The sequence below is a fragment of the Bos taurus genome, chromosome 13 (genome assembly GCF_002263795.3).
Source record: "Bos taurus isolate L1 Dominette 01449 registration number 42190680 breed Hereford chromosome 13, ARS-UCD2.0, whole genome shotgun sequence".
Lineage (NCBI taxonomy): Eukaryota > Metazoa > Chordata > Mammalia > Artiodactyla > Bovidae > Bos > Bos taurus.
Genome location: NC_037340.1, coordinates 76,658,337 through 76,794,525, shown reverse-complemented (window position 1 = coordinate 76,794,525; position 136,189 = coordinate 76,658,337). Strand labels below are relative to the sequence as shown.

The following is a 136,189-nucleotide window of genomic DNA, read 5'->3' as shown; positions in this document are numbered from 1 at the left end:
GGGAGCCCCAGGCAGAGGGAGGTCGTCATTCCTGAGAATGTCAGCTGTGTGTACCCCAGGACCTGCTAGTCCAACCTCAGTCACAGTCCGTCCGGGGTAAGTCTTACCCACATGGACCTGGAGATGCGTCTGGAGATGCCTCTGAAGATGCTTATTAGTAGCACTCATAATAGCAAAAAATTACAATTGACCTAAATGTCCCGCAACAGAAGAACAGCCAATCAATTTTATGATTTTCCCCAATCTAAAGAACACAGAGACCTGACAGAAACTGTAGATCTTTATTACTGTCATCTTCAAGATGTAGTGTTGAGTGAAAATGAGTTGAAGGGTGATAACACAATTTGATGCCACTTACATGAGGTAAGGGGCTTCCCTGGTGGCTCAGAGGCTAAAGCATCTGCCTGCAATGCAGGAGACCCGGGTTCGATCCCTGGGTTGGGAAGATCTCCTGGAGAAGGAAATGGCAACCCACTCTAGTATTCTTGCCTGGAGAATCCCATGGATGGAGGAGCCTGGTAGGCTACAGTCCACAGGAGTGCAAAGAGTCCGACATGACTGAGCGACTTCACTTTCACTTTCTTTTCACATGAGATAAGATAAAAATATTATGTCTTTTGTGTGGGCCCATACTTATATGGGGGAAATGTATGGAAAAAGGATCTAGAAAAATGCATTTAACACATCACAGAGGTTACTCTGAAGGAAGGGACCAAGGCTGGACAACAGAGACATTTGTTCTAAGGAGTCAGCAAAATAACTGACAAGAAGTAATAAGTGAATTTAGAAAGATCACAGGGTAGAAGATCAATAAAAAAATCAATTTAAATTCTATGTACCAGCAATGAACAATTGGGAAATGAAATTTTAAAATGCCATTTGCAATACCATCAGAAAAGGTTAAAATACCTTGGGATATATTTAACCAGATATACACAAGACCTGTGTTCTAAAAACAACACACACACACACAAAACACTGAAAGAAATACAAAGATATACCTAGTTCCTGGATTTTGAAGACTTACTATTATTGTTAAGATGACGATTCTCCCCAAACTGATTTATAGATTTAATGGCATCCCAACTGAAATTCCAGGAGACGTTTTGAGAAATTGATGAGCTGATTATAAGATTTAAATGAAAACACAAAGGATCTGAAATCATTAAAAATAAATAAATATAACTAAGTTCAGAAACTTTCACTATCTGCTTTCAAGACTTATTATAAAGCTACAATAATCAAGATAGGGTGGTATTGGCATAAGGAAAAACATGGAGGCCAGTGGAGCAGAAGAGAAAGTCCACAAATACATGACTCAAATATATTCAAATAATACTCAACAGACATGCCCAAGTAATTCAATGGGGAAAAGAAAGTCTTTTTGACAAATGGTTCACAAATACATGAATATTTATTTAGAGAAAAATGAACTTCAACCCCTTACTCATACCCTATAAAAATGAACTTCAAATGGATTCAAATGGATTGTAGACTTAAATGTAAGAGCTGAAACTCTTGAAGAAAACATAGGTGGAAATCTTTGATATATTGATTAAATCAAATATTCCTTAGACAGGACATACCTAGTAATAACAATTACAAAGGTAAGTTGGACTTCATAAAAATAAAAACTCCACCCCCCGAAACATACCTGGGAAAGGACTTGCAGTGCAGAGTCTGGCCAAGGCCGAGCTTCTCTTCCCTTGCTTGGGCCAACCACGTCCTCCTGCATCCACAGCCTTCCCTGGGCTCTGCGTCAGCTTCTTCCTTTGTCTTCAGGCCTACGGAGGTCATTGCTGTCCTCTGATGCTAATCCTCAGGGCCTTCACTGTCCCTTCTTGGTTTTCTTTTTTTAGAATATAAATTTTAGGTCTTTGTTGCTGCGCTCGAGCTTTCTCTAGCTGCGGAGAGCGGGGGCTACTCTCTGGCTGCGGCGTGTGGACCTCACACTGCAGTGACTTCTCTCGTAGAGCATGATCTTCAGGGTGGGTGGGCTTGATTAGTTGCAGTAGGTGGGCTCAGTAGTTGCGGCTTGCCGACTTTAGAGGGCAGGCTTCAGAAGTTCTGGTGCACAGGCTTAGTTGCCCGGCGGCACGTGGGATCTTGCCGGACCAGGGATCGAACCCGTGTCCCTCACATTGGCAGGCAGATTCTTAACCACTGGACCACCAGGGAAAGCCCCTTTCTTGGTTTCCTTAACCTGTAGTCCTCTTGTGAACACTTCTTCCATCACACCCTCCTCAATTTCCCTCTTGAGATTTGCCATCTGTCTCCCACTAGGACCCAGCCTGGAATAGGAACTGCTGCAGTTGCTGGTACGAGATCAGAGGAGATTCAACTTCATACATGGTGGGCATGGAGCAAGGGTCAAGGGAAAGGTTACCCCTGGGAGTATTGCCCTGTCCAGCTCCATCTGGGGTTAATCACTTGGGATAATAATACTGAGAAACCTCAGATAATTGGAATGGGCAGACATGGGAGTGTCTCGATTACATGGGCTTCCGTAGGTCAATCCTCTGTGCTCTGCATTATGTTGATAGAACAAGAATGTCCTGTTTGTTTTCTGCCTTCTGTCTCAAGGGGAGGTCATCTAGTCCTTGGACTATCACAGATGGACATCTCCCTATCAAGGGCTAACTACTCCATGTCTAGGTTGACAGCTTGCTGTGTAGGACAGTTCTTCCTTTGTCTAACCTGTGGCTCACGGGCTGCAGCTTGATGACTTTCCACTTATTCAGCCTTTGAGAGACTCGAAATGAGCTTTTCCAGAGTGAATCGAAAAATTCAGTCCTTATGACAGTTTTTGACAAGACAACAGGGTTTTATTTATTGGGTATCATCTTTTCTTTCTTCCTATTCGTGGTTTTAACATCCGTGATGAATTCAGAGCCAAACTCATACATTTTGGAAATGCTAGGTTAACTACACATGTGTCTTGACTTCAGGGCTTTTCAGAGCCTCTATCTAATGCACTAATGTTCTAAAGAGGAAGCCAGAGGGTGCAGCTTTTCCTGGACCTATTGACCATGGAAACTTTCCAGAGCAGAGCTTTATAAGGTGCTAACACCACAGGGAGCATCCTTGGGGATAAGCTGATAGAACCGTGCTCAGTTATTGCATGGATAAAGAACTGAGGCTTGGAATGACTTGCAGTGTCTCACTGTGAGGTAGTGTCACACATACTAGGGTTTGCAACCCAGCCTCATATTATTAAATAAAGCAACGGGAGGGTGGACTGCAAGTAGCAAATAGTAACTATCAGTTCCTTCCCTTGTCTTCTGCTTGAAGCCTCAGTTTTATTACCTGTCAAATGGGAGCACTAATGCTTTTCCTACAATATCTGTCATGACACTTTTGGTGGCAAGTGATGGAAAAGCCAACTTAAGATGGCTTAAGCCCAAAGAGGATTTATTGGATCACATAAAACTCAGCTTGATCCCAACATTGACAATGCCGTCTGGACTCTATCTCCATAGTGGCGTTATGCTAAGGCAGGCCTTCTCCTGGAAGCATCCGGGATGACACCCAGCAGCTCTGGGTTGATATCCTCCTAGCTTACCCACCCCAGCAGATGAAGATGCCTCTTTCCCAGCATCACTGAAAAGTCCCAGGCTCACTGCCTCTGGAGCAGCCCTGGGGCTCACATCCAGAGCCAGTCGCCACAGTCTGGAGAATGGGGTGCTCTGATTGGTCAGATCTTGATCACCGGATATCATTGACCCAGCTCTCAGGAGTTGCGCATTGACAACAAGTGGGTTGCTTTAGCAGTCGGTTCCTGTCTGTTTTTTGTCATACCGTCTTGGCAGAATCCTGCCAGGGTCCTGATTATTAAATTTTGTTGTTGTTTAGTCATTAAGTCGTATCTGATTCTTTGCGACACCATGGACGGTGGCCTGCCAGTCTCCTCTGCCCGTGGGTTTCCCAGGCAAGAATACTGGAGTGAGTTGCCATTTCCTTCTCCAGGGGATCTTCCCGACCCAGGAATCAAACTCGTGTCTCCTGCTTGGCAGGCCGATTCTTTACCACTGAGCCAGGTGGTTAGGGCTCAGCATCTGTTTTTTAGCCATTGCATTTCCTTGAAGTGGCATCATGGCAGAGTGATGGAAATAGATTGTGAAACTCGTTGAACTATGGTTCGAATTCTAACTGTTCCATTTATCCACTAGAGTAAGTTACTTAATGCCTGTGTGCCTCAGTTCCCTTGCCTGTAAAATGAATGCTCTGCACCTCTTGGGCTGTGAGGGTTAAATAAAGTGATTCACATAGGTGGATGGCTTAGAACCACACCTCACCTACGGTGGGGGACAGGACTCTGCAAAAGTGAGCTAAACGTTCGTTACTTGTTGGAGGAGGCAGCAGTCATAGCAACCCACAGGCTCACCTCATCGCATCCACTCTACCCCTCTGTCTCCCAGGGACCACCCCGCAGCCAGGGGGGTGGGGATTTCAGTCCGTGTTATCTCTCCACTAAAAGCCTGGTCAAGCACAGTGCCTGGCACATAGTAGGTGCTCAATAAGTACTTATTGAATGTGGAATCCAGGGCACCTCAGGCAGAACCGACCTTTTGCTTGCTCTTCACAAATCATAATGAAGCAGTTTGTGCTGAGAACTCTTCCTCTGTGAGTCTCTAGAGACAACGTGAGAAGCAAAACCTGGCTGCCATCCACCGGTTAGACCTGTCTCCCGGAGCGCAGGGAGAGCCACCACCTGGTGAATAATTCACGTGCTGCAGTCAGCAGCTCTAAGTGCTATGTGGGCAAAGAGCAAGCAGCCTGCAGAACCATTTCTGATTTCTACCAGACATAAAACCAGGGTCTTGGGTGCTTATGTTTCCAGCCTACTCATTTAAGAGGCAATTAACTGTTGGGTGTCTTTGTCTGTAAGTGCCTTTGCACACTTACTTGTTAGATGCACTCACCCCTGTCCACACAGGTGGGTGGAAGGTTTATGTCAGCTCACTATTAAAATACAGTTTTAGCGATCCCTTTAAATGACAGCAGCATCTATGCGTAAGTTACACTGGATGTTAAGTCTCCCCTTGGGGATGGTAATCTGCTTCATTAAAACAGTGGTTAATGGAGAGGCTTTATAAATCAGCATCTCTTCCACAAAAACATTTGAGCTAAACTCTTTCTGCAGCCCTGCCCTACTGCAGGCAGACAGGTTAGAAGGGAGGTAAAGCAGCTGGAAGCCGTTGCCACGAAGGGCAAAGGAAGCCAGTTTTACATGTTTTAAGTGAAGCCAGACCAGTCAACCCAAATTCATTTTCTCCAGTATTAGCCTGGGGACACGTGCAGAAAAACAGACCCAATTTTGTTCCATGAGCAAACCTTCCTATTTCACTGGGCCAGGGGTGAGGTCACCCTGACACCTTTCTCTGTGACTTTAATGGGCTGGGGTGGGGCCTCCCCAGACCAATGGGACTTGAACTCCAGGGATCAAACACCAGCCTGCCAGGAACTCAGCATTTCCCAACCACCCCACAATTATTCTGGGCCATCTCGATGTACTACTACCTGCACTATTATTTAACATTCCTCTTTAAATGGAAACATTTAAAAAAATTAAACCTCAGCCCATGCAGTTATGGATGTGAAATCATGGAGTTCGTCTTCACGTTTTCTATTTCTTCTAATATACTTTGAAATAAATCCATCCCTTAAAAATAAATAATGTTTATGGACTCGGCGTGTAAAATTACCTTGTGTGCTGCAGTGCCCCGCAGGTCACCTACTTGTGGCAATGCTGAATTAACTCAGGATTCTAAAGGACTGAGTCCAGACAAGCACCGTGTATTGGGATTTGGCATCTGCTGCGTGTTTTGACCTGCTTCCCTTGGGTAGCTGATGCACACATGGGGAAAAGTCCGAGTGAGAACTGAGCAGTCCTTGTCTTGCTCTCCCGAGGGATTCCTGCTTGCTTTCGTCACAGACCACCCCTGCCCTTGCAGGCTAGGTTCATGGGCACCCCAGGGAAGGGGGTACAGAGTACTGACATCAGCAAGCATCCTTTTGTTCTCAGATGTCACTGGCATGCGGCAAAGTCAGGAGGTCGGAGACGGATGGCTGGTGTTGGTAGGACCAGAGATGAATAATTCGTTCCTCAAGGTGAAGGCCATGCTCACCTGAGTTTCCCCTCGGCCTGGGAGAGCAGTGCACCCAGGGAGACTCAACGCAGATTTTCCTGGAGTGAATTAAGCCAGTAACACCCAGACAGTGTCCACCAAAGGCCCCAGTATCCACACTTCCCTCTTTTAAGTTCCTGGTGACAAAACCCTAAGGTCTCCAAGTGTCACCGAAACATAAGGATTTTTGTAATCAGTTCAAAGATTTGGTGACATTTAGGCCACTTATGGACCAATAAGCTCATGGACTGGTTCCTCTGAGCACTCAGTATGTGACCACTCAGGGAGGCGTGACCGCTCCATGGAGAGAGAGGCAGAGACATTCGTGGTTTACAGTCCCCAGACCACCACCTTGCAAACGGGAAACAGGACAAGTCCCTCTTCTTGCTGTGTCCTGGCAGCAGTCCTCTCAAGCAGACCCTCATTAGGATGAACGGCTGTTCTCCACCCTGGGACTGGAAGGGAGCCTGGGATTATCTCAGCCAAGAAATCTCCAGCCCAGAGAAATGTCAGAGCTGCCACATGGATGGGCAGAAAAGAATGGCACATTTTTCAGGGGCCCCTTTGTGCAATGGCTGTAACCAACTCTGAGATAATGTGCTGGGCTTTGGGGATGGATAGTGCTGATCTTGCTCTGTTCAGGTGCTCAGCCTCTTCTGGGGCCAGTTCAGCGACTGGGAGGAAGTGCCAGTTCCTTCATATTAATAGGGGGAAAGGCTTTCAAGCCCTAATCTAACAATGGAGAGTCATCAGGTAGGGGCTGACTGATGCCACAGAATGTGTGGGACCCCAAGACCACTGCATCTACTGTCTGGAACTCATCTTCAGAGACTCCTGCTCAAGGATGCAGAGAAACGATTATATAGATGTTGTCAGCAACGTTATTTAGAACAATGAAAAATAACCTTTCAAATTGGAACAACTCAATATCCTCTACCAGGAGACTGGATAAATACTGCAGTAATTAAATTTTTATTAATTTTTTTTGCCATGCCCCATGGCATGTGGTATCTTAGTTCCCCGACTGGGGGTAGAACCCATCCCCTCTGCATTGAAAGTGTGGAATCTTAACGATTGGACCACCAGGGAAGTCCTTTAAAATTTTGTTGTTGTTGTTGAATGCAGTGGTTAAGAACATGGGCTCTGGGATCAAATCGTGGCTTTATACTTACTGGCTGTGTGACCTCGAACAAGTTTCTTTGCCTTACTGGGCCTCAGTTTCTCCATTTTTATAAGGAGAGAAAAAATATCAATGTATTTTAAGGCTCTCATAGCTTTCTTTGTTTAGCTCTCCCCACTGTCCCCATTACACTTTCTTAAGCCAGAACATTCTGTTGATTTTCATCAAGAGTCACGGATGCAGAATTACAATCAGAGCCACATACTAGCTTATTGGAATCACGGATCCTACAGCAAATGTTTATTCCTTTCAAGAGAGAAGAGCTGGTGCTCAGCCATCAACCTGGTGGTTCAAGTTGAAAGCTGGGTGTTACCCTCGTTCTTCTCTCTGCCTCAAGCCACACCTCCTGTCCCCCAAGTACAGATGGAGTCTGTACAGTGCTGCTTCTCACCAGCTGCCCTGCACACCCTGGCCTAGACTTTATTAGCTCCTGCCTGTCAAGGACACCAGCTTCTTGTGTGGTCTCCCTGCTTCCACCCTTGTCCCTGTAGTTCGCTCTTCACATGCAGCCAGGGATCCTGGTGGAAAACATGAGAGCTCGCATCCCTTCCCCTTTGAAGTCTCTACCCCTGTTTTCATTCATTTAGAATAAAATCTAAGTGTATCAAAATCTAAATAAGTAAAAAATAAGTATCTAAATAGAATAAAATCCTCACCGTGGCCTTGCTCAATCTTTCTAGATTGTCCATCTGTGGCAGCCTCTCCCACCTTTGCTGTCTGACATCCCTCCCTCCCTTTGTGTCATATTTAGCATTTTTTTTCTCTTTGAAGTGATTGCATGTATTCGTTTTCTAATGTGATGACTCTCCCCCGCTCTTTGACGGTAGGACCGGGCGGTGGGTGCGGGGAAGAGCAGAGTCCTGCCCAGATGACCACTGTCGCTCTTCTCCCTTGAAATCCTTTGCTCCGTCCAACAGCCAAGGTGAGCCAGTTACAACCCGCCTGACCTCAGGGCCTTCGCACTTGCTCTTCCCTGTGCCTGGACTGCTCTTCTCGCAGTTATCTGAGCGGCTCTCTCCTTTCCCTCCTTCAGGTCTCTCCTGAGGTATCACCTTCTCAGTAAGGCCCTCCTTGGCTGCTGTGTTTAAGCTTGCCGCCCACTGGGGGCCGCAGTGGGAAGTGCCCAGTGGGGCAGAGGCAGATGAAGAGGGGCGCTGTGGACAGGGGCCTGTGGTTTCCCTGGGAAGGAGTAGAAGCAGCAGGGCAGGCAGGCTTTGGATTGGCAAGCGGGTCTGGGGGCAAAGGAGCTGTCTCTGGTTGTTTGATGCTGTCCCTGGGGTGACGAGGGCAGGCGGATAGTGGCCTAGAGTGTGAAGGCCTGAAAAAGATGGCTGGGATGTAGGCTCTGCACTGGTCGGCATGTCGCTAAAAAGTACACTCATGGGCAAGCTGTTTATTATCTCTAGGAATTGGCCATCCCTGGGAGGGGCAGTCCCTCCAGGGTTAGCAAGGCCCCAGAATATAGAAAGTAAAAGACAGGGTTAGTTCACCCTTCTCCTGCTGACAGCACTCCCAACCGTACTTTGAGGGCATGGCTTCTCCCTATTCCCTTGTGAAGGGTGGAGTATGTGACCCAAGCAGAGCCAGTCAGCACATTCCATTCCACTAAGGCCAGCAATTGACTTAGAGACAGACATGTGACCCAGATCTGACCAAAGAGAGAGAAGTGCTCAGGCTGAGAAAAAGATGTAGGGATGGGTCACTTGGGGGTGCTGGAGGCTCAGCTAAGTGGGATACTCCTATTTCCTTTTGTCAGTGATTGGTTAATGGTTGGGTGTGTGCTTAGAGCCAGGTAAAATACTGGGTGTCCTGCTATATTGATATTTGAATTTCAGATAAGCAATGAATAGTTTTTACTATAAGTATGTCACAATTTAGATTCAGGACAGACTATGTTTATTTGCTAAATCTGGCAACCTTATTAGAACCCTCTCTGGGAATAAAAAACAAAACAAAACATAATGAGATGTCTAAGGGGGAATGGGTGGGGCAGCTGGGTTCTATGAGAGACTTTAATCCCTGCTTAAGAGAGAGACAGCAAAGAGTCTACTGTTCATTTCTCCTCTGTGTTAGGATGTGATGTCTGGAACTGTGCAGCTATCTTGAAACCATTAGGCATCAAGTTTGAGAACAGATAAGGATGTTTGAGCTCCTTAATTACAACATTGTACTTCCAAATCCAACCCCAGGAATGCCTCTCTCTGTACTTATTTTTATGTGAGATAATTAAATGTCTGTCTTGCTTAAGCAAGCAGTTCTCAATCTTGGCTACGTATTAGAAGCACTTGGGGAGAATTTAAATACATGGATGCCAATGCTGTACTCCATAGTAGTCATAATTTCTGAGGTTAGGACTCAGGCGTGGGTGGGTTTTTAAAGCTCCCCAGGTGATTGTAGTGTGCAGCCCCTTGCTACTCAGAGTGTGGTCTCTGGACTCGAAACTTGGGCTTCTCCTGGGAGGCTGTTACAGCCACGAACCCAGACCTAATCAATTAGAAGCTGGTGTTTAACGAGGAACCCAGGAGATTTGTCTGCACATTAAAATTTGGAAAGCACTGGCTTAAACCACTGTTAATTATTTACTGCCTTGCAGCTGAACAAATCCCGATTCCTGTTCAAATAGTCAGGACTCCAAGGCACTCAGAATCCCCACCTGACAAGGGTTCCCTGTGCTCTGAAACAGCCAGATGCACTGCATTCAGAGGTTTGGTGTCTTCTGGACAGTCTCCACCTCTAACTCAGGATACACACAGCTTTTTGGCTGATCTGATTTTCACCAGAGCATGAACCTCTCCTGAACTTCTGTGCAACCTTTTAGCCAAAAAGCTCCCTTCCTGCGGCCACCAAAGTGGGTCAGGTCACCCGCGAGGCACTTACTGGGAGCCAATGAGGAAGGCTGTTGGCCACCCTAACACATCTGGCTTCCACCTGGCCAAACACGACTTGGGTACTTTTCTTGGTCCCCAGGGGAATGGCCCAGCCAATCAACTCGCACACGTGGGAGCTGCTCATAAAGCGATTCTAGGGCTGGGATAGAATGCAGCTGAGTCACAAGCAGGGACATGATAGGCAAAGCTATGGGCCAGGGTTTTCATAAGATGAAGCTGTGGGTCAGCAGGCAGGGCCACTGAGGGATGTGGACTTGTGTTTCAAAGTCAGCAACAGAGCGTGAAACATCCGAGACGGAGTGGTCTCTGGGTGGAAAGAAGTCCCTGCTTCTCTGGGAAATGAGGTCTAAGGACAGGTAATGTCTGTCCTTGGACAGGATGGGCTGGGAATACTCCCCATTTAGTCCATCTTTGTAATGAGCTTACATTTTCAGTGGAGAGAAGAGTTATCCTCAGACTAAGGCGAGTGACCTCTGTATACCAGTGGAAGTCCTTGTTATTTATTTGCCTTTATAAATACATGTTAGAACCCGACGTATATACACATATAAATTCATGTTAGAACAGTTAGAACAGGACATGGAACAATGGACTTGTTCCAAATTGGGAAAGGAGTACATCAAGGCTGTATATTGTCACCCTGCTTATTTAACTTACATGCACAGTACATTATGTGAAATGCCGGGCTGGATGAAGCACAAGCTGGGATCAAGATTGCCGGGAGAAATATCAATAACCTCAGATATGCAGATGACATGTTATGGCAGAGTGAAGAGGAACTAAAAAGCCTCTTGATGAAAGTGAAAGAAAAGAGTGAAAAAGTTGGCTTAAAACTTAATGTTCAAAAAACTAAAATCATGACATCCAGTCTCATCACTTCATGGCAAATAGACAGGGAAACAATGGAAACAGTGACAGACTTTATTTTCTTGGGCTCCAAAATCACTGCAGATGGTGTCTGCAGCCATGAAATTAAAAGACAGTTGCTCCTTGGAAGAAAAGCTATGACCAAGCTAGACAGCATATTAAAAAGTAGAGACATTACTTTGCCAACAAAGATCTGTCTAGTCAAACCTATGGTTTTTCCAGTAGTCATGTATGGATGGGAGAGTTGGACTATAAAGAAAGCTGAACACTGAAGAATTGATGCTTTTGAACTGTGGTGTTGGAGAAGACTCTTGAGAATTCCTTGGGCTGCAAGGAGATCAAATCAGTCAATCCTAAAGAAAATCAGTCCTGAATATTCATTGAAAGGATCGACGCTGAAGCTGAAACTCCAAAACTTTGGCTACCTGATGTGAAGAACTGACTCCTTAGAAAAGACCCCAATGCTGGGATAGATTGAAGGCAGAAGGAGAAGGGGTCTACAGAGGATGAGATGGCTGGATGGCATCACTGACTTGATGGACATGAGTTTGAGCGAGCTCTGGAAGTTGGTGATGGACAGGGAAGCCTGGCGTGCTGCAGGCCATGGGGGTGCAAAGAGTCAGACACGACTGAGCAACTCAACTGAACTGAACTGATAAATACATGAATTGGATCTGCAACATCACTGAATGTGAACCACATTCTGGGCAGACATACAAAGGCTTATTTGGACAAATACACACAAATACATAGACATACACTCATCCACTAACCTAGGCTTTTTCTAGTCAATTCATCATTCAGCCAGTAAGTTTGAAAGCTTAACAGGTCTTGGCCTTTTTCATTTTATTTTTCATTGATGTAACATTGGATTATAACATGATATGAGTTTCATGTGTACAGTATTATATTTCTACTTCTGTATATCCTACAACGTGAAAAAGTGAAAGTGAGAGTCGGTCAGTTGTGTCTGCCTCTTTGCAACCCCATGAATTCTCCAGGCCAGAATACTGGAGTGGGTAGCCATTCCCTTCTTTAGGGGATCTTCCCAACCCAGGGATTGAACCCAGGTCTCCCGCATTGCAGGTGAATTCTTTACCAGCTGAGCCACAAATGTGCTGACCATCAAAAATTTAGGTTCCATCCATCACCATACAGTTGATCTCCTTTACCTGTTTCATCCTCCCCCGATCCCTTCCTCTCTGGTAATCACTATTCTCTGTGTCCATGTGTTTGTTTTTGATTTGGTTATTCATTTTGTTTTTTATTTTTTAAATATCCCATGTATGAGTGAAATCACACAGTATTTGTCTTTCCCTGACTTACTTCAACTACCATGGTGCCCTCAAAGTACGTCCATGTTGTAGCAAATGGCAAGGTTTTATCTTTTTTAAAATGTCCGAGTAGTATTCCATCGTATGTATTTCATATTCGTCTTTATCCATTCATCTATTGATGGGCACTTAGCTTGCTTCCATATCTTGGCTATTGTAAATAATGTCGTGATGAACATAGAGATGGCTATACCTTTTCAAATTAGTATTGTTGTATTCTTTGGATAAGCACCCAGAAGTGGGATAGCTGGACATGAGTTTGAGCAAACTCCGGGAGGTGGTGAAGGACAGGGAAGCCTGGCGTGCTGCAGTCCTTGAGGTCACAGAGAGTCAGACACAACTTAGCGACTGAACAGCAGCAGCAAATGGTAGCTCTATTCTTAGTTTGCTGAGGAACCTCCATGTTGTTTTCCACAGTGGCTGCACCAACTTACATTCCCACCGGCAGTGTGTGACAGCTTCATTTTCTCCACGTCCTCACCGGCGTGTGTCATTCTTGCCTTCTTGCTAGCAGCTCTCCTACCAGGCGTGAGGTGATGCTCCTTGTGGTTTTGATTTGCATTTCCCTGGTGACGCGTGATGCTGTGCATGTTTTCCTGTGCCTGTTGGCCGTCTGTCTGTCTTCTTTGGAAATGTGTCTATTCAGCCTTTCTGCCTGTTTTTAAATTGGGTTGTTTGTTTTTTGTTGTTGTTGACTTGTATGAGTTCTTTATATATTTTGGATGTTAACCCCTTATTGGATATACCGTTTATAAGTACCTTCTCCCATTCAGTAAGTTGTCTTTCCTTTTTCTGATGGTTTCCTTTCCTGTGCAGAAGTTTGTAGCTTGATCCATTTTGCTTTCGTTTTCCTTGCCTGAGGAGACATGTCTGGAAAGATATCATTAAGACTTATGTCCAAGATCATACTACCTACGTTTTCTTCTAGGAGTTTAATGGCTTCACGTCTTATCTTCAAGCCTAAACCATTTTGAACTGACTTTTGTGTGTGGTAGTGGTCATTTTGCCTTTTTGAATGTAGCTGCCTGCTTCTCGAAACATCATGTGTTGAAGAGACTGTCCGTTCTCCATTGTTCTTCACTCCTTTCTTGTAAATTAATTGTCCATATGTGTGTGAGTCTATTTCTGGGCTCTTAATTCGATTCCATTGCTCTATGTAACTATTTCTCTACTAGTACCATGCTGGTTTTTTTAAATTGATTTATTTATTGGCTGTGGCGGGTCTGTGTTGCTGTACACAGAATTTCTCTAATTGCAGTGCGTGGACTCATTGCGGTGACTTCTCCTGTTGGGCAGGATGGGCTCTAGAGGCTTGGGCGTCAGTACCTGTGGCACGTGGGCTCAGTATTATGGCACATGGGCTTAGTTGCTCTCTGGCATGTCAGATCTTCCCGGACCTGGGGTCAAACTGGTGTCTCTTGCATCAAAGGTGGTTTCTTAACCACTGACTCACCAGGGAACCCCTTGCCATGTTGTTTTGATTACTATGACTCATACAGTTAGATTAACGGTGATGGACAGGGAAGCCTGGTGTGCTGCAGTCCATGGGGTCGCAAAGAGCTGGACACGATTGAGCGACTGAACTGAACTGAACTGAATACCGTTTGAAAGCAGGAGTATGATACCTCCAGCTTTGCTCTTTTTTTCTCAGGATTGCTTTGGCTATTTGGGGTCTTATGGTGCCATACAAATTTTAGAATTTTTTTTTTTGTTCTATTTCTATGAAAAATGACCTTGGGATTTTGACAGGAATTGCACTGAATCTGTAGGTTGCTTTAGGTAATATGCACATTTTCACAATATTATCTCTTCTGATCCATGGGCTTGGGATATCTTTCCTCTGATTTGTGTCTTCTTCAGTTTCCTTCAAAAACGTCTTAAAGTTTTCAATGTACAGATCTTTCACCTCCTTGGTTAAATCTATTCCTAGGTATTTTATTTTTGCTATGATTGTAAATGGGATTGTTTTCTTATCTTTCTGATAGTTAATTACTAGGGTATAGAAAAGCAACAGATTTCTGCATGTTTTAATCTTCATTCTGTGACTTCACTGTCCTCATTTATTATTTACAGTAGTTTTTTTTTTTTTCCTTTGGTGGAGTCTTTGATGTTTTCTATATATAAAATCATGTTGTCTATAAAGGGTGACAGTTTCACTTTTTCCTTTCTAATTTGGATGTCTTTATTTCTTTTTAGTGCCCAATTGCTCTTACTAGGACTTCCAATACTATACCCTCTTGGATTAGTGTTATGTAAATGAACAACTTTGTCTTGTTCCTGATTTGAAAGGGGTAGTTTTCCGTTTTTCACCATTAAGTATGATGTTAGCTGTGGGTTTGTCATATATGTCCTTTATTATGTTGGAATACATTCCTTTTGTACCTACTTTATTGAGAGGTTTTATCATAAATGGGTGTTGAATCTTGCCAAATGCTTTTCTGCATCTATTGAGATGACTGTATGGTTTTTATCCTTCATTTTAAAACACTGTTTTGTATCACATTGATTGATTAGTGGATGTTAAACCGTCATTAAATCTCTGGAATAAATCCCATTTGATTGTGGTATATGATTCTTCTAGTGTATTGGTGTATTTGGTTTGCTAGTATTCTGTTAAGGGTTTTTGCATCTATGCAAATCAGAGACATTGGCCTATAATTTTCTTTTTTGCATGTTCTTTTTGTTTGGGTTCAGAAGCAGCGTGATGTTGGCCTCATAAAATGAGTTAGAAAGCATTCCTTCCTCTTCATTTATTTGCAGCAATATGAGAAGGTAGGTATTAAACCTTTTTGAATGTTTGGTAGAATTCACCTGTGAAGCATCTAGCTCTGTATTTTTGTTTTTGGGGGAGTTTTTCTTTGTTTGTTTGTTTGCTTTTACTGTTTCAATCTCTGTATTAGTGATCCAGTCTAGTCAGGTTTTCTATTATTGCATGATTGAGTCATAGAAGGTTGTATGATTCTAAGAACTTGTCCATTTATTCTAGGTTGTTCAGCTTGTTAGTATATGGCTGTTCATGGTATTCTCTTAAAATACGTTGTGTTTCTGTGATATCTGTTTTTGTTCCTTATCTTGCATGTATGATTTTATTTATCAGAGCCTTCTCTCTCGTTTCTTAGCGAGTTTGGAAATGGTAACCCACTCCAGTATTCTTGCCTGGAGAATCCCACGGACGGAGAAGCCTGGTAGGCTACAGTCCATGGGGTCGCAAAGAGTCGGACACGACTGAGCGACTTCGCTTTCACTTTCACTTCTCTCTCGTTTCTTAGCGAGTTTGGCTAAGGGTTTGTAAATTTTATCTTCTCAGAGAACGAGCTCTTGGTTTCACTGATCCTTCTTATTGTCTTTTTAGTCTCTATTCCATTTATTTCCACTCTGATCTTTATTATTTCCTTCCTCCTAATGACTGGGATTTCTTTCTTTCTCTTTTTCTAGCTGCTTTAGGTGTAAGGTTAGATTGCTCAAGATTTTTCTTGTTTCTCTAGGTGCTCCTGTATTGCTAGAGACTTCCCTCTTAGTACCACTTTTGCCGTATCCTGTAGATTTTGTATGTTGTATTTTCATTTTTCTTTGAGTAATTTTCAATTTCTCCTTTGATTTCTTAGTTCACCCAATAGCTTGTTCAATAGCATGATTTTCAGTCTTCACAGATCTGCGATTTTTTCCAGCTTTCCTCTTGGAGTTGATTTCTAGTTTCATATCATTGCGTTTAGAAAAGATTCTTGATATGATGTCAACCTTCTTAATCTATTGAGATTTGTTTTGTGTTCCAACATATGATCTATCATTGAGAAAGTTCTGTGTGCACTTAGGAAGAATGTGTATTTTTCTGCATTTGGATGGAATGTTCTATACATATGTATCAAATCCATCTGGTCTAATATTTCACTTAAGGACATTCTTTTCCTTGTTAACTTTCTGTCCGAATGATCTATCCACTGATGTAAGTGAGGTAGGTTTTAAAGTCCTCTTGTATTTCTGTCAGTTTCTCCCTTTAGATCCGATAATAACTATTTTATATAAGTTGATGCACCTCTATTAGGTATATATATATTAATAACCATTATGTCTTCTTGATGAATTGTTCCCTTTGTATACTCTCTATGTTTGTCTCTTGTTACCTTTTTTGGCTTGAAGTCTATTTTGTCTGAGGTGAGTATGGATACATGCACTTTCTTCTGGATGCTATTTGCTTTAAGTAGCATTTTCCATCCCTTCACTTTGAACCTATATTTGTTTTTAGAACTGATACGAGTCTCTAGGAGGCAGCATTTAGTTGGATCTGGTGTTTTTTTATTCATCCACCATTCTTTGTCTTTTGATTGGTGAATTCAATCCATTTACATTTAGGATGGTTATGATTTGTCTGGGACAGTATTTCTCCTTCACATCTGAATGATGACTTTGCTGGATAGAGTGTTCTTGGGTGACACTTTTTACCTTGCAGTCTTTTGAGAATATCATTCCACTTCCTCCTGGCCCATAGCGTTTCTGGTGAAATCCTGCTAATAACAACAAAAATAAGGGTTTTTGTTGTTGTTTTGGTAGGTTACCATTCCTTTTTCCCTGGCTACCTTTGCAATTATTATTATCATTTTGGCTGCGCTTGGTCCTTGCTGCTTTGCGTGGGGCTCTCTAGTTGCAGCACGCGGGGGCTACTCTGTTGCGGTGCGTGGCCTTCTTTTTGCTGTGGCGTCTCTTGTCGTAGAGTGTAGACTCCAGGCGTGCAGGTTCAGTAGTTGCAGAGCGGGATCAGTAGTTGTGGCACGTGGGCTTAGGTGCCTGTGGCCATATGGGATCTTCCAGGATCAGGGATTGAACCCATGTCCCCTGCATCGGCAGGCAGATTCTTATCCACTGTGCCACCAGGGCAGTCTTAAAATTCTTTGTCATTGGCTTTTTACCATTTTAATATCATGTGTGTTTAAGATCTTTTTGCATTGAGGTAATTAGGCATTTTCTTAGCTTCAAGGACGTCTGTATCCAGTTCTTTTATGAGGTTTGGGAAGTTCTTAGCTATTAGTTCTTTAAACAGACTTTCTGCTCCTTTCTCCCCCTCTTCCTCTTCTGGGATACACACTACCCTAATGTCATCCTTCCTAAAGGAGTCAGATGGTTCTCATAGAATTTCCTTTTTTTGTTTGTGCACGCTCCCTGCCTTCAGGCCTCAGGCTCCTTCCTCAGGCTGAGCCCTGCCCACAGTTTTCTGCTCTGTCTCTTTCTCTCTGTCCAGGAAGCCTGACGATGGAGGCAGGGCAAATGGACACACAGTAGTAGTGGGGCGATGGGTTGGGCTGAGCTGGTGTCACTTGATGACTTTTTCCCACTGTTGTCATTCAAAGACCAAACATGGTGATGTCTGTGTTTTGCTTCTTTTCTTTTATTAGGGAGGAGGGGAAGATTTCTTTTTTGAGTGATGCCATATGTTCCTGTGTGTTTATGCTCATGTACATGTGTGTGTTTGCATGTGAATGCCTGTGTGTAGGCGTGTACTTGTGTGTGTATGTATATTCTCACGTGTGAGCACATATGTGTGTCCACTGCAGGCAGATGCTGTGGATCAGGCCTGAGGTCAGGACTTGATTCACCAGCTCAGACACTCGCAGGATTGGAGGATCTGCAGAGTGTCCTCCGCTCATGTTTCTTCCCCGTGGCTCACTTCACAGTTCTCTGGGTCCAAGGCCTCGGCCTAAGTTTCCCAGGTTCTCTGCAGGCAGGTGGGGACTCCTGGCCCCATTTGGGAGCGCAGGTTCCTCCTGGGAAATATGAGGGGCCTCAGGGGCTCAGATGCCCCCCAGCCTGGGAAGTCACTCAGACACGACTGGGCAGGGACCTGGGTCGGGGCTCAGGATAATTCTCAGAACCTCCCGCCTCCTGATTCTACAGCCCCTGCTGTCTTCAGCCCCGTTCTCTAGGATGGCCTTTCTCCTCTGTGTTCCTGCTCACCCTGATGGCTTTCTCTCTGTGATCGTCCTGATCCTGGCTGGATAATTGGGCTCTTCAGGCTCCACATACCACTCCCCACCTCCTTGTTGGTTTAACCTCGAGGGGCCCTTTCCCTCAATGTTTATAAGCCTCATTTCTTCCTCTGTGTCCTTCTTGGAGGCATTTTTGTGGAGAAAACCTGACTTACAGCCCGTGCTGCGTGTGTATCTTTCCATCAAGAGGCTGAAATACAATCTGAGCCATTTTTGTCTGAGCACTTTCTGGCTAAGTGTGGGTCTGAGCTTGGATCAGATGGGATTTTATGAGGGTTGTAAAAGTCGAGCTTTTAATGTGTCTCAAACAAATCGATGTATGAAGGAGAAATGTTGAAAGTAGGAAAAATATGGCCTGGGATGCATTTGGGGGCTCCAGAGCACAAGGGCATAGAACTCGAGCACGGGGCTTTAATGGTTCACAGAATTGGGCCTGAACATGTTTCCAGGAGAACAGAAGAGGCTGCAGGGTCTCCTCCCGCTGGGGGTTGTGATGAGTTTTTCAGCTCCTGAATGGGGACAGTCCTGCTCGGGTTTTATAACAAAATTCTAGTATCATCCATAGAATATGCCCAAACTCTCAGTTAAACCCAAGCTGTCTTTGTGGTAGAAATGCAATTACATTGGAGAAAAACTGTTTATATGTCTCGAGATATTACGATTATGAAAAACAGCAACATAACCTCCATTAAGTCAGATGAAAGTTAATCGTGTTTCATGCTGCCTCCCTGGGCCAGTGCTCTGGCACAGACATGATTAACTACAGCCAAACAGGGCTCATCTTTGCAGCACGATACACATTTTCTCCCTTAATTACAAATAATTGTATAGTGTAATTTATACTACTGCCTGATGCCTAAAAATGCGTGTTCAGGAATAGAGGGTTAGTTTGGGAGGTGGAAAATTATAAACAGGAATAATTGCAGCCTCCTGAGGGCTGGAGGCCAATGAGATTTAATCAAACTTCTTATCAGTGAAAGACAGAGGGGCAGCCTCTGGTTAGGACACTGTTTAAGAATACAGATACCCGTGACGATTTGTCCAGCTGCTTAACTGTCCACCAAGAGTTCGCTTTTGTAAGTGGATGTGAGTGGTAGAACACAAGAATTTTCCTATGTGATGAAATAGACACCAAACAGTTTTGGTCCCTGTATAGCATTTATTAAAATAATTTTATTTATTTCTCTTTGGCTGTGCTGGGTCTTTGTTGCAGTGTGGGCTTTTCTGTTGCTGTGGTGAGTAGGGGCTGCTCCCTGGTTGTACTGCATGGGCTTCTCACTGGGGTGGCTTCTCTTGCCGTGGGCCACGGGCTCTAGGTCACGAAGACTTCAGTAATTATGGCTTCCGAGCTCTAGAGCACAGGCTCAATCGTTGTGGTGCATGGGCTTAGTTACTCCAGGGCATGTGGGATCCTCTCAGACCAGGGATCAAACCTATGTCTCCTGCCCTGGCTGGCGGATTCTTAACCACCTGACCACCAGGGAAGCCCTAGCTGAGTGTTAACATGAGTACTGCAGTATTAACATGAGCACAGCTGCAGGTCTTTGTGGATAAGGCAGAGCTTGTGGGTCGATAGTTTTCTGAAGGGGAAAAGCAGGGTCCATTTGACCATACGGGCAATTCAATTTAGTCTCTCTTGATGGTACACTTCTTTTTCCAATCACCTTTAAGAAAATGCACTTGTGAGATGATTAATGTTGGTGGTGTTTAATAAAAGCAGAGCAGCCCCAGGACTGAGGTTCTAACCCATCTGAACCCGGATCCCACTGGCTGGCAATGCCTTAGCTGACCTCCCTGGGCCTCACTTTCCTTATCTTGAAAATGGGGATGATACTGAGGACACTGCAGGTTGGCTTGTGAACTAGGTGAGATTAACAAGGATAAAAACACGCACAATGTCTGGGTCACAGACGGTGCACCACGAATGTTCATTGAATCAGAATTGGAAATGGATTGTTATAGGCCCTGAGAGACTACCCGAGAGTATGCAAAACTGGACTGAAAATCCAGGGCTGTTGGTCCACGTGAATCTCATTTCTCACTATCAGCCTTTTAAAAGTTTCCCCTGCAGATAAGGAATTGGTATGGCCTGAGCACAGCTGCATTCACTCAGGCTCCTAAGGAATCACAAGCCAGGCCATAGGGCCTCTGGCTATCCTCTGTTTAGACACTAAGTGGGTTGAGGGCTCGTTTGTTTTCTCTGGACAGGGACCACACCCCCAGGGGCCACAAACTTTGTCTTGAACCAAAGGCCATAGGCTGTCTGCCTCAGCCTGGATGTAGGCAACCCTCAAACAGCCATTGCTCTTGGGGTTACCCCCTGGCGGAGTCCTAATCACACAGTGCATTTCAGAGCAGGAAGCCAGGCCTTCTTCCCTGGGAGGAGATTTTAGAGGGAAGACATGTGAGCTGCTTTGCAGGGAGCCTCATCACTGAGCCTGGTGGGGAGGGGCTGGGCCCTGTGCTTTGGAGCTGCTGAGGAAAATGCTTTGATAGCAGCATCTCTCTAGCTGTGATAACCAGATATGACCCAGAGGTTGTCAATGTCTTTTAGAGGATAGAGTCGTCCTTGGCTGAGCACTACTGGATTAAAGTCTAGTAGGTAAAATGGAGGCTTCCCAAGGGGCACTAGCGGTAAAGAACCCGCCTGCCAGTGCAGGAGATGTAAAAGACTCAGGTTCGATGCCTGGGTCAGGAAGATTTCCTGGAGAAGGGCATGGCAACCCACTCCAGTATTCTTGCTTGGACACTCCCATGGACAGAGGAGCCTGCCGAGCTACAGTCCATAGGGTCACAAAGAGTCGGACACAACTGAAGCAACTTAGCACGCACAGTGCTAAAATGAATGTAATAAGTGAGCAGTACAAAGAGTTTGTGGCAGCAACTTCTGGTCACTTTCCCAATATCCAGTTCCCCTCTTCCTTCTAATAGAAATCTGCTTTTTGCAGGGTGCGTGTTGAACTCTCAAAAACTATTTGAGACTCCAACTTCAATGGAATAGATGTTGCAACTCCTCAAAGGGAGATCCTCTCTAAACACAGGGATGATTGGGCTCATAAGGGAAGAAAACTGGATCCGGGGAGTGTCAGCTGCATCTTTGTGGGCTCTGACCAGACAGGTGTTGTAACCCTGTGGAAAGGAACTTTCTTGTGAGGTGGCCAATCTCTATCCACTATGGCCTATTCTTAGAACCACGGACTCAAAGAAGGATTCCAGAGGGTGGAGGTTAATCTCCCAGGACCTTGGAAGTAAGCTCAGAGCATTACTCCGAGGATCATTTCCTTCCCCTGGACAACAGTGGCTCCTGTTTAAAGGAACAGATCATCACTGCTGTAAGCCAATCAGTGTCATCCCAGGAGGAGAGTGTGAGTGGTTCTGCCCAAGGAGGTGGAAAAGAAAGTCTCCTGGGGCTTTGCAGAAATATTTTTCTTTCCATTAAATCAAGAGGTCATCAAAATGTGGAGACCCCAGCCTCCTGTCCCCTTCTTTGCTTTAGGGGCTGTCATTTGAGGTCATGATACTTGGGGTTATGACGGTCCTATTTTTAGAACATTTATCATTATTTTTTAATATTTATTTATTTGGCTACATGGGTTTTTTAGTTGTGGAGTTTGAAGTCTTAGTTGTGGCATGTGGGATCTAGTTCTCTGACCAGAGATTGAACCTGATCCCCTGCACTGGGAGTTTGTAATCTTAGCCACTGGACTACCAGAGAAGTCCCTATTTTCGTTTTTTTTTTGGTTTTTTAAAAAAGTATTATTATTGTCGCCACCCTAGTGGGTTTGAAGTGACATCTCATTGTGGTTTTTGATTTCCCTTTCCCTCATGAGGAAGCCCACTACATTCCTTATTTTTTTTGGGGGGGCTGTGTTGGGTCTTCGCCCTGGTGCGTGGACTTTCTCGAGTTGCAGTGCCAGGGCTTCTCACTGGGGTGCACAGGCTCTCTAGTTGGGGGTGTGGGCTTAGTTGCTCTGCTGCAGGTGGGATATTAGCTCCCCAGCCAGGACTTGAACCCCATTGCCTGCATTGGAAGGTGGATTCTTCACCACTGGACTACGAGGGCAGTCCCACGACAGCCCTATTTTGATTCTGGGCAGAGACTTTACTATCCTGAAGAATGAGAAAGAGGGAAATAGCCTGAGCTGCTGAATCAGCCCCAGAAACTCTTGTTAAAGGAACAGTAAATGTGCTCAGAGCAGTATTACTTCTGGCCAGAAGAATCCCCAGGAGAGCCAAGTTCATGCTCTCAATGGTAAGGGATAAGTTCAATGGTATTAGTGTTCCGAGGCAGCTGTAGTTAATTACCACAACTTTAGTGGCTTAAAGCAACACACATTTACTCTCCTATAGTTCTGGAGGGCAGAAACTGGAAATGAGTCTTGTGGGGCTAAAATCCAGGTGTCTCCGGGCGGGTTCCTCCAGAAGGCTCCATGGAGAATCTGTTTCTTGCCTCTTGCAGCTTCTAGAGGCTGTCTGCATCTCTTGGCAGCATCAGTCTAACCTCTGCAGCCCTTCTCACTTGGCCTTCTCCCTTTTATAAGGAGCCAGGGATTACACTGGGCCCACCCAGATAATCCAGGATCATCTCCCCAGCTAAGATCCTTAGCTTGATCACACCTGCAAAGTCCTTTTTTCATCCTGTAAGGAAATGTGGACAAACTCTAGGGATTAGGATGTGAGCATCTTTGGAGGGTCTTCATTCAGCCTACCAATACAAAGATACTGTGCCCCTAACCTACCCGTTAGGGCTCCCCAGGTGGTTTAGTGGTAAAGAATCTGCCTGCCAGTGTAGGAGACTCAGGTTTGATCCCTGATTTGGGAAGATTCCCTGGAGGAGGAAATGGCAACCCACTTCAGTATTCTTGCCTGGAGAATCCCATGGATAGAGGAGCCTGGAGGGCATGGGGTCGCAAAGGAGTCGGACCCGACTGAGCGACTAAATAACAACAAACCTATTACTCGTAGTGTGAACCTTGCCAGACCTCTTTCCTGGTCTGGCCTCAGTTTTCCTATCCATAATTAAAGGTCCTTTCACTTCATTTACCATCTCTAGGCAGGTGGCCTCAATAGCTCATGCCTCTCTGGGTTCCAGACCTAGTTAGGTACAGTTTGTTCGGCTTTCTGACATTTCCACCAGGATGTTCCAAATGTATCTCAGGCTCAGCGTGAGATGCCACCCATGATCTCCTGCCCCCTGTCCCATTCATGCTCCCCTCTTATGTCTGTTTTCTCAGAGAATGGCACCTTCACCCATCTGTTTGTCTAAGTCAGAAATATCCTCTTCCTCATTTCTATCATGTAATTGAATGCCTGTTGATTTCACTTCCTATGTGTGATGTGTTTAGAAAACACAAGTCACCAATTCTCCAACTGGGTGGCCAACAATTCAACTCTGATAGTAACTACCCAGAGTTGGCACAGACCATCTGAGTCAGGAGCTCAGTCCCTGAGAGAGGGGAGACAGAGAGACTGTGTGTGTGATGCCATCATCTCCATCAGCAGATGGCAGTTGGTGATGTGTCCGAGGTCTTGGAGCAAGTAGAGGGGCTGGTGGGTTGACCAGTTGTCTAGTGGGTTGACCCGCCGTCTAGTCCTGGTCCCAGAGTCAGGCTCTTCCCGATGGTGATGCCTGGGTTTCCTCATGCTCATAAAATGTCAGGGGCCATTTATGCTCATTACCCATTTTACAGATGGAAACACCAAGGCACACAGCGGTTAGTGATTTCTCACCCTGAAAGCGGCCAAGCCAGGACCCAGCCCAGATTTCTGGCACAGGCCCACACTGTAACCACCTGTAATCACCCCGTCGGTAATGAGCCCTTTGAAGAAAGGTGAATCACTTACCTTGGCCGTGCCTCAGTTTTCCTCACTTGCCAAGTTGGACTCTAATAACCCTGCCCCATTGACTCACCAGAAGTGATGAGAGAACGGATCAAGGCCAAGGCTCTGAGAAACTTGCTTTAGGAAGGCGCCTTGGCCTGGGAGGAAGCTGAACTTTTAAATCTCTGGGAAAGCCCTGGGCAAACCTAGATGATACATACATTTGGATTATACTCTGATGAGGTAAACAGGACAGAAGGGGTTTGGATAGAGGACTTGATGACAGCTCCCTCTGGCTGTGGTGGGGGATTAACTGTACGGAGAGCAGGAGTGGAAACCAGGGCCAGTGAAGAGGCACCTGTAATAGTTCAGTGAAGAGCTGCAGGATGTTTGGTGTTGGGGTGGATGCGGCTGGACCGCTGGAAGGACAGAGTTGTCATTTACTGTGCTGAGGAAGACCATGGGAGGGGCAGGCTCTGGGGAGATGGAGATTTCTGACACCTGCATTTCGAGGTCCTGAGACTGGGGGCCGTCCCCACTCTTGGTTCCCACGGCCTTTTTCCATCTGCACGGTGGGTCCCAGAAAGCCCACTCATCACAGCCCTTCCTGATTTCCCAGCTCCAGGGTTTCCTGGGGAGCCTAGCTTGCGCTGAATCCTGGATGTTGAGGCTTATTCCTGATAATGGACAGCCCTCACAGTTAAGGAGGGGATGGATTGTTGAAACTCCCATCAGTGGTCCCGAGTCTTCTGGGCCCATTACAGAGCTTTATCTCCGGAGTCAGCTGTCCAGATGCATTTGTCAGAGGTGCTACCTCTCTGAAGGGGAGTGTGAACTTTACAGAGGGGCATTTGCTAGAGGGAAATTCCTGCATCTTCATATGCTGTCACCTGGCATAAAAGAGGGAGGAGCTTCTGTGGACCTGAAGTTTATCACAATGTTATTGTTGTCAGTCTCTATAAAGAGTCGCAAGCTGACTCATGGACTGTAGCCCACCAGGCTCTTCTGTTCATGGGATTTCCCAGGCAAGAGTACTGGAGTGGGTTGTCATTTCCTTCTCCAGGGGTTCTTCCTGACCCAGGGATCGAACCCGAATCTCCTGCATTGTAGGCAGATTCTTTACCACTGAGTCACTGGGGAGGCCCCAGTTTATCACAATAAACACATCTAAATATCCATTACTATTGGCTTCAACATACTGCAGTACATTCTGAAAGAGCAGTTTATGTGACACTGATGTGCTTCTTTAAAAAGAAAACACATTTATCTAGCTTTTAAAATGAAAACAGAAATACCCGTCTTCTAATTATTCACTTCTTTGTGCAATAAAATCTATAAAGCACCTACTAAGTGCAGGGCCCTTAGTTATTTGGTTAAATAGGAGAGAAATGAATCAGATTTTGTTCTCAGGATACCCCTGACTGGTGGAGGAGGTGAACACGGACGTGAATAGCACACAGGGTGAGTGGGTTGGCATGGGACAAGGTTCTGAGGTTTATAGATGGGAGGCATTGCTGGTGGAGAGGGGGTTAGTCCTTGGGTTTCTCTCAGCCCCCTCAGGTCTGTCACAGCCCCCTCGGGTGTCTCACAACCACCCCCACCCTGGTCTCTCACAGCCCGCCCCGCCCACAGTCCCTCACAGCCCCCTGGGTCTCTCACAGTCCTCCCTGGTCTCTGACAGTCCCCCGGGTCTCTCATAGCCTCCTGGGGTGTGTCACAGCCCCCCCGGGTGTCTCACAATCCCCCCAGTCTCTCACAGTCCTCCCTGGTCTTTCACAGCCCCTCGAGGTGTCTCACAGCCCCCCAGGTGTCTCTCACAATCCTCCCTGGTCTCTCACAGTCCCCGGGTCTCTCACAGCCCCCTCACTTGCTCTGGGCTGAAGAGTGTCTCCTGTTGCGAATCCCCTCCTGGGAGTCTCCTTCCACACGTCCTTCTTCTCTCCCATGGGGGTGGTGATCACTGGCTCCCACGGGTGTCTCCTGCACTCTCTTTAGAATGATTGGGGTCCAGTACTGCTAGCTTTGGGACTTCAGCCAAAATTCCAAGTCCTCCAGGGAAGTCACCAGTCCACTTGAGGAGAGATCCCGGGAAGAGGAGTCAGAAGCACCTACATAGCCAGTGCTTGGCTTGGTCAGGGGTCAGCGCTGGGGCCCCAGGGGAGTTGTCCCTGCCCAGCCCCCCTCTGCCCCTGGGCTCCTGAAGGGGCCATGTGACTGCATCCAGGTGAGGATTAAACGAGCTAATGCACCGGAGCACTGGGGACCCCAGGCGCCAGGTGATAAGTGCCCTGCGAGGTCAGCCCATCGTTGTCAGCGGGTCACTAATCAGGGTCACAGGTGAGTCTGGTCAAGAGGCCTCCCTAGAAACAGGTGTTTGGGTTTAGGAGGAGAGATTTCTGTAGGGACGCTTGGAGATTTAGCCTGTAATAGGCAGCTTTGCTTCCAATAGCTCTCGAGAGACAAGCCATATAAGGTTGCTTATCTTTAAGCTGAGAGCAGAAAGGGCTGTGGGGCCTGGCTCCTTGGGATGCCCCCACCCCGAGCTGCTGTCAGGTGGCCAGATGCAGGCAGACCTTCCTAAGCTCTGGGCTCAGGGCCCGCTGCTCTTTCTCATCCTGCTTCTAAAAAAATAAATAAGTATCCTAAAGCTTCCATTACTGCAGATTCCCTGAGACTCTGCTGTGGGCTAATCTTCAGGTAAAGGCGTTGACTTTTCAGGGTTTTTCCTCGTCTGAACACCCTTTTTTATGTTGAGACCAGGAAGAAACATATGCTCCCTCTCCATGCTGGAAAATGCATCCCTCACACATTCTTAAATCTCCGCTTCCTCCCTATTCTGGCTAAATGTCGAGATTTGTGTTCTCTTTCCCCTTCAGGGCTGGCAGATGCTTAAGTACCTGCAGGCTGTAAGGCAGGTTGTAAACACGAGGTGATGCTGTTATTACGACCGTCCATTATAATAACGGCACACTGCCCCCTCCCGCCAACTTGGGCCGCTGTGAGTCATCATTTGTTCATAAATGTTACTGAGCACCTACTGGATGCCGGGGACACGGTGCTGGCCAGTGTCTCTGTCCTCCTGGAACGTGCATTCGAATGGGGGAGATAGTGAATGTGTGCATGAAGTAAGTGTGGTGGTCAGACTGCGATGAGTCTCCTGAAGGGAAGGAGAGCCGACATGACACGTGGGAGGGGTGGCTGGCTTCGGACTGAGGATATGGGAGGCCTTTTCAGGAGGGGCCACTTGAACTGCCTTGTCTTGAGGAGGAGGCAGCTGACAGCAGGCATTCAGGGAAGGTCATTCCTGGAGTTGGGACCTGACCTGGGACAAGCCTGAGGGATGTAGGGGTGCAGCAGTGATGGGCCGGGCAGCTGGCCTGCGGGGAGTGTGGGCAGAGACAGGGTCTGAGAGGAGGCAGGGCCTGGCCCGTCAGCCCCATGCCCTGTGTGAGGGGCACTAAAGGGTTTTATGCAAACAGATGCTATGATCTGATTCAGGCATTGAAAGGGTTCTTCTCTCTGTGCCCCCGTGGAGGAGGGGGGCTCCTGAGCAGGAAGGGAAGGCAGGAAGGCTAGGTTGAGGGAGGGGCATTGAGGGTCAGCTGATGCTGGGAGGGGGATGAGAAGTCACGTGCTCTGCAAATGGTTGAGTGCTGCCATCTGTGGGATGATGGGCAAGCACTGGCTGTGCCCTCAGTGATGACTGAGGCTGCTCATGGTGATGGCAATGAGAGGGGTGACCTCAGGGCATCCTTCTCAGCCTGCATTTCTGCAGGATAAAGGTCTGAACCAGGGGATCCCAGCAAAAACACCGCATGGAGCTGACAGGGTGAGGAATGAAGGTCACCAGAGTGTCCTCAAATGCATTTGTGTTGGTGATGGTGACGATGACGTCATCTGACATTTTAAGCCCTGCGTCCTACGGGCCGACCCTGCTGAGCACTTCACTGCACCTTCCTGCCCTCATCTGCTCCATGGTCCTGTGCCACAGGGACTGTCATTATCTTTGCTTTTCAGACGAGCAAACTGAGGCACAGAGAGGTTACGTAAAGCCCGAGGTCACACAGCTGGTGAGTGGTGGGCTGGGATTTGGACCCAGAGAAGCCGCCTGCAGAGGCCGTGCTCTCAGCACGCTGACTGTTGGGATGCGCTGTCTTCCTGCACAGAAAAGACTCAGGAACTGTTTTACTCTGTGACCTTGTTGGGTCACATTTCTTGGCATTCCGACACCTGGCCTCCAAAGAGGCAAAATGGAAACACTTCCCCCAGGTGTTTCCTCCTTTCCAGACTCCATCCTCCCCTTCTGTGACCTCCCACTCTCTGCTCCTGGCTCAGAACAGGCAAACCCTGACCCCCAGAGCCTGCGGGGCGGGGCTGCAGAATCGTCAGGGGGTCCGGGCCGCCACCTCCAGGTGAGAATGAGCAGGATCTGTCGCTTTACGACCCAGATGGTCTTTACGACCTGGATGGTCTGTGCTCCAGTTCATGCTACATGCTGGGATCCACCTGCAGCGGGGAAAACGAGGGGCTTTGAGCGGTGATTGCTGGATTGAGAGGTTTCTCGGCTCTCACGAGAGACCAGAGAGGCAACAATGGCCCCTCCCAGGGGTCAGGGAGCAGCTGAACCCGAGCCCCGCTCTGTGTCTGGGGGACACCCGGCCCCGCTGGGCTGAAGCGGCTTCCTGAGGCTGGTCCATGACCCCCTCACAGAAATGCCTGCTGGGGTGGGGAGGAGCTCTGCGGAGGTTCAGTCCCAGAGCAGTAAAGATGGAAATAATGTCCAGGGTCCAGGCTGTTAGGTGTTCAAGTGAAGTCTGTCTGAGCTGTGTGGAATCCTGCCGTCTGCACACTCAGGCTGCTGGTGCCGTGTCTACACGGTGTGTCTACACAGCTCGACAAACCATTCTGACCACACGGAGCCCAGCAGCTGCTCCCCGAGTCTGGAGAGCTGGGTCCTCCTTGGAATTCTGAGGAGTTTATGACTATGCGCTCCACCCCCGACCCCGCCGCTCCATTCACAAAGTCGCACATCCTGAGTAAGCCCGCATCCTGAGACCCCTCTGGCTTTGGGGGTTTGCTGCACAAACCCCCGGTGGGCCAGTGCGGGAGTTTTCTTGGTCTGGGGCCACCCCTCGGGTGCTGGGAGGGGCTCCTCTGAGGGGAACTCGGGACCCTGGAGCCCTGGGTCCTTCTCTTGTGCTGCAGCCAACGTCGGGTTTCCCTGGAGATCAGGAAGGTTCCTCATGGTAGAGACCATGCCTGTTTCTCCAGTTCCCACCCCTTTCTTAGTGCCTGGCGGGCTCTGGTCTCCCAGGAAGTGGGTTTTTCCTTTGCTCAAATCACTGGTCATGATGTTTGTTCATTTGCTTTTGGGGAGGAGGGTATTGGACCACCCATCCCATGATCCCATTCCCCCAGGAGGGAAGGGGCTCTGCTCACCGTTGTATCCCTAGGGCAGGGTCTGGCTCAGTGTGTGTCTGCTGGAATATTAAATTAGTAAGTGAATGAGGGATCCTGTCTGCTCCTTTCAACCCAGAGCCTGGCAGAAAGCCTGGCACTCAGTGCGTGCATATGTGCTCAGTGGCTTCAGTCATGTCTGATTTTTTGTGACCCCATGAACTCTAGCCCACCAGGCTCCTCTGTCCATGGGATTCTCTAGGCAAGAATACTGGAGTGGGTTGCCATGCCCTCCTCCAGGGGATCTTCCCAACCTAGAGATCAAACCCACATCTCCTGTGTCTCCTGCCTTGGTAGACGGATTCTTTACTACCAGAGCCACCTGGGAAGCCCATGGCATAAACATTTTCAGTTGAATGAGTGAATGAATGAAACTTCTCAATCTTCTCTCTCCCTGCCCCTTGCATCTCTGTTGTCTTCAAGTCACCCCTCCCCGTCTCACTCCAGCACCTGTTTCCTGGCCTTCTTGCTGGATTTGGGTCCCACACCCCGCCCCCCCCCCAGGGCCGTGCTCTGACCACCTCCCTCCTGCCTGGATGACAGGTGACTCTCAGCCTTGGTGGCCAAGCGCCGATGCTCCAGCTCTGCAGCCACCTCCATGTGTGAGGCTGACCAGGAGCCCTGTCCGCCCATGGCACTCGCCCCCCACTGAGCCCGGGGAGGTCGCAGAACCTCTTCCGATTGGCCCGCTGCCGTGGGTCACACTCCTGGGAAGAAGTCCCCCCCGCAGACTGACCTGGTTCCCAGAGTCTAGGATCAGTCACCTATTTGCGTCAGAGCTAAAAATGGTGTTATTTCCCCAAACTCAGCTGCACCTGTGGAGATAGAAAAACAAGACAGTCTATTTTTAGCAAGTGACAGACTGCACACATAGAACTATAATTAGCAGCTCATTCAAAGGGTGGAGTTTCCAACCCAATGCAGAGAGTTACTGCCCTGGGGGAGTCCCTTCAGCTCAGTACCCAGCCCTGGTGTGTGAAGTGGGACAGAGCCCGCTGCACAGAGAGTAGGCCCGGGTCCCCGGGAGTCCAGGGAAGAGGGCAAAGTCATTTGTGGGTGGTGCTTCCCACGAGCGCTCCCCACCATTCTCCTTCTGGCCTGTCGTTTTGCCAACCCCAGCATCAGGATGTGTTGCTTAGCAATCACATTTCCTCCTACCTTCTCCCGCCTGATCTAGCTCCATATCAAGACTTATGTCTGAGTAGTTATTTTATTGAGGTCTTTCCCCCAGTTTGGTAGCTCCATTTTCCAAGCCCAACTGGCTTCTCAGTATAATTTTCCCACAATCGTGGAAGTTCCGCTACTTTGAACAACTCTCATCCCACTGGTGCGTGCTCAGTCACTCAGTCGTGTCTGACTCTTTGTGGCCCCATGGACTTTAGCCTGCCAGGCTCTTCTGCCCATGGAATTTCTCAGGCAAGAATACTGGAGTGGGTTGCCATTTCCTATTCCAGGGCATCTTCCTGACCCAGGGATCGCCTGCACAACTGGTAAGAGATGTATTTTCTCCCCATCAGCACCTGTGATCATTACCATGGGCACCTCCTGAGTGTCTGCTCTATGCCAGGCTTTGGGCTTGTGTCTTTTCCTTATGATCTCATTATTCTGCACCAGAACTCCATGAGGTGGGGGCTGTTTTCCCATTTTACAGATGAGGAAGCTGAAGATGGTTCAGGAGAAGGGACTTGATGGTAAGTGAGGGAATTGGAATTTGCCTGGTGCCATCTCATCCTGCAGCCCAAGCTCCTAACCGTTGCTCACTGGTCAACCAATTGAAATCATCACCGAGATACCATCTCCGCTTTCCACACCCACACATCACCAGGAAAATCCCTTACTCCAGGGGTGGGCACATGTGTTCTAGGAAGGGTCAGAGAGTAACTCTGAGGCTGGGTGAGGCACCTGGTTTCTATTGTGGCTTCTTCACTCTTCTCTGCCGGAGACAACATGTAAATGAACCAGCATGGCAGTGTTCCAGTAATGTTTCATTTACACAAACAGGTAGTTTGCTGAATAGTCACTGAATGTTTTTCTTAAATAAGCCCATGTTTGTTTTCACTAAAAGACTTTGATTTGAAAGGGAAACCATATCCCAGTGTAAATGGAAAGCCAGCATGCCTTGCTGCAGGAGGACGGTAACCATAGAAATAAAAATACATCTAAATAGAGGGGCTGCGTTCTCCACTAAGCCCAGGGCCTGTTGTTTTTTTGTTGTTGTTGCTGTTCGAAAGGATGATAAGAGAGGCTTAGAGATGTGCTGAAGGCATCTTAGCACCAAATCAAGATGTTGTCTTTGAAGTCACTGGAAGAGGTGAGAAGAGTCCATACAGGAGGCAGTGTTTGTCTCGTGAAATGACCCCTTGCGTTGCCGCTTGTGAAGCTCTAAAGCTGGAGAGGGGAGCTGGGAGGGGTGGGAAGCAGTGAGTCGGGGGACTCTATGCCGGCAGCTTGGGGGTGCGGGACTCACAGGACAGTGGATGTGGCCTCAGCGCTGGCTCCCGGAGCTCTGTGGGGCCACCGTGGTCCCAGCCAGAGCCGGCACCCTCGGGTATACAGCTATCAGCTTCTGATCCAAGGGCAGGGCGAAGGTGGCTTCTAAGCTTTGTTCTGCCAGAGGAATTCCCCCTACAACAGCAAGAAATGAGTCACCTTGATTTCCCTTCATCATGGCTCCTTTCCTTCTCATTTTTATACTTCATCTTGCTCTTGCTTACTTTCTCCTATATTTGTATATTTACACACATATATTTTGCCTCTTTTTTCAAAAAGAAAAATCACATATTTTGGTTATCTTTTATTTCCAGCAACTACCTCCTCATCTTCTTCCATGAACAGCCAAACAAAGAATTAATTTAGGTTTTTCTGCAACGTCAGGGCTGTTTATGAAATGACTGTCTTGTGGAAGCCCTTAGTTTAGTGACCTCCTGCTCTTTGCGTCCTTGATAAATGCCTCGTGTGTTTTCCCTGCGTGTGGCGATCTTAATTGTGTTGGTAGTTTCAGGTGTCCTTCCTTACACTGCCCCGAACTCAAAACCTCATCTCCACCCCGTCGCCCAACCCCCTCTTGTCTCTGCTGGGAGTGTTCTCTCTGGGGTCTCCTGGTTTGGTCTGTGCTTCTTTGCTGTCTGACATCCCCATGTTTTCTTCCCCAGGCACCTTAGATTTGATGAAATTCTTGAGTACTTCAGGTAATAACTAGTGAAGGGGAAGAAAACAGCGAGGTGTATTTTGCGGTGGACACTGGAGGTGAGGTGGGGGCCGTCTTTGGCTGCTAACGCTGGGACTCTGATGCTCGTCCTGAAGTTTAGTCATTAGGATGATAGAAAGTTCTGGAAGCATGTTCTGCATTCTGGCAGCCTTGAAATGCACTTCCATCCCACGTCCCTGGGAAAGTGTTATTGAGATGTTCCCAGTGAAATGATGAAAATTGAGTTGCTTTAGGTCAGTAACATGAGTGTGGCCATGACTGAGGAAGCAGGGGCTGACTGGCTTCCTTTCCTTGTGGGGACTGAGGGTAAGTCATAAGTGAGTTAGCAGGTTGTGGGGTCAAGGACCACCTGGCCCCTGTGAGTAATGGGTGAGGGTGCTGGAGACTCCTCTCCTCCTCGGGGAAGACCTCCAGGGGGCAGGGCACCCGCACAGTCCCCAGGGGTCCGGGCATTGGCTGGGCTGTGGGAGCAGGAACATCTCGGAGTGAGAATCACTCCAAGAAGGAGGCAGGACTTTCCTCACTGCCCTTTTCCAACGAGCTGCAGCAGATTCCTCTTTAGTGGGTGGAAGATGGACTATTTCATTATTTGTGGCACTTGGCAATCAATCTGGGAGTTTGGGCACTTCCTCTTCCGCTCACTGTTATCCATCACGTTTAATCATTGGTCTCCCTCCAGGAGCCGGGCGCTGGGCAGGGCAGCTGTCCCTGACTTGACAGTTTTTACTTTTTAGGGGATGTGGGGAGGGGCCAGGCACAAGAGGAAACAGGGCTGGGAGAGAGGGTGGGCTGGGTCAACTGAAGCTTCAACAGAGGCCAGGGAATGGCTGATGAAGAAGATTACAGGAGGGACCCTCTTGAGGCCACAAAGACTGGCCCTATTGCCAAGAAAATCCCTCATGGGAGGGAGGAGGTGGAACGCAGAAAAGAAAAGAAATAGCCAGAATTCTCTGCCAAGGGAATGTTGCAGATTTTAATTGAAGATGAAATGTGTTCTTGTTTGTGTACAACTAATTTTCCTCCCAAATGAAGGGTTTTGTCTAACATGCGAGTGTTTCAATAGCAACCGTGTAATTAAGGTAGCATGTGCCTCTTGAGTTTCTGAAGCAGGCTGTTCGTGTTAACGTGCTGGGGAAGCAAGCCTGGCTTGAGCTGCTTCCTGGGTCCAAGAAGGAAAAAGCAAAAAGTCAAAGAAAACACCTCCAAATAGGGACTTGGCTCCAGACGCGATGACGTCATCTGGAAAAAGCGAGCAGGTTCCCTGAATGCAGGGGCCCTGGAGTCCTGCACTGGTTAGAAGAGCTGTGAGAGGAGAAGGGGGCTTGTATCCAGAGATTGTGCGTATGGGATCAAAACTCACATGTCTATAGAAGGCTCCTCCCAGGGAGGAGGTGTCCATGAGGGTGGCTGGTTCAGTGTGTTTTTTCAACACAATTGTATTTTGCTTGCATAGTAAATCAGAGCTCTCATTTTTCTTGAAACACTTGGCTTTTTCGATTCGTCTTTTGTTTTTAGCAAAGAAAGAGACGGGTAGAGAGGTTTGTTTACAAAAAAAAAAAAAAGCCCAGCTGTCAGAGAATGTAAGTAATGACGACCGTTAGGGCCACAGACAGTGTCGAGCGCTGTGTCAAGTTCAGCTGCGCGCTCAGCCCATTGAGGGCAGCCGTGACCTGCTCAGCTCTTAAGTTGCCTGGTAGAAGGTGCATCCAGCCTGCTTTGCCTGGAGTTTTCAGAGGAAATGAAATTAGATTTTAATGTGAAATCGTGCCTATTTTTCCCCAGCTTTATTGAGGTACAATTGACAACTGAAATTTCAAGATATTTGAAGTGTACAGTGTAATTATCTGATATACATATATTGTGGAATCATCTCATTTTTAATGTTAAGAACCAGTTGCACAGATCAGTGAATTGAGGACTGCTCAAACAGTCTCCCGGCAGGAGGTAGCCTCAGGTTGGTCACTGGCTGGCTGGGGTAGACTGATCACCTGCACGCTTTAGTAGCAAAATTTGCGTCTAACTTTGAAGGATTCATTTCATCTGTCTTGGACTCAATTTTTCCACCCACAAAATCAGCTGCCATGGGTTATGTTTAATATTTTATTTTTTATTTATTTGATTGTACTGGGCCTTATTGAATCATTGTGGCATGTGAGATCTTTGATCTTAGTTAAGGCATGTGGGATCTAGTATCCTGACCAGAGGTTGAACCCTGGCCCCTTGCAATAGGAGCAGAGAGTCTTAGTCAATCTGACTCCTTTATTCTGTAGGTTTGGTTTGTGTGGGAAATATCTCAACAGCCCTAATCAGAATGTCTGTAAGATCTTTATCCAATGTCTGTGGGCTCTGACTTAATTAGGAATTAGCTTTGGCTACTCTGATAGAGACTTTGGCTTATACAAGTGTGCCTGCTCAGTGGCTCAGTCGTGTCCAGCTCTTTGTGACCCCAGGTCAGGCTCCTCTATTCATGGAACTTTCCAAGCAAGAATACTGGAGCAGGTTGCCATTTCCTACTCCAGCAGGTCTTCCCCACCTAGGGATTGAACCCATGTTTCTTGTGTCCCCTGCACTGGAAGGCAGGTTCTTTACCGCTATACTACCTAGGAAGTCTGTACAAGATAGAAGTTTATTTATCATTCATGAACAGCTGAGCTGGTATAGCAGTTTTGGCCCATGAAGCTGTCGGGGGACTGGGCTCCTTCTATCTTTTTGCTCTGTTACACCAAGACCACTGGTTTGACCCATTTGGTCCAGATGCCCCACACTTGTCTGCATTTCAACACTGAGAAGAGAGGAAAGGAAAAGAATAGGGTACATAATTCCCTTCATGGGCACAGATTGGCAGGGGTACCCCTCACCTGTATTCATGTTCCACTGGCACTCATTCAGCTGCTCAGTCATGTCCCACTCTTTGCGACCCCATGGACTGCAGCACATCAGGCTCTGCTGCCCTCCACTGTCTCCCAGAGTTTGCTCAAACTCATGTCCATTGAGCCGGTAATGCCATCCAACCATCTAATCCTCTGTCGCCCCCTTCTCCTTCTGCCCTCAGTCTTTCCTAGCATCAGGGTCTTTTCCAATGAGTTGGCTCTTCGAATCAGATGGACAAAGTATTGGAGCTTCAGCTTTAGCAACAGTCCTTCCAATGAATGTTCAGGGCTGATTTCCTTCAGGATTGACTGGTTGGATCTCCTTGCAGTCCAGGGAACTTTCAGGAGTCTTCTCCAGCACCACAATTCAGAAGCATCAATTCTTCGGCACTCAGCCTTCTTTATGGTCCAACTCTCATATCCGTACATGACTACTGGAAAAACCATAGCTTTGACCGTACAGACGTTTGTTGACAAAATGATGTCTTTGCTTTTTAATATGCTGTCTAGGTTTGTCACAGCTTTCCTTCCAAGGAGCAAGCTTCTTTTAATTTCATGAATGCAGTCACTGTCTACAATGATTTTGGAGTCCAAGAAAATAAATCTGTCACTGTTTCCACTCTTTCCCCTTCTATTTGCCATGAAGTGATAGGACCAGATGCCATGATCTTAGTTTTTTGAATGTTGAGTTTCAAGTCATTTTTTCTCTTTCCTCTTTCACCCTCATCAAGAGTTTCTTTAGTTCCTCTTCCCTTTCTTCCATTAGAGTGGTATCATCTGCATACCTGAGGTTGTTAATATTTCTCCTGGTAATCTTGATTCCAGCTTGGGATTCATTCAGCCCAGTATTTTTCATGATGTACTCTGCATATAAGTTAAATAAGCTGTATTTACCTGACCACAAATCACTGCAAGGGAGGCAGACTTTGCTGGTGGCTCAGTGGTTAAGACTCCATGCTTCCAATGCAAGGGGCATAGGTTCCATCCCTGGTCATGGAACGAAGAGCCCACATGCTGCGTGGTGTGGTCAAAAAAGGAAAAAGAAAAACAAACAACAACAACAAAAAGCCAAAAAGCAAATCGCTGCAAGACACGCTTGAAGTTGTAGTCCTGTCTGTGCTGCCAAGTGTGTCTGTTACTAAAGGAAGAAGGGTTGTACAGATGATGGGGGTGGTTACTGTAAGCGGATAAGGCGGCCAACTCAGTGTAAAACAAACAAACAATCTGAATTTTTCAATCTGAATATTAATAAACCATGAGAGTAATCAAAAAAAAAAAAAAAAAAAACCAAACAAGATCCTAATATCTCAACTGACGTTCTCAAATAGCTTTCAGTTTTATTTCTGACCAATGGAGATTATTTGGTTTTTAACCTCTTTGACAAATTTTCAAGCAAAAGGAGTTTTTGTGTTTTCAACTTAGTGCTTCAATATTATGTCCCAAACCTCAGTAACTTCTGTTTTTCCTTCATAATTTTGGACACATTTGTGTATCAACTGAATTATTATTTGATTTATATTTTATTCTAAGTTGACTCAATATTTTTTTCAAAATTATTTATTTTAAAAAGAAATTTTGCTGAATGATAATGAAAATACAACATGAAATTTGGAGGGATGCAAGTAAAGGAATGCAAAGAGGAGAATTTATAGTTTAAAATGCAGATGTTATAAAAGAAGATAAAAAAATCAATGACTTAAGATTCCACCTTAAGAAAAAAAGATGAAAGCAAGCACTAGATAAGTAAAATTAAGTAAAGATAAGGAACTAAAGCCAGTAAAATAGAAAACAGAAGTTAATAGAGGAAATTAACAAAGCTGAAAGTTCAAAAGCGATGTGACACATACACACAATGGAATATTACTCAGCCCTCAGCTATTAAAAAGAAATGAAATTGTGCCATTTGCAGAGACATGGATGGACCTAGAGGCTGTCAGAAAAAGACAGAGTAAGTCAGAAAAAGAAACAAGTATTATATATTAATGTATATAGGTGAAATCTAGAAAAATTGTACAGATGAACCTATTTGCAAAGCTGAAATAGATACACAGACTTAGAGAACATACATATGGATACCAAGGGGGGAAAGTGGGACGTGGGATGAACTGGGAGGTTGGGATTGACGTGTATACACTACTACATATAAAATAGGTCACTAACGAGAACTGCCGGCATAGCACAGGAAGCCCTACTCAGTGCTCTGTGGTGACCTAAATAGGAAGGAAATCCAAAAAAGAGGGGATGTATGTATATGTGTAGCAGATTCACTTTGCTGTACGGTAGAAAATAACACAACATTATAAAGCAACTGTACTCCAATAAAAATTTAAAAAGAAGATTGCAGAATTGATAAACCCATAACTAACATTTTTCTGCATCTTGGTTTTATCACTCAATTCCTGGTAGAAATACTTAAAATCACCTTCAATAGCTCTAAATTAAAGTGGTTCTTTACAATGGCTGTGCAACATTCCACCAGGTGGATATACTTGCAAAGCATTCAGCCACTCCATTATTAAAGAGAATTAATGTTTTTTTCTGGGTCCAGGCCACTTAAAACTATAGTTGTGACATCCTTATGTCTATTGCTACAAGATGTAGTTTGGTTTTACTTCTATGGGATGTATTGCCAACAAGTTGTGAGCTCAGAAGAGGTATATTTTTCCATGGATTGTCTCTTTATAGCTGTTGCCTCTTTTTCTTGTCAGTTTATAAGAGTTCTTTCATATATTGAACTACATTAAGTGAATTCATCTATTATTGACTTGCAAATACTTTTACAGACATATATAGAGACTTTGTGTAATCATTTTACATTCAAAAGTTCCAAATTTTAGTATTTTCAATATGTCTCCCCGCTACCCCCTGCCTTTTCGTGCTTTCAGGGTTATCTGTCTTGCTTTGTAAAGTCTTGCCAGCCTCTCCAAGTTGTAATTGCAGACTCTCAGCTTTTCTTGTAAAATTTTTGTGCTCCTGAAGCTGGGGCCTCTTTCTGTTTTCTGCTGCATCTCAAACCACAGCTGTGTCCGGCACATGGTTGGTCCTCCTGACATATGTGCAGAATGAACGAGTCAAAGTTCTGAGATCTGCCTCTTAGGCTGTAGAGCAGGAGGTTGAGCATCCTTAAAAGTCCCCAACTCTAGACCGAATGATCTGACTTCGCCATCTTGCAGACCTTCCTCCCGTCGCTTTCTCGGCTGGTTCTGAAGCTACTGTCATTTGTGGCTGGGTCTGCTTTCTCAACAGCAGCGCTGCCGCAGAGCGACTCTGCCCCATGGATAAAAGCTCCTGTTCCAGCAGGTGCTTGGCGGATGCCCTTTGATGTTGTCACAGCCACAGATGCTGATGGCAGCCCTGATGGTAATAGTCCAATTACCCTGGCTGTCTCGCTTGATGGAATGACCAAGAGCCCACAGATTGCTCCTGAGTGTGCCTCTCTAGCGACAGATTATTCTGAAACCAGCCCACCTAGTTTGATCCGGAGAAGAAAACAGCACATCTATGTACTTTTCTTTTTTCTTCTTGGTGGAGAAATTGCAATCATCTAGAAGCCATCTGATGGTCACCTAAATGCTGGAGACCCTGAGGACCCAGACTCCTGAGCATCGTCTTCATCCTTGAAGGCCAGGGTTCATCTCTGCATCCCTAGGTTCATCTCTGCACAGGGCCCGGCGCGAGGCAGAGCTCAGAGCAGGGAGTGTGTGTTGGCAGCCCAGGTGAGGTCAGACAGGAGCCTGTAGGATGTCCCACAGGATGGGTGAGTGTGACTGTTTCCCGAGAGATTAAGGCCAGGATTTCTGCAGAGGGAGGCTCTGCTCAACCCATGGCAGGCAGGGAGACTCGTCATGTCTGTTCATCTGTCATCTGGATGTTAATTCTTAGTTAAAGTGGTGTTTACCATATGTTTCTGTTGTAAAGGATCTTTTCTCCCCCTTTATAATTGCTAAGTAACATGTGGGGTGATACTTTGGGATCTTGTGTTCCCCACCGTGGTTTCCCTCAATGGTTTTAGGGTTCACGGATGGTCTGCACCTGAATCAATTATTACATTTTCCAATTCTATCATTCCTTAGACACATCAGCTGGCATTATTCGGAAAAAATGGCCCCTGGCCCTCAGTCATCTTTTTTAAAAATAATTAATTAATTTTGGTTGTGCTGAGTCTTCGTCGCCGCTTGGGCCTTCTCTAATTGTGGTGCGTGGGGGCTACTCTTCACTGTAAAGCGTGGACTTCTCATTGTAATGGCTTCTCTCGTTGCAGAGCAAGGGCTCCAGACGCACAGGCTTCAGTAGCTGTAGTGCTGGTTTAATTACCTCAAGGCCCGTGGGGTCTTCCCAGACCAGGAATCGAACCCATGTTCCTTGCATTGGCAGGTGGATTCTTAACCTCTGGACCACCAAGGAAGCCCCAGTCATCTTTTAATATCACTATGAACTCATAGATTTATAGAAAAAATATTCAATGTGTTCCTGTCCATTTCCATGCTTTTTTCTGCTCAGATGTTTTGACCTTGTCTAGGAGAAGCCCTTTGTCATAGTTTCTGTTTCCTTGGACCCCTTCCCATCATCTCTGAGCACTTCCTGGATCTATGGTACAAAGCAACTGTCTGGAATCTTCAAAAACGTCAACATTATATGAGACCAAATGCACATTGTTCCATATTAAAGAGAACGAAAGAATCATGACAGCCAAATACGGTGCATGGTCCTGAAATGAAAAAAAAAAAAGCACTAAATTTGGACTGTCTAGAGTATAGTACTGTGTCAACATTAACTGTCTTGAGTGTGAAAATGGTATTGATATTATGTAGGAAAATGTCTTTCTCCTTAGATACTGTTTAGTATTTAGTATTCCTAAACACTCCTCAGTGTTTAGGAATGAAATATTGTGGTCTCTGCACCAGTGTCTCAAATGGTTTAGACAGAAAGGACAATCTACACACACATGCACACATACCCACAATCATCCACACTCTATAAATAATGCTCACAGAAAGAGAAGACTCATGTGTTGCCTGGTATTGCCAGCTGGTGAATCTCGATGAAGCGTATGTGGATGTTAACTGTATGACTGTAAACTTTTTTTTTTTTATAGGTTTGATGTTAAAGAAATAAGTTAGGGGGAAAATAAAGAAAAAAAAAAATTCAGAAGGGATTGTGGTCAGGATTGTGGGTAGCCACCATGTTCCAGGCTGGAGCTGATGCTATGCCATGAGGAACTAGCCAGGTTTTTTTTAACCTCCAAATATTACATCTAGACAGATTTGAAGAACAATTCCCTCTCTTATTGAACAGAAAGAGCTAATGAGGGTGCTTCTCAGGTGGCTCAGTGGTAAAGTATTCACTGGGATCAAACCAGTATTTCCTGCATTGGCCACTTGTCTGGGAAGATTCCACGCACCGTGAGGCAACTAAGCCCGTGTGCCACAACTCTTGAGCCTGTGTGCTATAGAGCCCACGTGCCGCAACTACTGAAGCCCATGTGTCCTAAAGCCCGTGCTCCGCAGCAAGGGAAGCTACTGCGATGAGAAGCCCGAGCACAGCAACTAGGGTAGCCCCTGCTCACCGCAACTAGGCAAAGCCTGAGCGCAGCAACGAAGACTAGAGCAGCCAAAAGATAAAATAAGTACATGAAATTATTTTTTAAAAAAGAGCTAACAAGGAAAAGAGGTAGGGTGGGGCGGAGTGGGTGGAGCTTTAACTAAAGGCAGGAATTTGTTAATTGGATGTCTGAACCAGGCACTGTGGTTGGTTATTTCCTCTTATATTACTTATATAGGTCCAACAGACAAGAAAATCAAGACATAGAGAAGTCACAAACTTGTTCCTGGTAAAACCCCATCATCTCAGATAAAGGTGCCAGTAGAGAAATCTAATTAATCCACTTGATCATAAGGATAAAGGATCAAAAGCTTCCTGAATAGAGATTTTTAAAGACTGGAGTTTATCTGTTTTGCTATCTTTGTAGCAGGAAGGGTTGGGTCCTTTGGGCTGAAACGTCTGTGGTGACACCTGGACACCTCACTGAGGCTGATCCTGGACTCTGAGGGCAGGGCCGGGAAAGCGGTAACGTCCTCTCTGCTGGATAAACAGTTTGGGTGCCGCCCTGGTGCGCCTTCTTCAGCAGGTAGCTCCTCCCCTTCGCTTTACAGCGGGAAAAGAGGCCCGTGGGGACACAGCCTGCTGGGCTGAGCCCATGGGTGGATAGTGGGTCTGGTTTGGACGGCCTCCAGACCCCTGCCCAGTGCTGCATGGGAGTCAAAGCTCCATGAGCAGAAACTAACGGGCTGCTTCCTCCGTTTGAAAAGCTCCTAAGACTGTAATGAGGCACACAGGCTTCTGGTTTCTATTGTAATACGATGTAGTGGCTGGCGTGTGAGAATTAGGATGTTTTATTTGGGGTGAACGGGTGGAGATACTGGAGTAGGAAATGAGAACCCTCTCCAGTATTCTTGCCTGGAAAACTCCATTGACAGAGGAGCCTCACGGGCTACAGTCCATGGGGGTCACAGAGTCAGACACTATAACTGTGCATGCACACGGATGGGGCTGTATTTCACCCTCCCCCAGCCCCGCACTGAGGGCATGTTGCCACAGACAGCCTGGGGGGCAAGTGACCAGAGGAGCCCCATCCCATCCGCTTTTCAGCTACAGAGATGATTTGGCATGGGGTGGGATCTGTCGCTTGAATTGAAGTTCTGACTCTTCACTCTTGTCGTCTTTTTGTGTGTACTTGGCCCTCAAAGAATAGGCCTGTTTATTACAAACTAACATCCCCTTTCCTCGTGTAAGAGGTGAATTCAACTGAGTCTGAGATCGGTGAACAGCTCAGCATCTGATTGCTCCCAAGGCAAATCCGCCAGGCTCTTCTCTCCATGGTGTTTTCCAGGCAAGGATACTGCAGTGGGTTGTCATTTCCTCCTCTGTTATCCCCACCCGTTCATCCCAAATAAAACATGCTGATTCTCATGTGCCAGCCACTGCATTGTATCAATAATACAGAAGAATGTGGAAACTGCCCACATCGTAACAGTCTTGGGCCAGCTCCTAGCACTCAGCACATCCCTGTAAAGGCTGACCACGTGCTCCAGAACCAGGCCAAGGAAGGGTTGGCTAGCGGACAGGTATTGAGGAGGAGAGGTGGAGCAGAATTTAGTTTTGCTTTTTCTAGAAAAAGCTTTTAGTTCAAAGAGGTGGTTGAGAGCAGGAACTCTGACAGTGCCAGTTACTGGCTGGGCAGCCATCCTGTGCCTCCATGCTCTCATCTGTAAAATGGGGATAAGTAGTACCAGGATCCACGGAGGACTGAGAAATGTAATACGTGTAGGGTACTGAGAACAGCACTTGCCCAAAAGTAACTCCCAGGAAGTTAAATCGAAAACTGTGCTGTGAAGCTTTGGTACTCAGTTTAGTTGGATTTGCCTCAGATGGGCTTTTACCCCTTTGCATCATCCTCAGATAATAAAGACCTCAAGCCATTACATGTGGTCCTTGCTGGGAAGGAAAGGCACCATGGTGTCATTAGAGGAGTCTGGGGGCCTGATCTAGACCCTGGGCCAGGATTGGGGGATGATGTGAGACACAGAAGAATCCCCCAAGGAGGTAATGTTTCATCTGAGACAGGACAGGGGAGCTGCAGGTGACTAGGTGAGGAACTCGGGTCGGGGAGGGGAACATTCCAGGAGTTGGGGGTGGATAGCATGTGCAAAGGCCCTGAGTGCTGGGAGCCCGGTATGTCCTGCCAGGACAAAGAGCACACAAAGGTGGGAGGTGAGACTGGCAAGGGACAGGGACCTAGGGAGTCAGGGCTCTAACCTAAGGGAGCTGTAGAAACCTCTGGAAGGGTATGATGACTCGGGTCAGATTTGCCCTTCAGATGTTTCCAGTTACAACAGGAAGTTCTTGTCTAGGGCTATTCTTTTCCACCTGATTCCCCATCACAGCCTGGTTCATAGCTCAGAATCTGGGTGGGATGGCAGAGCTCAGTTTTAGGGCCTTGGTCACATCTCAGGAGAAAGTTGAAGAGATGATCAGGAAATATGCAGCAGGAACCCCTGGCGTGGCCAGCAGAGGTCTGAGACTCAGTCTGCAATGGGACTTGTCTGGACCCAGCCTCATGCTGGGTTTGAGGAGAAGCCTCAGGACCATCTGCAGTCACAGGGGCCACGGAGGGACCAGTGAAGGGTCAGGATGGAAGCCCCTGGCTTTGGGAGTGTCGGCTGGTGAGCACCAGCTGGCTGGGAAGGTCAGATCCTGCCAGGGCTGCAGGTTTACATGGGGACCCGGGAGACACAGGTGATCTCTGTGCAAATACCTTCGGTGCCCACGGTTCACATCCCTGTAGTCCATGGGGTCGCGAAGAGTCAGACACGACTTAGCAACTGAACAGCAACAGAAGTGTGAAGTTATTACAATTCCTCGAGGGGATAAACCCCTGCCTGTCTGTTTCATCTGTGCTTATTGTGGGCTGAATTACCTATTTCATTAATTAACACAAGTAGTATTTGCAGTAAGAAAAGAGAATTAGCTAAAAAGAGGGGAAGCAGTGGAATTCCATCACGGGGACGTTTGTGGATAATTAAGGGGCCGACGCAGGGCTGCTCGCCAGTGAGGCCCTCCCCTTCTGCCTGTTGCCTCCCCATCACGGCGCAGGCATGGCTTTGTTTTTGAGCATGAAGAGTCTCCTAATTAAATCTTATTTGTCAAGAAGGCGAGATGTATTTGTGTTTCCTCTGGCTCTCATTGTCATAAACTTTGCAGTGTTTTCTCTGAAAAATGCTCCTTTCGGCTTGACAGAGCCGGGCTGTCTGCTGGTCTCTCTCCTATTGTGAGAGGAAACGCTACAAGTGCTTTGTCAGGTAATCATTTATCCTCCTTAAAGGATCCCCGAAGTCATCATCTGAAAATTACAGCTTCTGAAAAATAGTAAAATGCCCACTTTAACATATTGTCACTTGTCGGAGTGGTTTTGCCTCCCCCTCAGAGTCATTAAGCCTGTCAATTGCCCGTGTTAATGACCTCTGGCTTTAAACGTGGTCCCTTCTGCCCATCACTTCTGGGGCTTCGATGCTGACACTGTATCTCGCTCAGCTTCTCAGATGCTCTGTAATGATGCCCAATTAGTAATGCATTCTTCCCTTTCTCCATCTCACTCTAATTGCTCTAATTTATGTCCCTTGATAATCCTGCCTCCATGCATGTCATCTGTACCTCTGTGGAGTAGGAGGGTCTCAAGTTCAAGGTTCCTGGTCGGTAAATAGCAATCAAAACAACTTTGAGTTCATGGACATCCTTTGCAAGCAACATTAAGTACCCCATCAAGAAAACAGGACCTTAGTATTGTTGGTGAGTAGCAGATAATTTATGAGCTTGTCAGCATAATCCACGGTCCCTGATCTATATCAATATGAAGTAAGAAACCATTTAAGAGGAGATAGGAAAACATGGCACACCCCCTCCCCCTCCTCCTCCCGTTTGACATCGACTCATTCATGTATGAAATTGAGTCTTTGTGATGGTGAAGCATTAAAGATCCTGTGTAGTCAAATTAATATCATGCAGCCACAGAGTGGAAGGGCTTCCCTGGTAGCTCAGATGGTAAAGAATCTGCCTGCAAGGCAGGAGACCCAGGTTCAGTCCCTGGGTTGGGAAGATCCCCTGGAGAAGGGAATGGCAACCCACACCAGTATCCTTGCCTAGGGAATTCCATGGACTGAGGGGACTGGCAAGCTACAGTCCATGGGGTCACAGAGAGTCGAACACGACTGAGTGGCTAACACTAGAACTAGAGAGTGGAAACAGGTTATTAAATGTCCTCTACTTTGCTTTCCTTCCAACAGAAAGAATAAAACAACAGAAGGCTTAGTTGCAAGTGTGAATTCATGTCCAAGGATTCATGAAAGCATCATAGACTGAGAAACAGAAAGATGGGTAGATGTCCCAGAAAATTCAGGTTAAAAAGACTTTTATTGGAAGCGTCATAGTCATCCAGGCACACCTTGTAGAGTTTATCCCTCCTTTCTTCTTCTGGAAGAACCTCAGGGGACATGCCAACATTTAGTGGAAATGTCGAAGCATCACTGAAGTTCCTTAAGCCAAGGACTAGTGTTCAGGTTCCAGCCCTGCCAACGCCTGTGGTTTCACTTCCCTGCCAGCCTGTGGACTTATTCAAACAACTCATTTGGTGCATCTCAGTTCTTCCCTCGAAGAATTGATGCTTTTGAACTGTGGTACTGGAGAAGACTCTTGAGAGTCCCTTGGACAGCAAGGTGATCAAACCAGTCAATCCTAAAGGTAATCAACCCTGAATATTCACTGGAAGGATGGATGCTAAAGCTACAATACTTTGGCCACCTGGTGTGAAGAGCCAACTCATTGGAAAAGATTCTAATGCTGGGAAAGATGAGGGCGGGAGGAGAAGGGGACGATAGAGGATGAGATGGTTGGACAGCATCGTCGACTCAGTGACATGAATTTGAGCAAACTCTGGAAGATAGTGAAGGATAGAAAAACCTGGTGTGCTGCAGTCCATGGGGTAGCAAAGAGTCAGACATGACTGAGCAACTAGCGGTATACAATTTATCTGTCTGTTCTTCAGTGAGCTTGAGGGATCATGCTAAAGAAGTGGGGGACCCTCTGCTGACCCTGCATCCCACACTGGGCGGCAGATCCATCCTTGAAGGGAGATTGGGGCAGCACGTCTCCTTGCCCTGGACCAGACTGGAGATGGGCACCAGGGGCTAAGGTTGCATCCCAGGCTTTTCCTCTGGCCAGCTGTGTATGTGTGAACAGACCAGACCTTGGAGTCAGTTTCAGATTCCATAAAATAAAGTCTATACAGTGGAAAGAACTGAATTGCACTGCCTCTAAGGTGCACCTTGCTCCTATCTGTTGGGTCTGGTGGTGGCACATAACTGATGGAGTCTCACTGGTGCATCGTAATCTACTTGTCAACGTTTTATTTCTGAGTGACGCGTGGAACAATGACGCATCATCTGGTCAATGTTGTCTTCGACGTGTGAGATGCAGCAGCATCGGACACTGACCAGCTCTCACGAAGGTCAAATGTGACAACATGGGGGTGCAGAGGGCTTTGCAAATTATAAAATGCCTCTCAGCTCTGCCTAAGGAGCGTCCTTGGCAGACGTAACGTGCCTCTTCTCCAAGCCTCAAGCTCCTTGTTCTTTCATCGAGGATGGTGGACCAGGATGGTGAGATTTTCTCTGCTGGGTGATGTCTCAACAAACCCAAGGCCAGGCCTGGCCACTTTGAGCAGAATTCTCCTGGATGAATGGAGATGAAAGCCCCGGATGAGATGTCTCTGAGGGACCTTCCAGGTCTGACATTCTAGGATGGGTGAGGGTCTCCCAGAGGACTTGAGGAAAGGGCAGAGGTAGAGGCTGGCACCACACACTCCAGGCACCGCTCACACCCACCATGGCGGGAACGGGGCCCCCTGGAGGTGTGCAGGGAACATGCCCCCTGTCACATGGCCTCAGTGCTGTTCTTCAGGGAGTGGGGGGAGAGGCCCTGAGCACGTGCTGCTTGGTGCACAGCCCGAGGGGCCGTAGGGAGAGAGGCCCCTTCAGAGCAAATGGAAATCTGACAAGGACACTGTCCCCCAGAGAAGGTCAGGAGGGATGTGTGTGTGTGTGTGTGTGTGTGTTGGCCATGTCTCCACAAGGCAAAAGCAGCAAGCAATTTGTTCCTGAGCTAATCTCATTAGGGCAGTTTAAGGGAAGGTCTGCCCAGCAGGGTACCTGGAGGCAGGTGTCTCTAGGAGACACGCTGTTCTGACGCCCCCACCCACACCCGGGTACTGACCGCAGCGCTGGAGCCACGGTGGGGACCGCAAGTGTGCTGATGACTCGATTGTGAGCATCTGTACCTATGAGACTCAGCTTCTGGTTTGCGGCTCGCAGAAACTGTAGCTTTTTTATTTTCTAAATGAAAAATCATTTTTATCGTGAAAGTGATAAATATTCATTGTGCAAAGAATTAACCCCACGAGTAGAGCCTTGTAGCATTTCTGTTGGAGTCAACAGTCCCGAGAGCTGCGTTTTCCATAAGGATCTACCGTGTGTCCCCCCCCCCCCCACCAGTGCTCCTAGAGGGGAGCTGAGGCTCCCCAGGCTCACTGTGGTCTGGCCCCAAGTGACGCCTGGGGACAGGGATCATTTCCGGCTGCCTGTGATCCACTCCCCTCTCTGAAGCTGCCCGACGTCCTTTAGGGAATCGCCCCTCCCTCATGTAGGAGGGGTGCTGGCTAAGCCCCGGTGACATCGGTGACAACGTCCCTCCTGAAAGCTGAGGGGCGAGGCCCACCCTCTCCACCTGTCTTTCCTGAAAGGTGAGCACTTAGCCTGACCCCTCAACACTCTTTCCTAGGACTTTGTTTTGAGCAACTGAAGGAAAGAAGAGAAATTAAAGGGAGATCCCTTCTCCCAGGCAGTGTCGCTGTGAGATGCTCTTTCTTGGCCCCACGGAGTCCTGTGGTCCCTGCCTGGTCCTCCCCGTCTCTTCTAGGCTGTGGGGCTCAAGATCCTTCAGGGAGAGCCCATTGTCCTCTCATCACCAAGTGGGTCTCTACAGTTTGCAACCAAGAACCCTAATTACCCTTGTGGTCCATCTGGCCATTCAGGTGAGATCACCCTCACCCCTCGCCCTCCTGCTGCCTGGAGAAATGATAACCCGCTGGTGCCAGCTCTTACCAGGATCCCGCTTTTGAAACTGCAATCCTGAGCGGGTTGGAAAATTCAATGCCTTTTTAATAAGTGGGCTCTTTGGGGCAGGGGAGCTGGTACTTTTACTGTGAGGGTCTTTCTCCTTTGGTGATAATTGAAGTTCATAATATTCATCAGAGGTCATTAATATTACTTTTGTGGAAAGAGCAACATCCAGACCAACCTCCAGAAGGATTTCTTTCACAATCTAATCAAATTATATGCAATTTGAACAAGAGTTTTTATAAGCAGTGTGCCCAGCCAACTTTCAATAACATAAGAATTAAAAAATACTTTTCTTCCTTCTCCCACCTCTGCTCCACCCCAGGGAATTGTAGAGCTTGAGAAATTGAGTTCTGGGATGACTTCCATAATTAAAACCTCACGCTTGTATAGCAATGGTAGGAATGAGCCCGGCTACTCCAAACCAGACTGATCCATGATTTCCTTGGTCTTTGTTTGAGTCAGGATTCTTGCTGTTAAATGAAGAAGCTCAATTCAAATCAGCTTAAACAAACAAACAAATGGAAAACAAAGAATTAAGGGCTCATGTAACTGAAGAGTTCGGAGACAGACTGACTTCAGGTATGGCTGTATCCAGGTGCTCAAAAAATGTCATCTGAACCCAGTTTCTCTGCATTTCTTAAGTCTAATGTTCTTTGGTACTGGCTTCAAATGAAGTCAGGCAGAAGTCTGGGCTTATCTTCTCCCGGCTGAGTCATACTGGTGGAAAGGGAGCTTCCCACCCCCGCTTTTTATTTCATACTAGAGCAACCTTTTGACTGAGTTTCATTTGGACAATTATTCTCATGTGCTCCTCCTTGAACCAGTTGCAGTGGCTAGCTTTCGAACTGTAGTGCTAGAGAAGACTCTTGAGAGTTCCTTGGACTGCAAAGAGATCAAACGAGTCAATCCTAAAGGAAATCAACTCTGAATATTCATTGGAAGGACTGTTGCCAAACTGAAGCTCCAATACTTTGGCCACCAGATGCAAAGAGCTGACTCGTTGGAAAAGACTCTGATGCTGGGAAAGGTTGAAGGCAAAAGGAGAAGGGGGCAACAGAGGATGAGATGGTTAGACAGCATCACTGATTCAAAGGACGTGAATTTGAGCGAACTCTGGGAGATAGTGGAGGCAGAGGAGCCTGACATGCTACAGTCCATGGGGTCACAGAGAGTTGGATATGACTTAGCAGCTGAACAGCAAGGGAGAAGTAGATACTGATGGACCAGGCCTGGAGTGTGTCTACTCAGACGCCAGAGACTAAGAAGTTGGGAGAGGTAGCTTTTCCAAAGGAGAATCAGGAATCAGAAGAAGGAGTGACAGATGCTGGGGAACAAGCCTGTGAAGTCCTAAACTCATCCATGCCAGTCTCTCTCGTTGCTCATAGTGGTTGTATGTGGTGACCCTCTGATGTGGAGGACACAGCCCTCATTCTCTCCTATTGCTGGCTCCAAGCCTGCCTCCCCTGAGAAAGAATACTTTCAGAGAATGGAAGTTGAAGGTGCAAGGGTGCCCCCTGCCAGACTCTCTGAGGTGTCCCTGCTCTGAGCGCCCCACCGCAGGGCAGCTCTTCACCCTCCACGGCCCTGGCACCCTCTTCCTAACCCTTTCTGGGAACACGCTGTGGGTCTTTGAGACTCATGTGAGAGTGGAATGAAGATCAACTCAGGGGCCAGGTCACCTTGCATAAGTGTGGTTATCGAGCCAGCTTTCGTGGAGCCCAGAGGAGAAATACAGGCTTCTGGAGTCAGACTTCACGGGTTTGCATCTCAGCTCTGCCAGTTACAGTTCTGTGGTCTTGGCTACGCCACTTAGGTTCTGCTTCTGTTTCTTCACATTTAAAATAGGTCAGATAATATGTATTGACCTGTAAGTGTGGTTTCGAGGATTAAATGAGCTAATGTGTGCCCCTAGAGCACACAGTCAGTGCTCAGTGAGTGTTACCTGCCGCCACACCATCTGATGGTGCGCTTCCCCTGAGAGAGTTACGATTCACATCCATTTCGAAGATGGGAACATGTGACACGAAGCACTTGCACCTCTCACAGACACCTCCCTTGGTGCCTGGCTCTAAATCACCAACGTCAGGAATAAAGGAGAAACAGGTTATCAAAGATGACTTGCATTTAACGCCCTCCTCGCAGGCTCCTGACAGCACCACCTGATTTAATGACTACCAAATGCACAGTGAAAGTGTGTTTGGTGGGTTCCCAGCAGAGCATAGGGCTTCCCTGGTAGCTCAGCTGGTAAAGAATCCGCCTGCAATGCAGGAGATCCCGGTTCGATTCCTGGGTGGGGAAGATCTGCTGGAGAAAGAAATGGCAGCCCACTCCAGTATTCTGGCTTGGAGAATTCCATGGACTGTATAGTCCACAGGGTTGCAAAGAGTCCGACAAGACTGAGCAACTTTCACTCACAATGGAGCATAAAAGAAGGGAACTTATGTGCCAGGTATGGGGTGAGGATTCTCCCTGTGCTGTTTCCTTTACTATTTTGTCGACCTGTGAGGTGGGTATCATACCGGTTTTGTGGATGAGGAAAACAAACTCCAGATGAGTTAAATAATTTGCCCAAAGTCACACAGTAAGAATCAGAGTTGGGATTTGAATCCAAGGCAGTCGGGTTTCAAAACCCATACAGTTTTTTTTTTTTTTTTTAACTTTTTGAAAACTTTTCAACTCTTAGCACCACATATATGCTGGTGCTAAGAATGTTGTCAAATTCCTTGAAAGATAGGGGCTTCCCTGGTGGCTCAGTGGTAAAGAATCTGCCTGCCAATGTAGGAGACACGGGTTCGATCCCTGGCCCAGGAAGATCCCATGTGCCGTGGAGTAACCAGGCCCGTGCGCCACAACTATTGAGCCTGTGCCCTGCAACAAGAGAAGCCAGCGTGGCAGGAAGTCTTCACTGCAGCTAGAGAGTAGCCCCAGCTCTCTGCATCTAGAGTAAAGCCCGTGCAGCAACGAAGACCCAGCACAGCCAAGAATAACAAGCTAAATAAATAAAAATTGTGAGAAAAATTCTGTGGAAGACAAAGGTTTCTAACAAATTAAATTGTTTTTTATCTTATATTGGGGCATAGTTGATTAACAATTTTAGTTTCAGGTATACAGTAAAGCGATTTGGTTATACATGTATCTATTCTTTATCAAATTCCTTTTCCATTTAAAAACCCATGTAATTTTAATTCCACGTCCTTCTTTAGAGGAACAAAACAGACCCCAAGGGTGCCGTCTGTCTCTTGGATGGCTCATGGGTCACTGGATAGCCAAGCAGTGTCCACATTTTTTATTAAGACATTCATTTCAGAAGAACATTCTGAAGGACTTCATTACTTTTAGTCACTATTTCGCAATTAATTAGGAACCGTTTTTGATGAATGAGGGATAGGAATCGAGTCTCAATGGCTCAAGGAAAGTTAGGGCTGGCATCACAACCGAAACCTGCAGAGGTGGACGGGTCCTGCCCTGGCCGAGTGCAGAAGAGCTGCTGCTGGATGTGGGAGATGTGACCCCGCAGGGAAGCTGGTCAGCAGGGGGCGTGGGTGTCGCCTGAGAGCGCAGCCCCTCAGCTCTGGCGCTCAGATCCTGTGCGGAGAGTGGTCACCCCTGCTGGTGGGCGTCCTGTGTCCAGCGACTGTCCCCACAGGAACAGACTGGTACATACTGAGAGCTGTGCAAATCTGATTGCAAATCTGATTCGATGTGTTTCATTGTTCTCCTAATCTGTACAGCATTCACTGCAGGGACCAGCTAGTCCTGGGTCCCACCTTCTCAGGGTTGGATAGGAACCCACCTTCAAGTCAACCAAGAAACCAAGTCCCCGCCCGACCGAGAGTCATCTGTGCCCAACAGCCCTGCACTGGGAGAAGAACCGCGTCAGTGACCCACAGTGTAGATGGGAGCTTCTCTGACCTGAATCCAAACCCGCCCCCTGATGGGAGGCCGAGGAGTTCAGCTGTGGGGCTTGGTCACCCAGCGAGGGTCTGCTGGTTAGCACGTGGTCAGTGGGCACCCCTCAGAACCCGAGACTCACCTCTTCCATCCTCTCGAGGCAGGGGTGCCCCGGATGCCGGTTCATCGACTGCGCGTGGTGCCAGGGTCTCCCGAGCACCATGTCCCGCTGGTGACCCATCTCTTGACACCCCTGGGCGCCGGGCCCCGCCGACCGCTTCACCCTGGAGGCCGGTCCCAGAGCCTATTTCACAGCTCATTCAAGAGGAAAACGAGGAGGATGCTTCCATTTCACCTGTTAAAGGATTTAATTCCCAAGGGACTTGGTCACCACGGCATCAGTGTGGCCTGGTTCCCAGGTCATTTTTAATTTGTATTCTGATGAAACCTCCCAAACCCCATCAAGCTCTGCCTTGGGCCCCAGTGGAAGTCACACGGCTGGGCCCAAGGGGACCTCTGGTCAGGGGTCTGGGGGCTGGAAGGGGAGGGGAACAGAGGGTGTCTGATCACTCCATGTGACTGATGTGTGAGGTGACACCCTCAGTGAGTGATGGGGACCAGTCCCCCCTAAAGGCAGGGCCCCGTGGAAACACATCTGATAAATGTCCAATTAAATGTTCAGAGGGACCTTTATTCCCGGAGCAGTTTTAGCCCCAGACGTCTTCAAGCTCCTGACCTTGCTCACACCCGTGTTTACGTGCAGATTGCTGGCCCCCCTCCTTCCTGCATCCTCCTGCTCCTCATGGAGGCGGGTGAGGACGCCTGGCCACCCTCAGGTCAAACAGGCGACACAGGATGTGAGTGGGAGAGCGGGGGGCTGGTCTGCTGGTGGGAGACTCAAGGGAGGGGAACGGAAGCCAGGGCCTGAATCAACATGCTGAGTGGTATCCCGCCTGGCCTGTTTCCTGGTCCCGAAGGTCTCCTCAGTGGTCTTCCTTGGGGGTCCCTCCTGAAGCTCTTGATGCTTTCTAGGGATTTAAGGTCCTGCATTCCTTGGAGATGCTCTCACAGCTGTGATGGGCCAGGAAGGCCTCTCAGGAGCCTGAAGACTCAGAACCTGTCCTGGTAAAAGATGGTAGTTGTGTCACTTGGGTTCTGAGGTTGCAGGTCGGATTCTGAGGTCAGGACAAGAGGGACTGACCCGAAGGAAACAGGAGCAGAGCACCAGGCCTCGGAGGGGCAGGGCCTCCTTGGGGTCTGGGCAGACAGCTGGGAATCAGAGTGAATTAAATACTCCAGGGAGGATCAACAGGCCCTTATCCATAGGACAGAGCAGGGCCAGAAAGCCAATGTCCGCTCCAGGAGCTGGTACCTAGCCTGATTCCTCCCCAATCCTGTCAGGGACTGGTTGAGTAAAGCAGATTCAAGCTGGTGGAACCTTAGGGGTCATTTCATATTTTTCATCCCACAGGCAGCAGCAGCGCTGAGGCTGGGGCGAGATGTGACCTGGGCAGGGAGCAGGCACAGAAGGGGCACTAGAGTCCTAGTTTGCCCACTATGATGGACAATCCCCTGAATATGACACAGTGGTCCTCCCAGAATGGAGGAGGGGGTTCAGATACTGAACCAACTGTAAAAAAAAAATCATGTTGTGTGCTAAAGGGGGAAAAAGAAAGAGCCAGTAATTGCTCTCCTCCATCTTTACTGGGTGCTTCAAAGAACAGAGATTCAGGAGGAAATGTAACATTTTTATTGAAGTCTAGAAAAGCCTGAGGGGGTGTGGGGAAGCTAATTGGGCCACTCTTCTGTCTTCATAACTGTTTCACATCAGGCCACATCTCATTCACCGAGAGGACACCAAACAGTACTGGTAAGTGCTTTAAGGAATGAACATTTCCAGTTTGACTTTATAAGTTCCCAAAGTGTAAGCACACTTGGTTTCCTCTAACCGTTCATTTTACAAATGTTTATTGAGCACCTACTGTGTGCTGGGCCCTGCATGGGGCGGGGGCGGGGGGTTCAGCAGTGAACAGGGCAGGCAAGGTCCCCTTCCAAATGAAGCAGATCTTTTAATGGGGGTTGATGGAGCACAGCACACACACCGGGAAACCAGAGAACCCCAGAGACTGATGAGCGAGGAGGAAAAGAAAGCATGGGGCATGATTGGCAGGGGGCTGTCGTGCTAGATCAGGGAAGGGGTGGGGAGGGGGCTCTCTGAGGAGGTGGATGTGAGCTGAGCCCCGGATGACAAGGGGGCAGCGGGGAGCTGCCTGGGGAGGACTGTGGGGGAGGACTCAGGCAGAGCAGGCACCGGAGTATGACACCAGCAGCACGTGGTTCTGAGGGAGCAGCCGCCGCTCAGAGGTCTCTGTTTCCTTCCCCCAAGTCTCTGCCCTGTGAGTGGAGGACGTTGCTCCGACAGCCAGTCCGCTGCCCACTCAGGCCCCGGGCACCAGGCTGTGACTCAGTAATTGTATTTCTCAGTCTCTCCCTTCAGCGAACAGAGGGATGTGGATTCTAAAACTTCACCCCTCTTATCAACAAGTTCCTCCAAGTCCCAGGGCTTTGTCGTTCAGGTATGCTTCTATTCATTCACGCATTCACTCGCTGGCTCGCTCACTCATTCATTCCACAGGTGTCTATGGAGGGTCTGCTGTGCTCTGACCAGCTCTAAGCACTGGGATCAAAGCCGGTGAACAAAACAGAAAAGTCCCTCCTGGAGGAACATCCATCCTAATACAGAGACGAAGGCTGGCGTCAATCGGTAAAAGGGCTGACGTGTCAGGGGCTGTTTGGTGCTTTGGTGAGAAATACGGCAGGGAGGTGTACGCTGAGGGTGGGGGTGTTATTTTAAAGTGGGGTGAGGGAGGCCCTCTGAGAAAGCGGCAGAGAGGGAGCAGCCCTGAGTCTCTGGGGAGGAGCTTTCATGCGAAGACCCCGGGGTGGGCGTGGAGCTGGGTTTCAGCGTCACCAGAGAGGAGGGAGGACGGGGTCCGGGTCAGGGGAACCAGAGCCGTGAGGAGGGGCCGGGTCAGGAAGGGCCCGCGTCAAGGGAAGGACGTGGCTTCTCCTCTGTCGGTGGAGCCGCCGAGGGTTTAGAGCAGAGGGTGGCAGCGCCTGGCTCTGCGTTTCTCCTCCGGAGCCTCAGCAGCACGCGCGTCTTGGACACGACGGGCCTCCGCGGTCCCGGGTCCCAGGCCGGGCTCCGGCCGGGCTGCTGGCCGCCCGCTCCAGGCCCGGGGGCTGCTGGCCCGGGGCCCCCTCTGCCCGGCCTCGCGTTCGCGGCATTTCTCATGTCCATCTGCTCGCTCCCCAGTCTGGCCCGTGTAAGGGCCTCAGTACACCGGACGGGCTCATGAAGCATCTTTTTAAAGGTTAATGGTCACTGGCGAGGGAACAAAGGGCCGCTGGGCATCTCCGCCTCTTTGATGATGTGGAGTTTTCAATTAAGTGAAAACGGGAGGCGTGTCTCCTCACAGGTGCCTGGTCTGAGCACCAAGCAGCCAAGGCGGCCGCGGGGTGTCTCGAGGCTGGAACCGTCAGGCCAGGTGAGCCACAGGCGCTTTGCAGAGGTGACTCCCAGGCGAGGGAGGGTCAGATCACCCCGCTCCTCCGCCTGCTCCCACAGGGGAGCTCTGTGAATGGAGAGGTGGTTCTGGAGGCTTCCGCCAGCTGGCCCGGAAGCCCTGGGAGGGCAGGGTAAGGGCTGGTCTCGGGTCATCCTGCCAGTGCCTGGCAATGTCTGGCCACAGCAGGTGTGCAGGTGTGGGGCTGCTGTTAAGTGATGAGTTCTGCTCCGTGGCAAGGAAGGAAATTGATCCAAGTGCTCTCTTCATGCCTCCCTAAACTGTCACAGTGTTTCCTGCTCAATTATTTCAGCCATTCAGTTTTGAGTTATTGCAAGCCCAGATGTGGGTTCAATCCCTGGGTCAGGAAGATGCCCTGGAGAAGGGAATGGCAACCCACTCTAGTATTCTTTGCCTGGAAATTCCCACGGACAGAGGAGCCTGGAGGGCTACAGTCCATGGGGTCCCAAAGAGACAGGACTCAGCCGCTGAGCACGCACTCTCTGTATTAGTTACCCATTGCTGAGTAACAAACCTTGGCAAATTTAACGGCTTAAACAGCACTCATTCATTATTTTATAGTTTCTGTGGATTGGTCATCTGGTCACTGCTTTGCTGGGTCCTCTGCTCACGGGTCTTATAGCTATAATCAAGGTGTCTGCAGAATTTGGGTCTCATCTGAATGCTTGACTGGGGACTGACCCATGACCAGGCTCATTTATGTGGTGGTTGACAGGATTTGGTTCTTTTGGGGTCATTTTGCTGGGGACCACCCTCAATTCCTTGCCGGTGGAGTTCTTCCCAACATGGTAACTTTCCTGCTCAAATTTAGCCAAAGGGGAAGTCTTCTGGCAAGACAGAGGCTGCTGTCTTCCGTAACCATCCAGTTGAGACTGGAAGGAAAACCTGCCCTTGTAGCTGGAATCAGGTGAAATCTGGCTGTAAATTAGCCTATCAGAAACCAAAAGGCCGTGTCACAAGCACAATTAGGGAGGCTGTCGCTGTCAGCCAAGTGGGAATGATGGAGAGAGAGAGACAATGTCCGTCCAGAGGGATGAGAGGAGGGACCGTTGTGGGGGATGGAAGGGGGACAGGCCTGCCCCCAGCAGACACATCGTCCCACAGAGAACTGGCCCAGGATGGGGAGATGCCCTCGGAGGTTAGTGTGTGGTTTGAGGCTGGAATGCCTGGCTCACGGGGGTGACTGGTGGTCCCCTGGGAGCTGCAGGGGAGTCTTAGCCAGATGGTGGGGTCCTCAGAGGCTCAGCCCCTTTGAGGGGGTGATGGCCCCCTGCCCTGTCCCTCTGAAGGTGGCCATAAGGGAGGGAAGCCAAAGAACTCAGCATCGGACAGACTGGGATGCGAGTCCCACTTCCTGCCAGGCCAGTGACCATGAGCCTCAGTTTCTCCGGCTGTCAAGTGGGGCTAATATTAACTTATATACTGCCTGATGGTGGGAGGCCCTAGGTATGCATCTTTAAGGAACGAGGGCTTCATTACCCTCATTTACAGCCGTGAAAACAGAGGCACAGAGGGGTTAAGTCCTTTACCTGGGGTCACACAGATGCTCCCTGTGCCTGGACTCCAGACTAGTGAGGATGCAGCGCACCCCTGGCACCAAGCTGGTGAGCTGGCAGGGGCTCGGGAATGTCAGGAGCAGTCTGCGATCGTCACACGTGCCGCCCACGTGTGCCAGGAGAGAAGCCACTGCCTTTGCCTCCAAGGGTCGTCGCGGGCAGGAAGCGAGGGCACACACGTGGGGCCCGGGGCACCTGCTGTGGCAAAGTCAGCTGACGGCACCCACTTGGCGGGGTCAGAGTGGCTCTTGCTGAGGATGTCACAAGGGGTAACCGCCTGCTCCTCCGGGCGAGGGGTTGTCTGCCAGATCCCATGAGCCTGGTCCCAAGTGTAGGTCAGGGTATGGGTCCCGGGTTCTTGGGGAGAGGTGGCCGGGCCCAGCTCAGGCCTCCCTTGGGGGCCCGTCCCCCATCGCTGTCTGGGGGGCTGCTCCTGGTGGGCTCAGGAGGTTGTAGGGCTGAGCGGCCACAGGCCAGGGTTCTGCCTTCTGGTCTGTGCCCCCAACCCCAGGCCCACCTTGTCAGCTACTGGGCAAACCCTGGAGCAGTGACCGCTCAGGGTCCAGTGGGCGCAGCCCTCCTGCCCCGGCCCCGACTGCAGGAGAAAGAGGGTGAACCCCCCCGCGCCCCCCACACACTGTAGGACAAATGGCTTCTGGCCCAATACACCCACAAGCAGATGTGTCTGGTGCTGAATTGATTGAACTGCAGGTTGTGATGCATTAGTGGGTCTTGAAATCAGTTCAGAGGGTGGAGCCCTGCACTTGAAGTCCACCCTGGAGCGGAGTAGACAAGATGCGGAGACAGCAGAGGGTGTGGTCTGCAGTGAAGGGAGGCTGCTGGGGAAACTTCTCCTCTGTTGTCACATGGACAGGGGTGTGGCAGGGGGGGCACCATGAGAATGTGTTTCTCACTGCGGTTGTTATTAAAATGTGCTTGACCAATGCTCACCGCCTTAGGGTCACATGACAGGTAAGTCATCCCGGGGGCCCAGGGGGTCAGGGCTCTGTTGAATCTGGGAGGAGACTGTAAAGCCTGGAAGATGAAGGTGAGAAAGAATGCACCATGGAGACGGCACCAGGGCTGGCACAGCGGTGAGTGCCTCCCCACCCCCCCACCACCTCGTGTCCCCACTTTCTTTTTTTTTTTAATTTTTATTTATTTATTTTTAGCTGCACTCGGTCTTTGTGGCTCCGGGGACAGGCTCAGAGGCTGCAGACAGGCCCTCTGCTGGTTCCCAGAGAAATGGGCAGAATGCTCATTGCCTCCATCCTTCCCAGTCTCCCTGCCCCGCACCCTTGACCGGTATTGTTTGGGGTCACCCCCCAGATAAAACTCTTGGACTCGAAGCCTTGTTTCAGGGTCGGCTGCTGGCGAAACCAGAACTGACCCATAGGGTGAGGCCTTGCTTCTGGTCTGTTTGCATCTGAGGGTGTGGCATATGTATATGTATGAATGTGAATATCTTCCCTGAATTGAGGTGGATTTACAAGACAAAAAAAGTGGGTACAAACCAGTGTCAAGGGGTTTATAAGGCAGGCGGCAAGGATGCAGTTCTCATCTCATCATCCATAATGGGGCAGGGGGAGGGGGCCTGCAGGACAAAATGAGGGCAGCGGGAGGGGGGGACGGGGGAGACGGGGGGATGGGTGCGTGAGAGATGGGACAAGAGGGTCTTGACAGGGACGGGGCAGCTTCCTCAGCACTGGGCCAGCACTGCCCTGACTCAGAAGCACGAGCCGTCCATGCAGGGACCCCTCTGGGCTCTCAGTCTCTGTTAGAACAGGACAGGCGGCCAGCAGATCCTTGGGGTCATTCAGTTTTCATTCCATTTGTGTGGGGCCTGGGCACACGTGTGTGCAGACTTACACACTTGCACGCACACTCATACATACATGCCTTCTCTCACCCCCACACACTGGCCACTCAGACACAGCAAGTCAGGTCATTAAGATGCGAGGCACTGCCTCCACCTCCTCGCAGAGCCCATGTGACCCCACCGATCACAGGAGACCACGGGTCCAGAGGGTGAGCCCTGGCATCGGGCCACGGCTCTCCATGGCAACCAAGCTACCTGTTTGCAAGTTTAAAAGCTCCAGGCTTACAGGAGCTCTCATGTTAATTCATGCAGATCAGCTGTTCACTAGTCAGGGCTCCCACTGTTAAGTGAGGCAGCGGGGCGCACAATTGGCGTGTGTGTGTGTGTGTGTGTGTGTGTGTGTGTGTAGGGATGTGTGTGTAGGGGTGTGTGTCTGTGTGTGTAGGTGTGTGTGTGTAGGTGTTTGTGTGTAGGTGTCTGTGTGTGTAGGTGTGTGTGTGTGTGTGTGTGTGAGGGGACGTGAATCTGGTGCACAGTTAGGATGAGTGTTTGAGGGCAAAATAGCATTACAAATACAGCTGGTAGTAATTGGATTACGGTGGTTGATTGCTTTCAAAGTACTTACCGTGGTGTATTAATATTACATCTGGTGACTTCTGGAGTGTCTCGCTGATAGAATGTGGGCTGTCAGAAGAAAGAACACCGTTGCAAATCTGATCAGATCTCCCCTGTGGTCCTGAAATCGCTGGAGAGGGGATTCACATCCAGGTATGAGATGTGGGAGAAAATCCCACCAAGTCTAAAGAGGTCGGCGGTGCAGGTGGGGTCAGGTGGTGCAGAACCCGGGACCCGTGTGGCGGGACTCGAGGTCTGTGTCCTCGCCCTCTGGGTGTGGGACAGGGTGGGAGGTGGGGCTGGGGAGAAAGTGGTGGCGATGGAGAAAGCTGGAGAGAAATGGCCACGTGTGGTTCCTCTGTCTACAGCGGGTCTCAACCTGATGTCCCGCAGGTGACACAGGAGTGACGAGGGCTTGACCCAATCAGCCAGCAGCCAGCACTTCCGAAGGGATCCCACTTACCAGACATGTTCCAAACAGGTCGTGGATACTGACTCAGCCAATCCCCCCACCCTGCAGGGTGGGTGCTATTACAGCTTCCCTGTGGAAGGGGATACCCAGGGAGGGAGGAGACTGCAGGACACACAGCCAGCAAGGAGCCTGTGGACAGAGCAGCTCAGGGGTCTGGGGGGCAGGTCCCGGGTCTCCATGTGGGGGCGAGAGGGAGGGGTGGGGACTGGGGCAAGCTGCAGAGCTCAAGCCTGGACTTGGGGCCCCCACGTGCTGCCAGGGGAGGGTCTGGGCCCAGGTGGCCCCTCTCCTGAGACCTTAAGAGAATCAGATTCCCAAGGAAATCTCAAGGTTTTTGCATGTTGACAATAGATTCACTTTTTCCCCAAAACACAGGAGGGATGAACTAGACACCTTCCTGGCTGGTTTTGGTCCACGGTGTAAACTCTGACTCACAGAAAATCATTCTGCAAAGTCGTGAGCATCAGGGCATGTTGGTGCTGGGCTGGGTGGTGTGACATGAGGGCTTTTCCCCCAAGACTGAGTGGTGTTCAGGGGGCACTGCCCAGCAAGCTATGCTGCTTGGAGGGACGTCTGCTCCATCCCCCTGGGGTCCAAGGGGGGGTGCTCTCTGCAGGGGAGGGGTGGAGCCCAGGGTTACAGGAATGCCGAGCCAGGCCCTGTCCTGAGGCAGCCCACAGCCCTGGGGTGGACACGACCTCCGCTTTCCCGGGGTTGCCCTGGCGGCTGGAAGGCCAGGTGAGGCTGGGCCTGTTTCCACGCAGCCTCCATGCTGGGTAGATGTCATCCTGTGGGCCCTGCCCTCCCCCAGCCTCTGGGGGAGTCCTAGGATCCCCAGGCCTGTGGGTATTTGCCTCTGTAGCTCCGCCTCCAGGCAGACCACCACCCTTCCCCTCAGGCCAGGGCAGGGTCAGGTTCAGGACATTGCCCTTCTGCCCCCTCCCCAGAGGCTGGATGCAAGCCCCACAGAACCGTCTCCCCGTCCTGGAAGGGTCACCTTAAGAACGCCGGGGGCCAGGTTTTGGCATCTGAGGAGCTCCCTAAGCTCCCTGGGACCAAAGTGATCCTCTTTTGTCGGCTCTGATGGGGACAACTGACCCCTGTGCTTTAATCAGGAGGGGACACGCTAAGCTGTGGCCTCCTACAGGGCTGCATACACGTCCATTAAGTCGGCCTGTGCACTCTGTTGCTCCCTGCAGCCCGCAAGGCCCCCCGCCCCCATTCCGAGGCCAAGGGGGAGCCCCCAGCCCCAGCCCTGACTCCAGAGTCCACAGTGGCCAAGAGAGAATGCCAATCAGCCCAGATTCCTGGCGGCTGCTCAATACAGCAAATTACTTCTTGCAAATTACTCCTTAAAACTGAAATCTGGGCAGGACTCTGCAAGTTCAGGGGCGTCTAGTATCTGCTGCTTCCAGGCGCCCGGGCGCATCTGAGGGCAGGGTGCTCATCTGCGGGGGAAGATTCTCTGCAAACTGTGGCTGCTGCTGGGATCGGCCGGCGCCTCCTCTTCTGCTTCTTGTCCCCTGATAGAAGATGGCTCTGGGCGGGAGGGGGCCTCGGCGTCTTCTCCTGTGTCTCCTGGAGTTCGGGTGTCAGGTGTGATGGAGCAATTCAAGCACTGTTTCCACAGGCGTTGTCTGGGCCCTCCCCATCCAGAGGGCAAGGGGCACCCGTCCGAGGCCGCGCATGGGCGCAAAGGGGGCTCGGGTGTGTGGGACACGACAGAGGGCAGTCAGACAACAGGGCCAGGTTGTGGGCATCAAGGGCTCAAAGGCTGGAGGGAGATGTTGGTGCTCAGACAAGTCCCAAAAGACAGAGAGAGGAGGGAGGCAGATGCCCCTCATAGAGGCTGAGACATGGGGTCCCAGGGCAGCCCACGGGCCTGCAGATGTCAGAGACAAGCAAGCCCGAGGTGGCCACCCAGAGACAGCCCCCTGCCTTCTGCTTCCCCAGACGTGCGGTCCACAGTGAACTCCGGGGAGGGGAGCTGTTGTAGCCCTGCGTTCCGGGAAACGAACTCACTCAGAAGGACAATGCAGATAGTGGAGTTGCGGTTTCTTACACCGGCGGGCCCAAGGCAGAGTCTCCTCTTAGCCAAGGACCCCGACCAGTTTTTGTGAAAACCTTATATGCCCTAAGTGTACATGCCCAAACCCAACTCCCCAAATTCCCGGAAACTAGTCTGAATAAAGGAAAACAAAGACACAATCAGAGTTAACCCGTGATTCATATGTCCTAAGCCTAGGTAGTTAACAGTGGACAATTATCAATAGGCCTGTGGTCATACCCCAATAAGCATAATAGAATTTATAATTCTATTCGGTTATACAGACAATTAGGGTATTCTTTTAGGCGACGGAGAATCTAGGTAGAGCCCTGGGACTCTTCCATCCGGAGCGGGGGCCTGGTTTTTCAGTTGGTATGTCGTTTCTGTAGATACTGGGCATATAGCTCAAAGTCCACAGTCCGGCCCAAGATGGAGTCTCGCTGTCAAGATAGAGCCTGTTCTGTCTGTTTCCTCCTTCAGAGCCAGCACACAGGAACCCGTGGGTCTCTGTCACTTGGTCTCCCTTTGGTCGCTGCAGAGAACGCTCACAGCCTGCTGCATGCTCACGTCCTCTCCCCACGCCCTGTATCCCCCAGTCTTGGTTCTCGGTGTCTGTCCAGCAGTTACGGCCTAGACTTGCTCGCAGGGCTGGTGTCCTTCTCCCACAGAATGTCCACCCCGCACTGCCTGGGGGTGGGGGTGGGGTGCTGATGAATTTTTATCCCCTCCATTTCCCCTGTGTTCTCATCATCTCTTTTCTTGGAGCCTCTGCCCTGAACCCAAGGACTCTGGAAGCCCTGGTGACATCCCACCCTCTATCCACATGTCGCTTCAAAGGCCAGCACGCTCTGCTTAGCTCTGCCTCTGCTGACACCCCACCTTCACCCCTTCTCCCTTCCCCACTCCCTAGTCCTCTGGGAAAACAGTCTAGCCCCAGGGGAAGCCACGTGGCAGACCACACAATGCTCCAGCCCTGTTCTCACTCTGTGCAGACCCCCATCCTGTCTGTTTCCTCCTGCTCCTTCTGCAGTACACACCTGTTGGCTCTTTCTTCCTGGGCTGCATCTGTGCAGAGGGGGCCAGAAAACACACACAGAGCCTCTGGAGGAGCTGGGGCTGTTTGAATGCTGCAGCCTGGGGTATAGTAATATAATCAGCAACCCCAGGGCCCTTCAAGGGGTGGGGGTGTGGGGAGGGAACGTGCAGGTTAAACCCAGAGCACAGAGGAGGGGCATGCGGCAGGGGTAATTAATTTTTCTTGAAGGTTTATCACGCTGTCATTAATTTCCTTGTCGCCTGTAAAAATGTAGGCACAGGCTCAATTAAAAGCGAGGCTCTGGTGCCAACCATGCTTGTCTTTTAATCACACTCTTTGCATATTGATTTTGGCATCTCAGTTTAATCACAGGCTATTTCACTTCTGTTGTGGAATCCTTGTGCCATTTGCGGGGCTTTTCTACATCTCCTGGAGTTTGTGGATGGGACCCAAGACAGCACTCAGCTGGCTGCCTCCCTGCTCGGCTGGGTTTCTGTGCAGCAGGGATGTGAAGGTCCTTGTGCGGGAGGTTAATTTTCCGGGTTTGCGGAGGACCTTGCCCTGGGATTGGAAATGAGGACTCCAGCAGGACAAGAGCACACTATTATTATTATTATTTTTATTATTTTTCCCCATCACAGTGAAGGAGACATTAACAAAGCAAGAAGCTTGGCTGTTGGCAATCTCCAGAGTCTATGTGGTTGGGAGGCTCTGGTCACAGCAGCAGAGGGCTGAGCCCCAGCCAATGCTGTGCAACCAGAACACGGAACTATGCGTCCATCCCAGTCGCAGGCATTGGACGGGGCTCTGGGGCATAGTGGCTTCTCTCTGGGCCCCTGGGATTAATATACTTAGTCTGGTCCCTCTACCTCCGAGGGCCTGTCTGCAAACGTCACCAGCATTGAGGATTTCAGACTGCCCTCACCCTGGATGATGACCATAGGATGAACGATGACAACTCACATCCCTATGATGCTACTTACGTGCGTGCTTAGGCGCTCAGTCGTGTCTGACTCTTTGGGACCCCACGGACTGTACCCGCCAGGCTCCTCTGTCCATGGGATTCTCTGGGCAAGAATACTGGAGTGGATTGCCATTTCCTTCTCCAGGGGATCTTCCCAACCCAGGGATCGAATCTGTGTCTCCTATATTACAGGCGGATTCTTTACCCGCTGAGTCAAGGGGGAAGCTCGCATATACAGATGGATGTGTGCATTTAGGAAATTTGTGCCTTACAACCACTCTGCGATTATCTTCGTTCTACAGGTGAGGAAACAGGCTTAGACAGGGAAAGAAGCTTGCTCAAAGTCACACAACTGGAAATGGTGGGGTTGGGGTTTGAACCCAGGTCTGGCCCCAGAGCCCTGACTTGTAACTACTACCACAGCCCCGAGGTCCTTCCTGTCTTTAGGGTCTCTGGTTCACTGGCCCCTTCCCAGATCCCCGTGAAGACAATTACATTATTCCCCCACCCACATCCCCAGCAGAGACAAGCCCGGCCCTTGCTGTCCCCAGTCTGAGGGCAAAACCAGGTTTTCTAGAGGATCGTTTGGTTTCAAGGCAGAATACAGACGTTCGGGAGTCTGGGCACTGATTTTCCTGGTCATTCTGAAAAGGTGCAATTTTCTCATTAAAGATTCCCCAGAGGTCTGATCTGAATGTGGTCTGGTTTAAAAGGTCCTCCTCTGACCTCCGAGGATGTCTGCTTGTTGGCCGTCCAGCAACTCGAACCCCACCGAGTGCCTCCCTGAGCTCCGTGCTGCGTGAGGACTTACTCATTTGCTCCTCACGCTGGTCCTGTTCTATTTCTAAACTGGGAAACAGGCGCAGAGTGGTGATCAAGTTCATTAGTAAGTGATGGGGCTGAGGTCTGAACCCAGACTGCCTGGTTCCGGGGTCTAGGCTTCTAACTACCATTCTGTGTGCCCCCCGCCCCCCTGCCCCAAAGAGCCCCAGGCTGCAAGTGCAGGGACTTTGTGTGGGGGCAGGTCGAGGCCGGATCTCCACGGGTCCTGCTGGGCCCGCTGGGATGGCGGGTGGGCTGTGACTGTCTCTGCCCGGGCCCCGTCCCTGACCGCTCCCACAATCCGCTCCTTCTCCTCCTTTAGGACTCAGGTCTGGTGTCCCCTCCTCCTTCCCCGAGTCCCTATTCAGGTCCCCCCCTGCCCGCCGCTCCATCACTTTGGGCTGGTTAAAGTCCTTCCCAGTATGCGTCTTATTCTCTGGAATTGTCTGCCGTGTTGCTTTGATTTCTTGCTCACTGTCTGTCTCCTGTCTTGAGGGCAAGGTCACGGCTGCCTCTGCAGGGCCTGGAACTGTGCCCGGCACTGAGCCTGGGCTCCACGGTGCCTGTGGGGGAATTGTCGTGGGCAGGGAGAGACCCCCAAGGTCACCCATCCAACCTACTCACTAGACCGAGGCTGGCTGCACTGCCACATGGACACATGTCCTGAGCGGGACAAGGGTCACAGGACAGGGGGTGTCACGGAGCCTTGGCCCATCCTGCAAGGGGGAAGCTGTCTGCGCCCGAGATTCAGCTCAGCCCTGAGAACCCACTGCGTGTGGACACCCCAAACCGCAACCTCAGCCCTGCGTCCCTTGGAGGGATGCTGAGAGGGCAGGTGGCCCGTGGACAGAATCCCTCCACACACACCAGGGGGACAGAGCAGAAACGGGGATGGGCATGGCCCACCACCCCCAGCCGGGACGGTGTTCAACCCACCCCATTTCATGTGGCTTTTCTCTTCTGGAAAAAATCCTGACATTTCTTTATTTTTTTGTTGGCTCTTGAAGTCTGAGGAGTGATGATGGGCCATGGGCTGTGCTGGAATAAAAACCTGGAAGATTTGCAAGCTCGTCACATCCTGGGCTCATACCAGGTGGCGTCCTTAGGAGCCAGCAGTCGGTGGTGGTGAAGAAAAACGTCACAGTCACAGTAGGAAGCTTTTCACCCAGGAGGGGGCTTTGGGGGAGTTTGTGCCCATAAAGTCTTGGCAGGGAGTCTCTTTCTTAAAACCTAGTTCAGTCCTCTGTACCTGCCCATGGCTTTAATTGAAGAGGCGCCTGGAGACAGTGTGGGTGTGTGTGTGTGTGGCAGGCAGTGGGGACCCTGGTGGATGTGGGTGAAGCTTCATCCTGGGTGGCAGCCGGTGGGGTGGGGCTTTCCCAGGTCAGAGTCTGGGGCTGCAGGCCTGGGGCTCTGGCTCTCACCTGGGTGACCTCTGGGGAGTGTCTCAGCCTTGCTTAGGTTCCTTTTGCCATCTTTGGGACCAGAAGAGCCATCCTGTCCTGCATTCTCTCAGGCTTGTTGGGGCATCCTCTAAACTGATGGACCACGGCTCTACGTACAGGGGCTCGATGCCCACAAATTATTCCAAACTCTGATCTGAGTTTCCAGTTCATAACATGTTTTAGTACCTGTTTTAAGATCAGTTATTACAAAAGTAGCCCCTTATATTGTAATTTCTTACTATGTGTTCCTAAGGCTTTTTCGTCCATGATCCACAGTATAAAATATATTTTAAAACACTTATTTATTTACTTATTCTCTGGGTCATAGTTGTGGCATGTGGGATCTTTAGTTTTGGCATGCAGGATCTAGTTCCCTAACCAGGGATCAAACCCGGACCCCCTGCATTAGGAGTGCAGAGTCTTAGCCGCTGGACTACCAGGGAAGTCCCTTATTTTGTATCACAAGCCAATATATGCTCAAGTTTACATATCTGAGCCAAAATAAGAACACATTTACTATCTGATAATATTCTACTCCATTTTATCCCATTCCATTTTTTCCAACTTCAAATTATTGTCCAAGATACACTCGATAGAGGTAAGGACCCACAGTAGCTTGCTACTTGCCCATTTCAAAACACCACCTTGTTGCGGGGCACTCTCTCACAGCTGTTGCTGCCTTGGGTGATTTCTCTCCTGACTCCGGGCAGGGACCTTGAGTCTTTGCATTGCCCACACTGGGCACTGTGACTGGCAGCTGCTTGCTGGCTCGAAACCGTGAATGCTTCTCTCCTTGGCTCCCATTTTGTTAACAACTGTCAAATTTGGGGATGCTGAGTGCTCAGTAAATAGCATCCCCTTCTCTTTGCAGAAACAGTGAGGATTTAATGGGATTCTCTGACAGGCTTCAGTGCTAAGAACTGAATGGCTTGGGACTGTGTAAAGAGCCTCCCCCAGGCAGTAATGCCGCCGCCACTGTGTCCCCCCAGCCCATCCCCATCTCCACCCCCCGCACTGAGTTCCAAAGGCATTTTGAGTGTCAGATTTGCATGTAAACCCAAGTGAATGGATATAAGCGAGGGTGTTTGGATTGTCACAATGGCGGGGGAAAGGGGTGATTTCTTGACATCTATTGGGCATAAGCCAAGGACACTAAATGTCCTGCAGTGTCTCTGACAGTTCCACACAATGGAACCGCCCCGCACAAAATGCCAATGGCACCCATAGTTGAGATGCTCTGAGTGAGACTTGAAAAGTTTGGAAATTGAGAAGGTCATAGGAGAGTTTATTTCATCTCCCCAACCCCCCACCCCTATTTTCTTTCTTTCCAAATGTCAGAATCTTTAAGGTTTACTACACCCAGAAAAGCTGGCCCTGGGACAGCGAGGGGGCACGTTTCAGAGACCCACCTGGCCTCCACAAGCCTGCCAGCCGAGTTAGAAGCAGCGAGCCCTGGAGTCCTGACACCAAGCTCCCAGGCCCCAGTGGATGGAATGCATGTGCTGGAGGCTCTAATTGCGGTGGGGAGAAGGAACCACACCTCTCTTGAGTAAATCTGCTGCAGGCACAGCCTGGGATGCTTTCTAAAGGCTTCCCAACCATAAGGAGCCATCTTCCCTCCCTGTACAAGCCTGGGAGCAGTGTCCCAGGAAACGGGGAGTGAAAAGCCTTGACTCTACTTCCTGCTTCAAGCTGGGCTTTGAAGGTGGGTGGGCTGGGTCTTCCCAGGTGTCCTCAGCACAGTGAGCCCTCCTCACCCACGAGTGACAGTCTGGTCAATGCCCTGATTCCTTGCTTTCTCTAATCAGTTCATCAGCTAGTCTGAAGACCACCAGTCCTGGTGTGCCTTGGATTGAGCAGGTTCTCAGGTTTTAAGACTTTTGGTTCTAAAGCCAGAAAGTCCCAGGCAAACCAGGATGGCTTGGTCACCTTTCTCTGCACAGAAGTCATTGGGTGGCTGGAGTGGATGACCTGAGTGGAGATTAATAGCCAGAGTAATGGAGCTCGTTCTAGACGTGATGGGGAGATACTGAAGGGGTTTGAGTGGGGATTTTAAAAAAGCAATGGTCTAAAACCCTCAAAGGAGGTCAAACTGAATTTTACTTCTGCGGCTAACAAGGGTAATGAGGGCTTCACTTGGCACTGACCTTGGCATTGGTGTAACATAGGGGTTTCCTACTGGGGGCATTTTTGCTCACCCCTCCCCAGCGCGTGCAGGCCATTTTGGTTGTAATGGTTGGTGTGGAGCACTACTGCCTCTATGGGTAGAGGCCAGGGAGGCCGGTGAACCTCCCACAATGCGCAAGATGGGCCACAACAAAGATTACCTGGCTCAAGACGTCAGTAGTGCTCAGACTGAGGAATTCTGGCGTCATACAGGAGGCTGACCCCCTCAGGGGGCTCATCATTTCACTAGGGCTGAGATGCACACATGGGGAATGTTTTCCCTCAAGGTCACCCTAATTTTCTCTCTTGTCTTTCTACCATTCCTGAAGCCCAGCCTCTTTAGCCAGTAGCTGCTTGTGGTATTATCCTTTGTTTAACAGAGCCTAAGAGCAGACACATCAAAGTTTATCAGCCAAGCTCCAGATCAGGTTGAAGATTTAGACAGAACATTAGACAAAGTGGAGCCAGTGATCCTCATTAAACAAAAATATACAGGCTTTCTCTTGGCTAAGGAATGAGGGCCCCAAACTGCCAGTTTAATATTTAAAAACAGGTAAATAAAACTTAATCTCTCCATAGAAACTGGGGATCCTGAGGGAAGTAAGGATTTACTGGCTTTAGTCTTCAGCAGTAATTTCCACACTGCCTTTTGTTTGTATAATATGTCGTACTTTAACATGCATTACTTTGTACATTTTCCTCCATTAATAAGTACTGATGTGTTACACATCATTACAGTTCTTTTCTCAACCCAACAACAATAACAAAATGCCTGTAGTCCTGCTGATTTTCTCATAAAGGCATTCTTTCCCTGTCTCCAATTGCGTCCTCTTATTTCTCACAGCGTGCTCAATGCTCTGTATGAGTTTCCTTCCTGCCTGTTTCACTCACAAAGGGACCGTGGTTGTTTTTGTCTGCCCAGCTTCTGTTCCTTCCTCTCCTGGAAGTCCAGCCTGATTTTCTTTTTGGTGACCAGTTTCTCCTCCATCCTCTGTTACTCCACATGAAAGAATTAAATGCACTAGCTTCTAGACTAAGACTAGAACTAGTCATAGATCTGGGCCTAGTCAGGATCTGGGCCTGGCCAATCAGTGTTTTTCACTCCCTCCTCTCCTTGGCCGAAGTCAGTCACTGATGGTTACGTGACCCAAGCCAGGCTAATAAGAGCTACCTGGAAAAAGAAACCAGCACCCATTACTGTCAGGATATAAAACTGGGCCCCAGGCTAAGAAGGGCTTGCCTGTGTGTCCGGGCAACACAGAGGAAAACAGCAAGAAATGGAGCTGTGGACTTCCTTGGTGATTCAGTGGTTGAGAATCCTCTTGTCAATGCAGAGGACACAGGGTCAATCCATGGTCTGGGGAGATTCCACATGCCACCGGACAACTAAGCCCATGTGCCAGAGCTACTGAAGCTGGCGTGCCCTGGAACCCATGCTCTGCAGCAGGAGAAGCCACCACACCACAATGGAGAGTAGCCCCTGCTTGCCACAACTAGAGAAAGCTCACAAGCAGCAATAAAGACACAGCACAGCCAAAAAAAAAAAAAAAATGGAAAATAAACGGAGCCCTGACATGACTTGAGCTACTTGATCCAGCCATGCCTGCAGCTGCTTCTGCCCAAAGGGGAACTGCACCTTTGAGTGGGTAGGGGGTATCAAGACTAAGTCTTTGAATTCTCTATGAGGAGAGGGAACTCCTGAATTCTAGGGACATCAGATGGCTTATGGATAAAGAACAAATGAGACATTCATTCATTTAGGGACATCAGATGGGTTATGGATAAAGGACAAAGGAGACATTCAAGTTGCAGGCACCATAGGCAGTCAGGAGAAGAAAAGATCCAAAGGAGTGCTCATGCATAGGGAAGCCTTCCCAGAGGAGGTGGGATATGAGCTGATCTTGAAGGATTCCTAGGAGCAGCAGGAAGTGGGAAATGTGACAGGAGGGGAAAACCCTGAGCATGATCTGAATAACAGTTGTCCCGTCTGGACTGAGTCACCGATGGAAAAACACAACCAAGACAGCAGACAAGAGAAATAATCAAACCCTGATACCCAAAGCAAACAATGCCCAGTAGTGGATGTGACTGGTGATGGAAGTCAAGTCTGAGGATGTGAAGAGCAATATCGCATAGGAACCTGGAATGTTAGGTCCACGAATCGAGGCAAATTGGACGTGGTCAAACAGGAGATGGCAAGAATGAACATTGACATTTTAGGAATCAGTGAACTAAAATGGACTGGAATGGGTGAATTTAACTCAGATGACAATTATATCTACTACTGTGGGCAAGAATCCCTTAGAAGAAATGGAGTAGCCATCATAGACAACAAGAGTCTGAAGTGCAGCACTTGGATACAATCTCAAAAATGACGGAATGATCTCTGTTCATTTCCAAGGCAAACCATTCAATATCACAGTAATCCAAGTCTGTGCCCCAGCCAGTAATTCTGAAGAAGCTGAAGTTGAATGGTTCTATGAAGACCTATAAGACCTTCTGGAACTAACACCCCAAAACGATGTCCTTTTCATTATAGGGACTGGAATGCAAAAGTAGGAAGTCAAGAAATACCTGAAGTAACAGGCAAATTTGGCCTTGGAGTACAAAACGAAGCAGGTCAAAGGCTAACAGAGTTTTGCCAAGAGTACACACTGGTCATAGAAAACACCCTTTTCCAACAACACAAGAGAAGACTCTACACATGGACATCACCAGATGGTCAATACTGAAATCAGATTGATTATATTCTTTGCAGCCAAAGATGGAGAAGCTCTATACAGTCAGCAAAAACAAGACCAAGAGCTGACTGTGGCTCAGATCATGAACTCCTTATTGCCAAATTCAGACTTAAATTGAAGAAAGTAGGGAAAACCACTAGACCATTCAGGTATGACCTACATCAAATCTCTTATGATTATACAGTGGAAGTAACAAATAGATTCAGAGGATTACATCTGATAGACAGAGTGCCTGAAGAACTATGGACAGAGGTTCATGACATTGTACAGGAGGCAGTGATCAAGACCATCCCCAAGAAAAAGAAATGAAAAAAGGCAAAACAGTTGTCTGATGAGTCCCTACAAATAATTGAGAAAAGAAGAGAAGCTACAGACAAAGAGAAAAGGAAGGATATTCCCATTTGAATGCAGAGTTCCAAAGAATAGCAAGGAGAGATAAGAAAGCCTTCCTTAGTGATCAATGCAAAGAACTAGAGGAAAACAATAAAATGGGAAAGACTAGAGATCTCTTCAGGAAAATTAGAGATACCAAGGGAACATTCCATGCAAAGATGGGCATGATAAAGGACAGAAATGGTATGGACCTAACAGGAGCAGAAGATATTAAGAAGAGGTGGCAAGAATACACAGAAGAACTGTACAAAAAAGAGCTTCATGACCCAGATAATCATGATGGTGTGATCACTCACCTAGAGCCAGATATCCTGGAATGTGAAGTCAAGTGGGCCTTAGGAAGCATCACTATGAACAAAGCTAGTGGAGGTGATGGAATTCCAGTTGAGCTATTTCAAATCCTGAAAGATGATGCTATGAAAGTGCTGCCCTCAATATGCCAGCAAATTTGGAAAACTCAGCAGTGGCCACAGGACTGGAAAAGGTCAGTTTTCATTCCAATCCCAAAGAAAGGCAATGCCAAGGAATGTTCAAACTACCACACAATTGCACTCATTTCACACGCTAGCAAAGTAATGCTCAAAATTCTCCAAGCCAGGCTTCAGCAATACGTGAACCATGAACTTCCAGATGTTCAAGCTGGATTTAGAAAAGGCAGAGGAACCGGAGATCAAATTGCCAGCATCCGCTGGATCATTGAAGCAAGAGAGTTCCAGAAAAACATCTACTTTTGCTTTATTCATTATGCCAAAGCCTTTGACTGTGTGGATCACAATAAACTGTGGAAAATTCTTCAAGAGATGGGAATACCAGACCACCTGACCTGCCTCCTGAGAAATCTCTATGCAGGTCAAGAAGCAATGGCTTAGAACTGGACATCGAACAACAGATTGGTTCCAAATAGGGAAAGGAGTACATCAAGGCTGTATATTGTCACTCTGCCTATTTAACTTATTTGCAGAGTACATCATGAGAAATGCCGGGCTGGATAAAGCACAAGCTGGAATCAAGATTGCCAGGAGAAATCTCAATAACCTCAGATATGCAGATGACACCACCCTTATGGCAGAAAGTGAAGAGGAACTAAAGAGCCTCTTGATGAAAGTGAAAGAAAAGAGTGAAAAAGTTGGCTTAAAACTCAACATTCAGAAAACTAAGATCATGGTGTCTGGTCCCATCACTTCATGACAAATAAATGGAGAAACAATGGAAACAGTGTCAGACTTTATTTTTCTGGGCTCCCAAATCACTGCAGATGGTGGCTGCAGCCTTAAAATTAAAAGGCGCTTACACCTTTGAAGATAAGCTATGATCAACCTACAGCATATTGAAAAGCAGAGACATTACTTTACCAACAAAGGTCTGTCTAGTCAAGGATATGGCTTTTCCAGTAATCATGTATGGCTGTGAGAGTTGGACTAAAAAGAAAGCTGAGAGCCAAAGAATTGATGCTTTTGAATTGTGGTGTTGGAGAAGACTCTTGAGAGTCCCTTGGACTGCAAGGAGATCCAACCACTCCATCCTAAAGGAAATTATTCCTTAATATTCATTGGAAGCTGATGTTGAAGCTGAAACTCCAATACTTTGGCCACCTGATGTGAAGAACCGACTCATTGGAAAAAACCCTGATTCTGGGAAAGATTGAAGGCAGGAGGAGAAGGGACGACAGAGGATAAGATGGTTGAATGGCATCACTGACGTGATGGACATGAGTTTGAGTAGGCTCTGGGAGTTGGTGATGGACAGGGAGGCCTGGCATGCTACAGTCCATGGGATCGCAAAGAGTCAGACACGACTGAGTGACTGAACTGAACTGAACTGATCTCCAGTACAAGCCTGCCTGGGGTTTATAAATATGGTCGCAAGAGTCTTACAAATTCCCCTCTTTGGTGATGACTTCCTGTCCATCAATCTCATCAGCTCAGACTCCGCCTCCCCCCACCTCCCCCACCCCACCCTGGCTGTTTGAAAGGACCCTTCCCATGTCTTGCAACTCATTCTAGATGAAAAGAGTGCTTCTCAGGTCTGCGGAAACCCAGAGAAAAAAACTCATTTTATGATCTGAAGGGAGATGAAAGGCATATCTCAACAGCGCATTTCAAATGCATTCCTGCTCATCACAGAAGTATCTACAGTCCCTACATTATTTAGAAAGCTGCAGGAGAGGGCAAAATGAATGCAGAATATGCAAGCGATTCATTTTGATTTTTCAAAAATGCAACCCAGCCAGCGAGAGCTTTGCAAAATATCTAAAGACGAAACAATATCTCTGAGATTTGTAAAGTCATGAAATTAAAGAGATGATTAAGAAAAGCAAACCCAATACTTAAAGGAACCAAGAACTTTGACTTTTAAAAGGTGGCAGGAAAAAAAACCCATAAAAGGGGATGTGAGGGTAAGGAAACTGTTGTGAAAAATGGGAATTCTGTGCCCGGAGCTGCTCGTAGCTCTGTCCCTGGAGTGTGAAATTAGTGACTGAAGGCAGATTTCACAGGCACTTCCGAGGAGCGTGTTGGTGGATTTGTGACGGGGCTGCTCCGCCAAGTCCTGCCCACTTGCAAGCTGCTGTCATGATTCATGCAAAGCACAGATAATCCTGAGTGTCTGGAGCTTTTTGCATTTATATTGAACGCAGCCTCTCTCCTTCCTACGGAGCAAGTCTAGTGCCGAGTGCAGGCGGGTGGAGGGTGGCAGGGAGCACCTACCGGACTAATATTCTCTCCGAGCTCCTATTTTCTTTTAACAGAAGGAAAAAGCATGTGGATCACATTGAGATTTATACTGGCAAACCTATAGGAAATAGGATTATAGTTAAAATGTTGAACATTAAGCAAGGGAGGGATATATTAGGAGTTTGGGATTAACAGATACATACTACTATATATAAAATGATCAACAAGACCTACTATATAGCACAGTATCAATATTCTGTAATAACCTATACAGGAAAAGAATCTGAAGGAGAATGGATATATGTCTATGTATAACTGAATCACTTTGCTGTATACTTGAAACTAACACAACACTGTGAATCAACTATCAGTTCAGTTCAGTTCAGTCGCTCAGTCGTGTCTGACTCTTTGCGACCCCATGAATCACAGCACGCCAGGCCTCTCTGTCCATCACCAACTCCCGGAGTTCACCCAGACTCACGTCCATCGGGTCAGTGATGCCATCCAGCCATCTCATCCTCTGTCGTCCCCTTCTCCTCCTGCCCCAATCCCTCCCAGCCTCAGAGTCTTTTCCAATGAGTCAACTCTTCGCATGAGGTGGCCAAAGTACTGGAGCTTCAGCTTTAGCATCATTCCTTCCAAAGAAATCCCAGGGCTGATCTCCTTCAGAACGGACTGGTTGGATCTCCTTGCAGTCCAAGGGACTCTCAAGAGTCTTCTCCAACACCACAGTCCAAAAGCATCAACTATACTCCAATATAAAATTTTTAAAATGTTAAACATTAAAATCTTCCCGAAGAATTCTCCTGGTCTGGGTCTCTCCGTCACCACATCCGGGAGTGGAGCTTAACAGGAAGTTCAACAGATTAAAAAGTAATTGGGACACAATGAATTTGGAGAAGAGTTGCACTTTCTCAGTCTGTCTTTCCAGTTATCATTGCACACTCATGTTGTACACATGCAAACAACAATCAAAGAGAAAGTGTAATCACAGCTTTTACCTTTCTACCCTTTCATTCTAAGTCATGGTCAGCTGGGCCAACTTGAAAAGGTCCCAAGGAAAAGAGATTACTATTTTGTATTGTTTTTTAATTGAAATATAATTGCCTTGCAATGTTGTGTTAGTTTCTGCGGTACACTGGAGGGGATCAGCAGTATGCATACATACAGCCCCTCCCTCTTGGATTTCCTTCCCACCTCCACTCCCATCCATCCGTCTAGGTCATCACAGCCCACCACGCTCACCACGCTGAGCTCCCTGAGCTTTGTAGCAGCTTCCCACTAGCTAGCTATTTTACACATGGTAGTGGATATATGTCAGTCCTCCCCAAAGAGATTATCTGAAGTTACAGTTAACTCTTGAACAACACTGGTGCCCTTATATGCAAATTTTTTTTCCACTGGAAATAACGCGGGTCGATCCAAGACGTGGCACTCTGGGACCACATGATCCGTGTTGTGCCCCACACGTTGTGATCCCCAGGACCACAAGATCTGGACACGACTGAGCGACTTTCACTTCACTCCGCACAGTCTACGACTGGTTGACTCCATGGATGTGAAACTGCGGATACAGAAGACCGGCATATAGGGAGGGATAACTGTAAGTTACATGTGGATTTTCCATCGTGTGAACCCTGTGTTGTTTAAAGGGTCAACTGTAGCTGCCCCTGGAGCCAGAGGAAGCTTGGGTCTTAGGTGAAATCATCTTTATTGGTTTATCATCTTAGGAAGACCTTGTGATCATCTTTATTCATTTAAAAAAAACACCATTGTATTTTCAAAGTTCCACTCATTCTTGATCATTAAGGAATCACTTCTTTTTGGTGGTCTACCTTCATAATCTCCATAGTTGTGGGTATCAGGTAACTTTCAAACATGGTTCTGGGTGTTTTTGCTAAAAGTAGACAGGCAAAACAGATGATGATGATGATCATAATGACAACACAACGACAACTAAAAAGCCAGCTCACAGTTCTCCATTACACACACAGAGTTCAATACGAAGTAAGATGCATTTACCCAGATTTCATAAAGGCTGGTCTGTCACACCATGTGTTGGCTTGTATCACTGGAAGGGTAGAGGCAGGTGGGCTGCAGGCGCAGTTAATTCAGCAACCTGAAGGTGTCCTCAAGGACCCAGGTTCTTTCTGTCTCTGCTCACAGTCCAAGTTTCATCTCTTTCTTATCATCTCTTTGCTCCTGTTCTGCAGGGAAAGCAGCCATTTTCAGACTTTCTTCCAGAAGAATAGAGAGGCATTGCTCATAAAGCCCCAGAAAAAGCCTCCTAGAATGCCCTTGGCCTTGGTTGGGTCACATGTCCACATTTTGTCCAATCCTAGGCAAGAAGGCGGGATTGCTGTTGGGGCAGCTCTGTGGCAGAGGTGGGGTCCACCTCTCTGAGGGTCCTAGGATGCAGAGGGTAGCAGGATATTCCTGACCAAGCCAAGGACCGTTTAATAGTGAGGACAGAGATGGGTGATGCCAGATCAGCTGTCAGCGATCTGTCACCCACCCCTGCACAGTCACAGAGGCATCTCCATCACCTTGGGTACCAGCCTACGCATGCTGAATGTGTGTGCTGGGCTGAACTGGCTGGAATTCCAAATGAAGTTAACACAGTGTTGAATGGGATTTCCCTGGTGGCTCAGATGGTAAAGCGTCTGTCTACAATGCAGGAGACCTAGGTTCGATCCCTGGGTTGGGAAGATTCCCCTGGAGAAGGAAATGGCAATCCACTCCAGGAATATTGCCTGGAAAATCCCATGGACAGAGGAGCCTGGTAGGCTACAGTCCATGGGGTCACAAAGAGTCGGACTGAGCGACTTCACTTTCACTTTCACTCTTCCAAAGCAGAGTTCCTCCAAAGATGTGCAGGGAATGAAAATCACGCTAGTTCTCATGGGCATCCATGGGCGGGACAGAATCAAGTTTGTCTTTCCAAGATGAATCTTTGTTTCTCTTCCTCTCTGTCCACAGGGGTCAGCACTTTTTAGATGAGGCTGTCTTGCTCCTGTCCCCATTTTTTTTAGCCTCTGTTCTCACTCCACTCCACCTGCTGAGGATCTGGGCTGGCTGGGGCACCAAGGCAGCACCCTGATTTACTGGGCTTCATGCTACAGAACCATCACTCACTGGTACTTTTCACCTGAACCATCCATTTCTTTCTGCCCATGACTTTATAGCCTGAGTTCAGCCCTTTCACATTGCTTTTGCTGTATCAAGGATCATGATGTTTAAAAAGATGATCAAAAGGGAAGAAATAAATGAAACCACAGTTGCGACAAACCAGGAAGATTGCATCAGCTCCCCTCTCACTTCGGTATATTGGAAGAACAACAAAGCCCTCTGGGTCTCCAGACGCAGGCCGTTTTCTTATTTCATTTTGTGGCCTCTCTGCATGCGGAGGCACTTCTTTGGCACTTCTTATGATTTATGGGAAACAGATTAAAATTAAAGCAGCAGTCAGATTACACTGTGCTATGAGTGACCCGGGCCCCAGGTGAAAGAACCTTAAGCACAATACAAATTTATTTTTGTCTCGTGTAACGGACTAGGGGTAGGAGCTGTGCTCTGCCAAGCTTTCAAGGAGGCGCATTTCTTCATTTTGTTTTCCTGCCAAGAGAGGCCTCCATTCTGTGGGTTACCTCGTGGTCCAAAATAGTGGCTCCAGCTCCAGCCATTATACCCACTGCCCAGCCAGCAGGAAAGAGGAAGAGATGGAATCAAAGGGGGACCTTTGGCACACTCTAGGATTCTTCTAAGGAAGCTTCCATTTTTACCCCTTTAGTTACAAACTGCTTGTGGCTGCAACTTTTTTTCCGAGTGACTAAGCACACACACACGTGCATGTAATAATAATCATTATATGTTAATAGTTAATGCTTAACTTGTGGTTACCATGTGCCCGGTCCACTTGTAAGCTCAGTGTATTTCATTCTCATGCATGTGTGTTCAGTCATGTCCGACTCTTTGTGACCCCATGGATTGTAGCCCACCAGGCTCCTCTGTCCATGAGATTTCCCAGGCAAGAATATTGGAGTGGGTTGCCATTTCCTTCTCCAGGGGAGAAAGAAATTCTCATAGCAGCCCCATTGTGGTCTCTGAATAGTATCTCCCTGGAGATGTCCATGTTCTAATCCCTAGAACTTGTGACTATGTTATTTCCCCTGGTGAAAGAAACATTGCAGGTGTGATTAAGGCTTCTGCGATGGGGTGATGAGCCTGGAATACCCAGGTGGGCCCAATGTAATCACAAGCATCCTCACGAAGGGAAGGCAGGAGGTCAAGGAAAAGAGGAGGATCCACGGTGCTTGCTTTGAAGATGGAAGACGGCGTCTTGGGCCTGTGGAAGGTGGAAACGGTAAGGAAGCGGGTTGTCACTGTACCGTGAAGGAGCGCACGGTGGACCAGACATCTGACCTTTGGAGCCATAAAATACTAACGCGTCTTTTTATGCTGCCAAATTTGTGATCATTGGTAACAGCAGCCATTGGAAATGAACCTCCACATCATGACACTCTTATCTGTATTCAGAAAGGAGGAACCTGAAGCACAGAGAGGCTGTCACTTGCCCGAGATCACACAGCTTACTAGTGGGGAAAGTGCAGATCTGAACCCTGGCAGTCCTTCTCTGGAATCTGCCCTTTTAGCCACTGTTTACCACATGGGATACATAGGCTGTCTGTCTGGGGTTTGCTTTGATTTTGCTTACAATTTCTTAGGTAGTAGATTTTTCCAGCCTTTAAAGGCTTTCATAGTTTGGAAAATTTAAAACATATGTGAAAGAGAATGATGTAATGAACTCCTCAACACCTGTGGCCAAACTTATTTCGTCTATACTCCCTCTCCTTGTTTTTTCCTCTCATTTATTTGGAAGAAAATTCCAAATATTATAGTACTTCATTTGTACATATTTCTTAAAAAAGCTCGCTTCTGTAACACATTTGTCACCCCTAAAATTTAATTTTTAATATCTTTACTATCATCAAATATGCAATCAGTTTACAAATTTTTTCAATTGCCTCATTTTTTTTTTTTCAGTTTCTTTGAATTAGGATCCAAATTTCCCTTGGTTGATGTGGCTTGACTTTGTTTTAGTTTATAAAAACACCATTCAATAAAAGTACCAGACAAGCCACATGTGTAATTTTGAATTTCGTAGACAGCAAATTTTTAAAAAAGAAATGGGTGAAATGAATGCTGATGTATTTTATTTAACCCAATGTATCCAAATGTTATTTTTAACATGTAATGAATGTAAAAATTATTGCGATACCTTATGAAATTTTTTCATAGTAAGTCTTTAAAATCAGGTGTGTATCTTATACTTAGAACATGTCTCAGTTCAGGCCAGCCACGTTTCAGGGCTCAGTGGTCACAGATGGCTGGTGGCCGCTGTATTGGACAGCACCAGTGTATCACATCCTTTTTTCCCCTCTTGATATTTATTTTTTGAAGAAAATTGAATCATTTCTTGCACTGTGGAGTTTGCTAGTTGCATCTCTGGGGACGTAGGTGCTTTTCATTGAAAAATTCTATTATTGCATGATGTTCTAATGCCAGGTGTCTGGAGGAAAAGTGCTCTGCTTGCCTCCTGGGGTCTCTTCCAGGGAAGCCCCTGGAGGGGCTTGTCTTTCAGAAACCAAAAGAAGTACAGGGCCATCATAGAGCAAAGTTCTCAGACTGGAATTGCGGCCACTTAATGGATGGTGAAATCAATTTAGTTGGTCATAATCAGCATTTTGGGCTTCCCTTGTAGCTTGATGGTAAAGAATCTGCCTGCCAATGCAGGAAACTTGGATTTGATCCCTCGGTGGGGAAGATCCCCTGGAAAAGGAAATGGCAACTTACTCCAATATTCTTGCCTGTGAAATCCCATGGACAAAAGAGCCTGGCAAACTCCAGTCCATGGAGTCTCAGAGTTGGACAGGACTTAGCGACCAAACAACAACAATCATCCTTTTAAAAATATAAAATGGAAGGGAATATAGCAGAATGGAATGGGATGGGATGCAGCAGAAAATACCTCGTGCCTGTGTATAGGTAAGGTGCTCTTGTTTCGTGCTGTGTGTGTGTGTGTGTGTGTGAGTGTGAATGCATAAGTGTGCTTGCATCATATGTGAGAAAATACGCATCTCTAACTGTGGGTCACTGCCTTGGTCAGCTCAGCTACCAAAACAAAGGACCACAGGCTGGAGGGTCTTGGACAAGAGACATTTATTTTCTCACAGGTCTGGGGCCTGGAAGTGAAAAATCAAGTTTCTGGCAGGGTTGACGTCTGGTCAGGGCTCTCCTGAGTTGCAGATAACCACCTTCTCGCTGTTTGCTCACTCGGCCTTTCCTCTGTGTGTGCATGTGGAGAGAAAAGGAACGTGCTTTCTGCTGCTGCTGCCAAGTCGCTTCAGTCGTGTCTGTCTCTGTGCGACCCCATAGACGGCAGCCCACCAGGGTCCCCCGTCCCTGGGATTCTCCAGGCAAGAACACTGGAGTGGGTTGCCATTTCCTTCTCCAATGCATGAAAGTGAAAAATGAAAGTGAAGTCGCTCAGTTGTGTTCGACTCTTAGAGACCCCATGGACTGTAGCCTACCAGGCTCCTCCATCAGGCAAGAGTACTGGAGTGGGGTGCCATTGCCTTCTTCACCAGCTTTCTAGTGTATCTTTTTATCAGACCACCATCTTGTCAGATCAGGACTCCACCCTTACAACCTCATTGTACCGTAATTACTTTCTTAAGGACCCCCTTCTCCAAATCCAACCACACTGGAAGTTAAGACTTCAACCTAGGAATTTGCAGAGGACATAAATATTGAGTCCATCAGTTTAGTTCAGTCACTCAGTCATGTCTGACTCTTTGTGACCCCATAGACTGCAGAATGCCAGGCTTCCCTGTTCTTCACCAACTCCCGGAGCTCACTCAAACTCATGTCCATCAAGTTGGTGATGCCATCCAAATATCTAATCCTCTGTTGTCCCCTTCTCCTCCTGCATTCAATCTTTCCCAGCATCAGGGTCTTTTCCAATGAGTCAGTTCTTTGCATCAGGTGGCCCAAGTATTGAAGTTTCAGCTTCAGCATCAGTCCTTTCAATGAATATTCAGGACTGATATCCTTTAGAATTGGCTGATCTGATCTCCTTGCAGTCCAAGGGACTTTCAAGAGTCTTCTCCAATACCGCAGTTCAAAAGCATCAATTCTTCGGTGCTCAGCTTTCTTTATGGTCCAACTCTCACACCCATACATGACTACTGGAAAAACTATGGCTTTGACTAGATGGACCTTTGTCAGCAAAGTAATGTTTCTGCTTTTTAATATGCTGTCTAGGTTGGGTCCATAAGAGTCAGGAAAGTGTGTAAGAGCCTGCTGTAGAGAATTTGCCCACCCATCTTTTTCAAAGTCAGTAGGACCATCGCTTGCAAACTCCTCTGACTCAGCTATTATGGAAATCTTGGCCACGGAGTCCTGTCAGATTCACTGGGACCAGGACACTCTTCTCTCTCTGCAGGGGGCAAGGAGGGGCTTGTGTGTTTTCAGGGAGCATATGCTTTCATGGAAAATATGACAGGATTCTTTCTCTCCGCCTACAGGTATTAAACATGATGGCATCAAACCTCACCCCACTCACCCCTGATTTTAGAGATGGAAATGCTTGCATAAAGAGGTCTTGATCCTTTTGCATTTTTGTAGCCAGAATCATGTCTGGAAAAGCCAGGGGTCTATGAAAACCACTGTAAAAATCCCACTGCAGTAAATGCAGGAGGGAGAAGAGACATGTACATGTGAAGTTGAAGTTTGGAATGTCAGATCAAAGTCAGTAATTACAGTGCAGATGAGGTCACTAAATATGCATGATTATGCAAATCTAGGTGAAATGCAGAATGCTAATTATGTCAGCATCTCCAACTCTGAGGGAGTCTGTCAGGATGAGAGCCCTGGACTGAGAAAGCAGGAGGGACGGGTCACACTGAAAGGGGCAGGAGCCCTGGAACTGGATTTGGTCCCAGGTGGGCTTAGCCTCGGGCAATGAGTGGTCCTGCACCTGGAAACAGCTAGTTGGGAAAGGTGGGGTGGGGCCTGAGATGGAAATAAGGCTCTGCTGGCGTGCGTGGGTCCACTAAACTGAACGGAAGTAGGATCTGGGGCTGGGGTGATGCTCCCCAAATTTGTGATCTGCTTGCCACTGGTGCTTGGTGAAATGAGTTAGATGGCACGTGGAAATTTTTCTACATGGCAGTTACATTTATGGCTGTGTTTGTATGGCAACATGATCCAGAATCAGTGACTCGATTCTGTCCGTGGGGTTTCTATACACGCCAACACCATTCAAGGCATCAGGACTCCTAATGAGCAAGTCAGGCATAGTCCTGCCCTCATGCAGCTTTTATTCTAGTGCAGGGAGACAGATAGATACGTACTCACGCTTATTGGACTCAGAGGTAGCCAAGTCTGCATCTTTATTTAAACAAACCTCACTTTTTTTTTTTTGCCTCTGGAGCCAGGAAAGTCACACACACACCCCGAGGGGCGACACGCTTTGACATTTATGTGAAAGGGAATTACATTCTGTGTAATTCCAATCTTCTCAGCCACGGTTGTTTCTTTGGTGTCATGGGGGGTATTTTTAAGCATCAAAAGGAAAAAGAAGGAGAAAATCCAAAGAGACCACCCCCGAAGTCTGAAATCCTGTTAAACCTCAAACATAACCAAACCCACCAGGGCCTGACGGAGTAAGCTCAGAAGCAGAAAAGACTTAGTGGTGAGATTCTGAGGGTCCCTTTGTAACCCCAAATCCTTCCATCCGGACAGCAGGGGATGGGGAGAATTTCTTATTTTCTAGGTATTCTGACTGGACTGCTTGGAGCACAAGGGACCCTTTGATTTTCAGATTTTGTTCTTATTTTAAGATTCCTTACATAATACAATGTATTATTTTTTGAATAGCCCTGGTCCTTTTAAAAGGGAGGGGCAGAAAATATTACCTAAGATATGTAGTAGAGCTAGACATAGGGTTGGAAATATTTTATTCTCTGCTATTTAAACTGAACCTCCTACCAGATCAGGGGGTTGCCACCAGAAGGTAGAGGAGAGAAGATATCCTCCCTGTAACCCTAAGATCTTAACCAATGCAGGACATTCTTCTAATACAGATTAGAGCTCCTGTCTAATGCACCTTCCACAGGCATTATAATATCCAGAGTACACCTGCTGAGAAATTCTCAAAAATAACCCACAGATACAAAATCCAAAAGCTGAAAACAGCCTGAATATTCTCGAGTGGATCAAGGGATTAATAAACCAACCACGGAATACTATGCAGTTGTAAAAAGAAAGGAAATATTGCTGCAGACTGCAATTTAGATGAGTCTCATCAGCACTGTGTTGGGGACAGAGGAGCCAGTCCCCCAAATTTATGAACTTTGATGGTCCCATTTAGTTGACGTTCCCAGAAGGACAAAACGACAGTGATGGGAAAGAGACCAAGACTTATCAAGGGTTTATTAAAGGCCCAGCAGGAGGAAATTGGGGAGACGATGGAACCATTTTGGATCCTGATGGAAGTGGTGGTGGTATGTATCTCTACATGCGTTAAAGTTATTAGAAATGTACACATAGAAAAAAATTGTCAATTTTCCTGGATGATAGTTAAAAAATTTTTTTCGTTGAAGTCTCCAGGGGACTTTGCTGGTGGTCCAGTGGTTAAAACTTTGCCTCCAATACATGAGGTGTGGGTTTGATTCCTAGTTGGGGAGTTAAGATCCCACATGACTTGTGGCCAAAAAACCAAATCATGAAACAGAAACAGTACTGTAACAACTTCAATAAAGACTTTAAAAATGGTTCACATTAAAAAAAAGAAAAATCTGAAAAAAAAGTCTCCGGGAGTCAGTCCCTGTATGTGAAGTATGTGTGCAGACCTCTGTGTGCTCCCCCGGGACACCCTTGGACTTCATCAGCTGCGCTCTCTGAAATCCTTATCCCACTCAGCCAGCCTGGGCCCTTTTCTTCCTCCAACACACCAAGCTTGCTCACTTCTGATTTTTTCTGTTCACCATTCCCTCCCCGGGAGTGCTCTTCCCTTAGGAAGGCCTGGTTTGTTTGGAACTTTCCATGCTGGAGTCCTTGTTCGTTTGGGACTTTCAATGCTGAAAACGTTTCTGGAAAACTGGGATCAGTCGGTCGCTGTCAGCTGGATTTACACCCTCACTTCATTCAGATGTCGCCTAAATGTCTGCTTTTCAAATTGAGCTTTCCCCACTGGCCCTCTAAAATCACCCCCCCCCCCGCCCCCCCCGGCCAATTCCCCCTCGATCCCGGCAGCCCACTTGATTGCTCTGCATTCTACTTCTCATGTCCTGCTGCTATGTAGCACGTCTACTTTCATGTGCTTATTACACGTAGATCCAGGGGAATGCTTCATGGTATTTAGGTCTAAACAACAAGGCAACTGCAGAAAGCCGCATGGCACTCACACACTGTTTGAAGTGCACAAACCATACGGTACAATATTTGCAGACACAGAGATGTGGTGAGTCATAAAGCTCTGCAGGGGAGTGACAAGCACCACGTGGAATCCTGTGGGCAGAGGGAAAAGGGGCTGGGGTATGGAAGGGCCCCGGGGCTTTAATCAAGCTGTGCGTTTTATTTTAGAAGAAAAACATCTGACGCAAACGCAGTCTGATAAGATTTCACGGAGCTGGCTGATGGAATCATGCTGCTGCTGCTGCTGCTAAGTCCCTTCAGTCGTGTCCGACTCTGTGCGACCGCATAGACTGCAGCCCACCAGGCTCCCCCGTCCCTGGGATTCTCCAGGCAAGAACACTGGAGTGGGTTGCCACTGCCTTCTCCAATACATGAAAGGGAAAAGTGAAAGTGAAGTCGCTCAGTCGTGTCCGACTCTTAGCGACCCCATGGACTGCAGCCCACCGGGCTCCTCCATCCATGGGATTTTCCAGGCAAGAGTACTGGAGTGGGTTGCCATTGATCGTTCATCATATTCTTCTTTATATTTTTTGACTGGCTTAAAATATGCATGATGGAAAAATACAAGACCAAAGATCTGACGCCAGAGGAAAAATGCTCTGTTTGAGATGCCCCCAAAGTGACCAGACTTTCTAGATAATGATTATCAGCTCTTCAAGTCCCTTACAGTTCACATCACGTCACATCTGAGATGTCTGTTGAGCAGGGCAGTGGATCCGCAAAGTGGGACCCCTGAGACACTGTGTCCCTCTGACCCACTGTTAGAGCTGAGGCAAGGAGTGGAGGCAAAGGCTGGCACATGGAGATGGGGCCGGGGGGGCAGCGAGGACAGAGCCTGGGGAGGGCATATCCCCTGGGTGTGTCTCAGGGTACAGCCACAGTCAGGCTGGGAGGCGGTGGGGCCGGATCAGGCTCGAAGCCCCCATGGGGAGACGCTCTGTCCCCAAAGGGAAAACAAGGGGCCGAATCCTTTGTTTCCAAATCACTGCTGGGAGGTGCCTGTGCCTCCTCTTACTGGGAACTGCTGACAAGGAGAAAGCACTCGCAGAATTTAATTTAATTTGGGCCCTTGGAGCCTATCAAGTTATCCTGTTCCCATCCTGGAGGGTCCTTCTCCTTCCTGCCCTTGGCCCTCTGTCTTCCACCTGGTCTGTCCACACGGTGACAGCTCGCCCTCTGATGCTGCATCCCTAAGCCACCCAATATCCTGTGGGTTATTAAAATCGGGAAAACACAAGATCCAGGTGCAGCTGTTATCTTACTGTTGATCCTCACAGGAAAGGAACAGGCAAAGGAAAGAATAAGGGTGCGGGGTCACATCAGCCCAGACCAGTGAGATAAAGCCTGGCAAGTCTCTGGTTGTGATGCTTCATCGGGGGCTTGGAGCCAGGAGGCTGTGCAACAGTGACCAGTGTGATTCTCTTTCAGGAAGGGCAGTGGGGGAGTCAGAGGGGCCCGCTTAGGCTTGGGGCAAATAATTATATCAGCCAGCAGGTGTCGAGCACCTACTGTGTGCCATGCCTGGCTCTAGGCACTCACAGGTGTCAGCTCATTAAATTCTCACAGCAGCCCTGGGTGCGGAGGGTGCTCTTGGCCCCATTTGACAGATGAGGACACTGAGCAAGCAAACACCATTGGGAAGAGCGTTGCCCTCCATCCTGTTCAGAGCATCACCAGTAAGATCTGTGAGCCTGCTTTGTGATGATGGTGCCTGATTGGATTTCGGTGCCTGATTGGATTTCAGTTCCTTGATTTATACTCACATATGAGTATGGGGGAGGGGATCACAGAAGCCTGACATTTATCATTTCAGTGCTTGATTAGTTGCTTTATTCTGCTCCAAATGGTCCCTCCCCAATTACCTCACTAGGACTAAATTCTGGTTCTGTTTAAAGAGCTACGTAACCAGCTGAAGAACCCTTGAGCCTTTGGGATCTTCTGTGTGTACACATGTGTGTGTGTATGCCTCACATTCACTCATGTGTGTGTATGCTCCAACATGTATGTGCACACACGTGTGTGTGTGTACAGCCGTTATAAGCAGGGTCTCTGGAGTCAGATTTTCTTAGACTGGAATCTGGGCTCCATTGTTCCCAGCCCTCAACCTCTCTGTGCCTCAGTTTTGTCCTCCAGATAATGGGACAGTAATGGCACTTCCTCCATGAGGCTGTCAGGAGGACACACCAGAAGAGCTCAGAACAGTGACGGGCCTGCAGTCTGTGCCTTGTGTGCACCGGCTGCTGTTATTATTAGTATCTGTCCTGCCTAGATGCATTTTGCACAAGAATTGGCCAATATGCTAACCTCGTCCCAGCCTCAGGGTCTTCGCCCTTGCAGACCCTCAGCTTGGAGCACCCTTCCCCCCGATCTTCTCCCTGCAGCTTCCATGTGCCCTGGGGACAGTCCTCGCTGACAGCTCCCCACTCACCTGGCTTCCTCTCTATCATCTTGTCCTGGGTTCCCATTTGATTTCTTTGTGGCTTCAGTTGGGTTTCCCAGAAGCAAACCAACCCCCAGACAGGGGTTTTAGTGTAAGTTGTCCATGTGTGGGGTGGTCCCAGGAAGCACACTAGCAGAGGGGAGGAGCCGGGGCTTTCCCACTGGGGCAGCTAGGACAGAGTCCTGATCGTTATTTCCGGATTCCCAGGCACCACAGACCAAGAGAAAGCTCTCAGATGGGTGGTCTCGATGCTCATGATGGCAGAAGTACATGTGTTTTTTCACACCAGCTTCCTGGACGTTTCTTCACTTATAGGAAGCATCCCACAAATGTTTGTAGAAGGGAAGAAGGAAGAAATGAAGAGAAGATGGGAGGGAGGAGGAAGGCAGGGAAGGTCAGGGGAGCCTAAGGAAGAGCAGCGTCAGATTTAACCTAATGGATGTATGTCATCATCAAGGAAGAATCCGTTATACGTACTTTAGGGTCCAGAAAACTATCACACACGCGGTTCTCATTTCATCATAGAAAGTTCACAAGGAAGATGTCTAAAGGTCATCTGGTCCAGCTGCTTCATTTGATGAGGAAACTGGAACCCAGAGGGGGCGAGGATGTACCCAAGATCGCCAGACAGGTAATTGCAGACGATGAGCCGGAATCCGGCTCTTCCGATTTCCAAAAAGAGTGCTGTTTGCACCCTGGAACTGGTTCAGAAGGCTCTTTGTGAATCTCATTTCCTGCACAGTGGGCTTCTGTCACCTGCCTTAGGGGCCACTCTCCCCAGGCCACACGCCTTCCTTGTCCTTCATAAGCCGGCCTCAGACGCCTTTTCCAACACCAACCCTACCGTGTCCTGCCACCCAGCAGAACGCAGCATTCTATCACGTCTGACTTAAACACGTGCATATTCTTTCACCCAGCGGATTAGGAAACAAACGCTCCCTGGTACAAGGTTGTGTATTCTAAGATAGTTATTACAATCCTGACCATTGATTACAGTTGATCACAGACTCTGAGCATGCTTGCTTAGTGTCAGTCATGTCCAACTCTTTGTGACCCTTTGGACTGTACTCCGCCATGCTCCTCTGTCCATGGAATCTTCCAAGCAAGAATACTGGAGTGGGTTGCCATGCAACCATCTTGCAGACCCAGTGATTGAACCCGCGTTTCCTGTGTCTCCTGTATTGCAGGGGGATTCTTTACCTGCTGAGCCTTTGGGGAAGCCCCACAGACAAAACCACCTAATTCAAGTGTAGCACATTCACACTATGGGCTGTTGGACAGCTGGTTCAACGTGTTGAGTTGGACTTTGAGCTGTTGATCCAGAAAAGGGCCACAATATATTAGAACTGAGAAAGCACAATGTAGAGTAATTTATGTAGCGAAATTGTATTTGGAGGAGACCCGCCCCAGATCTTTACAAAAAGAGGTCAGAGAACCTCTAGCAGTGTGTATGCATTTGGATGTGAATGTGGGCATGTGTAGGAGGCTGGGGAAGAGGGCAGGTTGGCTGCTCACTCTGGGAGTGGGGCAGGGAGAGGACGGGAGTGGCGGGTGAACATGGGCGCAGACTGGGAAAGGCCGAATATTGGGAAAAAATTGTGGACAGAGTCTGCTTCTGAAAACTGACCCCATTCAAGGGAATGCACCATGTCGGTGAGGGTGTGGCTGGGTTGATGCTTATCTTGACATGTGCAGTTATTGTGATAAAGTTTTGGTAATAAAGATAAGCATGCATATAAACTGATAAATAATTAGAAAGCGGCCCCTTGGTAGAGATCCTTAGGACCCGCATGGCAGGCACAATTGGTGTTGAGGGGTTTCCCAAGTCAGCGTTTATGGGAGGGAGGTTTTTCAGGCCCCTCTCTTGGAATTGGTGAGTTCAGCCCACCTTGGATGGAACCCGTGGATACGGAGGATGGTCTGCAGAGAACTTGAGCATCCTGGGGTTCTAGTCTCTGCCAAGGGGCCTGGAACAAATGCCCTGCAGATACTGAGGGAAGCTTGTTCTTGAACCCTCAGACACCAAGAGGCAGCTCCCTCTTGTAGGGACAGGGTTTGAGGACTTTGCTTCTCTTTGCTGGGGTCGGGGCAGGAGCCCTGAGGTAGCTGAGGTGCCTTGGGTTGCCTGACTCTTTCTGGGTGGGGTGGACAGCCAGCCGGGGAAAGGCTACACACAAGGAGCACTTCAGATGGGACAACAGTAGGTTTCAGCCTCTGATATGTGTTTGCTGACCTGTGAGGCCATGGTTACCAGACAGGAGTGTAGCTCCCCAAGAGTTGGCGTGAGTGGCACTGCGATAGGCTGTGTGCAATGGGCATTCAGTGGGTGGGAGTGGCCATATTGGGAGACCACAATACTCAGGCCAGGCCCACACCCTGCATAGCTGTCTTACTTCTTGCACCAGTTTTGAAGGTGCCACTGGACACTCATGTGAATAAACCCTATTTACTATGCTCTGAGCCCTCAAAGGGAAATCCATTTTACATGGAAGCAATAATAATGCTTTTTTTGGCATTGTTTTCACATCCCCTGAGTTTCTGGGGACACCCACCAGGGTGTAAATCAAGGGAAGCTTCTATTTGTTTTGTTCACAATATTTGCCCGTGGTGGTTCATCCCTTTGAACCATCACATCACTCGCTCCGACATGTCTCACAGCATTTGAGAGGCTCACTCAACACGCTTGATACCAGTCTGCTTTTATAGCTTCATCAGTTCTAGTGTGGTCGTGCCAGAGCATTTGCATGTTGAAATATACATTGTTTTATTGCAAATCACTGTGTATAAATTGCTTTTTCTTATATTTCTCTTTATATGACAGTTAGGGCATTGAATTTTTTAAAAACATGTAGGTAAGGTTACACTATCTATGAATTTCGTTTCAAGATACTGAAGTGGAAATTATAAAATATTTGTTTAAAAAAGGTGACCTTGGCTCTGGTAGAATTGAGACCCAAATTTTAACAAATTAGCAAGTCTTCTCTTTCCCCAGGGAAGTTGCAGCCTCCTTTAGAGACACTTTTGAGCTTTCTGTTAAACTGAGCTAGATGGTTTTTTAACCACAAAAGAGGATCTTTTCTTTCCACCTTATCCATCAAGCCTTCCTTTGCCAAGATCCCCCTTCAGGAGTCAGCTGGAAACCAATGTAATTCTGATGGTTACATCCCTGGAAACTCCCCCCTGGGATGGCCTCGACCAGGACTAGCGGGGCTGTTGGGCTCCGTCCAGTTTGCCGCAGACACAGTTGAGGCTTCTGCCAAAGTTAGAGCACTGCCCGGTGGGCAAATTTGTTCCTCCATAGGAGACAGATCAATAACCAACAAATAAATACATTAAAAAAAAAAAAGAAAACGCCTGAAAGCTTAGTCATGCAAATCAGGTCAGAGGAGAGAGGGTAAAGAAAAGGACTCATTCTTATTCTGCAGCTTCCGTGGGGCCCTGGCCCATCGCTGCTTCTATTAAAGCGCTGGGCCCAGGACAGCCAGCATGCTGGCCGGGTAACACCGGGTAATGAAGGTTTGTCCCGACCCGAGTAAACACCACCCGTTCCCAGGACACGGAGAAGCAGCAAATGAACCAGAGGTTAACTGGGTCATTGGCTGCAGCACAATGTGGGTCATTCTAGATGTAATTTAGTTCCCTTCAGCTGGAGGCTCCAATACGGCCACCAGTTCTCACAGCGGGGATGATGACTTAGCAGCAGCCAAGGCTGCTGGCTCTTGGATACCAGGCCCAGTGCCTGCACTGTGATCCCGGCGCCTCTGACATCACTGGGCGTCTTTGTGATGCAAAGGACATGTTGTCTAAACACACAAGGGGACCAGTGAGTCTGGTGGTGCTGTTATGGGTGTGCCCACAGATTAGACGTGCATACGCACCCAGGAGCGAATGAATAACTCGGTAAAGCCTCTTTCGTTGCTGTGGGCCGTCATTCTGTCACTGTCCTGCGAGAGTCTTATTATGCAAAGGTGCTTTTTAACTGCATGAATATTTGAGAAATTGCAGGGATAAAGTTAAACAAACCCAAGGGTCATAATTATGCATTATGCATATGTTCTGCCTTTGTGTCTTGTTTGGAAACTATACAAGCCAAACAGAACAGGAGGCTCCAACAGCCTCATTTCACATGGGCCAAACTGAGAGGGGATTGAAGGGGAGGGAGCCCTCTCATCAGTGTCTCTGCCACTGGCCCAGGGAAGCCTGTGTCACTAGGATCAAGCACTCAGAACTGAACAACGTTCGGCCTGTTCTAATGTTTCATATGAATGAACTCACTCATAACCATAACCCTCTGTGGTTGTTATCATCTACGTTCTACAGATAAGGAAACTGAGGCACAGAGAGTCTCGGTTACCTTCCTGTGGTCACATAGCAGCCAGTGGGGGAGCTGAGTGTGTTTCAGCCTGGATGGAGAGACGGCGTCTGCGCAGGCGCGGCTCCAGCTGAAAATGGGCAGGGAAGGGGCTTGACCCTTCATGGGATGTTTGTTTTAATTTCCCTTGAACTTGGCGAGGCCTGGGTGGTCCTGTGGGGAGATCATCTATCTTGCCAAAGGCTTCTGAGCAGGATGCCTCCTGCCCCTCGATGTCCCTGCTCCCTTCTTTTATAGGGTTGTTTTTGTTGTTCAGCTGCCAAGTCATGTCCAACTCCTTGCAACCCCATGATCTGCAGCACACCAGGTGTCCCTGTCCTTCAGTCTCTCCTGGAGATTGCTCAAACTCATGTCTATTGGTTGAGTCAGTGATGCCATTCAACCATCTCATCCTCTGTCGTCCCCTTCTCTTCCTGCCCTCAATCTTTCCCAGCATCAGGGTCTTTTTCAATGAGTTGACTCTTTTCATCAGGTGGCCAAAGGATTGGAGCTTCAGCTGCAGCATCAGTCCTTCCTTTCTCTTACAGGGACAGAACTTCAGATCTTACCTGGACTCAGGTCTGCCCGGTAGAGCCCCTCAGGTTGGGATGGTGCGTGTCTGAGTTCTGGCCAATGGGCTAAGAGAGGAGCAACCGGGTCTGATTTCTAGTCTGTGCCCCTCACCCTGAATCTTCCCCTTCCTTCTTTCCCCCTCCCCAACTGGCTGAAAGGCAGACCCAGTGCTAGGCCGTCTGGGGGCTGGCATAAAAGCACCAGCCCAGAACAGCAAGATGGGCAGAGCCTGGGAGCTGCTAGCTTTCAGTACCAAGGTGGAAAGGGGTAACATGGAGCGGGGGGACTGGACTCAGGGCACAAAGCAGTCACTCCTTAAATGCGCGTGGAGGACAGAACAGTGTTTCTCTATTGCCTGATCTATCCCACTAGACATCACATTGCTCTTGGTGGGCTGATACGGGGCGGGGATGGTGGGGGAAGGGGTATTAGATGCACCGGAGATGGGAATTACCCACTTCTCACACTTGTAGACCAGTCTCAGCATTTACACAGAAGATGCACCACTTTCAGTTTTGTTCACTTATAAAACTAACAGGCAAATAAATGACTACGAAAAACTGCACAAGCAGAGTGTGGTAGTAAAGGAGAAGTGAAATCCTTCCTTCCTTGCAGGCTTTTTATTCCCTGTAACCTCTGCTGCTTGGGGGCTGTCTGGCGGTTATTGCCACAATTCTTGATGATACATAGGCCGATTTCTAGCTTTGCCATCTCTGGATAATATATATTGGCTCTTCTGCTATGAAAGATGAAAATTTTCATTCCTCTGTGGCAGCTCACCCTTCTTTCACCATCCTGTGATGTATTAAGTACATTTTTATTCTAAGTTCTTCTGTTGGCCAGCTTGAGAACCTTGGGAAATGGAAGGCCCTCTTTCCCCGTCGACTAAGCGTAGACCTGAGGACCATCTGCCCACAGCTCTTGGTGGGGAGATTGGTGTCTCCGAGCTGTTCTTGGTCTTTCTTCACAATCCTTTCTCCTTGCCCCACCCCACCACTGTTGGTTACATGTCACATTTATTTATTTAGAAAAATGTTTATGTGGACCGTTTTTAAAGTCTTGGTTGAATTTGTTATGACATTGCTTGTGTCTTACGGTTTTTTGGCCGTGAGGCATGCGGGATCTTATCTTCCTGACGAGGGATTGAACCTGCACGTCCTGCACTGGAAGGCAAAGTCTTAACCCTTGGACCTCCTGGGAAGTCCCTGTGTTGCTTTTAAGTCATCGAGGTTTATAAGATGCGCACAGCAGAGGGTGTCTCCGTGCCTTGACTGTGGGCTCCGTGAAGGGAGCCTGGATCACCTGGGCATGGAATTGCCGCTGACCTCCTTCCTTCCTTCCGAGCCCCAGGAGGGGAGGTCGGGCCGTGTCTGTCGGTCACTCTACCACCTCCAGGGCCAGCCCAGCCCTGGCAGCAGCTCAGTAAATACCTGTGGCAGGAGCGGGAGGCCACGGGAGGGGTTTAGAGAAGTGAGGGCGGTCACATCGAGGGTTCTGGGTGAAGTTGCCTGTGTTCAACCACTCTGACCTTCGAAGTTCATTTACCGTCTGTCAAGCCCAGAGCACAGGATTTGGCCTTCAGAGGCCCCAGGAATGCGAGTGGTCCTGCTTCTCACTCTCACCCAGGCTGAGAAGTGGACCAGTGGTCCCCTGGTTGGTTTGGACATAAACACACTGACTCCCAAGAGCTGTTAGGATCTGACTGTCTTTCTCCCAACACGTGGCAAGAAGTACCCATGGACTGTTAGCAGAAGGGCCTGTGGGTGGAAACACCCTCCTGGCTTCACTCCCCTTTTGTCCTCTGTGGTCAGGATGATGGCACCAGTCCTAGGGGATCAGGGCAGGGGAGCAGGAAATGGTGAACAGTGGAGGAGGGGTGTTTACCGTCAGGAGGAGGGCCTCTTAGGCCAGCTTGTCTGATCTGAGTCAGTCCTGGACTTTTGCTGGAATATTCAGAAAGAGGCTTCTCTTTCTGCCGTCCTTGCTGGGCCAGTGGGATGGGAGTCTGGAAGGTGGGGCTTCTTTGCCATCTTGTGAGAAACACTTCGTGACTGAGAATCGAGTTGACCCAGCAGGAAGGGACCTGAAGGATGGAAGAGCCGTCTTCCTGATCACACCGTTTTGCCCTGGGATCCAGCCATGCCTGCAGCCTGGTAGCGATGGGCCACGCCACTCCTGCAGAGAGTTTTAATTTCACCTCATGCTGGTTTGCACAGTGTTCTGTCCCTTGTGATCAAGAGTCTTGGTTGACACCCCTCAGCCCCCCTTTTAGTCTCAGAGATTTCTAGAGCTTTGGGGGTCTTTTGCAGGGAAGGCCAGGCTGGCAGAAGGAAGTTCCTATGTATCCTGTACTCTTGGGAAATCTTTGACCTGCGTCCAGACTGAGATGGCCTCGGAGAGTCTCATCAGCTTGGGACCTGGTGCCAGTCTCTGTGGCCCTTGAACCAAAGGTGAATGAGCTGTCCACCTGGGAGGAGGTTGTGACCCTCAGGCTGAAGACAGAGGGTGAGAACTGGGAGTCTAGGCGGGCCAGGCAGGCAGACAGATGAGACCTGGAGAACACAGCCAGGAATGACCCTGAGGATGGAGTCCTGTGCTGTCCTTCACAGTAGCTATTTAAGTTCATCTGAATAAAACTAAATAAACTTAAAAATTCAGCTCCCAAATCACACTGGTCTCATTTCAAGTGCCCTTAGTCATACATCTGGGAGGTCCAACCAGTCTATCCTAAAGATCAGTCCTGGGTGTTCATTGGAAGGACTGATGTTGAAGCTGAAACTCCAATACTTTGGCCACCTGATGCGAAGAACTGACTCATTGGAAAAGACCCTGATGCTGGGAAACATTGAAGGCGGGAGGAGAAGGGACGACAGAGGGTGAGATGTTGGATAGCATTACCGACTCAGTGGACAGGAGTTTGGGTGAACTCCAGGAGCTGGTGATGGACAGGGAGGCCTGGCGTGCTGCCGTTCATGGGGTTGCAAAGAGTCGGACACAACTGAGCAACTGAACTGAACCAAACTAGTCATATGTGACTAGCGGTTACCATATTGGACAGCATGGATATGTAACGTCTTCATCCTCCCAGAGCTCTTGGACAATGCTGGCCAGACAGACTAGATTTTGAGTCCAACAAGACATCAGGTTGGAAGGAGGTGCCAGGCAAGAAGAATGAGAGAAATAAACACTCCAGCTTTGACAAAGGTCCACACGTCCTCACTCGTGTGTTCACTCTTCAGTCCCTGGTCTGAGTCATCCCTCACTCCCTCAGCTCCTCCCGGGCACCGCGGGCTCCAGGAAAGCGAGAGAGAAGGAGGCAGATGCAGCCCGACCTCAGGGAGTGCGTGTTCTTGTCTGGGAAGCAGACGGCAGCGAAGGAGGTAGGTAAATCAATGCCCAAGACAATCTCAGAGAATAACAGAAGCCGCAAGCAAACAGAACAGGAAATGTAACAGTCATGGCATGTGCAGGGGGAGGGCCAGGCCTTAGTTAATGGAAACATACCATCTTTGGGTGACCGTGAATTACAGGGCCTGGAATAAGTTGAGGCCGCAAAAAGGGGAGGCACGTGAAGCCTGAGGGACCACTTGCTGCCAGGCTGGGAGAGGCCTGGTGCCCGTGAAGCACTGAGTTGGAGAATTAGAATGTGGACCTCATCCCAAGGCCTGGTGTGGACAGGAGCCCCCAGAAAGCAGTGAAGCAGCAGCTGCAGAAGTGGCCGGGCATCGTCCATGGAGGTTGTTCTGTGGACGGAAAGGCTGTGAGGAGCCACCCTGCCCAGCCTCGCTGGGACCCAATCCTTGCAGTTTGTTTGAGGCGAGTCATGGAGGCAATCCTGTCTCTCCTGTTGCCACCTCAGTGAAAGGATTGTCTCTGGGCTCTCAGCTCGTTTCGTCCCTGCAAGGAGGCATTAGCTTCAGTTTAGCAAAGAGTCGCCTGAGATCCCTGCCCCTCAGAGTTCCATCGACAGAGATTTCTGCCTGCAGCTGCCTGCCTCGGCCTTGGGGCTAGAAGTGGGTCATGGGCACAGCAGCTGGGGGGCTGAACAAGGCTGGGGGAGCATGCAACCATTAGGGTCCAGTTAGCGAGAAAGAAGAGCCCCGGGTAGACACCTGGCAGTGTCTGTCCCAGTCCAATTAACTGGCAAAAAAGGCTTGCATTTGTGTGCAGCTGTTTTCAATCAAAGGTACATGGTTCGCATCTTCGCAAACACGGATTCCTGCTCTAGAGTAATGAAGGCGCCCAAACCTCATGATCCTGCGAACGTTCCACCTGGACTGAGTCGCCCAGTTTGCCAGCATGTGGTTCAAATTCAACAGAAATTTCCCACATCTGCACTCTCCGTGAGGGTGTGTTTCTGTGCCTGGTACAGGTCACCCCAACTCCGGGTCACCCCAGCGGGCAGAACCTCGCTGGCCCCCCTCTGCAGACAGGCTGCTGGCTGTGGAGCCTGGGGTTGTCCTGTGGCTCCAGCCTGGATGTTGTCCCAGAGATAAATCATATCTCTCTAAAAAGCTGCAATGGTCCATCATTTCTGCTTGAAAACACCCCCGGATCTTCACTTGAGAGCTGGGGTGACAGGCCCCACCTGTTATGCTCAGTTCTGCATAAAATCGCCAGCAGCCAGTGGACTTCTGTAATGAGCAAGCTGCTAGCTTCAGATGGTAAATAAAATCCCTTCCCAGTGTGTGGGGCTCGGCTGAAGGTTTACAGAGTTCTGTCTGCAGAAGCAGTGGGAATGTGTACAGTCAATGCTCAGGCCCTCAGGAAAAGCCCTGTTCCTGGCAGGTTAGCGTGGGGATGCCCCAAAATGACAGTGGAGATTTCTGGTCGTTTTGCAATATCGTGCAATTCTTCCTCAAGTAAACGGCGATCACATAATACACTGAGTACAATTAGACAATTACGAGTATTTCAACCAAAATACGATGAACTGCCATCTACCCATCACCAGATTGAACAATTACCAGGCCCTGCTCCACCCCTTCCGGTTCACTCCCTTCTTTCCGCCAACGTATTTAAAGCAAATCCCAGGCCTCTTGTGAGTGTTAACATAGCTACAATACCCTTATCACCTCTAAAGTTCACGTCTCATAGACTCTGTTTTCTCATTGCTTTCCCAGAATCAGGATTCAAACAAGGGCTGCCCAGCATGTGATTAAGTCTATGAAGTCCCTCAGTTCACGTGACCGCTCCCTTCAGTTGATTTTTCACACTCCAGCCTGGCTAGTTCCAGGATCAGTGGCCCCCTGGGTGCCCTACTTTCTGGATTTGTCTGCTGCCTCACTTGTCACATCTGAATTCCCTCCTCCTGGAAGGACAAGTGGCTGCCACTGGGCAAGCTTGCAGGGGAGGTCAGGTTTCTAACAAATTCAGCCTGGGGTATGGGACCAGTGGAGCCAGCTTCCAGCAATTGCTTTAGAAGGTGAATGTGTGTGAGCATTTTAAGAACATTTCCTGGATTACTGTTGAACTAACAAAGTAGGTGTTTGCTTCCAAATATCACCACCTCATTTGCTATCAGCTCTGTTCTGGGTGGACTTACATGAATCAACTGCCTGCCTTTCCCAGGTGAGGCATGGATTAGGACTCCTTGTCTAGCTTGGCCTCTATTCCCCACTTTAACCCTCAGTTTATTTCCTGTACAGAAATTTCACCCTACTTATCCATCTTGGTTTTTTATTAACATGTTTATTGTGTTTCGTTTATTAGAAGGTTCTCCCTCTAAGGGCTTCCCTGGTGGCTCAGCTGGTAAAGAATCCGCCTGCAGTGTGGGAGACCTGGGTTCGATCCCTGGGTTGGGAAGATCCCCTGGAGAAGGGAAAGTCTACCCACTCCAGTATTCTGGCCTGGAGAATTCCATGGACTGTATATAGTCCATGGGGTCGCAAAGAGTCGGACACCACTGAGCGGCTTTCACTTTCTTCCTCTAAGGCCAAGTATCAGGTCAGGGCTGTCTTCCAGGACCTAGATATTCCCCTGGCATGATATTTGCTCAGGCTTCCCCAGTGGCTCAGAGGGTAAAGAATCTGCCTGCAATGCAGGAGACACAGGAGACAAGGGTTTGATCCCTGGATTGGGAAGGTCTTCTGGAGGAGGAAATGGCAACCCACTCCAGTGTTCTTGCCTGGGAAATCCCATGGACCGAGGAGCCTGGTGGGCTACAGTCCAAAGGGCTGCAAAGTGTCAGACATGACTGAGTGACTATGCAGACATTTGCCCAGAAAATAATGAACGAATGAAACAGAGGCCAGTCTTAGATGAAACCTCACGTTCTGAACCCTGAGGGGCCTCTGGATCCTTGGCTGTTTGTATTTCCCTTGTGGTTAAATTCCAAATGGCCTTGCAAGAAGCCTTATTTTCTATCTCAGTGGTCTTCCTCACCACCTGCCCCCGAGATGCTCTCAGGATGAAGGACCTCACCAAGGGCTGAGTAGCAAAGCCCTTTCCCCTTCAGCAGGGAGCAGAGGCCTGTGCACTCACTTCCTGCCTCACCTATTTATCAGATCAAGTTAAGGCAGCTTTATCTTCTGATGGAAGCTGTTTCCTAGGACGGCCACAAACTACCACAAAGTCGGTACCTTAAAACACCAGGTATTTCTTCTCATTGTTTTGGAGGCTGGAAGGCAGAAATCCACAGGGTCATGTTCCCTATGGAGAATCTATTCCTGTTTTTCTGCAGCCTCTGGCGGCTGCCTGGGGAAATTCCTGGGCTTGGGGCCACATCACCCCCATTTCTGCCTCCCTCCTCACCTGGCCACCTCCTCCAGGCGTTAGCTCTCTTTGCCTCTGTCTTACAGGAGCATTTGTGATGGCGTTTAGGGCTCACCCGGTTAATCTAGTGAGTCAACTCACCTCAAAATCCTTGATTACATCTGCGAAGACTCTGCCTTCTGCAAACACGTCACCACGGTGAAGTGAACTATCATGAAAACTGTAAAATGCAAGCATGAGACACAGTGCTGTTACCTGAGAAATGAGTATAAAGCGGGATGAACCTCCATCCATGTCCAGACCACACCGGGCTCCGCCCTGAGAGCCTGGCCACCAGCTCACCATCCGGAGACACTGCTTCTCATGTTCACACGCACACGAGCCGCCTGGAAAGCTTGTTAGAAATTCCAACTCAGTAGGACATGGATGGGACCTGAAAGTCTGCATTTTTAGCTTCCAGGCAATGAAGATGCTGCTGGTCTACAGGCCACACTTGGATTTTGATGTTGAACCTTCATGACAATCTTTGAGCTGAGGGACACCAGCTCAGAGAAGGTAAGTGACTTCTCAGGTAAATGAATGGTCAGCTAAGTGACATCCCCAGGGTCACAAGGCAGGTGTGTGATGGAGCCAGGATTTGAATACCCATCTCCCTGATTCAAATCTCCCAGTCTTAACGATGCCATCCTGTAACTATATGGATGATTTTTCTAAATTTTTCCTTAGAGTCAATTTGGCATCATTGTCTTATTAATTAATTAAAAACTGGTTATAAGATGATTTTCCCTCCCCCAAAGACTCGACTATGAAATCAGAACTTAAGCTGTTCTGATTGGATTCAGAGGTAAGGGAATGTCCAAGTGGCTTTGGAAGGAGGGTCAATGCTGAACATCTATCATATAAGTTCTCACTGTCAACAGCTCAGGAGAAACCAATAGGCCTAAATTGCAGTCGTCTTACAGTAAAAATTCAACCCAGAGTCTGTACTGTAGGAGCCACGCAGACTTGAAAGGACTGCTATTATCTTGATGAGCAGTTTCAACCTGGTGTGAGACCTTGAGAGAGAGAGCTCTCACCCGTATGAGACACGAACCTCAGCAAAGCTGCAGCCTCTTCCTGGTTCCTGGCTGCTTTGCCCCCAAGTGCTGCACACTGACCACACCAGACAGGATCCAAATCTGGAGTCAGCCTCTCATGGTCACCAGGAGAGATGAGTGCATGTGTCCTTGTCTTAGGAGAAATTACGAGAGGCGATTACCGAAATAAACAGAGAACAGCAATGGAAATAAGGTTTGGAAATAAGACTGACATTCTTTTATCGATACCCTCAGGGACTGAGGGTTCTCAGAGTGTGCCTGGAGCTGTAGCAGAGATGGATCTGGAACCAGCAGTTCCCTCTGCCGGCAACACCCTGTCCTGCCAGATGCCATGCAGCTCCCTGCCCTCTTCCTGTTTCAGCTCAAATGTCACCTGAGGACCCGGCCTTCCCTGAGCACCTGGTCAACCGGGAACCCACCCATGTGCCCCCTCTCCAGTTGTTCTGCTTCAGTGTCTCCATGGCACAACCTGCCTTGCGTTCCCCTGGTTTCTGTCGTTGTCCCTGTTCTGACCACAGTGTCAGCTCCTGAGGGACCGGGGACACCTGCTCTGCTCAGGGCTACATCCCCAGTGCCCGGAGTAGATGCTGGGCACACACTTGCTGTGTGTTTGGGTGAATGAAGGAATGAGATCATGCATTCTCAGTGGGGCCATACTGCCCTCAGCGGGGCAAACTTGGTTCATGGGCTTGAAAAGATGTTACCCGCTTTATATAAAAACACAGATGTACCTACAGAACATAAACCATTGTCTGGTATTTCTGTGACATTAAACTTTCATGAGGGGCAATTAAGAAAAAAAAAGTCTGAAATGGCTCCTCAGGGGGTGATCATGAAATAGAGTTTGAGAAACACTGAATTAGAGGAAAATCAGTAGAAACTGCAGCCTTTTCCTCCCACATTTTGCCAAGACCCTGATAGGAACACGGAAGACAAATGCAGACATGTCCAAGTATGTGAAACAGTGGGAAAAGAATAGAAGCGGCCGCAGCGCTTTGGGGAAACAGCTTTTTTTCCTGCCGAGGGACAGATTTACAAAGGATGATATTTGCATTTTCCCGAAGCCTCTAATTTTCTCATTTATCATCTGTCAGAGCCCGAGGCCCTTCCACAGCACGTGGGATGTTTGCACACATCTAATGATCCCTTTTACCAAACAACGTCACAGTCCCTGGGAGAAATGCCTTCACGTCGCTGAGGCTGCTAATTTCATCCACTAATGTCACGCTGTGCCGTCTTCGCAGGCGGGGTCTCAGGGCATCTCCCTTCACCCTGAGCTCGGTGGCTCCCGGCGAACATGTTTCGCTGGAGCTCGGGCTCCTTTGACACCAGGGAACTATGGAAACCGGACCGCAGTCCATCCCTGAGACAGGGGCAGGTGGACTGGAGGAGGGGGACATGTCCAGGGCTTCAGGAGCAAGGCCAGGGCTCCTGGAGGTCCTCTCTCCACCTGCTGGACTCACGCAATGGGGACCGTGACGGAGGATTTCACCAGGGGCAGGAAGGCTGGGTGGATTGTGCCCCTGCCCCACTCTGGGCACCAGGGGGGCTTCCCCAGGGCCCTGAGAACTTGCTTCCCTTCCTCACCATCAGCTCACCTCATGCTGCTGCCGGAACACCAGCCTCTTTAGGGAAATCCAGTCCAGCCCCGGGGCAGTGTTCCCGGCTTCCAGCTGCCCCCACTTCACAGGTGATGGACACGAGTGTGGGACCGCCCAGGTCACGTGGAGCCCAATGTGACACACACCTCGGCGCCTGTGGATTCGAGGACGTACCTGAAGGGGTTTCAGATCTCCAGCCGGAGCGAGGGTGGAGATCTGTCCCTGGGGAGCCTCCCTTTGGCCCTCGGAGAGTGTCAGACACAGTCAGTAAAGGCCCCGCATCCCCTGAGGCTTGGGGAGGGACTGAGGCAGAGTAAAAAGGACCGGCTCACCCTCCCCACTGTTCTGAGATGCCCCACCGTCCCCCACCTGCGGAGCCTCTGGCCCACTTCTGCACCCTCTTGGGTTCTGTGGGGCCTGGGCTTCCTGGGGCTGCTGGATCACACAGAATTTGGGGTTGTTGGAGCACACCCGCCACCCCAGACGCCGTGGATGCTTAGGATGACCTCTGACCCCAGGTCAGAGGTGGGCATTTGTGAAACCAAAGGCCAGTGCGCCTCTGAGTCAGGCGCTAGGGGACAATGAAGCTTTTGTGTGGATGCAGTGAATGGAGGACCAGCGGGGTGGGGGTGGGAGGTGTAGGACAAGGCTTCCCTGCAGGGTCTACGGCAAAGGCCTGAGAGCAGTTTGGAGAAGGGCTCTGGGAGGCTGGGCCCCAGCACAGCAGAGCAGGTGCTGGAACAGCACCTCCCTAGCTCGGGTGGTAGTCAGTGATGCTGGTCCAGGAGTCGGGCCAGCCTGGCGTCGGGGGGATTCATGCCGCACCCCCTGCACCCCCAAAGGTGTCAGGAGCTGAGATGGTGCCCGAGGGGCCCTCAGTGTTTCCTGGGCTGTAGGTTCGCTCGTGCTGTCCTGAGACGGCGTCTGTGCCCTGACCCAACTGGTGACCCTGAGGCTCCCAGGTCCCTCACGTCACCTTTCCCAGGCGGACATGGATTCTAGGGAGAGGCCATCCATGGAGCCACCGAGCAGAAGTCAGGAGCTGACGGGCACAGCGTTTCCCAAGCTTGGGTCCCTCGGGGGCCACATGCATGGTCATTGCCCTCATAATGCCCTTGGTATTATCTTATTTAATATTTACCTTTCAGTCAGATGGATTCCGGGCTTTCTTAAATAAATCCATTCATTTTGGTGCCACTTACTTTAACTGCATCCCTCATCTTAATGGAATCACCGGTTTAAAGGGCAAACTGAAATTTCCCCCTAAATCCCATTAAAGTGAATAAGTAACTATTAGAGTAAAAGCCTACTCCCTCACCTACTGGTGTATCAGCTCACCACCTGGTGCTGAGCCTCCCAGCGGCTTCAGCGAGGCAGAAGTCTGCTTCTCACAGGGTAACAGCCTTGGCATTGAGGCCCAGAGCTGGGCGCACGGCTGCACGGGGTTGGCCTTGACCTTCTCCTGTCCCACTGCTTCCTCACCTTTGGATGCTCTTGTCGTCCACCTGACCTAAGGGGGCGCAGGTCCCATCAGGCAGGAGGGGAGGGGAGAAGGGCGGGGAGCACCCATCATCTGCGGGTGCCCTGGGAAGATGCACTGCCAGGTGGGATGGGAGGTTCAGCTACAGCCTGGGTGGCTGTGTGCTGAGCTGAACACAGGAATTTCTAGCATTCCAGGACAGAGGTGATGGACACGGGGGACAGCCAGCAGCCTCTGCCCCTTCTGTGGGCCCCTGAGATCATCTCCTCTCCACCAGGGCGTGCACCCTGCAGGTGGTGAGAATGAGCCTTTGAGGAGAGCCTCCTCCTGACACTGCTCTGGGGGTGGGGGTGAGCAACCCCGGGACCTCCCTCAGCCTGGGGAGTGGAGGCTGCCTGAGGTTCCTCCAGCGCCGGCGGAAACCCAGCACGTTTCCCGACTCCTCCCCTGCGCCTCGTGCTCATGGAGTCCATGTTACTTGACCCAGAGACCAGGTGAGGCATGCTCGGAGTCCTGGACTCTTCACAGCAAGCTGCAGACACAGGGCTGAACAAGAGGTCAGTATGATTTGGCCCTGCCTGTGTTTTATTTTTTTTTTTTGCTTTTTAAAAAAATTTTATTGAGATGTAATTGACATGAAACATTGTATTAGTTTTAGTTAGATGTACAATCTGTATGTATATATTATGAAATGATCACCAAAATAAGTTTAGTTAATATCCATCACCACACATAGATACATCTTTTTTTTTCTCTTCTCATGAGGACTTTTAAGATCTACCCTACTGGTAACTTTCAAATATACACTGAAATTCCCTCTTTCATCTATGTTTTAGAGATGGGTCACGAGGGGTCAAAAAGCTGGGAGGGCCATGTTTGAGGTGACACAGCTGTAAATGATGGAGCCTGAACCACCTGGGTCCCCAGACTCTCTTCAGAGGCCCCACAAGGCCCTCACTGGTTCTGTTCCCCTGTGTGTGAGCCCCCTTTTAAAGATACATGATCACCACACCAAATCAAAGACCATTTAATCTGTTCCCTGCCCATCTCTTTCCAGAGACCTCTATTCTATTTCTTCAGCTGTGTATGCAAGTTTCTTCCAGATTTTTGTAAAAGTGAGTTAGTCATGGAGCTTTCAAGCTGGGTTGGTCTCTTTCAAATGTCTGCACCCCTGACGAGGGGTCAGCTCCCCTCCCCCACCATACCTCCCACCACCCTCCAAGGGCAAATCACGATGATTACGTCATAATCATCATGGGCGTCCTGTGACCAGGTGGATAATATTCACGGCAGAGCCCATTTTTCTGATGTGGTTACATTTTCTTTCTTATGCATCTCTTGTTTTCCCAGAGTTAATCATTTCCTTGCTTCCACTTGCAAAATTGCTTACAGATACTTTGTTGTCTCCAAATCCTCCATCATTTCATCCAGTCCAGTGTTTTCTAAGTTGTTTGGGCCATAATGCATCATAAGACATATATTTTACAACAAGGCCTGGCACACACACGTACATACATGCATGCACTTGCATACACAATACGCGGAGCTAACATTTTACAAAACAATATCGATTTCATTACAAGCAATACCCTTGGACAGTTTCCACTTAATTCTGCTGTTTCACGTTTTTAAATGCTAGTTGAGACTCACAGAATAGATGTCGGTCCCCGCTAAGGTGGCTTGACGTGCCCTTTGGAAAGCTCGGCACAAGCCCAGCTCAGACCTGCTCCTCTGGGCTCCCCGCCTCCCAGCCTATCCCCACCCGCCTCCAGCTCCTCTCAGTGGGGTGACTCTCCTGTAACTGGGCAGCTCTCATCAGGAGACTTTTCTCTGCTCCTCTTCCAGGATGATTAACTGTTTGATGAACCCCATGTCTTCTTTCTCATTGGTTCTTTGCTTTCCGTGAGTTACTTCCAATTTATTTCTTTTTAACTGAAGAAGAGAAAATTTTAGCAACTCTCTAGCCTACTTGATTTTTTTTCACCTTTTCTCCAGTAACAGAATAATTAAAGTGGGAAGGAGAAAATTACAATAGGAAGAAGCCAGAGAGCAAATAGGAGAATTGATTTATGCATGGTTTTGGTTCTGTGCGAAGCCGGCGATACCCAGATGAAAAGCCAGGCCTCCAGCCATGTATCATTTCTGGTGACATCCAGACGATGGAATGAAATGTTCACTGTGGCTGTAAATCAAAGTGTCTCACCCTCTGCAAGCTTGACATTCTGGGCGGGACTGGTCTTTGTTGTGGGGACTGTCCTGAGTTTTATGGGAGGTTTAGCAGCTCTCCTGACCTCTCCCCACAAGAGACCAGAAGCCTCCCTCCCTTCTTTGGTTGTGACAACCAAGCATGTTTCCAGAAATAACCAAACATGCCCTGGGGGCAAATTCACCCCAGGCTGGAATCTTTGCTCCAACTGTCTGGACCCCACCTGTGCCCACGATTCCGGGGAGCATCTCCGCCTACTGACGATGCATCAGGTGGAGGCTGAACTGGTCCATCGCATCCTCCAGAAGCCGTAGCAGGTGTCATGAGCAGACGCCTGTCATTTACCGCGTTGGTGGGGGACGCCCCGGGGACGTGTGCAAACCAGCAGGTTAGAGCCTATTCCAGGCCAGCTCTCCTCTGACTCACGCTCCTGAGGACTGATCTCTGCCTCCTCTGAGTTATTATAAAGTTATTAAAAACCAAAATCATTGATGCCCCAGAACTGACTACCTCTTCTTAATAGACTTACTAGCAAATTGTAATAAACATAATCTGGGGCTCAGGAAGCTATTATTAAAATGGACCATTTACCATCACTTGGGGACACATTGCTGTACTGTTTCAGCATGAATACCAGAGATGAGGTCTGTGGGAAATGGTGACCAGAGATGCCACTGAGATGGTTAATGGGCCAACATGTGTCTCTCACTGAGTTGAAATCAAAGTCACAGCTATGGGTCTCAAGTCAACCTAGAAATTCCCTCCTAAGGAGGCGGGAGCGCCTTAGAGCCGTGCTGACCATCACCGTGTTCAGAGCAGGCCGGTCCCCCCAACAAGCCGATTGGGGGAGAGCAGCCGGGCAGCTACCTCTCTTCAAACCAGGGGCGTGAGTCTGTGGGGGAACTCCAGCCGGAGGGGCCAGTCATCCACTCTAACGACTGGGATTTCAATATCACAGGCCAGCAGGAGGGCTGATCCGGAGCAGACAAGTGGGAGTGGTGGAAAAATATCAGGACACAGGGTAGCAGGGGCACAGGGGTGTTTGTTTTCTCCTCCTGAGAACAGCCTCTCAGCCAGACCCAAACAGCAATTCTGCATTTCCTCTGTCAGCCTGGGGCTGGGTCCCTGGGAAGAACTGACGCTGCCCGGCTGGCTGGCTCCCCTCTCCCCCGGTTGGGGTGCAGGGTCCCTGGAGGGACATCCCTCAGGGAGGGCAGCCCCAGGCCATAGGACAGAGGCCTCACCACAGCTGAGCGTTGATCCCCCTGTTTTGTTCTCCGAGAGGCCCCTGCAGGCAGAGGTCTGAACACCTGCCCCCAGCAGACAGAAGGAGGCCTCAGTGAAGAAAGAAAACCCCTGGAAATCTTGTCTGTGAATCTCAGCCTTTGTTGCAGAAATGCGACCCCGGGTACCAGCTAAATGTGGCTGCCCTAGGCTTGGTGGGGGGGGGGGCGGGCAGTGGGGTGGGGTGGGGGGCTGGGAGCCCGGCCCTGGTCCAGGGTCTGTCCTGCATTGAACAGGGTGAACAGTGCCCAGATGGCGCGGTAAAAGGCCACAGGAGAGATTCAGGGGCACCCGACTGGTGCACCTCCTTGCATGTGGGGCAGGAGAGGCTCAGGGGGCAGAGGGCCTCCTCTGCGCCCCCCACCCCGGGCGATGGGTTGCAGCGCCAGGGCGTGAGGTCCCAGCTCCAACCCCTCCCTCAGCGCCCTCTCTGCCCCCAGCACCACTCGTCAGGGGCCAGGCCCGCTCTCAGCCTTTCAATCTCAGCGTGCTTCACCCTGACACAGGAGCCCAAGATTATACCCATTCTACAGATGAGTAAGTGAGGTTCCGAGGGGCTGATGACCTGCTTAAGATCCTCACTGCTCAGGGCAGGGATGGGACCGCAACCCAGGACTGTGTGGTCCACAGGGCCCCGCCCCCTTCTACATACTTCTTAGAGGGAGCATCCAGCCTGTGACAATGAGCGTTTCCTCACATTAAAGAAGAGGAAATGTAAATTGTCAAGGGGACGATTCTCTAATGAGATGTTCAAGGAATTTCTACCACTTTGAGCATCAACAGAAATGCTAATAGCTGATACTAACATCTGCCCCGCTGTGCCCGGCTCTGTTTTAAGCATGTTTCTGGGATTCACTGTTTAAACTTTAAGCAAATGTATGTGATATGACTTGAAGTGACATCACTACTCCTGTTTTACAGATGGGGAGACTTCATCAGGGAGAAGAGAAATCACCTGCTCCCACACCCTGGGTCAGGAGTCTGTTTCCTGGGAAGTACGCCCAGGCTGGGGATTTTGACGCCTGTGGGAGGCCCCACTGTTGGGGATCACCGTCCTGATTCTTCAGCCTCCTTCCCTGCATCCTTGCCCTTTGTCACGTGACTTGGTAGTTTTCTCCTCTGGGTGTGGAGTCTCTTGTCTCCCTGAGGTTGGATTTGGTTATGTGATTCTCTTTGGCTGGTGGGATGTGGGCAGAGGCCTGAAGATGCCTACGCAGCTGGTCCTGACCTCTTGTGCTCCTGCCTTCTCTATGAGAAGAATCTGCGTCTGGTGGTCATCAGTCCTGGAAAGATGAGAGACTCAAGAGCAGACCTGGACTCGAGCCTTAGCTTGAAGCCCAGCAAAGTCAGGCCCAGCCTAGATGTGATGAACTACAGTAGACGTGAGAGTGAGAAGTAAACACTCATTGTTTGCAACTGAGTTGTGGGCTGGTTTGTTACACAGCTTGATTGGGACAATAGCTAACAGATACAGACCCCAGTGAGAGAGCACACTGCAGCCCTTGGAGCATCCGAGGGCACCACCTGCCCTCAGGGAAGCAGCCCGCCTTCCCCCGAGGCCCTACACCGCACGTCCCTCTGTCCCTCGGCATCTTCACATTAGCTGCACATCGCTGACTGCCGTCTCTCGCTGGCACACTTTCCAGGGGACAGGCACCAGGACCTGCTGGTCCATGTTCATGGAGCTTTCTCACTATAGGCCCATGTTTGTTTCTTTTTTCCTCTGGTATCCAAAGGCTCGTCAAGTCCCAGGAACTCTGAGAAAACCTTTCAAACATCGTGATGTCAGTTCATTGGTCTACTCTTCCCATCACTTTTCACTAAGCATTGGTCAGTCCCCAGGGGCAGCCTCTTCCCCACGACCAGCCCACAGCAGGATGCGCTGCCCACTGGCCTCACACATCACTCTGCTTTCTCCTTCACCCTGAGGTCTTCGCTGGAGGGACTCTGTGTCCCTGCCAGATGACTCTTCTCATCGTGGAGCTTATTATTAAGGAACCAGCAGCAGCAACAGCAGTTGCTCATCTTCGGGGGCAGAAGTGGGGCTGGGGGCAAAATTCCTGCCTGCTAGGATTAAGAGAGACGCAGCAGAAAATACTCACCACCAAGTTCTTCCTCCACAGGTGCCGTGGGGCTGACTGCTCTGCCTGTGTCATGAAACCCATGCGTTTCTTTAAAAGCTTTTTCTTAAAGCTGGGTTGTGTTCCTAGTATTTGCAAAGATTTCTAACTCATACTCATTCCTGACTCATAGTCATCTGAACTTTCTTGAATCATGGATCAAAGAAAATGATGTTGTGTCCAGTCAACCTGGCTCATCTACCCAGGATCAATGACAAAGGACCTAAGGACTATAAAGTCTTGGAGAACCATTTTTTCCTCCTAGAAGTAGAAATTGTGGTGAAGATGGTGCAGACCCAGGGCCAGAGCAGCTTTTGAAAGGGGAAAAGACAACTTATGAAAAGGCATTCATGGATAATTCTATAGAGGATACAATTTTAAGCTCTCAGGCTGAAAGTTTGAACTTTTATATTAAATCAAAATGAGATTCAAAATATATAAGCTGGCTTCATAGAACAAAGAGTCTTCAGTTCAGTCGCTCAGTCGTGTTTGACTCTTTTCGACCCCATGAATTGCAGCATGCCAGGCCTCCCTGTCCATCACCAACTCCCAGAGTTCACTCAAATTCATGTCCATCGAGTCAGTGATGCCATCCAGCCATCTCATCCTCTGTCGTCCCCTTCTCCTCCTGCCTCCAATCCCTCCCAGCATCAGAGTCTTTTCCAATGAGTCAACTCTTCGCATGAGGTGGCCAAACTACTGGAGTTTCAGCTTTAGCATCATTCCTTCCAAAGAACACCAGGACTGATCTCCTTTAGAATGGACTGGTTGGCTCTCCTTGCAGTCCAAGGGACTCTCAAGAGTCTTCTCCAACACCACAGTTCAAAAGCATCAATTCTTCGGAGCTCAGCTTTCTTCACAGTCCAACTCTCACATCCATACATGACCACTGGAAAAACCATAGCCTTGACTAGACAGACCTTTGTTGGCAAAGTAATGTCTCTGCTTTTCAATATGCTGTCTAGGTTGGTCATAACTTTTCTTTCAAGGAGTAAGCGTCTTTTAATTTCATGGCTGCAGTCACCATCTGCAGTGATTTTGGAGCCCCCCAAAATAAAGTCTGACAGTGTTTCCACTGTTTCCCCATCTATTTCCCATGAAGCAATGGGACCGGATGCCATGATCTTAGTTTTCTGAATGTTGAGCTTTAAGCCAGCTTTTTCACTCTCCTCTTTCACTTTCATCAAGAGGCTTTTTAGTTCCGTGTCACTATAACCTGGAGATGTCCAATACCCTGACACTCTTCAGTCTGCTATGAAGAAGTGGGCGAGAGAAACGTCCCTGGTGAGGCAGACACCTGACCAGCGATGCTGAGGGGTCCCGTGTCCCCTCCATCCTCTCTTGGTGAAAATACAAGAATGGAGGCTCGTTTCCGCTTCAGTGGACCTTCTGTGCTCGGGTGGAGCTCAGCCTCGTGGACTTGGTCCCCCAAAGATACTCTGTTGTATTGAGTGAGAAAATAAGAACACCCTTGGATGCTTCATTTTATTTAAAAATTGTTTAATTACTTTACTTTCTGGCCACACCACGTGGCATGTGGAATCTTTGTTCCTCACGCACGCTAAGTTGCTTCACTCATGTCCTCTTCTGTGTGGCCCTATGGACTGTAGCCTGCCAGGCTCCTCTGTCCCTGGGGATTCTCCAGGCAAGAATACTGCCGGGGCTTGCCATGCTCTCCTCCAGAGGTCTTCCCGACCTAGGGGTTGAATCTGCATCTCTATGTCTCCTTCACTGACAGGTGCGTTCTTTACGGCTAGTGCCACCTGGGAAGTGCACCCAGAGATCAAAATTGCTCCCCCTGCAGTGGAAGTGTGGAATCTTAACCACCGGATCTCCTGAAAAGTCCTGTGAGATGCACCGTTTTAAAAGATAAATTTGCACCAAATTATTTCGAATTTCCCATGGCCCAGGGGTTCCTGGACTGGAAGGTCAAGTCTAGCAGGTACCTGCACCCTGCTGGTTTGCACTTGAGACGCAGCCCCAGGGGACGTCCTCGGGGAGGGCCCAGGTGAGGCTCCTGGGCATCCAGACGTGCCTTCATGCCTCTCCATAAACGGAGCCCTGAGAGCACCTGGATTACATCCAACCTGGGTTTTCCCTCTTCGCCATTAGGGACTTAAATTATCTCCAGAGTAACTCAAGATTCCTAACTAAGAACGTTCATGGCTGTGTTATTTACACTAACCCCATACTAAAAAGGTAAAAGAAATGAGAAAACCAACCTTACAGTCCAGCAATAGAAGAATCATTGTTCATAAACACGATGGACTATTCCACAGCTATAAGCACTGAGGTCCCTGAAGAGGCCTTTATGCTACAGAGAAACGTATACAATATACTGTGAGGGAGGAATCAAGGCAGGATCTAAAGGCTGCGTGTTTAAATTCTGATTTTATAAACCACATAGACTTTCTGTAGGTGCAGTAAATACTGGAGTTGAGTTTTTTCTCTATTTTATAGAACTGTTTTATCAACTTTCGGTTACCTTTAATGTCAGAAAAAAGACATCGTTAAAAATAAAAAACATAATAAAGGCATAGAGCAGCCTTGAGCCATAACATGTCACTGTCTCTTTTCAGCTGGAACATTTTGAAATCATGCTGCAAGATTAGTCAAATCCATTTCACCTGCCTTCAGTAATCAAGGTCATTTTAAGCCCGGCATGTCCTCCACGCAGCATATAGCCTAAGCAATAAGATGTTTGCCCAAGTTGTTTTCCAGGAGCTTGGAGTTGGCTGTGCATAGTTTAAGCTGAGCTGGTTAAGACTGGATGGGACCCCTGATTCTCCAACTGGGCATGCGTGAGTGTCCCTGCTTCGTGACCTTTTGATGTCAGAGGGCCAAAAACTCCACCCTCAGGTGCTGCAGAGGCCGGTAGCTTAGTTACACCTGCAAAGAATGACAATTACTACACCTTTTCCCAATCATCCTTTCCCATGCTCCCCACGCTCAGACTGCCCTCCTGCTTTTTTCGTTATCCCATAAATACCCACAAGCTCCTGGCCTTTAGGAAGATGGATTATGAGATTTGTTCTCACCTCTCAGCTATTTGACTGCCTTTGACTACACCATCTTTGATGCAAACCTCAGCATCTTAGTAGTTTGGCTTGCTATGCATTGGGCAAAATGAATCTGTTTCGATGATAAATTTTTAAGCCCCGAAAACTGTTCTTTTCCCCTGGAAACCCCCCCACCCCCACACACATGGCAGGGATCCTATCTTCTTTCTGTTTTGGTGATGCCAGGAACATAATCAGGGCTCAATAAATAATTGATCATTACAAAGACCCCAGAAGGAGCCCATTCTCTTCCCCTGGGTGGTCTGCTAACCTTTCAAGGCGTTCTCTTAAGTGCATTTCATTTCTTTTTAATTTTCCTCCAACTTAAGTGGATGGAAATGATAAGCCAGGAGAGAGCTGCCGCCTTGCTGAGAACCGGAAAAGGGAAAAATAAACGAATGAGAGCAGACACTTCGGGGCCCTGCATGGAGCCTGAACCCCATGGGTTGACACCCCTTCTCAGGAAGGGGAGGGGCCTTTCTTACTCGTCCCCACGCAAGGGAAGCCACCTTCTAGTTTCCATTTTGAAAACGTGTGTTTTTTGCCCAGCAGCTCTCTGAGGCTCTACGATCTAAGAATCAACAAGGAAAGTGGTGATGCAGGAAACCCCATTCAAAACTGACAAGAGAAGGGCGGCCTATGAGATTAGACGGAAGGACTCCTCCGAGTCACTGAGTTAACGGGTATGTACTGAGCACCCGTTCCTGCTGGCCCTGCTCTGGATGCTGGGAACTGAGCAAAGTCCCCATTCTCATGGAAGTCATTGTCTAGTCTGGAGGACAAGCAATAGCCACTGAACCAACCATTGTAAGGCATGTAGGGAGGTGATAGCTGCTAGACAGCAAACAGAGCTGATGGACAAGCTCATATAAGTGGGCAGGGATGGCCTCTCGGAGGACGTGAGCGAGCCCTGGGAAGAGTACACCAGCAGAAGGAAGAGCAGGTGCAAAGGGCCTGAGGCAGGAGAGACCCTGATCCTCGGGGAGGAGCAGCAAGGAGCCTGTGCAGCTGGAGGAGTGAAGAGGGGTGAGGGCGGCGGAGCCTGGGCACCAAGTTACCCCACCCTGCAGGGCCCTGCAAACAGGAGGGGTCCCAAGTGAGGCAGAGAGAAGGTGAGTCTTGACCCAGTGGTCACCATCTGGGGTGGACAGGCTTAGTGGAGAGCGTGGTTCTCAGGGTGTCATTCCAAGGTCAGCAGCATCAAACTCCTGGGACCCTGTTAGAATTGCCCGTTCTCATCATCACCCCAGACTCACTCAGTCAGAACCTCTGAGCTGGGCCAGAATCTGAGTTTTAACAAGCCCCCCAGTGGGTCCAGAGTCTTGCTAGAGCCTGAGAAACCTAAGTCGTGCTGGACCCCTGGCTCCAGTCTGCAGACCGAGGCAGTAAGGGTTGGACTGTGGGAGGGACTGGGGGGTCACCCGGGAGAAAGATGGAAAATGATCCCAGGAAAACGGTCAGCTGGGGGCTGCATACCTGCTTTCCTGGGACCTCCTTTCGGGGTTTCTCTGGTGGGATGCGATTTTCGGGGTGGGAGGGCTTGTCATCTGTGAGCGAGGGAAGTGGACAGATGGTCCAAGGGCCTGATTAGAACTTCTTAGTGACAGAAACTCAACAAATTGAAAATCAACAGAGTTTGGGCCCCACCAGGGGCTGAGGGGCAGGACACGCCCCTGTCATCACCTCACCCCGGCCCACCACCACATCCCCCAATCCTTGGCCCTTCAGCCCTGACTCCCCAAGCCTTGCCATGTTCTGGGCGTGGGGGACACAGTGGGGAATCGTTCCTTTCCCTGTCCTCTGGGCTTGTCCACAACAGAGCATGACTCAGGGTGATGGTCACCCAGGAAGGTGTCTCTCACCTTGAGGAAACCGGGAAGGGGTCCCTGAGGAGTCGGCATCCGAGCTGAGACCTGAGGGGCAAGTAGCGATGAGCTGGGGACATCAGGGGCTCTGGGGCAGGAAATGAAGACCCAGCTACGGAAGCGGTGCTGACTAGGGACTGGTGGTCCCGGGTCAGGGGTTCGGATGCAGGAGGGGCTGGGCAGCTCTCTGGGCAGCCCAGACTTGTCAGGGCCCAGGATGTGCTTCCCAACTCCACCCTCAGTTTCCACCTCCTGGTCACAGAGGGGGCCTCAGCTGCAGACCCCCTCACCAGGAGGGGGTCCTGCTTGGTGGACACCTGCTGTGACTCTGCAGGAGTTACAGCCACACCTCCCCTCTGTGCTCCAGGCACAGCTCTCAGCATCTCTGGACTCGCACTGTCTCAGAGTGGGGCACCTGTCTCGGAGACTGGGCACCTGAGGATTGGAGCATTTCTACATCCTGTTCACGTGGGCAGAGCTGGCTTTGTCCTGAGGGCTCTGAACCAGGGCCCGTGCTCACCCGGACCGCAGTCCCTTGAGCCAACCTGCAGGAAATGAAGGCACTTCCCACCTTCACCTGCATCCTGCGTGACCTCATCTCCTACTCTACACGAAGCCTTTATTACATTAGGGTCGCTTAGTGGATGCACTGCTTTGCTCCATCATCCCTACATTGATCAGATCTGTGTGTGTCTCAGAGTCTAGCAGGATTCTCAGTGCATGGCAGGAACTCATCATCATTTGCCTCATTTAATGGAATCGCATTATACTTCTTGGCACACTTCATCACACCTAGCAGTGTTTTGCACAGAGTAGTTGTTTAACAAATGCTTGCAGAATGATTGTATAACTGATCAATTAATTCCTTTTCAATTTTCCCCTACAAGTGCATAAAATAAAAAGACCTCAAAGGTGCATTTCTTTCTCTACAACCATTATCCCAATTAAATGCTTCTCTGAGCTTCAGAGAGCATGATGATTTGATTCTTTCGATTTTAAGCTCAGATCTTTTCAGTTTCCATCAATGAAGGTCTGCAAACCTGTGAAATTTGTCACGGGGGCAGCTGTGAAACCATGACGCTGGTGGCCAATTTTAAAAATTCTTAAGGAGATTTGTGTGCTTGAGAAATGATGGCAAGTTCTGGAACAGGACTCAACAGAGTCAGTTTAAGGGAATTTGTTTCAGGGAGATAACCGAGGAGCAGAAAGTTGAGTGGCCAGCTTGGCTGTGACACCCGAGAGACAGGCTCGCCGTGATGAATGGTGCTGAGCTCGGCGAGTGCTGAGTTCCTGGCCCAGAGGGATCACCTATTTTCTGCCAGTTGGCAGCTCTATCTGTTAGCTCCCCGAGTGTTGTGGGACAAGGTGGAAAACTGTCTTCAGCCGTCAGAGAGTAAGACATTTGTCCTTCCGATTTCCAAACGGTCCTGCTCCCAAGATATCCGCTCGTATTTATCCCTGGTGAGACTTTTGGGTATCTTAGCACACGCTGCTTTGAGCTAAACTTAGGGAAATAGAGCTGAGAAGCAGGAGAAGATGGGATCACTTCTTTCCCTGAGGCCATTCTCCAAAAAGGCTGCCCCTGTGACAGTGTTCTGAAGGTGATATGCTGTTGTGAGTACAGGTAAGGCAGTGACGAAAGGGCTTTTGAGAGGGTGGCATAAATAAATGTCTCCAGCATCGTGCTAGAGGTGGAAGAAGTGGCTGGGCACGTGCCCACTCATTCACCAGCCTCCAAAGACACAGGCTACCCTGACCTCCTGCAGCCCACTCAACCCCTGTTCGACCCACCCTGTGCCTCTGAGTCGGATTAAATCAGCGGGAAAGACTAGGGGGATTCATTGCCCCTTTCAGAGAAGATTTAGGGCTGTGAGAGCAGCAGACACCCCCACCCCTCTGTCTTCAGTAATGGGTGGGCTTAACATCGCAGCCCCCCTGCTGACTTTCAGCGTTCATGCTCAGGACTCCACCCCTCAGTTGATGGTGCTACTTTGTGCCTGGGAGTCACCTCTCTTGTGGGGGCTGCAACTCACCTACGCAGTCCCTGGACGGGGACAGAGGGAGCCAATGAAACGGTTCCTGTAAATCGCTCTGCAAAAGTAATGACCAAGACACAGGTCTTTGAAATGGCACCAAAGTCACGTTAGCATCACTGATAAACTCTGTAGCCATCTCCACCTCTGCACTCCCGAGATCAGCCAAAGCTGATGAATACTTGTGGCCATCCCCCTCTGCACTAGGTGACAGCCGTAGTGTAAAGCCAGCCTCACACTCGTGTGGAAGGGACAGCTGAATTTGTTTCAGAAGCTCTCTTTAAGGAATTTAGTCCTGTCCATTGATTGATGAATGAATAAGCAAATCCATTCTATATAATATTCAGCCACGAAAAGGAATGAAGTATTACTACTAGGACATAAATGAACCCTGAAAACATTACACTAGGTGAAAGAAGTCCAAAAGGCCACGTGTAGCGTGAGTTCCTGTCCAGAATAGGCTTGCTCGTAGAGACGGACAATAGATCAGCGGTTGCCAGGCTGGCTGGGTGGGGAGATGGGAGTAATAAATGACTGCCGGTGGGTATGGGGCTTATTTGGGGGTGATTTTATATTTTCCGGAATCAAATAGAGGTGATCACTGTGCAACTTTGGGAAAATATTAAAAGTCACTAAACATTACACTTTAAAGTGTTGAATTTTATGGTATATGAATTCTATCTCGATTAAAATTGCACAAGAAAAATCTAGTGGCACACAGTCAAGACAGATATATTAAGTTAGGGGGAAAGTCCCAATTTCAGACACTCATTAAAAAAATGGTAATATTGTAGAATGTGGGCCCAGGCTCTTTCTGTGCAACCATGGGCAGCTGCTGAGGGGTACTGCTGCTAAGTCGCTTCAGTCGTGTCTGACTCTTAGCGACCCCATGGACTGCAGTTTCCAGGCAAATAGTACTGGAGTGGGGTGCCATTTCCTTCTCCAGCTGAGGGGTAAGTGCTTCTTTAAAGGGGGCCTGGGAACCCCCAGTTTGTCTCTGTCCCCTCCCCTCCCCTCTCCTCCCCTCCCTGCATTCATTTCTTCATGTTGTCACGTGGTCCTCAAGGGGACTATCATGGGGTCACCATGTTGGATGGCTCTGGTGGGATCACTGACATTGTACTCTGTGGGAGCAGTGCCCATGAGGTTGCCCAAAGAGGTGGTTATCCCTACTTGTTACCCTTCCTTGTCCCACCCCAAGGATCCTTTATAGCAGCACACACAGGAGCTCCAAGCATGGCCAAAAAGACCCAGAAGAGAGGCTGGCCCGGATCTGCATCCAGCTGGGTGAAACATTTGTAATTTCTCCCCACTCCCCCCCCCCTTTTTTTTTTTTGATGTGGACCATTTTTAAAGTCTTTATTGAATTTGTTACAATACTGCTTCTGTTTTATATTTTGATTTTTTGGCCGTGAGGCATGTGGGATCTTGGCTCCCTGACCAGGGATCAAAGCTGCACCCCCTGCATTGGAAGGCGAAGTCTTAACCACTGGACTGCCAGGGAAGTCCCCGTTTGTATTTTCTTATCTTCCTTCCCTGCCTCATTCTCCTGCCTCTTGGGATTGCCCTCCCCTAAGTTTTAGCACATCAACGTTTTACTCATCTCTTTTCTGGGGAACTTGGGCTAAGACAGCTCTCACTGCTATTATTGTTACAAGCAGATTTTGACGATATTGTAGGTTTGGTTCCAGACCACCTGCAATAAAGTGAATACCTCAATAAAGCCAGTCACACAAATTCTTTGGTTTCCCAGTGCATATAAAAGTTATGTTTACACTATACTATAGTCTATTAAGTGTACAATAGCATTATGTTGAAAAATAACTACATACCTTAATTATAAGTACTTTATTGCTAAAAATGCTGACCATCATCTGAGCCTTCAGCTAGTTGTAATCTTTCAACTGGCGGAGGGTTTGAAATATTGTGGGGATTACCAGAACGTGACAGAGACCAGCAGCAGCAATGGTCTTGTGAAAATAGCGCGAACAGACTTGCACTCTGCACGGTAGCCACAAGCCTTCAGTTAGCAACAACAGCAAAAGCTGTAATATCTGCAAAGCACGATAGAGAGAGGTATGCCTGTGTTAACCAGGACCTTCTGTCCATGTTGAAATGGAATGATCGAAGAAATCCTAGCCCTGAAGTTTTTGATGCACATTCACAGTTTATCAGAAACACCCCTAGACTGAGAGTCAAACGATGGGTGAGAGGTCCGCGTTTTTCCACTGAGTTTCTCCACTTGACCTGTTTTGAAGTGCGAATAGAGGTGACCTCACCTGGCTCTGACTCCAGGACACAGCTGGGGTCACAGAGGAGTGGTGATGAAGGTGCTGAGTGTGGAACCCCAGGACCCCAGATCGGCTAATGGGGAGACTGAGCTCCAGGGACAGGATGAGGCTTGAGTCAACCCCAAGCGGAGGCTGAGCTGCAGGCATAAGCTCAGATGATGACAATCGGCCATCACCCTCTGCTTCCGTGCCCACCTGCCCACTGAGTCAGTCCTCGTCCCCATCTGCAGGGAGGGCCCCTGGCAGGCCGAGGAAGACCCAGGCCCAGATTTCAGCAGGTCCGTGGAGCAGTCAGAGCCTCGCCAGGGCACTCGGGGCGGCTCGGGTTAAGCCCTCTGGAGTCAGGGCTCTGAGTCCCAGCACATCCGGAGGAGAAATCAATACCCATCACCTCCAGGACTTGAATGACTAATGTGTTTTTGAACAGGCCTCGAGCTTGGCTGACTTCTGGGCCCCTCCCTGCTCCTCTCCACCCAACAATCATCTCTTCGTAATCCAATCAACACTGGAGAAGATGGAGAGAGAGGCAGTTTTCTCTCTGACTGGGCTGCCTTTCTGCAACTCATTCAGAAGGGCTGCTGCTGCTGCTGCTGCTAAGTCGCTTCAGTCGTGTCCGACTCTGTGCGACCCCATAGACAGCAGCCTACCAGGCTCCCCTGTCCACCGGATTCACTAGGCAGGAATACTGGAGTGGGTTGCCATTTGGCAGCATCACTGTCTTTCTGGAGCGCTGACCTGAGGAAATGCCCACAGGCAGAGGCATTTGCCCAAATGCCCCCAACTCTTCAATCCCTTTAATTTTGACAGGATTCAATGATGACATCGGGCTGTGATCAAACCCGCTCAGCCATCTGTCCCCTGAATGTCCCTCCTATATTCCTTTTCTGTCTGGATTTTCTGCCTTTGCATTTTTATTTTCACCAAGATTAGACGGAAAACGTCAATGCAGACACGGCAGGGGGCTGACCCGATTGGTCACTTAATTGAATGTGCGCTGGCCGTGAGCTGAGGGGCGTGGGCAACACAGAGAATATGACCCCCAGGCCTCTTCCCCAAGCTCACGATCCAGCTGGGGAGAGGAGACATGAAATAACTCCTCAATTCACTCAACAAACATTTGCTCCATGACAAGCACGTTCCTGGGCTGAAGACCAGATGCTCACCGCCCCTTGCTTTAGCAACAGAGAAAGTGACCAGCAGTGGCCACTGGGGTCCTGTGTGTTTGGGCAGCAGGAGGAGCTGGGGCACCGCTGGCTTCTGCTACGGACTCAGGCTTCTGCTCTGCGCAGAGCCCCCAAGATCAGACAAGCATCTCTGCTACTGATGGTCTTCAGGGCTCTTGTCCAGAGGTTTCTATGGGGCACAGTCCCAGCAGGAAAGACAGGCTTACTCTGGATGGGGCTGGGGGGCTTCTAGGAGAATGAAAGGAACACCCTCTGGGATGGAAGCACCAGAGAACAGCTAGAGGGGAGCTGCTGGCGTCCCTGGGGCTGATGGAGCAAGGGAGGGGAGCAGGGTGTCTGGGGAGGGAGAGCCGTGCAGGGCATGGGCTGCCCACGGGAGCTGCACCCTGGGCACAGCAGGGAGCATGTGGAGAAAGGACACGAGTCCTCCTTCCCCTCCAGAGTGTCTCCTGCAGACTGACCATGACCAGACCCCAGGGGGCAGGGAGCCCGGGAGAGGCGGTCCTTGGGGGTCAGGACCCAGGAAAAGCAGTGGAGGGCGGGGAAGATGCAGACCAACTGGCTCATGGAACCTGTGGCTCCTCCTGCGGCTGGTGCCCCAACCTGCAGCCAGGAGTGCAGACAACTCCATCCCTTCCAGGCTCTTCCCCCGGCCTTGGGACCCACACGGGAGAGGGCACCCCTGGGCAGATGGAGGCAGGCTTTGGGGAGCCTGGGAAAGCAGGCGATGCCTTAAGAGGGAGATTTCAGGTGGTCTGGAGGTTTGTGAACAGGGAGGTGAGAAGATGAGGGCAGTGATGTAGGCGTGTTGACTTGGCGCCACCCTCAGCACCAATGAAACACGCGTCATTCTCAGGTTTCCGCTTTTTTCTTTTGGAGAAGGAAATGGCAACCCACTCCAGTATTCTCGCCTGGAGAATCCCATGGACAGAGGAGCCTGGCAGGCTACAGTCCATTCGAGGTCACGAGAGTTAAATACGACTAAACCACCACCACCTTTTTCTTTATTTTCTTGGAGAGTTTACGTTTTCTTGTTGCCAGGTCTCCTATACAGTATAAATGAGAGAGTTGGCAACTGTCTGATTTACCTGTGCTCATGGGGCTTCGCTTTGGAGCCTGAAATTCCTGCTCAGATCAGTTCAGGGTGGAGATGTGTCCAAGAGCATGCATGTGCGTGCATGTGTGTGTGAGTGTGTGTATGTGTAGGGTCTCCAAATGTTAATATTGAAAGATCACTCCACTTTTTCCTCTATGTGAGACTACAGATCATTTCCGACTGGTAGGGTCAGGGCGTTTTCGAGCAGTTGCATCTGACCAGGCACAAACTGATGGCCCAGCGTGGGTTTACTCGGGTCACTCTTGGCTTCAACAGGAAACATACATCATATTTCACTCCTGGGTCTCATGCCTGAAAGCCATGTCAGCTTCTGAGGAAATATAACCCCGTGCAAGGGAACATTATGATTCCTCCTGAAATGAAGACTTCTCCTTTAAAACTCTTGCAGTCCACATGGTGTTCTGTCTTCTTGGGCTCTCTAGAATTGCTCATTAAGTTGCCAGCCAGAACTGACAGGACGTCTTATTCTTGGATTCAAGAGATTGTCGTCGTTGTTTAGATGCTCATTCGTGTCTGACTCTTTGTGACCCCATGGACTGTAACCCGCCAGGCTCCTCTGTCCGTGAGATTTTCCAGGCAAGAATACTGGAGTGCGTTGCAATTTCCTTCTCCAGGGCATCTTCCTGACTCAGGGATTGAACCCATGTTTCCTGCATTGTAGGTGGATTTGAATCACTGGGGAAGCCCCCAAGAGGTAGTAGATGCTGTTAAGACCACCACACATTAGACCCTGAGGTTTCAGCCTCTGTGGTCCAGTCGGGGAAGTAAGGACACTTCTTTAAAGCACTATTCATAATGGAAGCACTTTTCTGGAGGTCAAGCAATGGGAAGCTGAATTTTTATGTTCCTCTGGCACAAATACAACACATGCACACATCCGTCTTGTAGGTCTTAAAATCTCAACTTCATCTAAATCTTATGGGTTCCTTGAAGAGAGAGATTTCCCCCATGTTTCTTTCATAATCCCTAAAATGTTCCCTGGACACTTAAGAAATATTTCTTGACTCATTAAAATTCAGACAGGTGGCCAGGAAGACATTCTTTCTCTGCCAACAGGAAAAGCTACACAAGAAGAATCTTCCTCAGAGAGCATTGACCAGCAGGGTTTGTTAGTCTCTTAGGGGATATGCTGAGAGTTGCTTTTTTTTTTTTTTTTTAACTGGTTCCAGGTCCCTATCTCTGCCTGGAGAGCTGACAACGGGGCCATTCCTATACCAGTGACTCAGCATTAAAAAAGTTATCAGTCTCAGGTTTAAAATTAACTAAAAAACATAAAAGAGACACTTTTTGCAGAGGGGCAAGTAAGCAGATTTTGCAACACAAAAAAAACCCCACAATCTGGAATGTCAAATCTGGAAATCTGGAAATGGGAGGCAAAAACTGCCAATTTGGGGGAGAAAATATTTTATAGCTTAAAACCCTTTAGGAATATTTTATCAAAAGATCCATTCCCTGTGATGTTATTTTGGGTAGCTCTTTTATAACCAGCTGACGTGCTTCCATTTAGCATTTTCCTGACTTGAAAATCACAGCGGTCTAATTACAGCTGCTCACAGAAAAAGGAAGCAGGTCTGTGAACAGCGCCTAAATTGATACATTCATTTCTATACCCATCTTGGTCTTGTCTCAGATGATCAGGGTGAAAATGGTCCTGAGTTATTTATTTTGGGAGCAAAGACAAAGAAGATGGGGATGGAGTGACCTGGGGAATAGCCTCTCCTCCATCTTTTTCTTCTTGGGTCATCCAGTGTGGGAGAAGGTTGATAGATGCTGCCTGCCCCAAGAGAAAGTTTGTGAACCCAGCTGACTTGCTTTGGGGTAGAAGGATTGAGAAAACTTGAGAGGACCTCCGGTTTGTCCCATGGATGTCAAGAGCAAACCCTCCTGGTAAGATGCCTACCACCCAGAGCTTTCGTCCATTTGTGGTGGGAAGGACCACTCTGGAGCATGGATTTAGGTGACCAGTGCCCTCATACTAGGACACTGGTCACTGCTTTGTTTCTAGAAGTAGTCACATGATTCAAGCAGTTCTTTCTGTCCTCTTGTTCTTGCTCCATTATACTATTTACAGGTCTCCATGGTGACGAAATGAGTCCCTCCAGCCACGCCGTCTCTTCGTCCTAGGTCCTCTCTGGCAGTTAAGTGCCAGGCCATGTTCTCAGCACTGGAGATTCAGTCACTGTCTCTCCAACAGCTGCACCCCTTCTTTCTGGCTGACAGAGCCTAAGGTTGCTAGATAAAATTCAGAACCACTCAGTATTTGGTACATGGTTGTGGTGGTTTAGTTGCTAAGTTGTGTCTGACTCTTGAGACCCCATGGACTGTAGCCCACCAGGCTCCTCTGCCCATGGAATTCTCCAGGCAAAAATACTGGGGTGGGTAGCCATTCCCTTCTCCAGGGAATATTCTTGACTCAGGGATCAAACCCGTGTCTCTTGCATGTCCTGCATTGCCAGGTGGATTCTTTACCTCTGGTGGTGGTTTAGTCGCTAAGGCGTGTTTGACTCTTGCGACTCCAGGGACTGTAGCTTGCCAGGCTCCTCTTCCATGGGATTTTCCAGGCAAGAATACTGGAGTGGGTTGCCATTTCCTTCTCCAGGAGATCTTCCTGACCCAGGAATCGAACTCGGGTCTCCTGCATTGCAGGCAGATTCTTTACCGACTGAGTTATCACTACACCACTGTATATGTGTATACACACACACACACACACATATATGTGTGTACACACACACACACACACACACACACACACATATATTTTCTGACTCTTTTCCCATATAGATTATTACAAGATAGTGTAGTTCCCCGTGCTATTCGGTATGGCCTTGTTGGTTACCTAGTTTATATATACAGTGTGTATATGTTAATCCCAAATTCCTAATTTATGCCTCCCCCAATGATGCTGTTGGTTCAGGTTTCCTAGTGTTGAGATCAGGCAGAATCCTCTCAACCCATGGTGCGTTTTGGTGGCTCTATAGGAGTCCAGTCAGCATGGGGACACTGTCCTGCGCCTCACGTATCCACCTGGTGAGTTGGGGGTCTTCGTGTCCTGGGGTGTCCTCACACTACCACTAGCTTATGACGTACACGTTTATTTTTGGCCATACCACATAGCTTGTGGGATCTCAGTTCCCTGACCAGGGATTGAACCCAGGCCCTGGCAGTGAACGCGCTGAGTCCTAACCACTGAACCACTAGGGAATTCCCTGACATACCCATTTTAAAACGTGCTTCCTCTAAGATCAAATAAATCAAGCAGAGGCTTTCTTTGAAATGACTTCTAAATCACTGAGGATCTTAAGCATGTTTAAACTGTTCTTTAGAGCTGAAAATTCACAGGTTGCTGCTTTTAGAGAAGAGGGGGGAGAGCAGAGGCTGAGAAGACCAGGCCCCAAGTAAACGGTGAATACTTTGAAATAAACCAGCTCCGTGTTTGACCGAGTTCTGAACTGTTCATGTTCCACGTAGACAGGGGTGAAGTGAATCAACAGCAGAGAAAGCAAATTCCTGCTCCCAGGGGATTTCTTTGTAGTGGGGCCACTCAGCTATGGAGAGGTTTGAGTCAAACCAGACTCTGCTGCGTGGTGACGAAGGGACTATGAATCTGAATCAGGAAGAGGGAGCGGTTTTTCACATTCCCTTTACACACCCTGATGCATCAGGAAGTTGAGAAAGAATTAAAAGGTCATTAAAAAGCTCTTCTAAATGATGTGAATTTCAGGGAACGCACACAGCCTGGAACAGGAGAGATTTTAAAAGTGCAAGATAAAGTTGTCTTATGGAAGAAAGCGGTGGATGTGTTAAGGTGGAAATTGACTCCTGGGGGAGCTTGCTTTTCTCCCAAAGACAACCTCACACTCTAACTGAAGAAAAGTCAACTTAAAACGCATGTATATCTGCACTAAATTTCATCTGATAAGCCTGGAGACCCTCCAGGCTTGGGGGATGAGGCTACGGACTGGGTGTTTGCTTGGGTTTCCTCCTTAAGCAGAGCTGGAGATGCAAGCTTGTAGGCAGGTAGCTTATTTAGGGCAGGGGTCAGTGGACTGGAAAGAGTGAAGTGGGAAAAGAGGAAAAGGCAATCTTAGGATGCAAAGCTGATTGTCACGTATGATGGTCTTAAAACATGAAAAGTGAAAGTGAAGTCACTCAGTCATGTCCGACTCTGTGCGACTCCATGGACTGTAGCCCGCCAGGCTCTTCTATCCATGGGATTTTCCAGGCAAGAGTACTGGAGTGGGTTCCAATTTCCTTCTCCAGGGGATCTGCCTGACCCAGGGATCGAACCAGGGTCTCCCGCACTGCAGACAGACTCTTTACCATCTGAGCCGTGAGGGAAGCATGATTTTTGGATGCTCCTCCCATGAAGGGTGGGGTCTGTGGCCCCCAACCTTGAATCTGAGGGCTGGTTTTGCTGTTACATCCCAACAAATTTTACACCAGTATCCGTCGTTTAGCTGTAGAGCTTGCAACTTAACTACCAACTGCCCAATGCCATGTGAAGTAACAAGCTGGTTTTGGTTCCCCCTTTTCAGTTTTCTAATGTTATGTATTGTCTTGTTGTTGAGTGGCTAGTTCACGCCCAGCTCTTTGAGACCCCATGGCTTCCCCATCCTTCACCATCTCCTGGAGTTTGCTCAGACTCAGATCCATTGAGTCAGTGATGCCATCCAACCATCTCATCCTCTGTTGTCCCCTTCTCCTCCTGCCACCAATCTTTCCCAGCATCAGGGTCTTTTCCAATGAGTTAGCTCTTCGCATCAAGTGACCAAAGTACTGGAGCTTCAGCATCAGTCCTTCCAATGAATATTCAGGGTAAACCCTTATTTAAATAACACTTGTTTGGGTCCTGGTGTGGTGGCTGAGTTCTGCATGCTGTGGAAATCTGGCAGAGGCTTCCTGTGAAAATGGAAACTTCATAGGCTGACCCAAGTCTGAAATACATTGCTCTTTATCTTTTCCTATAAGAGAAAGAAACACAACATGCATAATTATTAATGTTTGGCAGAAAAAGATACATAAAATTAAAATCTTAATTTCTTTGAAATTTCAAAATGAGTATTGTTTTGTCTGGGCTTCCTTCTTACAGTCCAAATATTCTCTTCATATTCATTATGGAATTTTAAAAAGTGATGCCACTTCAGCTTTTTAATTCCTTCCTAAATATTGCTTTGAATTCCCTTATGGTCCCATGTCTACTCAAGACATCTGAACATGATGTATCAAGATATAGAACGATGCTTCAAATGGTTTCTTAAAAAGCATTTTCATTTTGGCAAGATCCAGAATCCATCAACACATACTGTTCTGTATTCTCTTACTGTTTACATATTATCTTAGAGAACAGTGACTTTCCTTCTGTTTTAGAGTTATGTTCATGTCCTTTCTTATTTGCTTCATAGTTTGTAGCCATGAAGCAAAAAAGTGTTTAAAAAATAATCCCTATCACCTTCCTCAATAACCTCTATCAATTCTACTATTGCATTAAGAAATCCATTTTTCTCTAGAAGGAATGAAATGGGCCTTGAAAATATATATTGTATGCGCATATCAGAGGGAAGGAATGCCTTCAAGCATTCCTGTCTTTCCTCCAGGGCTGTTAGGGAGCAGAGTTGTGAGAGCAAAAATTGCAATTTTCCTGCAAGACAAAGATGTTGTAAGATAGAATCTCAGAAGAATATAGAAAGAAAACTGACTTCGCTGAAGCTGGGGCTCTGCTCAAAGGAACAGGGCTGGTTCACTGCTCTGTGTAAGTGTGTATCAAGGAAGCCCTGCTGCTGCTGCTGCTAAGTCGCTCAGTCGTGTCCGACTCTGTGCGACCCCATAGACAGCAGCCCACCAGGCTCCCCCGTCCCTGGGATTCTCCAGGCAAGAACACTGGAGTGGGTTGCCACTTCCTTCTCTGATGCATGAAAGTGAAAAGTGAAAGTGAAGTCGCTCAGTTGTGTCCGACTCTTCTCAACCCCATGGACTGCAACCTACCAGGCTCCTCCATCCATGGGATTTTCCAGGCAAGAGTACTAGAGTGGGGTGCCATCGCCTTCTCCAAGGAAGCCCTATAGCATTGTCCATATTCACTTTTTTGGTTGTAATTCTTTTTTTTGCCAGGGAGCTTTTCCAGTTCCACAGGACTGGAAAAGGTCAGTTTTCATTCCTATCCCAAATAAAGGCAATGCCAAAGAATTTTCAAACTATCACACAATTGCATTCACTTCACACGCTAGCAAGGTAATGCTCAAAATCCTCCAAGCTAGCTTCAACAGTATGTGAACCGAGAACTTCCAGATGTACAAGCTGGATTTAGAAAAGGCCAAGGAACCAGAGATCAAATTGCCAACATCTGTTGGATCATAGAAAAGGAAAGAGAGTTCCAGAAAAACTTCTGCTTCATTGACTATGCTAAAGCCTCTGACTGTGTGGATCATAACAAACTGTGGAAAATTCTTAAAGAGGTGGGAACACCAGACCACCTGACCTACCTCCTGAGAAACCTGTACACAGGTCAAGAAGCAACAGTCAATACCGGATATGGAACAATGGACTGGTTCAAAATTAGGAAAGGAATATGACAAGGCTGTATATTGTCCCCCTGCTTATTTAACTTATATGCAGACTACATCATGCAAAATGCTGGGCTGAATGAATCACAAGCTGGAATCAAGATTGCTGGGAGAAATATTAATAACCTCAGATGTGCAGATGACACCACCCTTATGGCAGAAAGTGAAGAGGAACTAAAGCACCTCTTGATGAAAGTAAAAGAGGAGAGTGAAAAAGCTGGTTTAAAACTCAGTATTCAAAAAACTAAGATCATGGTGTCTGGTCCCATCACTTCATGGCAAATAGATGGGGAAACAATGGAAACAGTGACAGACTTTATTTTCTTGGGCTTCACAATCACTGCAGATGGTGCCTGCAGCCATGAAATTAGAAGACATTTGCTCCTTGGAAGAAAAGCTATGACAAACCCAGACAGCGTATTAAAAAGCAGAGACATCACTTTGCTAACAAACGTCCCTATAGTCAAAGCTATGGTTTTTCGAGTAGTCATATATGGATGTGAGTTGGTCTCATATAGAAGGCCGAGCACCAAAGAATTCATGCTTTCAAACTGTGGTGTTGGAGAAGACTCTTGAGAGTCCCTTGGACAGCAAGGAGGTCAAACCAGTCAATCCTAATGGAGATAACCCTGAATATTCATTGGAAGGACTAGTGCTGAAATTCCACGATTTTGGCCACCTGATGTGAAGAGTTGACTCTTTGGAAAAGACCCTGATGCTGGGGAAGATTAAAGGCAGGAGGAGAAGGGGATGACAGAGGATGAGATGGTTGGATGGCATCACCCAACTCATGGACCTGAGTTTGAGTAAGCTCCAGGAGATGGTGAAGAATAGGGAAGCCTGGTGTGCTGCAGTCCATGGGGTTGCAAAGAGTCAGACACGACTGAGTGACTAAACAACAAATATTTTGGCCACCTGATGTGAAGAGCTGACTCACTGGGAAAGACCCTGGGAAAGATTGAAGGCAAAAGGAGAAGGGAGCAGCAGAGGATGAAATGGTTAGATAGCATCACCAACTCAAAGGGATAAATCTGAGTAGATTCCAGGAAATGGTGAAGGACAGAGGAGCCCGGTGTGCTACAGACCATGGGGTTGCAAAGAGTTGGCTGTGACTCAGCGACTGAACAACAGCAGCATGTACAATGACTGCAGCAAGGAGGCCCGAGGTTCTTAGACACAGGCTGAGGTTTGTTCCTGGATGCTGTCAGGATGCATCTTGGGGACCAACTGCCTGTGTCTGTGATGAAGGAGGCACCACCAGGAGCAGGTCCGTCCTCTGAGGCCCTGACTGCAAGGCTGCAGGGGGGTGGCTCAGATGTGTGGGATGTGGAGAGTCACTGAGTTCGGGTGTTTAGTTTTGGATCGTTAACGTGGCAATGGCTGAGAAATAGACACGTGACACTGGGCGCTGAATTGCGCTCTCCATTCCCCCATCTGTCAAAGGGGACTCATGGCATCAGCATCTGCTTGTCAGGAGGTTGTGGGGATTCAGTGAGACACTGTGTGTAAAGTGACACGTGGGGCACATCCATGGGCATCAGCTGTATCATCCTTGTGAGGCCTCCTATGGCCTCTCCCCGCCTCCTCCCGTCACTGTGCTGGGGGGCAAGGCCTCCTCCCTCTTTCTGGAAAATTGTAAACCTTTGCCTCTCCCCCAGTCTTCATGTGAAGGGTTTTTCTCCTTCTCTGGAGCTCAGCTCAGACGGCCCCTCAAGGGCGCACGTGCCCAGGGGCTCTGCTGCCCTGCCTGGTCCCCATGTGCTGGCTTGTTCAGTGTCCGTCCAGATGCTGGAGGTCAGGGAAGGGCCCTTTCTCGCTTGTTCTCTGGGGCATCCCAGGGCCGGACCCAGCCCCGTGCTTGGCGGCTGCTCCGTTAACACTGTGAACTTGATCTAGAAAGCATGACAGACCCTGCCCTTCGTGTGTGCATTCGTTCAGCCAGTCGTGCGGGACGCCTCCCTGTGCTCAGCTCTCCCCTGGGCAGTGGGAAGGACAGCAAGCCTTGTCCCTGTTCCCGGAGCTCCCTCGTCAGCCGAGAGACACTGAGCCTGAGAATGGCCGGGATGTGCAGTCTGGGGGTGACCGCCGCGGAGAGGAGAGCACAGCAGGATGAGCCACGGGGGTGGGAGGGACAGGAGCCAGAAAGGCTGCGGGGGAGACCTGCCGAGATTATCACACGGGACAGGGGTCCCGGAGACACGACCCGGGCTCGTGGATCCTGGGGAGGGGGCTCCAGGCTGAGGGCACGGACGGGGCAGGACCTGCGGGTGTGAGGGGCGGTGGGGCCAGGGTGGCTGCGGGGAGGTGGCTGGGGGGTGGTGGGCCCGAGGTCAGCGGGGGAGACGGGCCGGGTCTCTGTTCGCCTTCCAGACCCCTAAAGGGATGCTGGCTTCGCTGTGTGTGACCCGAGCACTCGCAGGTCTGAGCGGAGGAGGGCTGTGCTCTGAGTGTGGTTTACAGGGACCCTCGGGCCGAGGGCAGGGCAGCCAGACTGCCCTGTGTCTCCCCCGAGGGACAAAGGTCAATGTCACAGCAGTCGACTCTGATGCTGGCTTCAAGCCAAGACCTTAATATGCAATGAGGAATCTGCATTGATGAAAATTTCATTAAAGAAACATTTTTCTCTTTCACTCCCCTTGTTATTCTTGGCTCTGAGTATCAGGCTAATTTGGGTTTGATTACCCGATGATCTGAAGATTGGAGCATTATTAAAAATTTAGATGAGCGGGGATACGTCTGGCCTCCCTCTCCTCTCTCAGCCAGAGCACGAGGGGCTCTGCTAACGATCACAACCAAGTTGGGGCAGACGTGGCAATTGGAGATTTATCCACAGTTTGAGAGGGCTTTGACACCTCTGCCTTCTACGGAAATTAGCTGCTTGGCTTCCAGGGCACAGATTTAATCGATAACATGCTCAAGAGGAAATTCCAGCTCTGCACCCAGTCTTAGGAGTAAGCAGCTCTGTGTTTGCAGGGCCCCTCCCCTTTCTGTGCTCAAACATGCCCCCATCTGCAGAGTAAGGAGATAGACCAGGGCAGATGCTTCAAAATGGGGCCTATGGGCTGCAATCAGCTTAGAGAGTCAATCTGTCCTGCACACTGTTTTGTTTATTTGATTAATGAACACTTTTCTAGACATATGATCTTGAGTTCTATGTATTTCCTGTATATGAATGTTTCTAATGTTCTCTTCCACCCTATGAGATTAATTGTCTTAGCAATCCATTTTATAAACTGGGAAATTCTGATCACAAGGGGTTGAATGACTTACCCTGGGTCACCTGCTTGGCAGGGGCAAAGGCAGGGTTTGAACCCAAGTGGTTTGACGTCCAAATCCATGCTTTAACATCTATGTTACAATTTCTTAAACTTTTTAATCCTTGAATATTTTTTCTGAGCACAGTGTTTCAAAAGTAATTAGGTAGTTAAATTGAAATAATTTGTATTTTTTTCTGTAAACATAGAACATACATATTTAAAAATTGGAAGTGCTGGCTAGATGTTCTCTGAGAACATCCATTTTTGGAATATTATTAATACTTATTGCTTCCGTGAGATACTAGTTACTAAGTGATTTATAGGGCTTCCCAGGTGGTGCAGTGGCAAAGAATCCACCTGCCAATGTAGGAGATGGAGGAGACTCGGGTTCGATCCCTGAGTCAGGAAGGGAAGATCCCTTGAAGTAGGAAATGGCGACCCACTCCAGTATTCTTGCCTGGAAAATTCCATGGACAGAGGAACCTGGTGGGCAGGCTATAGTCCATGGAGTTGCAAAGAGATGGACATGGCTGAGCAACTGAGCACACCCCCCCACCACACACACACAGACATATACAAGATGCTTTATAATTTTTCTCTTAGGAAAGCCTGTAGTATTAAAAAAGAGAACCCCATCTTTCAAGAAATCCAAGAGAAAAAGTAGATATATAGGAGGGGACAAACCTATTTGAATACATTAGAGAGTGACTGAGGCTGCCACGATTTTAGGGGCCGACCGTGCAGACAGAGGGGAATGCTTTGAGTTGAGCTTTGCATTGTCCACCTCTTTTCTCTTTGAGGAATTTGCCTATTAGTAAGTAGAGAGGAGCCAAGATTCACAGAAAACTGAGCGTTTTCCAACAAGCTCATGGTTCTGGGGACATAAATTTTGATACTTGGGGTTACCAAGGAAACCAGGGTTTGAGGGCCCAAGATTTCAGAGAAGCCCCTAGCAGTGAGTCTGCTTTACTGCAGTTCTCTCCCTTTTGAAGCATTTGCAGATTCCTAAGCGACTTCACTTTCACTTTTCACTTTCCTGCATTGGAGAAGGAAATGGCAACCCACTCCAGTGTTCTTGCCTGGAGAATCCCAGGGACGGGGGGAGCCTGGTGGGCTGCCGTCTCTGGGGTCGCACAGAGTCAGACATGACTGAAGCGACTTAGCAGCAGCAGCAAGCTGTACCAAGGGGCTCAGAATACAAGCAGAAAGTAAGCAGCTGAAAGGCTAAGAAACTCAGCAAAGCTTTCACCAATATCATGATGCTATACAGCAGAACTTGGAGCTCAGTGATCACCAAATAGGTGGAGTCTTGGAAAATAAACAGTGGTATATGTTCAGTCTCTCAAAGAACTTGTTCTAGGAAGTAAGGACAAATCAAAATAAACCAGACCCATAAAGCAGAAAATCAGTCTTGAATCATTACAGTCATAATAATCTGTCCTCACTATAGTGGCTATCAGAGAAAAGAAATGAAAAGATAAATTAGAATCCTCTGGGGAAATAGAACATTATCCATAGATAGTACAATGTTTCAAACAAAATGCCTTGCCAACGTTCAGAAAAATATTACCAGATATATCAGAAAGAAGACCTAATAACCAAAAACCAAGAAGAAAAAATGATAAGCAATAAGGAAAAAAATCACAGTTGATGGATTATCAGAGTCTATCAGAGATAAACTGTAAAACATTTATTATTAACATATTCAATAAAAAGCTCCAATGATGGAGAATTTTATTAGAGAAATGGAATATATAGAAAGGACTCACATGAATATTTGCTAACTAGAAATTATAATAATTAAAATGAAAAATATAATTGGTGTATCAGGCAAAGATTTTGATAGGTTTTTTGAAAATATCCTTTTTGAAGCATGGAGACAAAAAAGGATTCATATACAGGCATAACTAGTTTTACTGTGCCTTGCAGATATTGCGTTTTTCACAAATTGAAGGTTTGTGATAACCCCGCTTCAAGCAAGTCTGTTGGCACCATTTTTCCAACAATATTTGCTCACTTCGCATCTCTGTGTCACATTTTGGTAATTCTCACAATATTTCAAAGCTTTTCACTATTACATTTGCTGTTGTGGTCTGTGATCAGTGATCGAGGGGGCTTTATTGTAACTGTCTTAGGGCCCTGTGAACTGTGCCCACGTAAGATGAGGAACTTGGTACATGTGTGTGTTCTGGCTGCTCTACTGCCGGATCTTTCCCCTGACTTCCTCCCTCTCCTCTGGAACGACACTGAAATTAGGCTGATTAATAATCCTAGAAGGGCCTCTGAGTGTGAAGTAGAGCCGCGTGTCTCTCACTTTAAGTGGGAAGCTAGAAATGATTAAGCTTAGTGAGGAAGGCATGTCAAAAGCCGACACAGGCTGGAATCTTGGCCTCTTGTGCCCATTATCTCAGTTGTGAATGCAAAGGAGAGTGCTCAGAGGAAGGTTTAAAGGGCTACTTCAGTGAACCCACGAATGATAAGAAAATGAAGAAGCTGATGGCGGATGTGGAGAGGATTTTAGTGGTCTGAATAGAAGATCAAACCAGCCCAACATTCCCTTTGATATGCACCGAGAAGCCAAAAATTTGTGTGACTAGCTTTATTGTGATATTTGATTCATTGTGGTGGTCTGGAAACCAGAACCACAATATCTCTGAGGTATGCTTGTACACAAAGGGGCATGAAGCCACAGGGAACATGGGAGTGTCCCAATATACGTGTAACTTAAATCCTAGTAAGAGAGGGAAGAGAAAATCAGAAGTGCTATGCGAAGATATATAGCTGGAGGGTTCCTCAAAGTTGATGAGAGATTAAAGTCACAGAACCCCTGGCATGCTAGGCAGAAAGAAATACATATCTGAAAGAAAACAACTGCCAGTCTAGAACTTTGTCATTAAAATTATCCTTTGAAGGTGAATATAAATAAATGTTCTCATAGAAGCAAAAGCAGCTACTTCACTGTCAGCAGATCTTTCTGTTTTCGCCATTTTTGAAATTTTATAATTAATTTTTAATTACACATCTAGCAGATAGATGTACACCCTGGGCTCCTGTGGATCTGCTTTAAAATAAATAGTAAATGGAGTTCTTTAGGAGAAGGAAAATACTTGTAAATGAAGACTACAGAAAAATAAAGAGCAGTAGAAAGGGTAAATATGTTGGAAACTTTATTTTAACCATGAGTACATAAAAGACCAATAATAATAATAACCTGTGGAGGTCTACAGTATATGTCATATTAAAGTACTTGCCATGGATGACACAACAGCCAGAGGAGATTAAATTGTTTTAAAGCATTCTCAAAGTTTCCCACTGTCCAAGTGATAAGGATGTAATTTAATGTAGACCCCAGTAAGTTGAGAAAATATGTTGTCATCTATAGGTTATCCAGAGAGGGCAATGGCACCCTACTCCAGTACTCTTGCCTGGAAAATCCCATGGACGGAGGGGCCTGGTGGGCTGCAGTCCATGGGGTCGCTAGGAATCAGACATGACTGAGCGACTTCACTTTCACTTTTCACTTTCATGCATTGGAGAAGGAAATGGCAACCTACTCCAGTGTTCTTGCCTGGAGAATCCCAGGGACGGGGGAGCCTGGTAGGCTGCCGTCTATGGGGTCACACAGAGTTGGGCACGACTGAAGCGACTTAGCAGCAGCAGCAGCATAGGTTATCCACTAAAGAATGATGTAAAGTTGACAATTGTATATAGTAATAATTGTTATTGATTAATATAAAATAAGGCAAGAGGAAACTCCTTGGTGGTTCAGTGGTTAGGGAACTAAGATCCCACAAGCCAGGCAACATGGCCAAAATAAATAAAATATGGCAGGAAAGAAGAGGAAAAAAAGAGAAAGAATTAGAAAATCAATACAAGTATCCCCCACTTTTAGAAAGTTTGATTTATGCCACTCTTTTTTTTTTTTTTTTTTTTTACAAAAGACCTACCTGTTTTTTGCTTACTGAAAGAAATCCAAAGAGGATCTTCACTCTTACAAAAATAGTGTAAAATGAAAATAGCCAAAATACTATGTCCTGCAGCAAACCTTGATAGAGTCAGGGCACACCCAGAGCAGGGAGAGAGAAGCCTAGGAAGCATTTTCAGAATCTCAGTATCAAGCCCAGTAGCCTTGAACTGTCTGTGAGAATCTCTGCTTTATTTCAAATTATTTTGTGCACCAGTTAGCAAGATGGGCTCTAAGGTAATCGCTTCTTCACTCTGTGCCATTTCATGAGAAGGCTCTATTTTCAGGAAGCAGGGAAATCCTCTAAGAAGAAGATAAGGTTGGATCATAAGAGGCAGTAGTGCTGAAGTACCCACCTGCCAACACAGGAGGCAGTGCAACAGGAGACACAGATTCAACCCTGGGTCAGGAAGACCCCCTGGAGAGGGAATGGCAACTCACTCCAGTACTCTTGCCTGGGAAATCCCACGGTCAGAGAAACCTGGCGGGCTACAGTTCACAGGATCACAAAGAGTTGGACATGACTGAAGTGACTTAGCACACATAGGAATAATATTTAGCAAAACTAATACAATATTGTAAAGTTTAAAAATAAAATAAAATAAAAAAAAAAAAAACAGAAAACTAAAACTAAAATAAAATAAAATAAATTCCCAAAGAGAAGGACCAGTCTTAGTTTTCATGGGCGGTAAAACACGGATCTGTTTCTTACCTACTGCGAAGTATTTCAAATAGACATACTTGTGAATCACTTGAAGAGTTCATGGGAATGTCTGATTCCCCAGGCTGACTTTAATATTTAGGGGTGTGATTTGAGAAGCTACATTTTTAATAAGACTCAGACCCGCCTGTCTTTGAGGGACAATAACCTTTGTGTGGAATGGGAAGGGATAAGAATGAGGATAAATTGAAAGCACCCAGTTTGGTTCTTACAAAGCTTGGAGCTGGGCAGGGGAATGAGACAGGCACAGGATAAATGCAATGAAGAAGCTATACAGTGATTGTCTCAGTGAGGACCTTTGCCCTCATGCAAGTGGCCCACAGTCAGAGGTCTGCCCCCATCTTAATGATTCCAGTCTCAGTTACTTTGGACAGACTAGTTGTGGGTAGGATCCAAAGCAAGCAAGGGTCCATGCATGTACTTGGATATTTATTTACAGGTGTAGCTCAACCAAAGAAACTTTAACCGCGGCTGGCCACGTGGGGACCTGCGGCTGCATCTGGTCCAGGACACTGGCTCCCCAGGGCTGTCTGTGCACCGAGCCAAGGCCCTGCTGGACGCGGATCACAGATAGGGAAGGGGCTGTGGTTTCAAGCCAACAGCAGCTGGCCTGTTCACTGTGAGGGTCCCGGCCATTGACAAACAAAGGTGAAATGGGGGCTTTACTCCAAGGCAGGAGGGGACCCGCCAGTCCTGTGGTGTGGGGGCTCTTTCTGTGACAGCCCCTACATGCTGGCTGTGTCTCGGGAGTCACAAAGGGGGACCTGAAAGGGGTCACTGAGGCCCAGGCCATGCAGGGTGGGAAGTGCCAGCCTGTCCTGCCTAAGGCTGCCCAGGGGACATGCCCGTGGCTGTGATGATCTCCTGGCAAGCCTGATGGGGTTGGCGGGGCTCTGAGTTCCCGCTCAGCGCCGTGGCCTGGGGTCCCAGGTCTGACCCCAGGAGGCAATCGTGGCAGTAAGTGGCCATGCTAAATTCATATAACTCTCCCCCTCTCTCCCGCCCCCAAAGGATACGATGTGAATGACTTTCCCTTTATGTCATTTTTGGAATTTTACAATTTTTATTTATATCGCTAACTGATTCTTGCTATTTGTTTTTCACAT

The 136,189-nt window shown here is 48.5% G+C and overlaps 1 long non-coding RNA gene and 2 other non-coding genes across 5 annotated transcripts; 2 read left to right on the top strand and 1 right to left on the bottom strand.

Moving 5' to 3' along the window:
* Nucleotides 1–14,506: 14,506 nt before the first annotated feature.
* LOC101905635 (uncharacterized) lies at nucleotides 14,507–71,668 on the top strand. Of its 3 annotated transcripts, XR_009497027.1 has the most exons (7): nucleotides 14,507–15,169; nucleotides 45,570–60,079; nucleotides 60,320–60,447; nucleotides 60,774–64,747; nucleotides 65,159–65,331; nucleotides 66,275–66,416; nucleotides 68,051–71,668. It is a non-coding gene; the product is annotated as an uncharacterized lncRNA (long non-coding RNA). The 3 variants fall into 3 exon arrangements; XR_009497028.1 differs by lacking the exon at nucleotides 68,051–71,668 and having other exon boundaries at nucleotides 60,320–60,407; nucleotides 64,638–64,747; nucleotides 66,275–68,043; XR_009497026.1 differs by lacking the exon at nucleotides 68,051–71,668 and having other exon boundaries at nucleotides 66,275–68,043.
* TRNAR-CCU (transfer RNA arginine (anticodon CCU)) lies at nucleotides 67,083–67,155 on the bottom strand. Its single transcript has one exon. It is a non-coding gene; the product is annotated as a tRNA-Arg (tRNA).
* A 5,652-nt stretch (nucleotides 71,669–77,320) lies between the features above and the next one.
* TRNAC-ACA (transfer RNA cysteine (anticodon ACA)) lies at nucleotides 77,321–77,392 on the top strand. The gene has a single exon. It is a non-coding gene; the product is annotated as a tRNA-Cys (tRNA).
* The last annotated feature ends 58,797 nt before the right edge of the window (nucleotides 77,393–136,189 follow it).